This window comes from Armigeres subalbatus, chromosome 1, assembly GCF_024139115.2.
Source record: "Armigeres subalbatus isolate Guangzhou_Male chromosome 1, GZ_Asu_2, whole genome shotgun sequence".
NCBI lineage: Eukaryota > Metazoa > Arthropoda > Insecta > Diptera > Culicidae > Armigeres > Armigeres subalbatus.
In genome coordinates this window covers 175,525,639-175,647,534 of record NC_085139.1, presented here as the reverse complement: position 1 = coordinate 175,647,534, position 121,896 = coordinate 175,525,639, and the positions used below count along the sequence as shown (strand labels likewise).

Sequence of the window (121,896 nt, the reverse complement as noted above, 5' to 3'; positions counted from 1 at the left end):
AGGATAAAAACGGATACCATCGGCATTACCAGCTAGGAAGTTGAGGTATCTTGCTGTGGGTACTCCAGTCTGGTGCTCACTGACCAGGTTGTCTTCATTCATTGAAGTAGTTCCCTTGTCCTGCAACAAGAGAATACCACTTGTCCGCCAAGTCAAGGAAGAGGTGACCGCGGACTGGTACCCTGATGCTCAATACCTCCTCACTACAGCACTCCGCCAGGCGTAAGCGGACCGCTTACTTCATTGCCGAAGTAGACCACTCACAGGAACACTCATAAAAGTGTTTTGGTACCACCCACTACCACCCTACAGCCTAAGCAGCCATACAACCGACCATTCGTACCATGTGAGGCTTGCTTGTGTGCTCAAACATACATTACTAGTAATACTTAATACGCTTGCACTAGTCGTGTACCACTGTGGGTGCGCGGTTATCACCTGCTGCCACCCTGCCGACGAAGCAGCCTTCGTCGGTGGAACCTTCACAGGCTCCGTTGACGACCTGCCGATTGTTTCACCCTCCAGGCCATACTGCCCCTCGGCACGGATCTTTTAATCGCTTGGGAGTCGGGTTCACGATATGACGATAGTTATACTTATCTTTTAACCTCAATTAAGACAGTCATCATAAACATAAACAAGGCATTTTTTGTTATTAATTTGACTAGTTCTTGTTCCCGCTTCTTTTATCACAATTATAGCGCATATTTGTAATCCTATATCCTATCTATAAAACATTAAAATTTCTAGTAGTACCATTGTAAGGGTACGTCCCGCCTAGAATGTATCTCCAGTATCCGAAATGTTGTATCCTATAAATTCCTTCGTCTGTATCTGGTCCCGTGTCCCATTCGAACTCGACATCACTATAGGCAAACAACGTTGACTTCCGAATCCATTTGAACTTGGTTTCCCAACTCGCATCAGTAGCTATCACTTTCCACTGATTATCTGCCACTTGTCTTTCAACTGTAAAATATGTCTTTTCATGCATCAAATTGTTCCGAGGATTACCCGCCACAAATGATGCCCGCACTGTTTCTCCACGAGCGTAGGTTTCGTTGGGCTGCTCTTGCACATCTCCAAAGTACATTCGGAATGGATGACCGTCGAACACAACCCCCGTTGAGAGTGTAATCTGTTTGTAGTCCTCAAATGGAGGGGATGGGCCCTCTTCTACGGATTCCCCGTTGACGACTTTTTTCATAAGTTCCTTAAAATTGTGCAAATATATCGTTAGGGTATGTGGTCCGTACAAAGTTGATGCTCCCTCGTAACGCTGAATAGCGTATTCCTCAGGGGTTGCTACATAGCTCGTATACATGTTTGACAATCCTGCCACCACCACCTGAACTTTTTTCCCACCGGCTTCTACAGAGGCTCCTTCAATAGTCTTTCTCAAACGCCTTCCTGACATGGTGGTGAACTCGGCTGGGACAGCAGCTATGACGAAATCTCCCAGCAGTAAAATCTGCGCTGGAACAATTTTCGGTTGCGTTTCGTACGAAAATGTCGTACGACCACTGGCAACAAGGATAGGCTTTGGAGCATGGCAAGATTTGTCTTCCGCCGTGGGTACCGCAATCAAGTCCCTGGCGGTATTCCAGAAGGTAGTATCCGTTAGCATTGCCTGACGGAAATCGAATGCTCCCGGTCCGTCAGTGGTCCCAGCCGCAAAGCTGTATCCCATCGCTGGATAGCAGCCGTGTACTTCCTCGGTGCGTTCGGTTGTGGAATTATAGTAGGGTACGGATGCCGCTGTCATGTCGATGAACTTATGAGCGAATGCAATGGGACCTTTAATTTCACGAGATTTTTTGGAACGCAGCAGTTTCTGGAATGGAAGTGAAAAATGTTAGAGGAAAATGATGTACATATTACTTATTTTTTAAATAGTTAGTTAGACTCTTGAAACCTGTAACCCATTACTCGTAGGATCCTTTCTTGATGAACATGCGTAAACTTCACAATTCGTGAATACCCTGTCCTATAGGAATCGATACTTTGTTTTAACAGACTCACATTAGTGATCGTCGAAGAGGAGAGGAAGGTTGAACAAATTTAGAATACCCCTACTACCAGGACACATTGATAATATAATTAGTAATCACTAATTACTTTTCCGTTAAACGATTTCTACGTTCACCAATTTATTTTTTTTGCTATGGATCACCAGGCTGATTGTAGCCCAAATGGTCTTATTTACTCATCCTACATATATGTACAACCTTCTTCATAATAACATGAAATCGCAGAATCTGTTTTTTGAATACAAGTCAACAACAAATAAATACTTAACAACACAAAGAACAATCGCATTGAAGACTGATCAGTACAATACAGGTCTCACACTTAGTTTCTTAGGGGCGTAACTGTATTGATCGATTTCTCTTAATCGATGTTAAATTTGTCATTAACTCAATTGTTTCAAAAACTACAACCGTGGCTATTGATTCTGGTGCAAGCTACAACCATCCTTTAGCGCAATTCGGTACAATAATAAAAAGAAACATCGACGAAGAGAAATCGATCTATACTAAAGTGACCAGACGTCCCGGATTATGCGGGACCAGTGGCGTAGCCAGAAAATTGGTCTGGGGGGGGGGGTTGGTTTCCGAACATTTTTTTTTCGAAAAAAAAATTGTTCTGAAAATTTTGTCTTTGGGGGGGGGTGTTATGTCCAAAACCATCCCCGTGGCTACGCCACTGTGCGGGATTCGTATAGTCCCGGATTCAGCCTACTTGCCCCGCATTGTCAGGCATCCAGGAAAACGTCCCGTATTCCTTGATGAACCTGCAGAGTCTTGATCAGGGCTGCCCAACGTACGGCCCACGGGCCGGATGCGGCCCTCGGCTCCATTTTTTGTGTCCCGCGGCATATACGAAAGATAAACTCTGATTCGGTCCGCTATAGCTTTTTAGCTGTCTCGAGAAGCTATTTATTCATTTTCAAATATGTAAGTTTTAAATCAAAGCTCGAAACGAAAAATTATATTTTACATAGTTACATATAGAAATGATTGCATAGAGCAATCTCGAGACACAAAAGGTTGATGTGGAACATCGCTAGATTGGCACGAGTACCTAGGTTACGTTCACATTCAAAAAAGGAAGGCCGGTTTGCTTTATTTGCTCAGAAAGTTTTGCTAGGGACACGGCAGGTATTTTCGTTTGTTCGTCATAGTCTCGAAAACCAATAAAAGATACGCTTTTTTGTAAAACTCATACGTACCAAATCGTAAGCTCAGGAGAAACGTTCTGCTATAAGGTACCCCGGGGCAAGTGGGTCCTAAAAAACGCTAGTTCAGTAAAATCGCTAAAGCATACTTAGAAAACAGGGTATTTCAGGACATTAACCACGGATACATCATTATATGCTTCCGTTGTTGAAGTGTAGACGTGTTGTAAGCCATTTATTCAGTTACAAAAATATTGGTAGTGACCTGTCATAAGACGAGTTTATACAATCCCATTGAATTCCACCACTTAATTGTATCTTGACAGATACGTATTTCGACCTCAACAGTAAGGCCGTCTTCAGTGTCTCGTACTTGACTCGACTTACGAGACACTGAAGACGGCCTTACTGTTGAGGTCGAAATACGTATCTGTCAAGATACAATTAAGTGGTGGAATTCAATGGGATTGTATAAACTCGTCTTATGACAGGTGAAAACATTCCACTAAAAAGCTCAAAATAATTTTCTTATCATTGGTAGTGGCATAAATAAATTTACCTGTGGGACCCACTTACCCCTTCAAAAGGGGCAAGTGGGACCTATTCTGCTCTATACTGTCGAACGAAACTAATTTGAAAAATGTAGATATAATACTCATGTAATTTCTGAGTTGTAGTATTTCAGATCATGGATGGAGGTTCATTGCTTGTCAGACTTTTGCTTTTGGCAAAAGAAAGGGATTACAATGTTAGCAGATATAGAATCAAGACAACAGCCGGTTTACCGTTTAATTGTCTGTTGTCTGGCTTTACATTAGCTTACTTTCTTACCGAATGTGTTAGATGGAAGAGATAAGCAAATCTTTGTTCACTTTTCGAATGAATGTTTCTCTGTTTAACACAAATTATTACATAAATTAGAACCTCAAAAGGAACGTTTTTATTCAGGCGGTGTTGTAAATTTGTAATAGAACGAAATGGCCAATTTATGTCTTAAGCACCTAATTTATCTTAAAATCTGTTAATCTGATGCGAAGTTTAAAAATAACAAAACACAAGACAAAACCTGTTGATCTATTGTAGAATAAGTAGATTGTTTGCACTGTAAACGGAAAATTTTGCATAGTTATTACCATTGCTCTTTTCCATGAGGGAGATAATTTTTAGAAAGTATAATACACATTTGGTAAATCAACTGTATACTACTTGTTAACAACTAAACCAACGATATCAACTGCATTTGATTCAGATCCATATGATATATGAGTATCGAAGTTATTTTTCACTAGACAACAATCTAGAAACAGGTAAAATTGCTCTATCAAAAATGTTGTTCAAATATGTCCCACTTGCCCCATGTATGTTAAAAATCAAGGGAAAGTGAAAATTGCAGATTTTGGCTTTAATCAAAACTTTTAAATCGTTTTTGATGTCACACAATTATTTAATTGCTCAAAATATTCACTTTCCACATCAATGATGAATTCAGGAACGACTATTTTGTTGGAAATCCATTGAATTAAAATAAAAGTGATGGATTTTGCCGGTAGTTTAAAGTCATGATTAAACAATAACATTAGTATGGTGCCGCAAATGGTTTTGATTTCAATTTTTTTTGTGTCAGGCGAATTCGTTGATAATTCTGCTTCATCTTTCTAGAACATTGTTACCATTAAAAATGTTCACCGATTAATCGGCAGCCATAGTACACACCTAACTTACCCCGTATTTTCACTTTCCCCGGGGTACCTTAGTGGAGTTCTAGCAAATGTACGTTGCTTTCGTTGGTTTTAGCCCCTATGACGATGGACGGGAATACCTGCCGTATCCCTATATTGAACGAACAAAATTTGAATCCAAGCATTCTATGAAATATGATTTTTGAAAAGGCTCAGGTAGGAAACAAAAGTTGGTAGAGCTTCAAATGTAGGGTGCTCGCTCAGTCAATTTAAATCTCCATTCATTGATTCAAATTAATGATACAGTGGATTATAGAAACAACAAACTCTCTTCACTCGAGCAAATACGAAGTCAAAAACTGCATTACGGGTAAGTTTTGCTGTTAGTAAGATTTCGGCAAAACGGGTGAAACCTTTCCAGGACGGGGAGCTTGTTAAGGAAAGCGTTTCGGTTGTTCTTTACATCGTGTGTCCTAAGGAAATAGCCTCCTTCAGTAGCACTAGTTTGCACAGCAACACGTTGAAGAGTACAAGTTCTCGCAGAAGATTTGAAAGCTATGTTACGTGAAAAGTCGTCTGCTTAATATTCTACTCTCTTGCAAACGATCAAAATACTGACGTGAAAAACGTGGCAAAGGAGGCTGTCTTCATCTTCGAGTGACAGAAAAATGGGCAGCTTTGACCCCTATACAAGGAGCAACTAACGGGAAAACCTGAGGGCTGATAAGAAATGTGTGAAGGTTTTTTTTTCCTTCGAAAACTTAAGTGACCTTACGATTGGTGCAGGTTTTGTAACACTCTTGTAGAGTAAATTATGATCTTCAAGAGCGTTGTAAAACTTAAAATGTTATTTGGGTCAACCACCAATTATGAATGATGTTGACGGAAATGACGAATACGGAGACTTGCTGCATTATTGCGAAGTTCATTGGTACCATGCTTGAGAGATTTTTTTTTCGAGAGAAAAAGGCACAATTTTTACAAGACAAAGGAAAACTACTGCTCGAGTTGAATGATCATGAATAGATGAGTGGCTTGGCTTTTCTAGCAGATATCGCCAAGCAGATATCTCAATGGCTTGAACATAAAGCAGTTTGGCACAGTGGGTTGCTGAAATCTGGTACATTTCTCTCATCCTGTTGAAAACATTTCATGCAAATCTGTTCAATATGCGGTATGTTCCCATTTTTCAACACCTTTTACCAATGTGAATAATTTACCTGAATTGTTTTAAATGGATCCCTAATGCAACGATAAAAACAAAATAAACAAAAAGGTTATTTGAAAGCATTAAAATCGTGTTTAGTTTTTTTTTAGAAAATAAAAAAAAAGTTAATTTTGAAAATGTTCAAAAAGTTATGTACCGAATATTTTCTGGCCCATTAGCAAGTGTGAATTCTAAAAATTGGCCCGCGGCTTGAACAGGTTGGGTAGGCTTGGTCTAGATAATGGTACCTGTGAACACCAATCTGCGAAACAACGCATCATAGTTTGAAGCTCCAATAAATCCGCGATATAATCATTTAATTTTTTTTTGGAAATTTTCATGTTATCTGTGTGAAATAAGCAAAAATTGGCCAGTGCTAATTGCGATACATCGTTTCTAAAAAGCAGTGGATCAAGGTTACTGCTCTATGGAGCGCTCGAGAGTGCTCTGGAGTTGTTGAATTGAATATTTCCGACACCGGCGAGTCTATCTTAAGGCTCATGAACAACACTTTCCGTCCTTCGAAAAATTGTTATGATAGTGCAACACCGAGAAATACCACAAACAATATAAAAAAATACGGATTTATGTAGTGGTTTGATGCCAATCTTTGTTCCTCCGAAACAAGCCGTGCACCAGGTAGGACCTGAACCAGAGCTATCATGTTCCGCCATCCTGTGTACACGATACACAAACCATTGGAAGTGAACTATACCAGACTCGTTTATACTGTTTTTTACAGCAGGTAAAAAATAAGTTCTTTACAATTATGGCGAACAGCTTTGAACTGACGCACAAAGAGGTGATTCTTTGATAATTCAGGATATCTCGTTTTTTGCCTTTCTTGTAGATTAAAGGCCCAAACGCAATTCAGCGGTACGGCGACAGAAACGAAAAATTTGACAGAAAATATATGGGCTAACTGTTAAATCTGCCATTTCCGTCGCCGTTCCGCTGTATTGCGTGGGAGCCTTAAGGATTTGTAAGATCTGTGGGTTCAAAACCATCTGAAGATATTTTAAAAAGTTTAGGTCATGACGTCCATGGATAATTGAAAGGATCTGAGTCAGTGGCAGAATCTGATAAAAATTAGATTTTTGAAAATGTGTAAATTCTGGAGCACTCCTAAATTCAGGTTTCAGGCGGAGCTAACCCACGGCCGCAAAGTCTAGTTAAAAATCATTTTCTATTTATTTATTTTTTTTTGGAAATCTAGAGTGTTTGTTCTTATGATATCGAGAAGTTAGTATTATACTGGGTGCTGAAGGTTGATAGGAGATTTTTTTTTTTGAACGTTTTCAAATTAAATAATATGTCCCGAATTGGACCAAGACAAATCTGGTCACTTTAATCTATACAGTTACACCCCTATGAAACTAAGCGCGAGAGGTCATTGTTTTTGGTTCCCCAGTAACTGATTCTAGATGTACGAGCTCTCTGAAGAGCAATCCCGTAGCTATGTTGACTTTATAAGTGCCTTCTCTTTCAACTTCCAATGAATACCAATCTTTAAGGATATCGCAAGTTTTCTGAATCGATCCACTGCGGAGCCTACTTTATGACGTCGATTTCGTCAGATGAATGTAAACAGTTTGACACTATTTCTCGCGTAGTGTCCATCGAGACGTGCTTTGCAATTCTAGCGAAAAATAGATAAAACCTGCTGGGTCCGATGGACATAAATTTATCTGTGAAACTATGTCTACATATCATAGTTTATCACACGTTAAATCGCCTATTGCAAACAAAAGTGGAGGCGTAGCTTGGGTAATTTTCATCTGAGGTCCGGCAGTAGTTATGCGATGTTGACTACATATTTTTAAGCGAGTTATTTCGCTGTTTATTTCAATGTAATCTGTGATAACAAACTCTGACAGCTAAATCGATTTCAATCGAGTTTGTTCGCACGCAGTGATACGCGATGTCAATAAATTTGCCTGTAATAAACTTTTAAAATAGCCTACTGTGTTATAAATTAAATAAACTGATTAGCAGGTTTTGATAAAATTTATTTAGATAATCGATTGTAGCCGTCCGATGTGTGGTTGTATTGGTAGATATGTTTGATTATTCAAACAACTTTTAGTAGAAAACTGGCAGTTGATGTTTTCCTTTTCAGCTCATCCACATGTATCACATGGTTCCATGTTCCTATATCAGAAATCTTTCAATTTTATTGGTTTGTAAGAGAGAACACAGTATGCAACCATATAATGACATGCAACTTTTTTTTTACTTTTTCACAGACCGCGGCATCTCAAGAATCCTCATTAGAATATCAAGATTCAGAATACTCAAAAGTTTCAGCAAGTTTCAGAATCTGAGTTTGCAAAAGTAAACTCAAACGTTGGTATCCCTTATACATATATAAATCGGAAAATGAAACACACATTTCTCTCTGATAAAATCTCAACATTTTTCCCGTGATGGATACCGTCAAGATTTAGTAAACATGCTGTTTGCCAGAATCTCAATAAAATGGCATTACGGCATTTGGCATTGGCATTACGGCATTGGCATTATGGCATTGGCATTACGGCATTGGCATTTTTGAGAAATTGATTCATTTTCTAGATTACATCTATTCAGATAGCACTGAATCAATAATTTCACGCCTATGAAGCGCAGCCATAAGCTCCACACTCGCCAAATCGTTTTGTAACTTGTTCAAGGCCCTCTCGTATGTATAGACGACTTCGTCAGTAGATGGGAATAACCAGCGCGGGGATGGGGGGCGTGTGGGGCGGCACATTAATTGGGTAATTCTCGCTGAGACCGGGTCACTATTTGCACGATGTTCTTAAACATGCCTAAATTTATATTTTTTCGAAAGCTTTCGGCGAGTATATTAAAGATCCGAGTTAAATTCTTCAGAAAGATGAACCCCTCGTTAGTTATACACGAAATCATTTTAATGGACCCCTCGATTTTTGTCAATTCTTGACTCTCCAAAACTTCAATAACTCTAACATTTCTCAACCGATCATAGTGATCAGCATATCGTTGAAAAGATTATGAGTGTATCCTCAATTTATAATAAAAATAGAAGCATATTGAATTTGTCCGCCATCTTGGATTTCTTTTTTAAAACTATTTTTCTGTCAGGTTCGCAATCCCGTTTTTGAATATTAATACATCGATGGAAAGTTTATATTGTGCATTGCGTCCAAAAATCTCAGGTGTATGTTTTTTCTATCAAAAGTTATGTACGATCAAGATCACCAGTTTTTTCTACAAGGGAGAATGCATTTACGCACGACGCATCATATAACTTGATTGATGATCTGGGTCGTGCGTAAATACAAAATACACAACAACAAACAAATGTTAAAGATGGTGAATAAATAAATATATAGAATAGATAAATAATAATCCGTTTGTGTAGCTAATTTCTATTTTTATAGTTTCAATGCAATGTCCCACATAGTAAGAAAACTTCTACCACAGACAAACAGACATAATTCACTCATCAAATTCATCGTCGTGCAAACACTAACGGCATCTGTTGTTTTCACACAGATGGGCAAATCACGAACCAGATGGCGGTAGTGATCAAACGTCAAACTCGAGCAAATCCGATGTGCGCGCCACGAGTGATCGATTGGGCAACTAATAATTATTTAAACTGACCAGTAAATCAGTGAACGATGGAAATCTCACAAGTGTTATGTCTGTTTGTCTGTGCTTCTACTGTATTCTTGCAACACAACAACTAAATCTCAAATTGACAAATGTACGATGCGTTTATCCCACCAGCCTGGTGCGCAACAGTTCGGAGAATGGAGTTTCCGAAATTCATCGTCAGGTAAGTACTTTACTCATTCGAGCAATTTTGTCCCTTTTATTCAGGCGACTAGCCGAGTAAACCATTCTCCAAAAATCGACACTTTCTGCGCTGTTTTCATATAGCGAAGTGCTATTCAGCGCACCACTTCCGAAGTTAGGTTCAACGTACGGATTGTGAGAAAAATCCAACTTCGCTAGCCCCCAATTTCGGATTTCAACTGGATTGAGTATATTTAGAGCTCAAGACTCCATCACGAAGTTATGAAAATTAATTACTGTTGCCAGACTTGCCGAAATGTTTATTTTATATAAAACACATGTTCACGGTGAATCAAATATATGGGTATTTATCGGTTAAATTTTTTTATACACCACTTGGAATGTAACAGAAGCTTACATACCATGTTTGAATATTTATTTCTGGTTTATTTGTTCAATCCGACAAACACCAAAGATTTTTTTTTCAATGGATAAATCTGGCAACTGTGAAGAGATGATTATTTTCTTGTGTGTGCACACCTTTGTTTGTGTGTTGGCTGGCGTATACGTTGTATTGTTCGGATTGAATGAAGTTGCATCGCGAAGATGATGCACACACCATTTCACTTATTGCGCTAGTGAATTTGAGTCTTCCGCATTTTACTACATTCACAATACGGTCGTCAAATTTGTCTCTCACTTCGATTTTTGGAAAGCAGTTTTCGACAATTTTTGGACGTGAAGTGAATTAATTGGTAGTCAAGATTGAAGAAAAATGTGAAACTCAGTTAGTGAATATGTTTTAAGAGTGATAAAATCAAAGAATCAGTGGTAAAAGATCAAGTGAAAAATCAAATGGAAGTTTATGTGTTTGCTCCGAGCGTTCGGAGTAAGTATGCGTTCGGTAAAAATACGAATGACGGCCTAGGAAAAAGGCAGTTTTCAACGTTTTTCCAGCAATTCCTCAGTAATTGTTAGTTTGGATAAGTGAAAAACTAATATGAAAATGTAATGAATATGTAATGATGGAGGTAAGTCGGCAAATAGCCCCAAAATATTGAGTTTAGTTTAAAACTGTATTAGTATTAGTACGGATTCGAATAAAATCATCGTCATTATCGGATTGATTACGGTTTATAGAGCCTTAATCAAGACTAGCTGTCAGGCAAAAAGCTGTGAAACCAGCAAAAAAAAAATTTAGCTGGATTCCAGCAGAACTCATTATGCATTATTATTGCTGTGTAATCAGTAAACGCAATTTTGTTTTTTCAAATTCTGTAAATTTATTGAAAATATATGTGAATGGTTCAATGATTTTATTCTTCCAAACATAAGAGATAACGTCATAACTGTTGAAATAAAAAACATCCAAAAACAATCTAAGGAAACAGAATATGTTCAATTCAACAAATCAGAACAGACTTAATAATAACTTTTGATAACTCCTGACAGCCAGACGATTCGAGGCAACCTTGAAGCTAGCTGAACGTTTTTGCCATCAGCTAAATATTGTGATTATGTATCTGTTGTTCGCACTAATGCAGATAATGGTCCCAAATACCTAGCTGGTAATGTGAGAAAATGATTTGGGAAATTGCAAACACTCGCTGCTCAGACTTTCGGAAGATACAAACTGCCGCTGACTCTTCTTTTTCCGTTGATTTATCATATTTTTCATGAAATCGTCATCGAAAAAGCGTTTGAAACGGTTTTGCTTCTCCTTACCAATATTTCGGGAACTTGCGCTATGAGTTCCAGGAGCCCGGATTCATTATGTTTAACAAACAAAACTTTGTTCAATAGATTGGGGAACGATTCGGTACTTCATCTCATAGCTCCCATTTCCATCCCATCAAGAACAAAGCAATGAAAAGGAATTTGATTGGTTTTTTATTTTTATGATTTTTTCAGCAAAATAAGTGACAAGATTGGAGCTGTATTTCTCTGTTTTGCGATGAGATGAATACATGTTCAGTGAGATGGAAAATGGAACAGTTCCCCTATTAAAATTGATGTGAATTTTTAACTTACGGTTGCAAATTATTGCTGCGTCCAAAAGTTTAAAAAGAACCGTTTTCTACGTGCACAGCTTGGGACATCCTCTTTCTCCTCAAGAAAAAAAAGTTGCTGTCATTTTTGATTAAATTCTTGTTCACACTATAGGCGACCAGCGCTATGCTGCACGACCAGCAAAATTTGTTTCGCTGTTTCCAGTTCAGCATTTCGTTTTGCTGAAACAAAAATTAGAAATTCGTCTGATATTGCGTAATAGTACATTAGAGTCGCTTTATAGAAGGGGGCTTCACATTAGATGCCTCTCAATAACGGTTGACAATATCAGGAAGTACGACGGTCAGACCGCATCGTGCTTTCGTGCTGTGCGGTTATTTCTCTCTTTGCGGAAGGAAGTTTTTAATACTACCCGAAGCTATTTTAATTTCAACGGTGCTTCTTAGCGCTATTTGTACCCACTGATCCCGTTACGATCTTTGCAAGGACCCGTGCCTTCGTTTTACGTTGGACCCGTTTGCGGAAGTAAAATTCCGACAAGCGGTGGTAATCCTGCAGGGACACCGTTCTGGGAAAAAACCTCTTAGAAGGTCACGTATCCACGCTCAGCAATGAGTATTAACAAAAACAAGAGGAAGGGGGAGTCTCTGAATTCTCCACTTCCTTCAAAGAAACAAGGTTTCAAGACCGTCCTGCCAAAGCGCGGAAAAAATAGAAGGAAGCTGGAGAATTCAGATATTCCTTCTAACTCTAATATCGGAAATAATTCTTCTCCAATCGAACTGAGCAATCAGTTCGATTTGATTAATGATGAAATTGAGTACATCGAATATACCTCTAGCCCATGTGATTCGATTCATGCGAAAAAGCAAAGGATTCCGCCAATTGTGGTATCTGTTGCCGAGTTTTCTGGCTTCCGGAATGAGATTTTGAGTAACCTTCAGGGGATCAAGGTTTCATTTCAGATTGCTAGGAAGGGTGACTGCCGCGATTTGCCGGGATCCTTTGACGATCGCAAACGTCTTCTTCAGTATTTAACTGAGAAGCGCCATAAATTCTTCACATACGACGACAAAACTGAGCGATTTTTTAAAGTCGTCTTGAAAGGTCTCCCCAGTGATGATAAATCACTGGATGAGATTAAAATTAAAATTTCTCAATTACTTGGATTTGCGCCAGTCCAAGTAATTAAGATGAAAAATAAATCCTACTCTGGTACTTCCCAGAGGGGCATTTCTCAAGAATTTTATTTAGTTCATTTTAACAAAAGTGAACTAAATAATATGAAAAGTTTGGAAAAGGCCTGTATTATGTCCCATGTCCGTTTTACATGGGAACATTTCCACTGAGCCTGGGGGAAATTCAAAACCCCACCCAGTGCCTTAAGTGCCAAAAGTGGGGTCATGGAACCAAACATTGTCACATGGATGCTAAATGCATGATTTGTGGTGGAACCTCTCACGCCAAGGACGCATGTCCTGTGAGAGAAAGATTCAATAAATTTAAATGTGCAAATTGTGGGGGCAATCATAAATCCAATTTCTGGGAATGCCCTTCACGCAAAAAAGTTTTGAATTCCCGTGCAAAATTGATGACGGGAAATTCCAATCGGATCTCAGATTCGACGGGTAGAAATTTTTCAAACGCTCAAATTTCAAAACCAGTTACCGGTCGAGCAATTCATACCCACCACAATTCACAAACAAATTTTGCCGCTCGTCAACGGGTAGCAAGCACTTCAGTAAATTACAATTTTTCGAATGTACCTACGTATGCAAACATCGCTGCTGGTAGACAAAATTTCTCTTCTCAAAATGAGGTTTATACCCATGTCCCAACGGAAAATAATGGTCATGTTGCCGATTCAGGTAGCATGACTGCTTCCGATTTTGATTTTTTAACTGAACAATTGCATCACATGATTGATGCAATGTTCAAAGCAAATACCATACCAGAAGCTGTTCAGGTTGGTATAAAGTAAAATTGTTATCGGACTCCGTTTTAATGGATCTAAATAATTGTGTGAAAGTTCTAAATTGGAATGCCCGCTCTCTAAAGGGTAAGGAAGATGAATTATTCAACTTCCTAACAGTTCATAATGTGCATATTGCCATTATAACTGAAACCTATTTAAAACCAGGACTCTCCATTAAACGAGATCCAAATTATTTTATCTACAGAAATGATCGTCTTGACAGCGCCTGTGGTGGGGTCGCCATTGTCATTATCATTATCATTGTCATGTATCAAACATAAATTATTTTCTTCATTTGAAACCAAAGTTTTTGAAACCTTGGGAGTTTCTGTTGAAACAAATGTTGGTAAATTTTCCTTCATTGCAGCCTATTTGCCTTTTCAATGCAATGGGCAGCTAAAGAATTTGTTGAAAGCTGATCTTCAAATTCTGACTCGCAACAAATCAAAATTCTTCGTAATTGGTGACTTCAATGCCAAACACCGTTCATGGAATAATGCTCAAAGCAATTCCAACGGCAACATTTTATTTGAAGATTGTTCTGCGGGATATTATACTATTCAATATCCCAATGGCCCAACTTGTTTTTCATCCACTCGAAATCCTTCGACAATTGATTTGGTTTTAACAGTTCAAGTCAGCTGTGTGGCCAATTGGTAACTCATGCTGACTTTGACTCTGATCACCTTCCTGTGACATTTGATATCTCACAAGAAGCCATTCATAATCCAATCAGCTCTACTTTCAATTATCATAGGGCTGATTGGGATTTATATAAAACGTATATCGATAGGAATTTTGATGTTGATATTCCTCTCGATACCAAAAATGATATTGGTAATGCTCTCGTATCTTTGACAAATTTAATTGTCGAAGCCAGAGGCTTTGCAATTCCTAAATGTGAAATTAAATTCAACTCCATTATTATTGACGACGATCTTCAGCTACTGATCCGTCTTAAAAAATGTGAGAAGAAGGCAATACCAAAGAACTCGCGATCCCGCGTTGAAAGTTATTTGGCGAGATTTGCAAAATGAAATTAAAAAACGTTTCGCTATTCTGAGAAATACCAACTTTGAGAATAATGTCTCGAAGTTGGATCCCAGTTCGAAACGCTTTTGGAAATTAACGAAAATTCTTAAAAAACCTCAAAAGCCAATTCCAGCGCTTAAAGAGGGAAATAAATTTTTATTAACAAATGGCGAAAAGGCTCAAAAACTTGCTCAGCAGTTCGAGAGTGCCCATAATTTTAGTCTAGGTCTCACTAGTCCAATTGAGGATCAGTTTACACGAAGCTTCGAAGACATTCTCGATCAAGATAATGTTTTTGACTCTTCGTTGGGAACTAATTTGGATGAAGTGAGATCTATTACTAGAAAATTTAAAAATATGAAAGCCCCGGGTGATGATGGTATTTTCTACATACTTATCAAAAAACTTCCTGAGAGCTCTTTATCCTTTTTGGTTTATTTATTTAACAAATGTTTTCAATTGGCATACTTCCCAGATAAATGGAAAAACGCCAAAGTTGTTCCAATTTTGAAGCCGGACAAAAATCCAGCTGAGGCTTCTAGTTATCGCCCAATCAGTTTGCTTTCTTCAATAAGCAAACTGTTTGAAAAGATTATTTTAAAAAGAATGATGGTTCATATTAATGACAATTCTATTTTTGCTGATGAGCAATTTGGTTTCGCCATGGGCATTCAACCACTCATCAGTTATTAAGAGTTACGAACTTAATTCGGCTCAACAAATCTGAAGGATATTCGACTGGAGTTGCTCTTCTTGATATAGAGAAAGCATTTGACAGTGTTTGGCATGAAGGTTTGATTGTAAAATTGATGAATTTTAATTTTCCGCTGTACATTATTAAACTGATCCAAAATTATTTATCAGATCGCTCACTGCAGGTAAACTATCAGAATTCTAAATCTGATAGATTACCTGTAAGGGCTGGTGTCCCCCAAGGCAGCATACTGAGGCCCATTTTGTATAACATTTTTACTTCTGACTTACCTGATTAACCACCAGGGTGTCGAAAATCTTTGTTTGCAGATGACACAGGTCTCTCAGCCAAAGGGCGTAGCCTTCGTGTCATTTGTAGTAGATTGCAAAACAGTTTGGATATTTTCTTCACTTACTTGCAAAAATGGAAAATTTCCCCGAATGCTTCCAAAACTCAGCTTATAATTTTCCCACATAAGCCCAGAGCTTCTTATTTGAAAACTTCTAGCAGACATATTGTCACTATGAATGGGGTTCCAATTAATTGGTCTAGTGAAGCTAAATATTTAGGACTTCTGCTAGATCAAAAATTAACTTTTAAAAATCACTTTGAAGGCCTTCAAGCCAAATGTAACAAATATATTAAGTGTATATATCCACTTATAAACAGAAAATCAAAACTTTGTCTTAAGAACAAACTTTTGATTTACAAACAAATTTTTAGACCTGCCATGTTGTATGCTGTGCCAATATGGTCTAGTTGCTGCAATACCAGAAAGAAGGCACTTCAGAGGATTCAAAATAAAAATTTGAAAATGATTATGAAGTTGCCTCCGCGGTATAGTACCAATTAACCTTCAAAGAATTTATAAGATTGAGACATTGCAACAAATGTCCAACAAAATAATTTCCAAATTGAGACGAAAATCGTTGCAATCTTCTATTGCAACGATTAGCTCTTTGTACCATTAGTATAAATTAGGATAAGTTTAGTTTGAGTTTAAAACATTGTAATTTCTACATGGTTCAATTCAACCAGAGGAAAAATTCTAACTGCCAGAGGCAATTGAAATGTATTAATAATAACTAAAAATATGACATAGCAAATAAGGATGATAGTGTTAAGAAAACACGGAACACCTAGTCTAAGAGATGAATGCATGTATTAGATAATAAGCAAATAAAATTAGTTAAAAAAAAAAAAAAAAAACATCGAATTTGCCCCTACCGATACAAATTCTTGGAAGGCTGTTGCTTATGTTGTCCTCTCTAGAGCCACTTCCTACCATGTACTTCGTCTTCGACCTATTGATGACTAGTTTGTTCCGTTTAGTTTCCGTCTTCAATCTGGGGTGGACTTCCTCCATATTTTTAAAGTTACTTGCCATACTATTTATGTCGTCGGCGCAACCGAATAGTTGAACGCGCTTTGTAAAAATTGACCTGTCCCGTCAAAAATTTTAATTCGCTTAATCGATTCTTTATTTTATTTAAGGTCAACTGTCCCAAAGAACCCATATTCTTTAAACCTCAAAGCATTTTTAAATTTTTCAACAAAAAATCGAAAAAGTGCTGTTTTTTAAGCTTGGCCTAACATTTGCCCGACCTTGAACGAAGTCTCAATGGGTAGTGGACGTAGTGTCAGCTCTCCTCCGAAAAGAGGATGATTTTAGTAATCAAACATCGTGATTTATGATATGTTTCCCGTGAAATCCGTAAATTAAGGCACTCCAAAAAAAGTGATACTTATAAAATTGTATAGTAGTTTCTGCTCAAAATGTAACAATAATGTTATTATAAATGTGATTCATCATGGCAGAAGTTCTAGAATTTGCTTTCGGTGTTGGTTATATTGGTCTTTCCAATACAAACAAGGCTAAGTGTATTGCTTGTGTAAAGTATCGCAATAGCCTTGTGCGTAGTTTACCACCATGTGCTTGAGTGATAGAATTAAGCTTGAAATAGATCTCACGAGAGAATTTGTGCGAGAAACGAGAATACTCGTATAATAAACGTTCCACTCTGTAGGAATGTTTCCTGTGTGCCTTCGGGTTCATTACGTCTTTATATGCGTTCAATATTAATCCGATATGTACATATAGGCAATTGATATTGTTTATTGTTACCCTTGCCTCACGAATAAGTCGCATGATTGTAAACATGTGTATTGAAGTAGTGGAAGGAAATGCAGGTAAGCCTAGTGTCATAATTAGTTTCAAATACAAGTATGTGGGCCTCCGGTTCATTGTCGAAGTGATCGACTGTAGTTCTAAAATGTTTTATTTATGTGCATAGAAGACTATTCTCCTGGTCACCATACATGCATGATGTTCAGCCAACAAGGTCGTCTTTTGGCTTTTCCAACAAAGTTTGGGCATATTTAGTGTATCGAAGAGCGCTACTACCAAAGTGGTAACAAGTTGATTGTTTGTTGTAGTTTCACAAAATCTATCCAACACATCTGGACCGATTGACATGTTCTCGAATCATGCATTATTCTTTATTACAAGTTAACCATATGCGTATTGTAATACTTTCTAGGCTCAATTCTCATACACTTGAAGATATCTGTGCTATTGCTTGAGTGATTACACAAATACATCAATAACACAGTTCGTCTATTTGGGGGAAAACTAACTCTTGAGCTATAGGCTCTTTCTTTGCTTTGGTGGCTTTCATCGAGAGAACATCTTGACCTTGCGAATTCGTGATTTTCATTTTATTTTCTTCCCTTCCAATACAAAATGGCTTCCATCAACGCTCCTGGAGTTCAGTTACAGTGCACCGAAACTACTTTGTCTGGTAAGGTTGTGGATATCGAGTCCCAGTTTTCAAAAACGGGTGACTGTAGTGTCGTGGAAACAGGCTTGCCGGCACTGGATTCTGGTGATGTGATTAATTCCGCAGATAGTGTTGTTGAAAACGCGAATGGAACGGATATTGGAGCGATGAATACCGATGAATACAGTATTGACCAATGGCGTTTTCAAGTGCGGCATGAGAGAGGTCAATTTACGCCTGCGTTGAAAGACGCCCTATTGAGGGATCTGAATGTGTTCCTCTATTCTTTACCAAGTTCTTCGTTTACCCCTAGTTTTAGGGGATCTGGCTTAAGGTTTGGTGTGGTTTGGTTTTCTCCTTGAAAAGCTCAATGCCATTAACGAAAAAGCTGGAGAATATAGGTTCACTATTGAACCCTTTGCTGCACATCAGAACAAAATCTGTGTGAATATTCCCTGGGACTCTAAGGAAGGTCTACGGGACGCACGTTTTGAAAAGACTTAAGTTTCAAAACCCGTCTATCATGGCAGATCGCTGGAAAGTGTTTAAGACGAAGACAACAGCAAATAACAAGTTGTTGTTCTGTAGCATTGACGATGCTTCTTTAAATCTTCTGCGCAAGCAAAACTTTCGCTTGAACTATGAGTTCAATAAAGTACACGCTGATGTACTTCTGCAGAAAAAATCTGCTTTGTCTACGAAAAGTAGCTCTATGAAACGTAATTATTAAATGTCTCTAATTGAGGCCTTTACATGTTGCTAACTGCAACTCATTTATTGAACTGCGGGTTCCATTAATTTCAATCCATCGTGATTGCCAAACTTTCCGCTTGACGGTTTATTCAAGGACAACTCTGTTCTGATAATTACACATTCACACACACACTTTACTATACTTCTTCTAATACTTTCTATCCCATCCATCCTTTTCCTTTCTCCGCCCAGGTAAATGATGATAAGGCTTGTTGTATGGCGAGGCACAAATCTCCCATTAGTAGGGGAACGTGCGCCTGAGCCGATATTTCTGATACCTGATACCAACAATTTTTATTCGCTTAATAGATTCTTTATTTTATTTAAGGTCAACTTTCCCAAAGAACCCATATTTTTTTAAACCTCAAAGTATTTTTAAATTTTTTAACAAAAAATCGAAAAAGTGCTGTTTTTTAAGCTTGGCCTAACATTTGCCCGACCTTGAACGATTTTTTTTGTTTATTACCAGACGTATATTCTTCGTAAATACGATAATATTATCTTCTTTAACGCGATGTTAGATTCCTTTAACACGATGTTTGATAGCAATAACGAAGGTCCACCGCCTTACCGTAATTTTATCAGTTTATCCTGCAATACGTATTTGTGCATTTATCTTTAAATTTTATTTAAGTGATTTTTCTTATAGTTAATAGTCCTCCACAGGTTTGTGCATTTGCTGCCATAGCTGATCTCTATAGTTTGTTACAGATGCAGCTTTAATGTTGATGAATAGATGATGTGTAAGCCATGAATACCGCCTGGTACTGCCCAACGAACTATCGGGCAAATGATGTCTATCGGCATGGAATTTGGTAGAGTGCGTTCCAGGCGGCGTTCAGTAATGTGATTGGGTGGCAGTTGCTACTGTACATGTCAGGTTGTGGTGCGTGGTCTTTATGTGAATGGATTAACTTCCCACAGAACCTTCGTGCGTTTATAGCACGGTATAGTCGCTTCATTGATCATCCTACTGGGGCTTTTTCTTCCGGAAAATCGAGTTTTGGCTGTTCCGCTTCCGCAATGTGCTTCGTTTGCCCCCGTATGGTGTTGCAGTGCTTTCTTTGTACAATTATCGATTTACTCCAAAGTTTTAATTTTTTATAGAAAATTAATATCTACACAAATTTTAAGATTAAATTATTTTGCATAGATGACCTTTCTTTCCCTGTTTTTTTCAGGTCCAGTATAAACATATCTTATAGGTTACGAGCTTATGTCGATAAGAACCCAATTCCCAGCAATATTAAGTTAGGAGTATCAAAGTGTGTAGATGTACTTGTCATGCAAAAGGTCGAGAATCGCTGCTTTATTAGTGCCAACTGAATTAATCAAAACGAACAATAATACACCTCTAGCTGACCTATAATTGCGAAGGCATAGTTCAGCCGATAGGTTCCCAAACTAAAAGTCGGGACAAATAAGAGTTAATGATATCTGTATTTTGTTCAAAAACTTCATTCTGACTTGCCAAACAAAAAATTTCTATCGCGCCAGATTGAATATCGACAGAATAGTTATTCATTGATATAGTCAAACACGTATGCCTGATGAGAATCTTCAATCGATTCATAAAACAAATCATCGAATCCGTAGAACCGTGTAGTTTGTGCTTGAATCACCTTGATTTTTTATGTTGTTGATTTGAAGAAAATGTAGTGAATTCCAACATTTCTCTAAATAAATTTTCTTCAAATTTCACATAAAAAAAATAATTGAAAATAAATAACTTTATCAGGTATTAACTAAACCTCCTGGGCTTCATACAAAAAAATTTGTGAACTTCTGATCCCGACTGTAGAATAAAGAAAGAATCTAAGCAGAGCAGATCGTTTTTCTATTACCGTAGCAATTTCCATGCTAATGAAGAGTAAAACATTATGCGTATCACGATGACGCACACACAAACTCACCCCAAGTAGTTTGAAATCAAAACTAGAACAGTACTCCCTGAAGCTTTTTCAGCAAACTACCCGCTTCGCAGGTAAACAACAACAATTCATCTCACGGCCTATGATTATTGTTTTTCTCAGTTGCGAATTACGCCGTTGTCTAGTTTCAAGTGTAGCGTGCTATGAATGCGACACGGCTCACAGTGGCGACGCACATTTCTAGTTTGTTTCGTCTTGGAATTCATAACATTTACAAGTTGCTTGCAAGATTGTTTGACGTCATGACGTGTGCGCCGGAGAAATGTTTTACTTGTTGGTCACAACTGTATATTGTGACCAACTGGCATGAAGGGGTCTAGGTTATTTTTAGTCATAAATAATTGCATTATTATTTAAATTGTTAATTAATTAAAAATTGTTTTTGTACATATCTTTAAAAAATGTTATCATACACGAAAAATCTAAACTCGAGTCAATTTACTCCACTATGTTTTCACTCTAAAGAATTTTGGGAATTTCTTAAATTTGTTGGTATCTAAAAAGTTAGACAACAATTCCCAAGTAAAGTACCGTAGGGTGAGAGGATAGATTGGGTAAACAAATTAAAAACTCTTTCTAGTTTCTATTATAGGCATCTTCATTGTTCAAATTGTATACAATTTGATTTGGTCTTAGAAACATGACACAATTATAGAATGGAAGTATGTAAAGATAAGAGCTGGAATAATTCAAAGCCATAGCTTTTCTTTTCGTCATAAGTCACCAGACTAATACAAGATATGGTTCTGTTACAGATTTAGAGCCTAAACACATCAACATTGAGCTCAATTAAATTTAGTTGATGGAATAATATGTTGTTTATGCATAGATGCCATACTGTTCATTGTTACCCATAATAAGACTTCACATAATATGACAAGTTCATTGTAATGAATCAGTCAATAAATTATAAAGTTGCTACCTACGTGCCGCAGCTCACATGTTCAGCTGCTAGAATATATCTACTTCATATTACATTACAACGGATAGTAGTAGCTTTGCCTCAGGTAATCCATTAGTACGTATGTCTGATCTAATCATCGTTTTGTATTACACATTGTTTTAATCACGGACGATTCACACTTACCGATGCTGCTTTGTAAATCCGCGTGGCAATCAGTTTGGTACTATCGAACATGTCCCTTCCAGGACCAGACGCTATACAGGAACCCGCTCCGCTAGGGCAGGAAGATGTTAGTAAATCACACGGAAGTCCAGTTTTCTCGCACTTGGGTCCCATTACGTTTGGTGAGACGTCACCTAAATTCGACGCTGCCATTGCTCCCACAAAATCACCTTGCCCCGGTAAGCTGTCCGGGTCCATTTCCTTTTCGAGTAGAATTGACGCATAACCAACATTATCGCTGGACAAATAACAGTTCGTTTTATTCATTGAGGTTGGATGAACAGGGAACCAATTAATTGCGCCCAAGGGCTTTCCCTCGTTATTTACTAGTTTCAGTTGCACTAGTTTCTTATCGGTGTAATCTTTATATAGCAAGCGCTCTTCTTTGGGGTTATTTTCGTAGGCGCTAGGACTGCGATTGATGTTGGCATCGACTACCTCCGTTTCCGCCACATAAACGCGTCCTTCCTGCATGTTTTCATGTGCTCTTACAATACTAAGTGCGATTCCCTCGACCATGGCGTTGAAATTCTGTGGAACGAACCCCAACGATGCAATGTCATAAAGGAATGACATCAAAAACCCAGAAGGAACACTGTGGCTGTGCGTTCCACTAAGAACTACATTTTCAAACCGATACAGATCTCCATACTTCTTCTGCAGTAGATCAATCACATCTCGTTTCACGGCGTGTCCCATCATTCCGGCATCCGCACTAACGAACACAATTCGTTCCCCCTGTTCATCCTCGAAGATGAAAGCTCTTGAAAATTGTCGCAAGTGGATGCCATGACCTCGCTGTGAGAACTCGGCGTAGCCCATCTGCAAAACAAAAAAAGAAAGAGAAATTAAACGCTAACTTACACCGTTGAATGCACTTTCTCTGTGGTTAGTAAAACCTGTTTTAAAGCTAAACATGTTTTAGAGTTAAACAAGATGCAGCGATGAACTACAGCATTTCTCAATGCAGGTTACAAAGTTCATCTTCACAAATGGCAACTAAAACAAACAAATAAAATTGCATTTGTTACGCTTTAAATCAACTATCAACTTTGCAACTAATAAAATAAAACAAATCAAAGCTGTTATTGCATAGCTAATTTTTGTCAGTTCAAGATGATTGTTTTATAAGATCAATGGAATTGAAAGCAGTGGCTGGTTTATATCTATCTCTTCATCCGGGAGTTTGGCAGAAGGTAGATAATGAGATTTAAATCGTCATAAATAATACCCTTCGCTTGCCTTGAAACCCACTTTTATAAAACATTCTTCATGCCTGCCGTATCCTAACGGAACAATCAATCAAATCTACCAAAGAATTTATTTCCTATACATGCACTTGGGAAACGCTGACTCAAATAACTTGTTTTTGCGCTATAAAGCTATGCCCATTGAGCGCCACATACTGTTATTACTTACAAATCCAATCTCGACTGGTGGTCCGGTGCAATCGGCTCGCCCCACTCCAATCCGATACGACGAAACGGGCGGGATCAACAGGTTCGAGAGTACAAGCAACCCTACCACAAGCAGTGGCAGGCGTAGTTGCTTCTCCAACTGCGTCATCTGCTGATATGAGTTGTTCGTTCAACTAACCGTTTGCGTACGCTTCCAAACATTCAAGCGTGCTCGGAGTTCTAAAAAGGGGTTGCGAGAAAGAGAATCAAAACTGCAATATATCTATCGCAAAAATAGATCCGCTCGTTTGATGTTGTTATGGGATATCCCGTTAGCGATTCACCTTGCGATATCGAAAATCGAAGTGCAAGTGGATTAAATACAATGTCGTGATAAGATAAAATTACGAAATTAGTAACACTGGAACCTTATTATTTGCATTCGGGGAAATGACTAGGAATTTGGTTCACATTTATCAACTCACTTAATCTAACAGCATTAATGCACCGCACGCAACACTACAATAGAAAGGAATGTTTTCGATACCGACAGCTCTGAATAATTACGCGCTGTGCTCTCCACTATGTACCCTTCACTAAATGCAGGGCAATCACACTTTTTCTTTGTTTTGTCTCCAGGAGGCTTGCTAGACTCAGCACCACAGACGGCTTTCTTTGCAAACACTAACTTTTCTCCGCTAAAATCACTTATCGCGTACGAACCCGTCGAGCTGCTCAGCTGTACTGAAATGAACGCCGTCGACTCCTTTGCCGCACGCGGTCCCCTTCCTGGTTTTCCAAGTTCTGCTGCGAGTCCATCCTCTCCGCGTTCTTTGTGTGGGCTTTCGCTTTTGCTTACGGTAGCAGCAGTGCGTTGATGGAAACTTGTTTATCGCCAAACATAGAGTGCGATATGACAAGGGACGGAGTGACGAGGCAATGTACTGAGGAACGTGGAAGGATTGTGATAAGATGAGCCGCTACGGGTTTAGCCTCCAGTTCCATAGGGCCGTAATGGTTACAGTTGCGGCATTGACATTGATCGAAGAGGTCACCAACATACCACCATTAGATTCGATTGATAATTATTCGTCCTTCAATTATCGCGAATAAATTGGTTCACTTATTCATGTTAATGATGATGAGATACTGGCTGTCTGATTAGTAATTTAGAGCAATCCAACAGCCTTCCACAGTTCAGACTCAGGTCAATACGAGTAATATCTTGTTTACTATTTCTTATCAGTAATGAAACTGGACCAATTATTTACGATTTATAAATGAAAATTATGATTAATGAGCCACTCCTTTTACTATCTAATTGAACTGTATAGACTCTATGAATGAAGCACATCTGTACGAACAGCTCAACACAAGCAAACATTGGATCATCTATTTGCTGAAGTGGAGATGTTTCGTTCGTGAAATCCCGCCTAGTTAAGACTTGAAATCAACGCCATCTGTTAGTTACTGGCTGAGTCCTAAACCATTTCAATGTTACGTACGTTATACATTTACTGAGTTATTTTGTTACATAGATAATACAGAAAATTGCAGTAGAATAAATTATTCAATGTTATTATTTGTAGTTTATTTCAACAGCAATTCTCAAGTGTGTTTACCGTTATTATTATTATTTATTATTTATTCAGACTAAGGCCGAAGTGGCCTGTGCGGTATATAAGAGTCTTCTCCATTCGGCTCGGTCCATGGCTACACGTCGCCAACCACGCAGTCTACGGAGGGTCCGCAAGTCATCTTCCACCTGATCGATCCACCTTGCCCGCTGCGCACCTCGCCTTCTTGTGCCCGTCGGATCGTTGTCGAGAACCATTTTCACCGGGTTACTGTCCGACATTCTGGCTACGTGCCCGGCCCATCGCAGTCGTCCGATTTTCGCGGTGCGAACGATGGATGGTTCTCCCAACAGCTGATGCAATTCGTGGTTCATTCGCCTCCTCCACGTACCGTCCGCCATCTGCACTCCACCATAGATGGTATGCAGCACTTTCCTTTCGAAAACTCCAAGTGCGCGTTGGTCCTCCACGAGCATCGTCCAGGTCTCGTGTCCGTAGAGGACTACCGGTCTTATTAGCGTTTTGTAGATTGTCAGTTTGGTACGGCGGCGAACTCTATTCGATCGGAGCGTCTTGCGGAGTCCAAAGTACGTACGATTTCCAGCCACTATGCGTCTCCGAATTTCTCTACTGGTGTCATTTTCGGCAGTCACCAGTGAGCCCAAGTACACAAATTCTTTTACCACCTCGATTTCGTCACCACCGATGCAAACTCGCGGTGGGTGGCTCACATTGTCTTCTCTTGAACCTCTTCCTATCATGTACTTCGTCTTCGACGTGTTGATGACTAGTCCGATCCGCTTAGCTTCCCTCTTCAGTCTGATGTAGGCTTCCTCCATCTTCTCAAAGTTACGTCCCATAATATCTATGTCGTCGGCGAAGCCAAATAGCTGGACGGACTTATTGAAAATTGTACCACTCGTGTTAATCCCTGCTCTTCGTATTACACCTTCCAAAGCGATGTTGAATAGCAAACACGAAAGACCATCACCTTGCCGTAACCCTCTGCGGGTTTCGAAGGGACTCGAGAATGCCCCTGAAACTCGAACTACGCACATCACCCGATCCATCGTCGCTTTGATCAACCGTGTCAGTTTATCCGGAAAACCGTGTTCGTGCATTAGCTGCCATCTTCGTCTGTCACATCGCCATTCAGGTGTTCTTCGTAGTGCTGCCGCCACCTTTGGATCACCTCACGCTCGTTCGTAAGAAGGTTCCCGTTTATGTCCTTACACATATCGGGCTGTGGCACGTGGCCCTTACGTGATCGGTTCAACTTCTCATAGAACTTTCGTGTGTTATTAGCGCGGTACAGTTGCTCCGTTTCTTCACGGTCTCGATCTTCCTGCTGGCGCTTTTTCCTCCGGAAAATCGAGTTTTGTCTGTTCCGCGCCTGTTTATATCATGCCTCGTTCGCCCTCGTGCGGTGTTGCAGCAATCTCGCCCATGCTGCATTCTTCTCTTCCACTAACTGCTCACATTCGCCGTCATACCAGTCGTTTCTCTGATCCGGGGGCACCGTGCCAAGTGCAGCGGTTGCGGTGCTACCAATGGCGGATCGAATATCTCTCAGCCATCTTCAAGAGATGCTGCGCCTAGCTGCTCTTCCGTTGGAAGTGCCACTTCCAGCTGCTGCGCGTATTCTTGGGCTAGTCTACCGTCTTGTAGCCGCCCAATGTTAAGCCGCGGCGTCCGATTTCGACGCGTGTTGTACACCGTCGAGAGTTTTGAGCGCAGGCATACTGCAACGAGGTAGTGGTCGGATTCAATATTCGCACTGCGGTAAGTGCGGACGTTCGTGATGTCGGAGAAGAATTTACCGTCGATTAGAACGTGATCGATTTGGTTTTCCGTTTCTTGGTTAGGTGATCTCCATGTGGCCTTGTGGATATTTTTGCGGGGAAGAAGGTGCTTCGGACTACCATTCCGCGGGAGGCTGCGAAGTTTATGCATCGTTGGCCGTTGTCATTCGATACGGTGTGCAGACTATCCGGTCCGATGACCGGTCTATACATTTCCTCCTTCCTACCTGTGCGTTCATGTCACCGATGACGATTTTAACGTCCCGCAGTGGGCATCCATCGTATGTCTGCTCCAGCTGTGCGTAGAACGCTTCTTTCTCGTCGTCGGGTCTCCCTTCGTGTGGGCAGTGCACGTTGATGATGCTATAGTTGAAGAAACGGCCTTTAATCCTCAGCTTGCACATCCTTGCGTTGATTGGCTGCCACCCAATCACGCGTTGGCGCATCTTGCCCAGCACTATGAAGCCGGTTCCCAGCTCGTTGGTGGTGCCACAGCTTTGCTAGAAGGTAGCCGCTCGATGCCCGCTTTTCCACACTTTCTGTCCTGTCCAGCAAATCTCCTGCAGCGCCACGACGTCGAAGTTGCGGGGATGTAATTCATCGTAGATCATCCTGTCGCAACCTTCGAAACCTAGCGACTTGCAATTCCATGTTCCAAGCTTCCAATCGTGATCCTGTATTCGTCGCCTAGGTCTTTGCCGATTATATCGAGTCGCATTATCTCTTATATTGTTCGTAATGATTGGTTTTCTAGGCGGCTTATTGGGCCTGCGCAAACCTCCTGTCTCGTCGGAGGGCCGTCGTGTCAGGGCTGTTTAGCGCCCCACCTAACACCAGGACTTGGGCTTGTGCGCTTTGAGCGGCACACGGTCGCTTTGGTGGAGCCTACTTGCGGATACATGCAGCTTTTTATAGAGGTTTAACAGGGCCCATTGTCAAGCCCCACCACATCCTAGGCAAGCCCCACAACTCGCAGATGGCCTGCGGAGGGATCGTCAAGCCCTTGGACATAGTCCCTGCTGCCCGCAAGTGTGTTTACCGACAAGTCCCTTAAACTAGACGGCAGCGCGAAAACAAAATTGGTGCTGTGTGATGCTTTTTAATTTCACCCGGCAAGGCAGATACGACGTCAACTTTAAAATGCTTATTAAAACGTTAAAACACGTTTTAGCCGAAAATAGTTTGATGTTTCGGGTTAGAAATTTGATTTACTTTTAGATTAGCAACACGAAAGCTGAGTACATTCAAAGTTAATTGTCCATGTTCCGGGTATTAAGGTGGTTATACAACAAAGCACGTGGTTTCCAAGATGGCCGATTTGTGGCTTTGTTGTATAACCACTCTACTGGGAATCTGACGACCAACTCTGGCACAACTTTACACAAACTCAGTGTTGGGAAATGTACATTAAAACACTCAGATTATGCGAATATTTACATTTTATTCAGTCAAATTTCATGCACCAAACAAGCCGACACAGTTTTCCAAAAAAATGTGCGCGGCAGAGTGACATTTTTTTTGCCGATGAGGCACACTGTTTGTTTGCTGCTACGTTAGAGTCGTGCCGGCGTGCGGTCAGCTTTTGCATGAGATTTTTTGTTTCGGTTCGTGCGAATTGAGTTTAATTACATGTGGCGCAAAGCCTAGAAGGTGTGCTATCCGTAGGTACTAATTATTCGTTTTTACCTCTAAAATGAGCAAGGAGTAATGAAATGAATTACCACCAAAAACGGTTATACGTTGTGAAATTATAGTACGAAAACATTAATTGTGGGGAGAGAAAACAGAAAAAACTCAAAGGTGCAGCCCAATCGGGTTGTACGCAAAGGTGACGTAGGACTACGTAGCTATTCAAAATTGATAGTATTTGCCATAATAAATTGTGTCGTTTTATTAACATTGAGCAAACTGCTCGGAGGCCAACTGAATCAAGAAGTCGAATAGTTGTTCCCTGTTGGATAGACTTTGAATCTCTAACCGTGGAATTAACATGACTCATTGGCCGCGTCTCGACTGGCTTTAAGTCGGGGACATCACAATCCTTACTTTGCCACGTACGCTTACATCGCGGGCGAAAATCAAACGTTGCAAATTAACATATTTGCGATTGGTTTCACGCCACTTCTGATTCTGCTTATTTCTCTTTTATTTCGGCTATTTTTGAGGATGGTGTCCTCCAAAAAGGTCTTTATACAAAAGAAGGTTGATCCGATAATCCGATATGAACTTTCTTCAAAGTGCAAAACTCAATCGTAACTAGCAAATTTGATAGCGCGGCGGAGGGAGATGATGCAATCAATTTGAACGGACTACTAACAGCAACCAAGCTAGCACGCTAAACCCAATGCCGCCGAAACAATCCGTTTTCGCAATTAACTCTTTCTTTCTATGAAATGCTGGTCCTGAGAAGAACCAATTTTTTTGTCCCAATGCGTCTTTCCAATAACTAACTGCATCCAAACGCTTGTCAGCACCTTGCGTTAAAATTGTCCGACCGCCACTTGATGATTTTTCGCTAAGCCTCCACCATTTGGAATAAATTTTCAGCATTGCCACTGCTATCCACGCCTTCATGCTGCTGTGTCCGCTCCGCTGCATCAAATATTGTCGAACAGCTCATTCCGCTCTTTCCGCGGAATCCTGATCAAAATGGCTCGCGCGCGCTTGAAAGCAGTTTTCTTGTATTTAATAAATTAAGCCCGTTAGCCCCACCCCTTTGTGATCTGCATGATTGTAAATATAATGTGCACTCATAACGATTAATGAAGGGGCGGGGCTTATGGAATTACTTCATTAGATATAAGAAAGCTGCTTTCCGGCGCGCGCGAGCCATTTTGATCGGGATTCCGCAGACAACGGACCGTTCGGAGAATGACAAATTCTAAGAATCTTATGAAATTTTCTCGCAAGAATCTGAATTTGGTTATGATCTGATGGTTATCTAAGATGCGTATTGTTGTGATGATTTTTCCCTAAGCCTCCAAAATTTGGAATAAATTTTCCGCATTGTCACTGCCACCCACGTCTTCGTGCTGCTGTGTCCGCTCCGCTGCATTGAATGTCGAACCACTATTTGTGGAATCTCGATCAGAATGACTCACGCGCGCCGAACAGCAGCTTTCTGGTTTTTAATAAATTAAGCCCGTTAGCCCCGCCCCTTTGTGATCTGATATGGGTGTAAATATAATGTGATTTAAAACGATAAATGAAGGGGCGGGGCTAATGGAATTACTTCATTAGATATAAAAAAGCTGGTTTTAAGCGCACGCGAGTCATTTTTATGGGCATTCCGCAGACAATGCCGGAGAATGTTATTTGCCACTGTCTTGCATGCGGGAAAAAAATGCAGCAAAAGTAAATAAGAGATTTTATAAAATTAGGTTTTAGGTAAAACAAATCAAAACAAGGCACGTCACATTTTCCAAATATACAAGAAAGGAAAAGTGTTTTGAACGTTAATCACGCCATAATCTAACACATAAGATTCAAAATAATTATTACCAATGGGAAAAAGTATATCTTTAGTCGTAATTTTTCAACGAATTATAACTGAAAATCCATTTTCCACTCGAAACTTACGATCTGTTCGTAAAAAACGTTCTCAAATTGACATTTCAATTTTTATGGCTCAAATTCATCTGGGGGAAATAATAAGTAGAGCTTTTGTTAATAAACAGAAAAACATATAATTTGTTGGTGACAATCTAGCTGCCACTGTCTTATAAATGGTTAAATCGCTTTTTGCGGAATCCCGATCAAAATGGGTCGCACGCCAGAAAGCAGCTATCTTGTATTCAATAAATTAGGCCCGCAAATTTGAATGGATGCAAGCACTAACAGACACCAAGTTTCCACTTTCTATCAATTTTCGATAATAAATAGTTAAAAATCGAAAATAAATATTTTCATATAAATACAAATAAGCGTTGACTCATCCTTGATCAAATGGTAAAAAAAAATTTAAAATCCATCGAGAAACGGCTGAGATATTAAAGTTTAAAGTCTATCATATTTTCGTGACGGTCGTAAAGTGTACCCCAATATCGTAAAGTGCAATCGTAAAGTGTACCCCAATATAGAAAAGACAGAGGTAGTCCTATGTCAAAAAAATGCAACATTCCTCCAAGGATTCCGATGAGAATCCTTTAGTGATTCCGACGGAAATGTTCCAGGGATTCGACGGAAATTTTTCAAGGATTCCAATGAGAATCTACTAGAGGTACCAAATGGGATCATCCAAGAATTCCGACTGGCATATTCTAGGGATTTCGTAGGCAATGTTTCAAGCAAATCTTCGAAGGATTTCGGAGCAAATCGTCGAATGATTCCGAAGCAATTTGTCAAAGGATTCTGAATTAAATCGTCGAGCTAAATTTTCGTTGATGAATTCTTTGATGAATTCCGAAGCAAACCGTCGATGTATTCCGAAGTGAATCGTCGAATGGTTCAGAATCGTCAGAGGGATTCCGAAGCAAATCGTCGAAGTAATCTGAAACAAATCGTCAAGGAATGCCGAAGCAAATCTCCAAACAATTCCGGAGGAATTCCGAAGCAAATCAACGAGAGATTCTGAAGCAAATCCTTCATGGATTATAAAGGGAATTCCCCACAGATTCCCAAGGGTATCCCTCGACGAAGCTGAAAGGAATCAGGTGTGAATTCTATTGGATTCCAGTTGCAATGCTTCGATTATTCTGAAAAGATTTATTTAGAGATTCCACTGAGAATTTTTCTCTGATTTAAGCGGACTTGTTAGTCATATGGCTACTGCTTCTGCCTCATACGCAAGAGGTCGTGGGTTCAATCCCAGGTCCGTTCCATTCTCCTACTTTGTATCTTTCTCTTTATTTCTCATGTTCTAGCAATCGCTAGAACTGGAAATGGACTTCCATACCGTTTCCATTACTATTCCTATACCTTCAACTTGAGTATTCTAACAGTAATCTGCTAGAATTGGAAATGAACTATAGAGCTCGTTTCCTACATCCAATTAGAAATTCCATCAGTTACTTTCTCCTATCTATCACATTGGCAGCTCGTTAACCAAGACGGACCTCTGCCTCTCCAACCTAACCCAGAAATTCCAACAAATTCCGCATGAACTCGTGGCAAGTGCAGAGGTATATTCGGCTTGCAGTGGGCGAGTGATTGCATCATCATTTCCTCCCCCTTCCCTACATTGACTTGCATTCTGACGTGGCAGGCGTCAGTATGACCTAACAAATGAGATCACCAGTACTTGTACATTGAAGATGTGTGCTAGTCCCAAGCAAACATCTGTTGGTTCCCTGTGCAAGAACAGCTGATCTGGTCATAATGGAGTAGCAACTACGAGCAGTCAATCAAGCTCAAGCTCCACTGAGAATTTTTCTCTGATTCTGTTGGGAAATCCTCTCGGAATGTAATGAGAATCTTTCTCGGATGCTGATGGGAATTGTGGAGATTATCATGCTACTAGGCAAGCGGAAGTCTACTGGAAAACTGTCACTCCAGCCCGTGATGTATGACCACATGTCTTTGACAGCTGGCGAAGTACCACGATTGCTTTGATTGATATTTGAGTGGATCTCCTTTGTTGTTAATATCAAGCTTACTTTGATGCTTTTAAATCAATTAGATATTACCTTTCCATAACTAACACCAAGTGCAATTTCTCTGCCACACAGGAATCTTTCTCAGAAATTAGAAACAAGTTCATTTGTCCTCCACTCATTTCATTATGATAGGGTGAATATGGGAGATAATGCTATATGTTACAAAAATGATATCACTGCTAACTATCTTTTCAAATCCTAGGATGGGCTAATTGAATTCTAGGGAGGGCCAAGCCTCCCCTTTATTTATGCCAATGCTTTTAGGTATTCCTTCGGATTATTTAAGCAACTCTTACAGAAATTCTTTTAGACCTTCGGAGTTTCCTATGAGCATTTTTTTCGGGAATCTCTTCAGAAAATCCTTTAGAATTTCTTTTAAGAATCTTCGTAAATTTAATTTGGAAATTATTTTGGGAATTTCTTCGAGATTTTCTAAGAAATTCCTTAGAAATTGAAATTTCCGTCAGAAACTCCTCCAAAAATTCCTTCAGGATTTCCTATTTCATTCTTCCATAATTTTCCGGATGATTTTTTTCAACAAAATTTCCGGAATAATTCCTGCATGAATTTTGGAAGGAATCTCACATTCGAATTTCTAGATAAATTTACAAAGGCATTTCGGTAGGTTTTACGAAAGAATCTCTGGAGGAATATCCAAATGAACTACTGGGGGAATTTTATAAATTATTCCTGGAGGAGTTTCCGACAGAATTTTTGGAGGATTTACTGGAGAAATTTTTGAAAAAAAATTCTGGAAGCATTTCCAAATGTATTTAAGGAAGAATTTCCGAAGAACAACCTGAATAGATTTGGGACAAGACCTACTAAACGAATTACCTAAGAAATTATTAAAAGAATCCTCGTAAGAATTTTCAATGGAATTTCCAAACAAATTCCTAATGGAATGTTCATATAAGTTTTTAGAATTATCCAAAAATGCCTTCTGGAACTGAAGGGTTTTTTTTTCGGAAATTCTGCCAGAAATGGGGAGTGGAATAGCAGGAATAGCGAATAGCAGTAAAACAAAACTGGAATTAAGACTTCACAAAAAAAAACACAAATATCAGGATTTCAGTCAATCCATCATCATACTTCTTCAAATATTCTCGAGAATTCCGTAGGAATTTGCTTCAGGAGTTGCTTCGAAAATTATTTTAAAAATTTGTTATTATTTATTTATTATTTATTCAGACTAAGGCCGAAGTGGCCTGTGCGGTATATAAGAGTCTTCTCCATTCGGCTCGGTCCATGGCTACACGTCGCCAACCACGCAGTCTACGGAGGGTCCGCAAGTCATCTTCCACCTGATCGATCCACCTTGCCCGCTGCGCACCTCGCCTTTTTGTGCCCGTCGGATCGTTGTCGAGAACCATTTTCACCGGGTTACGACATTCTGACTACGTGCCCGGCCCATCGCAGTCGTCCGATTTTCGCGGTGTGAACGATGGATGGTTCTCCCAACAGCTGATGCAATTCGTGGTTCATTCGCCTCCTCCACGTACCGTCCGCCATCTGCACCCCACCATAGATGGTACGCAGCACTTTCCTTTCGAAAACTCCAAGTGCGCGTTGGTCCTCCACGAGCATCGTCCAGGTCTCGTGTCCGTAGAGGACTACCGGTCTAATTAGCGTTTTGTAGATTGTCAGTTTGGTACGGCGGCGAACTCTATTCGATCGGAGCGTCTTGCGGAGTCCAAAGTACGTACGATTTCCAGCCACTATGCGTCTCCGAATTTCTCTGCTGGTGTCATTTTCGGCAGTCACCAGTGAGCCCAAGTACACAAATTCTTCTACCACCTCGATTTCGTCACCACCGATGCAAACTCGCGGTGGGTGGCTCACATTGTCTTCTCTTGAACCTCTGCCTATCATGTACTTCGTCTTCGACGTGTTGATGACTAGTCCGATCCGCTTAGCTTCCCTCTTCAGTCTGATGTAGGCTTCCTCCATCTTCTCAAAGTTACGTGCCATAATATCTATGTCGTCGGCGAAACCAAATAGCTGGACGGACTTATTGAAAATTGTACCACTCGTGTTAATCCCTGCTCTTCGTATTACCCCTTCCAAAGCGATGTTGAATAGCAAACACGAAAGACCATCACCTTGCCGTAACCCTCTGCGGGTTTCGAAGGGACTCGAGAATGCCCCTGAAACTCGAACTACGCACATCACCCGATCCATCGTCGCTTTGATTAATCGTGTCAGTTTATCCGGAAAACCGTGTTCGTGCATTAGCTGCCATAGCTGGTCCCGATCGATTGTATCATATGCGGCTTTGAAGTCGATGAATAGATGATGTGTGGGCACGTTGTATTCGCGGCATTTCTGCAGTACTTGGCGAATGGCGAACACCTGGTCCGTGGTGGAGCGTTCGCCCATAAAACCCGCCTGGAACTGCCCCACGAACTCCCTTGCAGTTGGTGCTAGTCGACGGCATAACATTTGGGAGAGTACCTTGTAGGCGGCGTTCAGCAATGTGATTGCGCGGTAGTTGCTACAATCCAGCTTATCGCCCTTTTTTAGATGGGACACACGACACCTTCCATCCACTCCTGCGGCAAAACTTCCTCCTCCCAAATCTTGGTAATGACCCAGTGCAGCGCTCTAGCCAGTGCCTCACCACCGTGTTTAAATAGCTCTCCTGGTAGTTGGTCAACCCCAGGGGCTTTGTTGTTCTTCAGCCGGCCAATCTCCTCCTGGATTTCCTGGAGATCCGGAGCCGGTAGAATTATGTCCTGCGCGCGTTCCCCAGGTCCATCACCATACCGCCATCTTCGTCTGCCACATCGCCATTCAGGTGCTCTTCGTAGTGCTGCCGCCACCTTTGGATCACCTCACGCTCGTTCGTAAGAAGGTTCCCGTTTATGTCCTTACACATATCAGGCTGTGGCACGTGGCCCTTACGTGAACGGTTTAACTTCTCATAGAACTTTCGTGTGTTATTAGCGCGGTACAGTTGCTCCGTTTCTTCACGATTTTGATCTTCCTGTTGGCGCTTTTTCCTCCGAAAAATCGAGTTTGGTCTGTCCGGCTCCTGTTTGTATCATGCCTCGTTCGCCCTAGTGCGGTGTTGCAGCAATCTCGCCCATGCTGCATTCTTCTCTTCCACTAACTGCTCACATTCGCCGTCATACCAGTCGTTTCTCTGATCCGGGAGCACCGTACCTAGTGCAGCGGTTGCGGTGCTTCCGATGATGGATCGAATACCTCTCCAGCCATCTTCAAGAGACGCTGCGCTGTTGGGAATGCCACTTCCAGCTGCTGCGCGTATTCTTGGGCTAGTCTACCGTCTTGTAGCCGCCCAATGTTAAGCCGCGGCGTCCGACTTAGACGCGTGTTGTACACCGTCGAGAGTTTTGAGCGCAGGCATACTGCAACGAGGTAGTGGTCGGATTCAATATTCGCACTGCGGTAAGTGCGGACATTCGTGATGTCGGAGAAGAATTTACCGTCGATTAGAACGTGATCGATTTGGTTTCCGTTTCTTGGTTAGGTGATCTCCATGTGGCCTTGTGGATATTTTGCGGGGAAAGAAGGTGCTTCGGACTACCATTCCGCGGGAGGCTGCGAAGTTTATGCATCGTTGGCCGTTGTCATTCGATACGGTGTGCAGACTATCCGGTCCGATGACCGGTCTATACATTTCCTCCCTTCCTACCTGTGCGTTCATGTCACCGATGACGATTTTAACGTCCCGCAGTGGGCATCCATCGTATGTCTGCTCCAGCTGTGCGTAGAACGCTTCTTTCTCGTCGTCGGGTCTCCCTTCGTGTGGGCAGTGCACGTTGATGATGCTATAGCTGAAGAAACAGCCTTTAATCCTCAGCTTGCACATCCTTGCGTTGATTGGCTGCCACCCAATCACGCGTTGGCGCATCTTTCCCAGCACTATGAAGCCGGTTCCCAGCTCGTTGGTGGTGCCACAGCTTTGGTAGAAGGTAGCCGCTCGATGCCCGTTTTTCCACACTTTCTGTCCTGTCCAGCAAATCTCTCCTGCAGCGCCACGACGTCGAAGTTGCGGGATGTAATTCATCGTAGATCATCCTGTCGCAACCTGCGAAACCCTAGCGACTTGCAATTCCATGTCCAAGCTTCAATCGTGATCCTGTATTCGTCGCCTAGGTCTTTGCCGATTATATCGAGTCGCATTATCTCTTATATTGTTCGTAATGATTGGTTTTCTAGGCGGCTTATTGGGCCTGCGCAAACCTCCTGTCTCGTCGGAGGGCCGTCGTGTCAGGGCTGTTTAGCGTCCCACCTAACACCAGGACTTGGGCTTGTGCGCTTTCAGCGGCACACGGTCGCTTTGGTGGGGCCTACTTGCGGATACATGCAGCTTTTTATAGAGGTTTAACAGGGCCCACTGTCAAACCCCACCACATCCTAGGCAAGCCCCACAACTCGCAGATGGCCTGGGGAGGGATCGTCAAGCCCTTGGACATAGTCCCTGCTGCCCGTGAAAAATTTGTCTGAGAATTATTTTAGAAACCCCTCCGGAATTTCCTTCAGGAATTCCTTTAGCAATACTTTCAGAAATTCTTCCAAGTATTTCATCTGAGATTCCATACCATCGGCTCCCGCAATTCCACTGGAATTTCTTTCAGGCCGAACTAATTTCTAAAGGAACTCCCGAGGATTTTTTAGAAATTCTTGAATATCTCTGTGAAACCCTCCAAGAATTTCTTCGGGATTCCTTCGGCAAATTCTCAGAAAATAACATTGAATATAGATACTGATTTTTTTGGAACTACATCAAGATATTCCTTCAAAAATTCTTTTAGAAAAAACCATTGAAAGTCCTTAAGCAATACTTGCGTTTTGAGAATTTCTTCAGAAATTCCTTCTGAGATTTCTTAGAAAATTCTTACGGAAATTCCATAACAAATTATTTTAGGAATTTCTTCGGAAATTCTTTTGGAAATTCCATCGAAAATTGCTTTGAAAATATGATCGGAATTCCTGCGAAATATTCTTCGGAAATACCTTAGGAAATTTCTTCATGGTTTATTTTGGAAATGGCTTTAGGAATTCTTTCGAACTTTTTTTTAGAGATTGCTTCAACAATTATTTCAGTAATTTCTTTAAAAAAATCTTCCACTACATATTCCTATTATTATTGTTGGAGTTCTTATAAAATTTCTTCAGAACTTCAGCCAGGAATTCATCCGATTATTTTCACATTCCTTTTTGGATATTCCTTTAAGATTTTTTTCACTACTTCCGAAATTCATTAGGAAATTCTTTCAGGAACATTCGGAAATTATTTTAAGAGCTCTTCGTATATTTCATCTGGGCATTTCTTTGAAATTTCCTTCAGAAACTCTTCCGAAAAGTCCTTTAGTATTTCTTATTTCATTCTTCAATAAATATCGGAAAAATTCGACAAGAAGGAAGATGGGTTTTGTCCTTCGGTAACCATAGGTTGTCCGGTAGTGCTGGCAGAAACATTGATTTCTTGCATATGGCTTAAACAATCAATTTTTCAAACGTAATAACATTTTTGTAGACCTTCCAACTATGTACTTTCTTCGGCAAAGTCTTTCGGCATCTTCCAGACTATATGTTAACGTATTGAGTCACGTGATTGATGATAAATTGAAGCCGCTAAGAGCGAAAATGTAAAAAGTACGTTTTCCCATACTAATCTCCATGTAAATTTAAAACGCGATGCGGCATGCGAGGTTACAACCAATCGAGCCCATATTTTGCACAGTTGATTGGGGTCCTAAAACGATTCAGAAAAAAACTTGATCTCACTTGATCGGACGTAGTTTGCGTTTTTCCATACAACTGCGCCCCACTCTAATATATAGATGAAGAATCATAAGGAACCCGGCCAACTGCCCGCTACGGAGCTGCATATGGTTTTACTAAAAAAAAATCCTGGAGGAAGTTTCAAAGGTATTTCCGAATACTCCTGAAGGAATTTCCAAAAGAATTCTTCACTTATTGTGGCACTAGACACACTGTGACATTTTTCACGCGTGTTTTGAAAGCTAAACGTTTTTCATGGACATTTTTTTCAACGCGATTTTTTTACATCGGCTTCCGGATCTAACCACTTTGTTTTTATTAAGATTTTGAAATCTAAGCAAAATCTTATTTTTATGAGCAAACAGAAGAACCAAAAATATCGCGTGGGCATACATCGGGGAATTGGTAACAAATTTGTGAAAATAGTGCAATGCTAGGTAATTGTTGCGCTCTGGAGCTTAGAGATTCTTGTCGTCAGCAGCGAAACCCAGCCTAATGTGTTTTCCAATTACACCAATAATTACACCATCTAAAAGGGATTAGGCTATATTTTATAAAAGCAATTTATAGTCCATAGACTCTGCCGACTCACTCATAAGTATTTACAAGAATAGCAGAAACTATAGAGCACAGTGTGGTAGATCTTATTCCGTAACACACCATGTAAAGCTCGATGCCCACCTAGCGTATTTTCAACGCTGCGTGGGCGGCTTTATAAAGAAGCAGATGCGCATCGGGAAAAAGCGTTATTATCACGCTGCGTACACGTGGCTTTGACGCTATGTGGGCATCGGCCCTAAAGGTATCTACCCAGGGTTACGGAGAAATAATGGATCCTGAGAGCGCTAGTTTCGGGAGCTACAAGACACCGGACCTTTTATATATTCACTTCCTCTCGGTTATCAAACAAAGCGTATGGGTAAAGATCGCTTAAGAGTGATGCGCAGGTAAAGAAATTGGGAATAAGGCTAGCAATATTTTTTTGTATAACTACTCAATTGACCCATTGTACACAGCATATGCTGGCACTTTCAAACAAGGGAGCACCGTCTCTATTCTATTGGATCAAACGTCCAACACTCAGCCACATTCAAAAAAGGTAAATCAAATTTATATGAATGGCATTACTTTAATAGTGAATGTATCCCGCTCTCTATGATAAGAACGATTATATCGTTTTCTTGAGGGCGGCTAAATAATAAAGACCAGGGACGGAAATACGGCTATTGCCCACTGACTGTCCAGTCAGATCTTCCCCGCACGTAGTTCATTTCTATAACAGTTCTGACATCTACTACATTGCTTCAACACTTCATTCCTTCACATTCACGGTCCGCACTTATTCATTCTATCCGTGCACATTCAGTCGTGTGCGAGTCGTCTTCCATACCGGTTCATTGAGTTTAGCCTTCAGTGCTGCTCCAGGCAGCCCTTGTTGGGAACTGTTTTCATTCATAAAAATCACTCTTGTGTTACTCGAAGGGAGACACACGTTATCGATTTTTCGTGAACGGGCATCCCACTTACTCCGCAGCGTCAAGCAACCGAGTGCGTAGTGACAGCCATACTTATATCACAGTCTCGTGCATTTGGAAGATAAACACAAACAAAAGCGGAGGTGCATCAGCCAGTGAGAAGTTGCCAGGGTTACATTTTGATTGAAGTTGCGCTGTGTCCTCGAAACGCCAATTCGCATCTTCTTACAACAGGAAATAGTGTAGGCTAGTAGCAAAATGAAATAAGATTAGGGAGTGCTCGCGTTCCAGAAGAATCAGTGAGTTAGAGAAAGAATCTTCAGTTCAGTGCATAAAGAAGCTGCTGCTCTGTGACGAGTTCGTGATTTATAAGTTCCCGATAAAAGAGTGTTGAGTAAGTACTCAAGTTCAAATTTAATCACGCTTGTGGCACCCAAAAATATTGCACATCTTTCAACAAGAGAAGAACCAGATTCGGAAGATGAAAAGATTCGAAGACGCAACGTTCTATTTATACAAGTCCTTCAGAGACGAATAGAAACCACTGTCCTCCAGTGTGCAACTATCGGTGCAAATTGAAGTAATTACGCGCATTCGTTTGTGGTAGCGAATTGCGATTCGTTAGCCGGTCCAGTGGAATTGATGTTGTAGCTGTAATCGACAAGTTTACCCGTGGACGATGATGTTGCCCGGCGGAAGGAGAATGTTGGTACACGCAGAACGCCATCGAGTTCAAATTAGGATAGTAAAAGTTTGTTCGCTCTGAGTGAAAAAATTCTGCGTTGAATAATATGATGGAGAATGATTAAATATACACACCTAACCGGTGATTGTTAGATTTTCTGACAATTCTGTATAAGAACGTACCAAAACCTGTATATGAACTTGGGATATGCGAAAATGCAGGATACTTATACAAATATTGTATAAGACCTTACAGTTTTGCGTTCATAAAAAAAATCTGCTAGAAATCGAGATCCTAGAAACCCTTTGCATACCGCATCTTTATCTATTTCAATACTGAACTGCAATAACTTTTTAGTTTGCTTTAAATGTTGAAATATGACAATCAGTGCACAAAAATAAGATTTTCTCTAAGGGAGATGAATGATGTTTAATATATAAAACTTTACAATTCAAAGACATGATATACCAAATAAGAACCTACTACAATTTTAACTAACATGCAGTTTCTACTGAGTATGTATTGTGATTTAGTTAAATCTGCATGCTAACGTGGAACGTTATTTCTGTGCGAAATAGATATTGCTGGAATTAAGGTGTATTTTTGAATTGAGGTGTACCAGAAGTACATGAAGATTCGTCACCTCCTTAAAAAAAATTGGTGATAATACAACTGTTATTGAATAAACTAATTTCCAATAAGGTGTAAACGAATTGACGTATTTTAGCAAAGCTTACTCTGTGATTAATTTGTTTCTTACAAAGCCCCGAAATATATCACGAAACTAAAAAAATCGCCTATGCTAATTCGTCCGAGCATACCAGATGTGCTTTATCGGGGATGGAAAATCAATCCCATCTCGCGCTGATCGTTTACTCTCACTTTCAGTTGTTTCGAACCCCAAAATGATGTGAACTAACAATCCCAGCTCTGTTTCACGGACGTTAATGGACAAGAAGTGAAACTAGAAGAATTATAGAGACGAAACGTGCCTCAGTTATCGCATGTTTTGAATTATGGAAAAAAAATTGTACAGAGAATTTTGTCGAGAAGGAAGCGAACAAATGTGGCAAAGACATTACCCTGGTTCGTTTGGTGTGCTGTGCATTGCCGCTAGACGGGGAAGAAAACAGATGATCGACTAGTTGGAGCACTTTTCATTTATGTGTAGGCGCGGCAGATCAATCGGTCACGTACACCAATTTTCATTTTATAACGTCAGCTACAAACTGCTGTGGTACGATCGAAACGTCATCTAACGTACTATCAGAAGTCGAGAGGGATATCTAACATGTAGTTGATGAAAAATGCATCCTCTCCGGGCACATAATAGAATAAATAAACTGGCCATAGTCCCTGATTTGGCGATCAAAAAAAATATAATTGTTTTTGGGTTCTAGACAGACTACGTTGAAGTTATGAATGTAATTAGCGAAGCGGAATATAACCGACATTGTCCCATCTGAATGGGCTATATCCCATGTTCGGTAAACTTTTCTTCTATTATCTGTATTCTATGTTGCTTTCAATAGAATGTAACTACAATGTATTTATCATTGTCAATCGTCATTGAATTTGAAAGGTAGCTAAAAACTATTGTTACATGAATTGATGCAAACTGTTTGTTGACAGCAGCATAGCGGACAGATAATCTAAAGTGACAGTGAATGGGTGATTGGGAGCATCATTCGATTGGAGGTGAGATTGAAAGCGGTGCATTTTGAATGGCGAAACCCGGAAAGCAGATGTTTTTAACGAAATAGTCACGCTTCCACGGCATAATGTAGCGAAATGTGTTCAGCATTTGTTGCAAATAAAGCGGACGGCTCAGATCTTGTTGAAAGTGACAGAATCCGATTTTCAATTCTGTCCAGGAAGTTTTCGTTCGGAACTTTGCTCAGCAACAGTTTAGAAACTTCGTAATTTGTGCTTAACTGCGAGACGTGTGTATAGGGGTTGTGGCAGTCTGTACACATAGTTATGCTTTGTTCATGATATTTTGGAAGCGTTATTATGAACTGCCAAAATTTTATCTGTTTCGGATTGTGTGACAAAGATTATTTTTGTTTTTTTTATTTAATAAGCAATTACATCTGTCTAAAATTTTGTCTCCATTCTCTCATTATTTTCGGCAATCAATATTGATTTGAGAAGGCAGTAATAAAACTTAATGATAACAATAAACATATACAGCATTCTTTGAATCAGTAAAGGTGATCTGATCGATATATACCAATATCAACAATAATCTTCTTTTCAATGGCTCTAACCTCCAAGGAAGTTTTAGAAATAAGCATTGTCATCCTGTATTTTAACATTTCTTAAAATTATTGTGTCAGATGGAAGTGGACTTTTTTTTTTTTTTTGTGTCTTTATTAAGGAGACTATCAGCCCGAGGCTGGCTCGTCTCCGGGCTGGAAGTGGACTTCCCCATGTTGCTTAATCACAATAATCATCCATCTTGATACGCTAGGTATTAGCCGATAGGTTGAACTACATTTATAAGACCTATCCCAATCCCGTTGCCCCCTGGTAGTCGATGGGACTCTACCGGCTTCACAGGTTTCGTCTATTGTCGACCATCACAACCAAGAGCTTCACGTGCCGCTTAGAGTTGATCGCAATATTTAATTGATTAGACTATACGCCGAAGGGTTGCCAGGTGGCTTCCTTAGCTTCGGTAATAGCTGCTCATGATTCATGCGTCTATGCCACACACAATTTTCTATTTTTCCTCCGAGTATTGTACGCAGCAGCAATACGTCTTTTCGCTTTACGGGAAACGATATTGTCACATGTCACAAGCGTTCCATCTTCTATCTCTACCTGCCACCATGTACTTTGTCTTGGTAGAGTTAATGGTTAAGCATAATATCGCCGTCTTCCTCTTAAGTGGGACAAAATCCTCCACAACTGCTCTGCGATCGATTCCAATGAGGTCGATGTCGTCCGCAAAGCCCAGGACCATATGTGACCGTGTTATGATAGGGGCATTCCTCAGCACGCCAGATCTCCTTATAGTGCCCTCGAGTGCAGTGTTGAACAATAAATTCAAAAGAACGTCACCCTGCTTCAATCCGCCTAAGGTCACAAACAAGGTTGACACTAACGAATACTTGATTTCGAGCCATCCAGCGTTGCATCTATCAGTCTAATCAGTTAAGCCGAAAAACCATGTTTAGACATTATCTGCCACAGCTAATTTTTTCTCACTGAATTGTACGCTGCTTTGAATTAAATTAGCGAATGGTGATTTTGTAAGTTGTACTCCCGGAATTTATCAAGGATCATCCGCAGGCTAAACATCTGATCCGTCGTTGATCGATCCTCACGAAAACCTGGCTGGTATTCGCCGATAAAGAACTCCTCAAGCGGCCTCAGTTAAACATGATACGCGACACAATTTTGTACACCGAATTCAGAAGGGTGATCTCTTTCTACAATTGGCACATTCTGTGTCTGTGCCCCATCTTATAAATTAGCAGTTCTTCATCCTCCCATATTTTCTGGATATTGTAGTAGATCGATTGATGCAGCTGCTCACTTCCGTGTTTGCTGGGATCTCGTCCTTCCCAGCTGCTTTACTATTTTTCTGCTAGTTTGGAGCCTTCTTTACCTCGTCCAGCGTTGGTGGTTTCACAGCTTGACCATTGCCGACTATGTCCATCCTGCTCCTTAATACTCCTTCATTTTCACCGTTACGAATTACGGAAAATTATTTTTGGAAATATATGCGCGACGAGATTAAAGAGTACATTCGATCTTGTGCAGTTTGCAAAGCGTCTAAACCCCTAGATGTGAATACTCGGGCTCCGATGGGTCAGCCGAAGGTAGCGAATTTTCCATTCCAAGTAATTTCGATGGATTTTATTGGTGTTTTACCTCAGTCCAAATCTGGTAATACTGTTTTGTTCGTAGTATCCGACTGGTATTCTAAATTCGTGTTCTTACTTAGGGTGTCCCTCAAAAAACAATATTTATGATCTGCTCATTTCATTTTTTATTTTTCACAGAAGTCACGGATGACTTCTGGGGCTTTTCAAAACGCGTGTTTTGCTATAAGAATATCGTCTGTATCTTCTTCCGTTGTCTTCGTTATATCAATTTATTTGAAAAAACATGATTTTAGTAAAATTGATAAAACTTGAGATAAAAAAAATAAAATATTCCCAATTTTTTGATATGATAAAGAATATTAATTTCTCTTTCAAATGCCGTGTAAATATATTTTTTTGGTCTGCCCTAACCGGAGATATCAACTTATGAAAAAAATGTAATCTTGACAGAAAAACGATTATAACTTTTGATCGGAAAAAGATATTGAGCATATTTACCCATCACAAGTTGCATTTTTTTTGCTCTAATAGTCACCTGAAGACGACTTTTTCGAGAAATCTGAAACAAAAAAAGTAAATAAAAATATTGTTTTTTTGAGGACACCCTAATCCAAGTAGGTAAAATTGCTCTAAATCAGCTTGAGAGCTACAGAAAAAGATTTTTTTAGCAAAACTGATTGGGATAAGCTACGCTACAACTTTATAGAACATAACATGTCTATATTCCAAGAAATAAAAAAAAATCTTTTTTTTTATATGATGGGCCACCCTATTTTTTGGTAGAACCATAATGATAGCCTTACTATTTTGAACAATTTGTTCTACAAAACAGTTTTTTTTTTCTGAAAAATATAGTTTTGGCGTAAATGCATCTTTCCGCGTATCCTGGACCATAGTGCACTGTACATACAGTGTCGTGTTGTTTGTAGAACTGGGAGTAATACGTATGATCTAGCTGATATGCAAGGGAAATTTTTAGATAATTACTCAATCCAGGATATTCGTCCTATCTAATTTTTCATTTTATAAAAGCCTTCGCGAAATATGGAGCACCATTAATAAATAATATTAGCTCATTATATTTTTCCATGAAAGTCTTTGCAAAATGTGAAGCAGCATATCTATTAAGTAGTAGTTTAGTAGTTTTTTCTGAAAGTCTTCGCAAAATGGGAAGCACCATGATTAGGAAATAGTCGTTTATCATATTACGTTGATTTTGACCCTGCTTCAAAAATATAAAAAGCATAGCAATAAATGATGAAGTCTTCTAGTCAGATAAGAAGCAAAATTGATTTGAAACTCTCCCGAAATAGGGGAAACCGCCAAATGCTGATCGGCTAATTTTGTCGCCTATTGTTGAACTCCCATAAGAAATGCACGTGCGGTCAACAATAGGCGAAGAAATTAGCCGTTCAACATTTGGCGAATTACCCTAGTATCCGGAGCATTTGCCAAATTGTGAAAGACTCCTTGTGGTAGCACCATTCGGTAGCGTATTAGGTTAAAGTTGAAAATATTGGAGAAGAAAAAAAGAAAAATTTTGCCGTTGTTAAAGGTTCCTTTCCAGTAAAATTTCATTTTTTCTCTGTGCGTTCCCACGACTTGCCACAGAGCTTGAACCGGGAAAACTTTTGTAACGTGAAGTTTTGCATCAAGCATTAGCTTGATTGGCGCTTAAGTAAAACTTTGAACAACGGAGTCATCTGAATTCGCGGCTCGCCTTGTTGATTGGAAATTCATTGGTGGTCCACCAGGGAAGGAACGTTACACAACAAATCTTCGAAGTGCTCCTTCCACCTGGCTGCCACCATAGTCTTGTCTGTCTGCAAATTCACCTTCCGGTCAATGTACATGGCGGGCACTGGCGCAGTCTTTTGCCGCGCACCATTGACAGTTGCGTAAAACCTCCGCATATCGTTTCTATCCATGTTCTCCTGCGCTTCAGCTATCACACTCTCTTCGTGTTTCCTTTTTTTCTGCGTTGGATTCGTTTCTCTTCTGCCCTTGCTGCACTGTACCGCTCTCTGTTGGAGCGCGTTGTAGCCATTAACATTCGACTCCTAGCAGCATTGTTCGTCACTCGCTGGCACTCCTCATCAAACCAACCATTTCGTTGGCGTCGCTGTACAGAGCATTAAACTTCATGCACTGTTGTAGTCACAGCTTCGTGGATATTTTCCCACGTCGCCAGATCCGGTGACATCTCCTATCCGTTCACCCAGCTTCTGGTGGTACTGTTCAACAACTCCTTCAACTGACAAGCAAGTTGGATATTGAAACGCGTCGTTCTGTTGTTTCGTGACGCTGGAAAGCCGCGCCCGAATTTTTGCAACTACAAGATAGTAATCCGAGTCGACGTTCGGGCATCTGAAGCACCTTACATCTATAACATCCAATAAATGTCCTCCGTCGATCAACACGTGGTCTATCTGTGAACAAGTGTCTCCACTCGAATGATACCCGGATGTGTTTGCGGAAATTCTTACGTGTGAAATAGGTATTGCTGATTGTCATCCTTCTAGCAGCAGCCAAGGTCGCAAGTCGAAGACCATTATCGTTGGTAGCGGAATGAAGGCTTCTGTACCAATAGCAGGGCGAAAGAAACTCTTCCTTCCGATATGCGCATTTGCATCCCGATGACAACCTTTACATCGTGTGTTGGGTATTCTTTGCAAGGCTCTCCTAGAACTCATCCTTCACGTTATCAGGCTTATCGTTCGTTGGGGCATAGATGTTGCTCAGGCTATAGTTGAAGAACTTGCATTTCATTCTCAACACGCAAATGCGGTCATTTATCGGCTTCCACCGGATAACACGCTCCATCTGCCTCCCGATATCACGAAGCCCACTCTACGTTTTGCTTTGTCACCGCTGCCATAGTAGATGCGATACTTGAATGAAGTGTTAGCTATGGGATCCATCGCCCGGAATTCACGTTCTTCAGATCTGGGCCACCGTATTTCCTGGATTGCTACCACACTCACGCCGACCTGCTGCAGCTCACGAGCCAGGAGCCCTACAGCTGTGGGTTCATTAAAAGTTCACATGTTCCCCTAAATCCGACTTTTCAATCGTTGTGATTTATTTGTTGCCGGGTTTGTTGCCGTTGAATCAATCTGTTTGCTCTACTTTTGCCTTTCTAGGTTACTGTAGAATCTTCGGTAGGCTACCTTACCAGGATTGCGCTAGCTACATAGCGTTGAAGGGGCTGCCTTCTCGATGCTGACGCGATGCAGGATGATGTGCACAGTTTAGTTTAGAGTCACTTGCTGGCACTCGGACGGCGATCAGCCGTCTGTAACATGGATGACATTTCGAAAATTAAAATATCCCTCTATAAGTTGCATTATATAATTCTCGCGTGATTTTTGAAAACGTCGTAAGTCCAAACGAGAGCCTCTCTTTGTTTACTTTCTCTTTCGATTATTACAAAGCCATACTAACATTTACATTGGATTTTCCAGCACCAATCTGAAGAAAATAGCTTTGTTTAGTGTGCTGAGGTGAAAATATTGCAACAAATTTTAAACTAGCCTAGATATTAGCAAAAGAGAGCGTAATGAAAAAGAGTTTCTCATTTGGACTTACGACGTTTTCAAAAATTACGCGAGAATTGTTTATATGGTGTAAAATTAAAGATCAGAATTTTTTGCACAAAGTGTAAGACAACGTGCTTGGAGTGGTTTGTGGGGAAATTTACGAAGAACTCTTGGAAAAACTTTCGGAAAGGTAATTCTACAGAATTCTTAAAAGAATTCTTTAGAAATCTTTCATGAATTTCAAGGATTTCCTATAGAAGAGTAATTAAGTATTAATATAAAAAGGTCGTTCAAAAAGTCTTGAAGTCCCTGTTCTCCAATATCTCATAAAAACACCTTAAAATGGCAAACTTAACTATGTGTATCAAAATTAAACATCTTTTCCAAAAAAAAAGAAAAATCTGACTTTCCTCACAAGTCATCAATCAAGAAAAAGAGAAACGATGATACCCTGCAGTATCACACACCGCAGCTGGTCGGACGCTCGGTGGCAAGCGAGCCTCTATTGTCGTTGCAGAAACAAACCCGCCTCAATACGACAAATAGAAGCACATGATTGTGATTCAAACGCAACCGACTGTTATTCAATTCTGATACACATAGCTGGGTAGAGAGAACAGGGTATGAAATGTTTCCAAAGCAGATTCGATAGATACGGGGAATTGACTGATATCCCATCGTTATTAGCTGGTTATGGAACAATTTCTCGCAAGGGCAGCTGTTGTATAATTGGTAATACGTCCGTGTACTTAATGAAATAGTGTGGGTTCAAGTCCCACCGGCAGCCGAATCTTTTTTCGCAATATCTCATAAAAACACCTTAATTATGTATCAAAATTAAACGTCTTTTCAAAAAAAAAAAAAATGATAATTTGGGGTCCATCCGGATGGAATGCAACTTTTTGCGACGGAATCCGGGTCACTAAAAGCGCTGTAAAAATACACAATTCGTCCATAAAATGTGTGAATCGAACATAATACCTAACCAACGTTGTGTCAAAAAAGTGAAACTATTGATTTACTTTTTTTTACAAATCTCGCCTATGCTAAATAACGTTTGTTCTACAATAAATAATAAAAAGCCCACTCGCCGTTTTTCATACAAAATGGTCAACTTTGGAGATCTAGATATCGATTGCGTGTGAACCAATTTTGCTGAAAATTTGACCAGAGCTCAGGTATAACTTGAATTTTACCACACCTGAGTTTCGACCATATTGATTCATAGGGTAAAAAATTATTGCGGTAATACCAAAATGATTTTTTTGGCAAAAAAATATTTTTTAAATATCTTGAATTCTATTTTTTTCTATTCTATACTATATCTACAACTGTGTGGTCGAAATACGTATCTGCAAAGATATAGAAAATAATTGGTGGAATTAAATGGAGAGTACTTAATTCGTCTTAGACGGTTGAATTATTTTGTATAAAGTTATGTCAATGTAATTTGCTTATCCACACAAAGGAGAGCCAATTATTTAGATGATGCCGCGATCGTTCTGCGTCCGATAGAAGATACGAGCAAATGCGCACTGAGATTTTTACCTTCTAATTAATTTACTCACCCGCACAAAACAAAATCAAAGTTTCATGAAGCATTGCATAGTGAAAGAAAACGTAGAATCTGTGCATTCGTAAAACATTGTATTGTTACTTTATTTGGTTTGAATAGGATGTTCTTATTCTTTCATTTCAGATATCGCTCAAATATGATTCTCAGTCAATCTTCAACCATGTCATCTACACTAGCGCTAGTTATGTTAATACTCACATTCCACAAAGCCAGTACGGAGCTCTTTACTGCGCTTGCTGACATGGAAGAACTCTTGGAGACTGAAGCCGTTCTGATAGCAAATTTAGATAACTACATCCGAGTGCAAGAGGATAAGCTGACTCAGCTGAGGAGGTACTGTTGCAACGCAGTGCATAGGAAGCCTCGTTTTAATTTTATTAAATTACTTTATTATACACTATTCTAGGAGAAGCGCTGAGTACCAACGAGAACACACAGAAGCCGCCAAAGATGTCGGTGTGTACCTCTCGAATCCAGTAAATGCGTTCCTCCTAACGAAACGCCTCACAACGGATTGGCGGGAAGTGGAAAATCTTATGTCATACGACGTGGGTTCGGACTTTCTGGAGAACGTAACCAACTACAGGGATGTTCTTAAATTTCCCTCGGATGAAGATCTTAATGGAGCCGCGGTGGCGCTGATGCGACTGCAGGACACCTACAAACTAGACACAGCTTCCGTTGCGCGCGGGGAGCTGAATGGAATCCAGTACAGCACTGAGATGACAGCTGGAGATTGTTTCGAGCTGGGGCGGCAAACTTACTTGAATGGAGATTACTACCACACAGTCCTCTGGATGCGGGAAGCGATGGATCGCCTTTCGCAAGAAGTCAACCGAACAACGACGAAAGCAGATGTGCTGGAGTATTTGGCGTTCTCCACATTCAAGCAGGGTTCGTATTGACTAGTTTACATATAATAGAGTTATAATTCATAGTTGCAGCTCTAGGATACAAACGCAGCCTGATACTCTTGCTCAATGGCTTGTCTTGGGTATCGATCGGTCGTGATTGTTTTTTATGCTTTTTGTGCAATTTATTCGGTACGTTGCCGTAAGAGAATGCATGAGATACAAACCAAATGTAGGTAGGGCTTCCCACTGAGGGGTCTAAAAAGTGCAACCCGCTACAGTGTGTTGAAAGTTCAAAGCAAATCGTGTCGTGATGCTGCTCCCATAAGGTGGCTTAAACTAATCGCGAATATATGGGATGGACTGAGTAAAGAAGAATAAATTAAATCCAATATTGAGGATAGCATCTTCATACTGATGTTTGTTGTTTCTAGCTTTTTGAGTATGAAATATTGTAATATATCATTGGGATAACTATAGGGTTTATGAATGGAGGAAAAGGATATTGGACACGGCTTCAACTGTTAAGCCAATAATTGTATTAATACAAAGTTAGCGAAAGCATGAACATTGCTTGCTTATTGAAGAGTTTGCTTATTGAAGAAAGCAATCTGATTGGACTAGAAACCGCTGAATTTTTGTCCGGCTTCAAAATTGGGACAGCTTTGGCGTTTTAATATTTATCAGGGAAGTATGGCAATTGAAAACATTTGTTAAATAAATTAACCAAAAAGGATGAGCTCTCAGGATTTTTTTGATAAGTCTGTAGAAAATACCATCATCAGCCGAGGCTTTCATATTTTCAATTTTTCTAGTAATATAGCGATTCCATGAAAAAGAATAGAGTAGAAAAAAAAGTTCTCCGATTGTGATCATCAATCGGGGCTTTCATATTTTTAATATTTACATACATATTTTGATTCTATTCTTTTCCATGGAATCGCTGTATTACTAGAAAAATTAAAAATATGAAAGCCCCGACTGATGATCACAATCGGAGAACTTTTTTTTCTACTCTATTCTTTTTCATGGAATCGCTATATTACTAGAAAAATTGGAAAAATTTGCTGAATGATCTCTACCGAGAATAATTAGACCGTATTTTTTTGTTCGGTCTTAGGGTGGACATTTTCAGAATAGGGCGGTCCAAAAAAAACTTTTAAACCAATGGACCGATTTTCAACCTTTTGGAACGAATACAAATATTTTTAGTTATAGATTTCAGAAAAAAATGTCGTTTAATTTTTTTTTATTTTCAACCTTTTGGACCACAACGAGTGAAATTTTTAATTTTTAGAATTAAAATTTAAACGTTTTAACTAACTTACTTGATACTTGATGGGCTACAGCTCATTGAGGAACCTACGCCGAATGGAGTATCCTTCTCCATTGCATTGGACTCGAGCCAATCGCTTCCAGTGGCCTGAACATTGAGCTCCCTCAGGTCCTCTTCAACTGCAAAAAGCCATCATGTACGCGGCTTTCCACGAAGCCTGCGGCCTCTTCCGGGTTGTCTACTAAATATCATCTTCACTTGATGTTCTTCCGGCATACGAACAACGTGACCAGCCCACCGTAGTCTGCCGTGTTGTATAAGCTTAACAATATCCAGCCCTTTATACACCAAGTACAACTCGTGATTCATGCGACGCCACCAGATACCGTTCTCCTGTTAACCGCCGAGTATTATCCGCAGTACCTTATGCTCAAACACTCTGAAAGCTCTCCGATCAGCCTCCTTTAACGTCCATGTTTCATGGGAGTATAAAGCCACCGGAAGAATCAGATTAGTATACGGCGCGAGTTTTGTTTTCGTTTGCAGACCACGGGACTTAAGCTGGTTACGAAGTCCGTAATAAGCCCTAATGACAGCTGCAATACGCCTTTTGACCTCGCGGGTATTATCATTAATGTTCGTCACTAATGTTCCAAGAAAGACAAATTCAAATTTTTCACCATCCAGCATCATTTCGCTACCACCACCACTAATGAACCCACGTTGATTGCCAGCGACCAAAAAAAGGCACAAAAGCCTCTTCCACGGCACGGCGATCAATCCCGATAATATCGATATCGTCCGCAAACCCCAGGAGCATATGCGATCTTGTGATAATGGCACCGCTTCTTTGCACACCAGCCCTCCTAATATTCAAGGATAAATTGCCATAATTCATTCCGTTTCACTGAATCGTACGCCGCCTTGAAATCAATGAACAGATGATGTGTCTGCAAGTTCTACTCCTGCAATTTATTAAGGATTTGTCTCAGGGTAAACATTTGATCCGTCGTTGATCGGCCCTTACGAAAACCTGCTTGGTATTCGCCGAGAAGGACTCTTCAAGCGGTCTCAATCTGTTGAACAGAATACGGGACATAATTTTGAACGACAAATTAAGGTGGGTTATTCCTCGGTAATTGGCGCACTCCAGCCTGTACTCTTTTCTAAAGAGAGGGCAAATAAGGCCGTCCAACCAGTTAGCATGCATTTCCTTGTCTTTCCATATTTTCGACATAATATGGTGCAGAACTTCATAAAGCTGCTCACTGCCTTTTTTGAGAAGTTCAGCCGGGAGCTGGTCCTTCCCCGCAGCCTTATTGTTTTTCAGCTCTGTATGCGACTCCACAGCTTGTCCATCGTTGCTAATATTTATTCTGTTCACCGATGCACCGTCACTTCCCCTATTCAACAAAGTCTCGAAGTGTTGCTTCCACCTGGCAGCCACTTCGGTTTTATCTGTCAGCAAATTCACTTGTTGGTCGTTGCACATGACGGGAGATTGCACTGTCTTTCTCCGCACGCCATTGACAGACTCATAAAATCACCGCATATCGTTCTGCTCCATTTTTTTCTTGTGCCTCGATAATCACTTGTTCTTCAAGTTCTTTCTTCTTCCTGCGGTGGATTCGTTTTCCGACTGCTCTTGCTTCCTTGTACAGATCTCTATTCGAACGGGTACCCGACACCAACATCCGGCTTCTGGCAACGTTCTTCTTGTCTGTCACTCTCTGACACTTCGCATCGAACCAACCCGTCCTGGGTTGCCTCTGTGCGAACGTTTTAACACATTCAGTCAAATAAACGTTGTGCTTGATTTTTTGAAATTATCATTTCAACCTTTGATCATTGACTAGTTTGCATTCACTTTCATTTTGCATTAGTGTCCAGTCGATTCCAAACCCGAACCTCACTTCAACCTATCCTTGTCCAACCCCATGGCGTTCAAGTGGTCTGCAAGGACTCTTCTGTCATTAACCTCTCTATTATCAGCCTTGGATTGACTTGCGCCCCCATTGCCCCACTAAAATGAAAATGAACATTTGTGTTCATCGATGAAAATATGTCACAAATGTGCTCAAGACTTGTATATTTATGACAGTGAAAACCGTTTTTTAAAAAGTCAAGCCAGAATTAGTACAGACCTTCTAGAAGCAAAACTCGGCCAACCAGCCCTGGTCTCTCCTAGATTAAAATAGTTTCGGATAAATTGTCGACTTTGAAGCTAAAATAACTCAACGCAACACAACGCAGGAGTATTTCGCGGACTAATCAGTCTTGCTTTGTGTCCAAGCATCACGAACGTCAACCAAACTACATAAATTGACCCTTCTAATGCCTGATGCCAGATTGAATAGCAGTTTGCACATTTATGATTGCATATTTATGATTCCACAAAAAATCATATGAAACTTATTTAACATGAATCAATAGTACTAGCGCATTTGACTTTTTTTTAGGTAATGTGCATACTGCCCTCCTTATGACCAATGAACTGTTGGAGTTGGTACCGGACCATGAAAGAGCAGTCGGAAACAAGGTCTATTACGAGAAGGAATTGGAAAAAGAAGCAAATCAAAAAGCATTACGGGGAGATGATGGCAGCTCGGATGTTCCTGTAGATACTTCAACAGTAAGTACAAAAAATACAGTGAATACATCTTTTTTTTTGCAGCACCAGTTATTCATTTAGCTAATAAACACATGTAATCAAATTGTTTTACAAATCACTTAAAATTTATTTTATTTGCAGAACATTCGAACAACCAGTAACCCACACGTGTACGATACATCTGAGCGAAAGCTCTACGAGCAATTATGCAGAGGGGAAGCCGAACGCTCTGTAGCAGAAACATCCAAGCTAAAGTGTCGATATGTTACCAATAAGTCACCATTCCTCAAAATAGCACCCCTCAAACTCGAGGAAGCCAACCTCAAGCCATATATTGTAATCTACCACGACGTCATAGCTGAGAAGGAGATGGAATTGGTCAAGCGGCTAGCCAAGCCAAGATTCCGACGTGCGACGGTGCAGAATTACAAAACGGGTGAACTGGAAGTAGCAAACTACCGTATCAGTAAATCCGCGTGGTTAAAGGATCATGAGCATCCGTACATCAAGGCTATCGGCGAACGGGTGGAGGATATGACAGGCCTCACAATGACAACTGCTGAGGAATTGCAAGTGGTGAACTATGGCATCGGTGGCCATTATGAGCCACACTTCGATTTTGCCAGAAGAGAAGAGAAAAATGCTTTCAAGAGCCTAGGAACGGGTAACCGAATCGCCACGGTTTTGTTCTACGTAAGTCTAATCGTTTCCCATCTATCGTTGATCACATGTTTCACAAGCGGTTTTTCCAGATGAGCGAAGTAACTCAAGGAGGCGCAACAGTATTTCCTAGTCTTCGATTGGCACTGTGGCCCAAAAAGGGCGCAGCTGCATTTTGGTTTAACCTCCATGCCTCGGGTCATGGAGATTATTCTACGCGACATGCTGCCTGTCCTGTGCTTACCGGAACTAAGTGGGGTAATGAGTTCAGAATCTCGTAAGTGGTAGAATGCATCATTACTAAACCATATTGTTAATGTTGTTTTAGTGTCAAATAAATGGATCCATGAGCGTGGACAGGAGTTTTTGAGGCCCTGTGAGCTGCAGCCAGATCACCCAGAGGAGTTTTGACAGCAAATTGTATACGAAGACGAGCTAGATGAACTGAGTGAGGACTTCGATGAGGATGCCCAGTTCACTTGAACTGATTATTAACAGTTGCCATGACGTTGGTTTCTTCCCAGTGAAGGAATGATGACTCTTACCAAACTAGATTTTGAAATACAGAGATTTTATATATATATTTTAGGAAAAGAATAACACCAAAATTGATAGGTTTTTGCATTTAAATAAATGGATTATTTATACATTTGATTTGTTTAGGATTTCAGACTAAAATACATTGAAACTGCAACGCTTCCATCGTATTGAGGCACACAGTTTTTAGTCTGTACGGATTACTATGTACTTCACCTTGCAGTAAATTTAAATGTTTTAAATAAAAAAATGAGCAAAAGCTGTCTTATTATTTAGAATTTATTTTCATTTCCTCTTGCTTTTATATTTTTGCCAGATTTTTGTCCAAACAAACTCGGATTCTGATGGCTTTTCCGCAAACGTGACCTTTTAAAGGAACAAATAATATGGGTTTATTGAAAGACACAAAAATATGAACCAAAATAGGGCCAATGCTTATTAAATCTCATAAATGATGAAAAGTCATATGGGACAGTTATGCGATTACAGGCAGTTTAAGTGGTCTTGTTGTGTAGGGGCTATCACGCCTATCTAGAGAGTATGCGGTTGAGGATTCAAGTCCTCAAGTCAAGCCTCGAGTCAAATTTCATAAAAATTTGTCCATTTCAAAACATGTGCTGTGCACATGCACAGCCAAGATATTTAACAACAAAAATATGTTCGTACGGCCGAGTTGCCGAATAATATGCAATTAAATGTGATTAGGATCGAGCTACCGGTTCACATGCAGGTCAGAGTATAAACAACGGACCCTAAACTTTTCCTTATTCGCACCAAAGCGTTCATCGAAAGTTTTAATCCTAGCCAGACGGTGGACCTAGAACTTGTTTCGAGCTCATTGGTGATGAGTTTTTGCGCAACTCTCCCAGACCGGCATGCCGGCCGTATTCGATCACAGGGAGGATGATTTGATAGTAGAAAGCAAGCTTGTTTTTTAGGAACAATGACGACCACCGGCTGATCAAAGAGTACAACATTTTCAACAAAACGTTCCACTTTGCACCGTCTAGTCAATCTGTTGCCGGGAAATAAGCTTGCTTCCGAGGGTCAAGCCAAGGTAGTCGGCTCCATTGGTCCATTCCAAAGTCGTGCAATTGAGGATCATTGACAGCCTTCAGGCGGTACATGTTTAGGAGATTTAGAGTCGAGTGAGGGGAAATGATGACATGGGTCTTTGCCGCGTTGATAAAAATCTTCTAGCTGGTGAGATATTCTGTCAGGGCATCCAGGCCTTGTCAATTTGCCAGCCGAAACCTCCAACTCCTCCGAGAAGTCGTTGGGATAAGATGGATGTTATTAGCATGCTCCTTAACGGCTGCTTCGTGTGGACTGACGATGTTCTGTCCAAGATTGTGTAGCAAATTGATGACCAATTTCGGTGAGCTTCTCTGCAGCTAGGATAGGATGCGACAACTCAATTTAGACTGCCTTGTTGTTTTTTTGTCGGCTGCTCTGACGAGGTAGTCGCCAGTGCAGCCAAATTAATTTGGTACAAAATCTTCCAAATATCATGTATCAAAACTTGATGTTTTTTTTTCTATTCCATCCATTATTTATGTAAGAGAAGCAAAAGACTAACTGAGAGAAGTTTCCGCAAATTAAAATATGACTTTGAGATCGAAAATTACAGAAAGGGTAATGATAATGCTTAAAATCAACAGTTTTAAACCTTTTACAACCCTTTAGATAAATTTATATGGCTTTGGCAGTTCAATATAAACTTATTTTGTGCCAAAAAAACTGGAACTCAAACTTTTACGTTTTTTGCTTAATATTAACTTTACTAACCGTCCGAGTTCTGCCCCGGTCGAGTATAGACGCTTACTGGCAATTAATTAAACCAACTACCGCGATCGCGAAGGTATCATATTACCCCCGACCGAGACCGTGAAAGTGTCGAATCACCAATTACTAGTGCCGTCGACCGAAGCGTAAACAACATACATAGGGCTCTGAACTTGAATAAACCCCTGCGCCACCGGCGACACCAACTTGCCGGATGAGTGCATCCAATTTCCCCGACTGGGGAAACCTCTGGGGAAACCCCAGATAAATGATAATGGTGATGGAAAGGATGGAAGAGGATAAAATTTCCACGGAGTGTCCCCGATACTTGTGGAAAAAACAATCCAAAGTTACTGTGGAAGCGGAACCAGCGCAAAGAAAACGAAGGATGGAAAAATTCTAGTGACGGTGAGGAACGAACACCAGGCAAAAAACCTGGCTAAAATTGAAAAATTGTGTGACGAAAATACCGTCAAAGTGTACGAGCACAAAACTTTAAATTCGAGCAAAGTAGTGATAGTCTGCCGAGACTTGAAGGAAGTGAGTGACGACGAGCTTCTGGAAAACCTATCCTCCCAAAGAGTTACGGAAGTCAAACAGTTGATGAAAATGCGCGACAATGTTAAAACTCCGATGGGAGTTTTCGTACTTACGCTTAAAGGAAAAACACCCCCCAAAGAAGTTAAAATTGGATACACTGTGCTGGAAACAAGACCATGGTATCCAAATCCGATGCGTTGCTTTAAGTGCCTAAAGTTTGGCCACATTGGAAGAAACTGTTCAAGTGAGAAAAAGTGCGGGAAATGTGGAAATAACTATCATGAAGAATGTGAAAACCGAGAAAAGTGTATAAATTGTGGAAACGAGCACGGAGCGTTCTTTAATGGATGCCCCGTCTTAAAAAGAGAAAAAGGAAATAATAAAAATCAAAGTGGATAAAATCTTGTCTTTCTGGGAAGCCAGAAAAATGATAGAAGATCAAAGCTCGAATACTTACGCCGACCAAGTGAAACAACTAAACGAACAAAAGAAAACCCTTGAAGAAAAGATCAGAGCTGACATCAAAAATCAGTTCGAAGTGAAGTTGAAGGAATATAAAGAAGAAATCAAAAAGTCACAAATGAAAACGAGAAAAATGGAATCCATGGAGGAAAATACAAAGCACTGAACCACAAATTCGAACATCTGGTATCAGTCTACATAGAGGAGAAAACAAGAAGAAAAGCTGCCGAGAACGAACTTGAAAGTCTGAAAAAGACAACAGTAAACTACAAGCAACATTAAATTTGTACGCACCCTCCCATAGCGGACAGAAGAACCCAACTAAGCACACAAGAAGTCAAGAGAAGCAGCCAAGTTCACCTCCAAGGAAAAAAGGAAACAAAATGAAAGCAGTTACCGAGAAGTAGGATATATTTCCACAGACCCAGAAAATAACTCAGATGAAGGAAACGAGAAAATGAAATCCTAGAAAATAATAGCAAAACCAAAAAGCATTACAAAATAGCACAAACAACATAAGACCACTCAAGTACAATCAGCAGTGAACACCATATAATTTCATGGAATGTAAGATGCTTAAGAGGAAGAAGGCCTGACCTCAACATCCTTGCAAGCACTTACAATACAATAGCTATTTGCCTTCAAGAAACTATGTGCCAAAATGACAACCAATCAGAAATCAGAGGATATTCAACATACCATCGTCCAAGAACAAATGGAGCAAGAGCAGCAGGCGGTGTAATAATCGCAGTAAAAACGACATCGATAGTCAAATCATAGCTATTGATACAGATCTAGAAGCAATTGCAGTTAACATCGGAGCACCACTGAACGCAAACTTACTAAACGTATACCTCCCTCCGGGGGACAGATCACAAAAGAGGATATTATGGCTTTAATAGAACAAATTCCTGAACCTTTCATCCTGGTAGGTGACATAAATGCCCATCATCCCTTATGGGGATCGGAAAATATCAGCACTAGAGGTACAACAATAGTATCAATTTTTTTTTTTTTTTTTTTTTTTTTTTTAACTAATTTTATTTGCTAATTATCTAATACATGCATTCATCTCTTAGACTAGGTGTTCCGTGTTTTCTTAACACTATCATCCTTATTTGCTATGTTACGCTTTTAGTTATTATTAATACATTTCAATTGCCTCTGGCAGTTAGAATTTTTCCTCTGGTTGAATTGAACCATGTAGGAATTACAATGTTTTCAACTTAAACTAAACTTAACCTATTTTATACTAAGGGTACAAGGAGTTAATCGTTGCAATAGAAGATTGCAACGATTTTTATCTAAAATTGAAATTATTTTGTTGGACATTTGTTGCAATGTCTCAATATTAGAAATTCTATGAAGTTCATTGGTACTATACCACGGAGGCAACTTCAGAATCATTTTCAAAATTTTATTCTGAATCCTCTGGAGTGCCTTCTTTCTGGTATTGCAGCAACTAGCCCATATTGGCACAGCATACAACATGGCAGGTCTAAAAATTTGTTTGTAAATCAAAAGTTTATTCTTAAGACAAAGTTTTGATTTTCTGTTTATAAGTGGATATAGGCACTTAATATATTTGTTACATTTGGCTTGAAGGCCTTCAATGTGATTTTTAAAAGTTAACTTTTGATCTAGCAGAAGTCCTAAATATTTAGCTTCGCTAGACCAATTAATTGGAACCCCATTCATAGTGACAATATGTCTGCTAGAAGGTTTCAAATAAGAAGCTCTCGGCTTATGTGGGAAAATTATAAGCTGAGTTTTGGAAGCATTCGGGGAAATTTTCCATTTTTGCAAGTAAGTGGAGAAAATATCACAAATTTTTTGCAATCTACTACAAATGACACGAAGGCTTCGCCCTTTGGCTGAGAGGCCCGTGTCATCTGCAAACAAAGATTTTTGACACCCTGGTGGTAAATCAGGTAAGTCAGAAGTAAAAATGTTATACAATATGGGCCCCAGTATGCTGCCTTGGGGGACACCGGCCCTTACAGGTAATCTATCAGATTTAGTATTCTGATAGTTTACCTGCAGCGAGCGATCTGATAAATAATTTTGGATCAGTTTAATGATGTACAGAGGAAAATTAAAATTCATCAATTTTACAATCAAACCTTCATGCCAAACACTGTCAAATGCTTTCTCTATATCAAGAAGAGCAACTCCCGTCGAATATCCTTCAGATTTGTTGAGCCGAATTAAGTTCGTAACTCTTAATAACTGATGAGTGGTTGAATGCCCATGGCGAAAACCAAATTGCTCATCAGCAAAAATAGAATTGTCATTAATATGAACCATCATTCTATTTAAAATAATCTTTCAAACAGTTTGCTTATTGAAGAAAGCAAACTGATTGGGCGATAACTAGAAGCCTCAGCTGGATTTTGTCCGGCTTCAAAATTGGAACAACTTTGGCGTTCTTCCATTTATCTGGAAAGTATGCCAATTGAAAACATTTGTTAAATAAATTACCCAAAAAGGATAAAGAGCTCTCAGGAAGTTTTTGATAAGTATGTAGAAAATACCATCATCACCTGGGCTTTCATATTTTTAAATTTTCTAGTAATAGATCTCACTTCATCCAAATTAGTTCCCAACGAAGGATCAAAAACATTATCTTGATTGAGAATGTCTTCGATGCTCCGTGTAACCTGATCCTCGATTGGACTAGTGAGACCTAGACTAAAATTATGGGCACTCTCGAACTGCTGAGCAAGTTTTTGAGCCTTTTCGCCATTTGTTAATAAAACTTTATTTCCCTCTTTAAGCGCTGGAATTGGCTTTTGAGGTTTTTTAAGAATTTTTGTTAATTTCCAAAAGGGTTTCGAACTGGGATCCAACTTCGAGACATTATTCTCAAAGTTGGTATTTCTCAGAATAGCGAAACGCGCGGGATCGCGAGTTCTTTGGTATTGCCTTCTTCTCACATTTTTAAGACGGATCATTAGCTGAAGATCGTCGTCAATAATAATGGAGGTAAATTTAACTTCACATTTTGGAATTGCAATGCCTCGACAATTAAATTTGTCAAAGATACGAGCGTATTGTCAATATCACTTTCGGTATCGAGAGGAATATCAACATCAAAATTCCTATCGATATATGTTTTATATAAATCCCAATCAGCTTTATGATAATTAAAAGTAGAGCTGATTGGATTATAAATGGCTTCTTGTGAGATTTCAAACGTCACAGGAAGGTGATCAGAGTCAAAGTCAGCATGAGTTACCAATTGGCCACACAGCTGACTTGAATCCGTTAAAACTAAATCAATTGTAGAAGGATTTCGACTGGAAGAAAAACAAGTTGGTCCATTGGGATATTGAATAGTATAATATCCCGCAGAACAATCTTCAAATAAAATTTTACCATTGGAATTGCTTTGAGCATTATTCCATGAACGGTGTTTGGCATTGAAGTCACCAATTACGAAGAATTTTGATTTGTTGCGAGTCAGAATTTGAAGATCAGCTTTCAACAAATTCTTTAGCTGCCCATTGCATTGAAAAGGCAAGTAGGCTGCAATGAAGGAAAATTGTCCAAAATTTGTTTCAACAGAAACTCCCAAGGTTTCAAAACTTTGGTTTCAAACGAAGAAAATAATTTATGTTTGATACGTCTATTAATGACAATGGCGACCCCACCACAGGCGCTGTCAAGACGATCATTTCTGTAGATAAAATAGTTTGGATCTCTTTTAATGGAGAGTCCTGGTTTTAAATACGTTTCAGTTATAATGGCAATATGCACATTATGAACTGAAAGGAAGTTGAATAATTCATCTTCCTTACCCTTTAGAGAGCGGGCATTCCAATTTAGAACTTTCACACAATTATTTGGATCCATTGAAACGGAGTCCGATAACAATTTTTGTGTGTACTTTATACCAACCTGAATAGCTTCAGGAATGGTATTTGCTTTGAACATTGCATCAATCATGTGATGCAATTGTTCAGTTAAAAATCAAAATCAGGAAGCAGTCATGCTACCTGAATCGGCAACATGACCGTTATTTTCCGTTGGGACATGGGTATAAACCTCATTTTGAGAAGAGGAAATTGGTCTACCAGCAGCGATGTTTGCATACGTAGGTACATTGGAAAATTGGAATTTACTGAAGTGCTTGCTACCCGTTGACGAGCAGCAAAATTTGTTTGTGAATTGTGGTGGGTATGAATTGCTCGACCGGTAACCGGTTTCGAAATTTGAGCGTTTGAAAATTTCTACCCGTCGAATCTGGGATCCGATTGGAATTACCCGTCATCAATTTTGCACGGAATTCAAAACTTTTTGCGTGAAGGGCATTCCCAGAAATTGGATTTGTGATTGCCCCACAGTTTGCGCACTTAAATTTATTGGAATCTTCTCTCACAGGACATGCGTCCTTGGCGTGAGAGGTTCCACCACAAATCATGCATTTAGCATCCATGTGACAATGTTTGGTTCCATGACCCCACTTTTGGCACTTACGGCACTGGGTAGGGTTTTGGAAATTTCCCCAGGCCTGCGGAAATGTTCCCATGTAACACGGACATGGGACATAATACAGGCCTTTTCCAAACTTTTCATATTATTTAGTTCACTTTTGTTAAAATGAACTAAATAAAATTCTTGAGAAATGCCCTCTGGGAAGTACCAGAGTGAGATTTCTTTTTCATCTTAATTACTTGGACTTGTGAAAATCCAAGTAATTGAGAAATTTCAATTTAATCTCATCCAGTGATTTGTCATCACTGGGGAGACCTTCAAGACGACTTTGAACAATCGCTCAGTTTTGTCGTCGTATGTGAAGAATTTATGGCGCTTCTCAGTTAAATAGTGAAGAAGACGTTTGCGATCGTCAAAGCGATCCCGGCAAAACGCGGCAGTCACCCTTCCTAGCAATCTGAAATGAAACCTTGATCCCCTGAAGGTTACTCAAAATCTCATTCCGGAAGCCAGAAAACTCGGCAACAGATACCACAATTGGCGGAATCCTTTGCTTTTCGCATGAATCGAATCACCTGGGCTAGAGGTAGATTCGATTTGCTCAATATCATCATTAATCAAATCGAACTGATTGCTCAGTTCGATTGGAGAAGAATTATTTCCGATATTAGAGTTAGAAGGAATATCTGAATTCTCCAGCTTCCTTCTATTTTTTCCGCGCTTGGGCAGGACGGTCTTGAAACCTTGTTTCTTTGAAGGAAGTGGAGAATTCAGAGACTCCTTCCTCTTGTTTTTGTTAATACTCATTGCTGAGCGTGGAGACGTGACCTTCTAAGAGGTTTTTCCCAGAACGGTGTCCCTGCAGGATTACCACCGCTTGTCGGAATTTTACTTCCGCAAACGGGTCCAACGTAAAACGAAGGCACGGGTCCTTGCAAAGATCGTAACGGGATCAGTGGGTACAAATAGCGCTAAGAAGCACCGTTGAAATTAAAATAGCTTCGGGTAGTATTAAAAACTTCCTTCCGCAAAGAGAGAAAGAACCGCACAGCACGAAAGCACGATGCGGTCTGACAATAGTATCAATAATAAACGAAAAGAACCTGGTAGTTCTGAACAACGGTGAGAAAACCTACATAAACAGCGGCACAGGAATCGGATCTTGCATCGACATTTGCCTCTGCTCTAATCAACTAGCGGGAATATTGGAACTTACCGTCTGTGAGGATTCACACGGAAGTGATCATATTCCACTAATTATGTCGACACCGTCAAAATCGCCAGCAAGTGATCGTATTTCAAGATGGAAAATAGAAGATGCGGATTGGGAAAAAATCCAAAATAACATTAACATTGAGACGAAAAATGATGTCACTGATCAAGTAGAAGAAATAACTAAACAAATAATAATAGCAGCAGAACAATCAATTCCAAAAACTAAACCAACAACTGCTGGAAAACGTGTGCCATGGTGGAGCAAAGAAGTAGCCACAGCTGTAAAAACTAGAAGAAAAGCTCTATGTAAACTTAAAAATAACAAGAACAAACCTCCAAGCCCGCAACTAATATACGAATATCAAGACGCCAATGACATAGCACAAAAAATCATCACAGAAGCAAAAACTAGCTCTTGGAAAGAATTCGTCAGCAAATTCAACGTTCATACTCTGGCCAAAGAGATGTGGAGCAATTTTAGGAAAATTCAGGGAAAATACCAATCATCAGCTATCAGAGAAATCAACTTTAACGGCCAACGCATGAACACAAACATTGAAATAGCAAACAGCCTAGCCGACCACTTTGGAAAAAATATCAATCGATAAAGAGTACAATCAAAACTTTATACCATTGAAGAACAGGATCGAGCAAACACCTCTCGAAATAAGAAATAAGGATACAGCAGAGTACAACGCACCATTCTCCAAAAACGAACTAGCAGAGGCAATGGAAGGATGAAAAGGGTCATCTCCTGGTCCAGACAACATACACTATGCCATGATCACTCATTTGCCAGTAGAATATAAAAACCTCTAGCTGAAAACATACAACTGGTTGTGGAATGAATCCATGTATCCAGTTAGTTGGACCAAATCATTCGTAGTACCTATTTACAAAGGAAAAGGGGAAAGAAACAACCCTGGAAACTATAGATAGACCTATTTACCTAAACAGTTGTCTTGGAAAGATCATGGAAAGAATGATCAACAACAGGCTAATGTTCATCTTAGAAGAAAAAAAATCTAATCAATCAACACCAGTATGCCTTTAGGAAAGGTAGATCTACTACCGATTATCTGGGCCATTTTGACAACATCGTGAGAGAAGCAAAGCATAAAAAGCGGCTAACACAAGCAGTTTTTCTGGATATTAAAAAAGCCTACGACACAACCTGGCGCACACAACACAACACAACCTGGATCAGTTATAAGCGTGACCCTGTTCTTGATAGCTATAGACACCATATGCCACCAAACGTCCAAGTCTTACTTTATGCAGATGACGTAGCTTTGATCTCCAGCGACAGTAACCAGAAGAAAATAGCTAAAAACCTGCAACTTGCTTTGAAAAAAATTGAAGCTTGGGAAACCCACACTGGATTCAAGATCTCAGCCGAAAAATGTGCAACCGTAGTAGGGGAAAATACCTATTCTTGACAGTCTAAGACATTCGCCAAATTGAATGATAAAAATAATGAATAATTACACTAAAACACAGGTATAGTTCAACTGGTATACATTCGTATGCTCTTCCTTTGATGATTGGTGTTCACTTAATATAATATCTTTTACCACAAACTTAGTAAATTTAATATACAGTAACAGGTCAACGTTTCTTCTATTGGCATAGCAATTTCTATTATCAGCAATGATTTTGCTCCTTCAGCAACTAGACATGGAAGTAGAAAACTAGTAATGTATTGGTGCCAGATGCTGGTTGTTTATATCCTCTAGTAGTAAAATTCATTCATAATAATCGGCTGCACGCTCATCTCGTTTCACTCAATTTTGGAAGAAATTATATTAATTATCAAAACTGGCTTAAAACAAAACATGAATTTTAGCTTTGGCATCAATTTTATGTCACGTGGAAGATAGGCAAAAACATTTAAACACATTGTAAAACAAATTTTACCCTTATGCGGCCAACAAAAACAGACGTGAATGGCAGATAGGGTACCCGTGTACCCAGATATTGACAATTTCATCACTTTTACCATTTTTAACCTATTTGAATAATGTTGGCCATTTTGGAGAAGGGAACTTACATACTTTTCGTCCACTGCCAAGATTTACATCTTTTGTCTTTTGTAATGCCTTAGAGTCTTCACGCGTAAGCAAAAGTCTATCAACCAGTTTCAAATATACAACTTGCTCTTTACGGTCCTTAGATTTCAAGGTCCTTACATGATATGTTTGTTTCATCAAAATAATCATGGGGGTTGTGTATAACGATATAAACTATGTAAAACCAAATCTATACACATAAGATTGAGCTGGAGCCACCTCATTCGTACACTACGTTTCACAGTTGAATAATTGATAATACCCTAAAAGTAGGCAATTATTTATGGTTGAAATGCGCTATGTAGGAACGGGAATGGTTTTAATTTTTTTTATGAGCTTGGAAAGTATTAAAGTTGCAAAAGGAAAACGGTTCTATCAGCCACATAAGGCTTAAAATACTACGGAGTGGCTATCACTTTCGATATAATTCATGGTCTGAGTAAAAATCTGAATGGAAGCATTTGTATTCTAAAACTTTTTTAAGATAAATGCCAACGCCGGATATTTTGTTCGTAGTTTTGCTAAAATCAAATCACATGGAATTGTGCGTGGTATTTTTTTTAGCGTGTGTTTGATATGCTCACAAACACATTCTCCCGCTCTATTCCGAAGTGCGCTGCTGTCAAAGAAAACGAACAGTCCCGATTTTATTCAGTGAAACATAGAGCAAATATTGGATAAATTTGCTATTTGTGGTGATAATCAAGTGGTAATAAAGTGTAAAAAGTAGTTTACGTACCTAATTTGTCGTATCATACACGATAAAGAGAAGAAACAGGCGATCCAAAAAAGTAACAGTTTGCTTTTCGACAGCTGCTTTCTTGGGCGATGCAATAATCGCAAGGATTTCGTAGGTGCAAATTTGTTTCGGTGATTAATTCGTCAAATCTTGCTACTTTTACACAAACAACTTATTCAAATGAAAGCCTAGATTTGAAATTGTGTGATTGAATCAAATTTATGTTCATAAATAGTGTATGTTTGCTGGAAAACGCAAATATTGTTGAGGGTGCCAACAAATGTCGCACCCTGCCAAAGCCGTATTCTACCCTATTCAAAAAAGCGAGATCAAAAAAACAAGCCAACGTAAACCTTAAAATTAACAACGACATAATACCGTACAAGCTCAGTCATAAATGTCTTGGAGTAACACTAGACCAACACCTAACATTCAAAATACACATCGAAGAAATAAAGGCAGCATGCCAGCAAAGAATACAGTTTTTACGTTGCACAACCACCAAACAATGGGGTGCAGACCGGCAAACTTTATCAAAAATATACAAATCAGCTGTACTAGAGAAAATGCTGTACGGCGCGCCAATCATCTCCTCAACCTGTGAATCTACAATGAAGCAGCTAGAGAGCATACATAACCAAGGACTGCGAATAATAACAGGAGCTTTTCAAACCAGCCCAATAGAAAGCCTACAAGCCGAATCGGATATACCAAGTCTTAGAAGTTTCTTCAGTCAAAGACTCGCTATCTTCGCAACAAAGCAAACAAACAATGAACAGGCTTTAACAAATAGTGCAACAGACGAAGAGAATAACAACAGCTCAGGAGAATTGTGGGCCCAAGGCCCAGCATCAGAGCCAAACAATATCAGAACAAGAAGCAAGAATACTATCGAAAATATTGGAATTCCTCTACCACCAAGCAAATCCCTAAATATACCAAAAACTCTGCCATGGATGAGAAAAGACATTCTAATAGACAAAACAATGATGTCCGCTAGTAGAAACGGGAAAAACCCAAATGAACTTAAAAAACTAAATTAATGATTTCGTTTGTGTTACTTCTACGTGAAGTTAAACGATTTACAATGATGTGGAAATGCTAATATCATCTTCCAAACTTGGACGTACATGTTCATGATAGCATTAGAGGCGAAAGTATAGAATTGATAGTTCCGTTAGGATACGGCAGGCATGAAGAATGTTTTTATAGAAGCCGATTTGAAAGCGAGCGGAGGGCAATATTTGTGATGGCACATATCGCACGACCTTCTATCTGCCAAACTCCCGTATGAGGGAAGAATATCAGTGTGGAAGCTGATATATCTCCACTGGCAAAAGGAAGGTGGTTTGACTTGCTCATATGCCATCGCGTGCGGAAGGATTTGCTATCGACGAGTACTGTCTCCAAATTTCTAATATGACATCAGCATTTAGTCGAATAGGATTTTTATTGCACAGTTCTGTTTTCTCATTGCGTCCGTCTCGTCGCAACCAACTTGGCTGCCTCGGAGAGAACAAAGCAGAGAAAGGCACTGCTGCTGTACCGTCGACCAATAACAGCTGAATTGATGGATGCCCCCACCGAGGGAAGTACACTAAATTAATGATTTCGTTTGTGTTACTTCTACGTGAAGTTAAACGATTTACAATGATGTGGAAATGCTAATATCATCTTCCAAACTTGGACGTACATGTTCATGATAGCATTAGAGGCGAAAGTATAGAATTGATAGTTCCGTTAGGATACGGCAGGCATGAAGAATGTTTTTATAGAAGTCGATTTGAAAGCGAGCGGAGGGCAATATTTGTGATGGCACATATCGCACGACCTTCCTTCTGCCAAGCTCCCGTATGAAGGGGAAAAAAAAAAAAAAAAAAAATCCTATTCGACTAAATGCTGATGTCATATTAGAAATTTGGAGACAGTACTCGTCGATAGCAAATCCTTCCGCACGCGATGGCATATGAGCAAGTCAAACCACCTTCCTTTTGCCAGTGGAGATATATCAGCTTCCACACTGATATTCTTCCCTCCCCCTTCATACGGGAGCTTGGCAGAAGGAAGGTCGTGCGATATGTGCCATCACAAATATTGCCCTCCGCTCGCTTTCAAATCGACTTCTATAAAAACATTCTTCATGCCTGCCGTATCCTAACGGAACTATCAATTCTATACTTTCGCCTCTAATGCTATCATGAACATGTACGTCCAAGTTTGGAAGATGATATTAGCATTTCCACATCATCTTAAAAAACTGTTTGCTGAAAGAATCCACACCAAATATAAGTTCTGCAAGCTGATATACACGGACGGATCAAAAAACGACTCTAAAACGGGATACAGCATAGTAACCGACGAAAGAATCATACGCAAGCGAACCCATAGTCTACTCAGTATTTATAGAGAGCCTTGCAAAAATAGAGGCCCTAAACTGGATTTCAAACCAGGAAAGAGTAGGCGCATATATTTTTTGCACCGATTCTTTAAGTGTTGTCACATCACTAGAAAAGAAGAAAATCAGAGCCAGCTTGCAAGACGAGATAGTTCATCTGTACACCAACATAGGGAAGAAAGGTACATCGGTAACATTCATGTGGGTCCCTAGTCACATAGGCACCCCAGGAAATGAGAAAGCGGACAAAGAAGCAAAGAGTGCGCTAGAGATGAGCACAATTACGCGGAAAACAGTTGATCACCGCGAAATAAAAACCATCATTAAAAATAGTATGACTAAAAAATGGGAATCCGAATGGAATTCAACACCCCACAACAAACTTAGAGAGATAAAAAACACTACCAAACCATTCAAAGAGGCGCTAACAGGAAATCGCAAAGAAGATGTCATACTCAGCAGACTACGAATAGGCCACACCCGGCTAACACATGCATACTTACTGGAAAAGGAAGACCCACCAAAGTGCGTAAAATGTAACCACCCACTCACCATTAAACACATTATCGTTCAGTGCCCTGGATACGACGACGCAAGAAAGAAAATCGGACTCCAACCAAACATGAGGGAAGCATTAGCCGACGACAACAGTCAAGCAAAAAGAGTACTGGAGTTCTTTAAAGAAATATCACTGATCGATGCAATTTGACCCCAAAGTGAAACCTTGAAGAAGAAGATGGAAACACCTTGATGAAGATGAAATCGCTGCAATAACTCTCAAGGAGAAAACGAACGATGTCATACAACGTAGTAATTTAAGCAGTGTCAATAAACTCTGTAAACTCTTGACAGACTCGAATAAAATTTTAAAGAGTCTATAATAAAAAAAAAAAACTTTACTAACCAGCAACACGGTCAAACTAACAACATGCTGCCCTACGAAAAACGCGCAGCCGCCAATCGAAGTAATCGATTGTCATTTTAAACCAATCAGCAACCGGTACGATTGTGACTGAAAATCGGTACGATTTTTAATGACTACTTGGCACATCCTATCCTAGCTCTGCAGGAGTTATCAAGCGATCCTTAGAGCCATTGTTGCTCAATAAAACCAAAGGTGGCTTCGGTCGAGGATTGGATTTTAGAATTTTGGTCAATTTCCAGAACGGCTTAGCACAGTCTGGTCTGGAAGAGCACTGATCCTACTGGAGAAATTCACTTATCAAGCGATTGCAACGTGTCTTAATCGCAGACAGCCCAGTATGCTAGTACTGCCTGCAAGCGACATTCCGCAAACGGATCAAATTTTTGGTAGTGTATCAATCCAGTATTTTACGCTCGTTGATGGCGGCGAAGTGAGTTCCAATGAAAGCCTTTTTGACGTTCAAGAGGTAGAAAATATTTACATATTTTAATCAATGTAGGCCTAGTCACAATGAAAATAAAACATACTGAAAATCTACAAGTTGACAGCAACACTTTATAATGGTGAAATCCTGTAGTGTCAAGGGTTGCAGGTCAATACATGGCCGTGATAATGTAGGGCTCTACGCTTGTCCTAGAGTTATAACCTAGGAAGCGTGATGGAGCGGGATGGAAAAATAAACTGTGTTATGGAAGAAGAAATACATTCTAATAGCGACGAACCTGAGCCAAAAAATAGAGTACGTTAAATCTATTCAAAAGTGTAGTAATAAGCAGCAAAGGGGGTGTTTGTCATCAATAAAAAAATAATTCAATAAATGTTTCTATTTCATAAAGATATCCGAAGCTTTGGAAGAATTCTTAATACTTCGAAGTTTTGAAGAACCAGAAGAGGATATAGTCACAGTGATATAGTCATGGAAGAAGAATGGCTTGAACATGATAGTCATAACCAAACAAATTTGAGAAATAATGCTAATAGTAACGAAAATGATGACAGTTTTGACAGAGCTCATTATGAGAAGCTTCTGAAAGATAAAGACGCTGAAATTGCTGCTTTGAAATCAACTAAAGAAAATCAAAACAGGATTATTGCTGGATTTAAATTCAATCTATCTTCATTTAAGAATAGTGATGATAAAGTCAAGCATTTCACTGGATTACCAACATTTACAGCTCTCAACATTGTATTTGATTTTACGAAGAACGGCATAATCACTTATTCCTCAACAATGACAAAAGAAGAAACTTTTTTATTAATTCTGATTCGCCTGCGTTTGAACATTTGTTTCAAAACCCTTGGACTCTTGTTTGGAGTTTGTGCCAGCACTGCCTGTAAATATTTTTACTCCGATCTATATTCGCTTTATCAACAGCTGAAGGGATTGATTAAATGGCCATCCTAACAAATACTAGAGAACAAAACTCCAGCTAAATTCTCGAAAGCACTCGGAAGACCTATCACCAAAATCATAGACTGTTTCGAAATATTCACGGAAAAGCCAGGAACAAAAGACGCTGTAGTGGAAATGTACAGTTCTTACACGTATCCTTATACAGCAAAGGTGCTGATTGGAATAAATCCATTTGGGTCGATTTCATTCGTTTCAAAATCATACACGGGTCGTACCTCAGACAAATTTATAACAGAAAACAGCAGTTTCTTAGACAACATAAAATCAGGTTCCTGTATATTTCTTTATATATGGTACATTTTTTTTAACCTAATCTCGCAGGTATCATGGGGAGTATCTTCGCGACGGATTTCTGATTTCTTTCCGGCATCACTTTTACGCCCCCGCTGCAGAGCCGAAAAGTACAATTCAGCCTTTAAACGATTAGCTGGCGAATTTTTGGATCGCCCTTCACAAAAACCGACGGGCACTTCTTTTACCGCTCTGGTTGCACCTGCGGCAGCTGCGATTACTACTTCTTACGTTTCTTCGGTGGATTTCCGGAATCGACGAATATACGTTGCTCTGCAAAAGTTGCTTAATGGAGGGGTTACTCGCGCCTTCGAGAGCAGTGCGCTTCGACATCTTTTCCGCGACCGAGTCTCCGATGACGTGCTCGGGAGAAAATAACACCAACACGACCAAGCGAAAACGTAAACACAGCGAACGGAAGAAAAAAAAACCCAGATTAATCAACCTAGCGGTGATGGCGCCTTTCTCGCGTAAAAAGGTAATAAATGTAGCCTTTACGCTTACACCTCGATGATGTACAAGAAAGGAAAAACAGTTACACCGTCTAATGTTATGATAGAAAATTTACACTAGTAGACGACAGATGGCGCTGCCAAAAGTTTCTCGAATTTCCTATGTTCGAATTTTGACTTTCGGACAATTTCATGGTACTATGAAACTGAACGAAGAGCATACTTACGCCTAAATGCGTGCAACACGAGCATCTTTATAGTACGATTTAACGCTTAATGGGAGCAAGCCACGGATAAACTGTAAAAATATTCATAGATGCAAGGCATTTTTCATAACACATTATTGTTCTATGTGACTATGTCTCATCACTATTTTAATATTATCTATTATTTGCAATTTGCAATTATTATGAAATTCAATAGTGATCAACAGCGTTTTAGTATCTGTCGGATGCAACTTGTTGCAAGAAAATCGGTTAAGAGTTTCTATGTGAAAATTTGGCTAATGTTTTTATGGCATTTTGTGCACACACACACGCACACACATACACACACACACGCACACACGGACAGACATACATTTGTTCAGCTCATCGAGCTGAGTCGAATGGTATATAACACTATGGGTCTCCGGGACTTCTATCAAAAGTTCGAATTTGGAGTGAAATGATAGCCTTTCGGTACAACTTTGTTGTACGAGAAAGGCAAAAACAGATTGATCAACCTAGCGGTGGCGATGCCTTTCTCGATTCAATCGTTTGATTTCGCCGTAGTGTGAAAGACATAATATATAATTGCCTACATTACGGCTCTTGCGAACGCTGTATAGAGCACTGCATGGACTGTTTTGTCTCTTTCTCACTGCAAAGAAATTAGAAAACAACAAGGCCAGTAAATGTCAAATTTCATGAAGAACGAAAGAGAAGGAGATTCTTCCGTGCAGTGCCCTATAGAGAATCAACCAACCAAGTAGGAGAACTGCTCCGATCTCCATCTCACCGTACATATATGTGAAATCCGTATTAAGCACGCACTGTCGCCCAGCACACAACCTGCTCACCCGGCAGTTCGAACACCAAAGAGGATGACTCTTTATCGTTCAAAGCAGCGCCTGCTCTGATGGCGCGAAGATCATGTATGTATTATGCAACGTACACACTAGTCAAGCAGTTTGACGAACATTGACTCCGCCCCCAAGAAAACGCTTCGGTTGCTGCTTTGTTTGAACGTGTGTGAAGTTGTTCGAACAACCATTTGACAGTTGGCGGCTCGGTTGGAAAAAATTCAAACGGTTTGATTTTGGTTTGAGTTGTCGGGGGTGGAGTCAAAGTTCGCTGAACATGTTTGAGCATTTGTAGTGAAGTTGCACAAACCACCATATATTTTTTGATGGTTGGTGCTCAAGTTGGCGCTTCGGTCGTTCGTGTGTGATATTGTTGGTCGAATGAATTTATTGTTCGTGACTTTGTTGGCAAAACCTGGTGGATGTTGGAATAAACAAAAGGTGGAGTCAATGTTAGTCAAACTGCTTGACCGTGAGTACGTTCCATTACGCCTTGCAAGAAAAATTTGGAATGCTGGAAAATTCAAATCGCCCCTGTAGGATTCGGAATAAGGATTTACAATAACAAAACTATTACTGACGAGTATTACAACGCTTTATTAGCCACCCGCACGCGCTCGACTTCTGCACTAACTGCCGCCGTTCTCTCCATGCCGCAGTGTTGCTAGACTTCTTGTCTTACATCATTATTTCTCTATAAAAGGCCTATTCGAGTTATCCCAATGCTTACATCCCCCTTACACTTTATCGTCGAGAACTTCTTCAATTATGTATTCACTCAAGTATGATGGTTTTCGTGTAGAGCGTGTTGGTCTGTCCGAGGGTGGCAATAGGTTATTGGGATGATTATGTCCTTCTGCGTTTCCGTCTGAAATTTCCGATGTCTGAGTCGGTGTTGAAGTTTCAATTGGTTTCAAATGTCCAACATTCCGATGAACCTCGCGTTTCGATTGCATTGAACGTAAAGTAGCATCCGTGCCACATAGCTTGACGATTTCGAATTCTTCCGGTGCGAAAGTTGAAGAGAGCTTGTTCTCTTTGATCATTCTCTTCGCCACAACAATGTCTCCCTCTTTCAATTTAGATGGCTTAGCGTTTCTACGGTTGTCGGCATATTTTGAACCACTTAGTTTCTGAGCCCAGTCACGATCGCGAATTTCTTCTTCATTTGGACGGTCTAGCTTCTCTTGAAACGTTGGCAGCTTGTCTCGTAGTACGCGTCCAAACATCAATATTGAAGGGGCGACCCCTGTAGTTGCATGGGGGGTTGAATTATACATCAACAGGAACGTTCGCAAATCCCAGATCCAATCAGAATTGTTTGTTTCTTGGCTGATTTTTAGGTGTTTCAGTATAGTTCTGTTTGCACGTTCCACCTCGCCGTTTGCCTGTGGCCAGTATGGTGTTGTGTTTCGCAATTCAATTCCGTATTCCTTGCAATAAGATTTGAACTCACTGCTAACGAACTGCGGACCGTTATCCGCCCTGATAGATTCCGGTACTCCAAAACGGCGGCAGCAGTTATCTGCTTCATAACGACTACCTCTGTAAACCGAGTAAAGTAATCTACCATAACCAATAAGTTATGGCTGGATGGCAAAGGTCCCATGAAGTCGATAGCAATATCGTTCCACGGTTTGTCTGGCATTCTAGTTCGTTTGAGAGGTTCGGGAGGCCCAAGGGAGGATACAAGTGTACATTCCTTACAGCGCTTAACACATTCTTCAGCTTGCTTATCAACCGAGGGCCACCATACCTTTTGCCTTAACCTACGTTTCATAGCAGCAATACCCGGATGTGCTTCATGTGCTAGTTCTATCACACGGTTCCGTAGAGTGTTCGGAATAACAAGCCGGTTACCACGTAACAAGACTCCTTCTACAGCACACAGTTCGTTTTCATATGGTTTGTACATTTTTGGAACTTCCGACTTCAAATGGAGTGCCCGCACGACTTCCTGGAGGGAATGGTCGTTCGCCGTCTCTTGCACTATTTCGGAATACGTTACAGCACTTGGTACTGCACTTTCCACAACACTACGAATATACTTTTCAGCCGATTCGTCAAATGTCCTGGGTGATGATCTGTCTGTTGAAAGCCGGGAGATCGCGTCAGCGATATTGGCTGTTCCTGGTATATGTTCGACGTCGTATTTATAAGACTGTAGTTGGAGAACCCATCGTTCAATCCTAGCACAGGGTTTCGATTTGGGATTGAACAAAAATTTCAACGCTTTGCAGTCTGTTAGCAAAGTGAACCGCTTCCCTTGCAAATACAGTTTAAACTTATCAACTGCCCACACTAGTGCAAGAGCTTCGCGCTCTGTCTGAAAATACTTTTTCTCCAAATCAGATAGGGCTTTACTAGCATATGCAATCACTCTAGTATGTCCGGAAGAATCTTCTTGCAGTAGTACCGCCCCAAGTCCATTTGGACTGGCGTCTGCGATCAGCTTAGTACTGTCTTTACGGTTGAAAAATCCGAGATATTCAATTTTGCTGATTTCCTCTTTTATCTCTAGGAACGCCCTACTCTCTGTTGGAGTCCATTTGAATGGAACTTCCGCCCGAAGTAATTCTCTCAATGGAGCCGTCCGAGCGGCCAAATCTGGTACAAAACGTCCTACATAACAAATGAGTCCTAAAAAACTGCGCAATTCAGATACATTTTCTGGTTCCCGAAACTTTTGAATAGCAGCGATTCTGCTTTCCGTTGGGCGAACGCCTTTAACTGATAGTTCGTGACCCAAAAACTCCAAGCTATCGACATCATATACACATTTCTCTTCGTTGAGGAGGATATCATACTCTGCCAGCCTTTCAAGAAGTGCAGCCAACCTTTTGTTATGTTCATCCCTCGAGCTACCGTAGACGACAATATCGTCAAGATACACTATCACGCCTTCAAGACCTGCCACGATTGATTCCATAACTTTCTGGAACAGCTCCGGCGCACAGCTTATCCCAAACATGAGACGTTTATATCTATATACATCACACAAGGAATATAAGTAAAAATAATCATATAATATAAAACTTCCCTTTATTTCTTATTTTATAACTGAATAACTGAAATGTCAAGATAAATCTACCTGAATAGCCCATATTTTGTAATAAATGTCGTTATTGGTCTCGATCGTTCTGATATCTCGATCTGATGGTAGGCCTCACGAATGTCGATCTTCGAAAACCGGACAGCTCCGTCGACGGATCCCAGCAACTCATCAACAAGGGGCAAGGGATGTGTTTCTCGTAATACTGCTTGATTTGCTTGCCTCATGTCAATGCATAGGCGGATATCACCAGATTCTTTCGTTACTGGAACCATGGGAGAAATCCAGGGAGAAGGCCCATTTACCTGTTCAATTATGTCCTGTTCAAGCAAAGAGCGGAGTTTGTGTTCAATTTTCTCCTCAATAGCAATTGGCGGCCGGCGATATGGTTGTTGCATCGGCTGTACGTTTTCGTCAATTGGGATTTCCACCATTACACCACGGAATTTGGGGAATGGTTTGAGTTGCTTTGCTTGTATTGCGTCGACATTAAACCCGATTTTAAGAACCTGTAGTTGTTTGGCAGTTTGGTCTCCCAAAAGGCATTGTTGGCCATTTTCCACTACATAGAAATTCGCTGACGTCTTGTGATGGCCAGCTTCTATCACAGCCTTGAACATCCCACACGTTTTCATTGGTTCGGTTGAAGCATACGCAATAAGGTTGCGATCGACTTTCGTGGACATTTCCAGGACATCTACCTCTGCTTCCTTCAGCTGTTCCCAAACTTCTTTAGTGATGATGTTCGCAGCCGCTCCTGAATCGATATTCATCGGTATTTCGACACCTCCTACTCTGAAAACGAATTCGTTTTTTGCCCATAGCGTAAAAAACGTAATCTTTGCCTTTTCCCTTTTCTGATTCTTCCATTATAGCTCGAATTCGTTTTGGTTTCGTCCCATACGTCGAAGAGTCCTGATGACGTTTTGAGCATATCCGCGGAATAGCACCTTTTGCCCAGTGCCCGACTTTACCACAATTTGAGCATTTTGTCTGCTTAGCTGGACAATCACTGTTCCCTTGTGTGTGTCCCCTACGGCCACAACCGTAGCAAATGAAACGGTCATTCGACGATGTATCTCGAGTATTACGGGTTGCATTCGGTCCTCGATAATTGAACCTGGCATTCGGCAATTGCCTATTTCGGTCGCGATGTAAGATAGCATTAATGTCGTGAGGTTCGGTCTTTGGTTTGTATTGAAACTTCCTTGATTGTTCTGAGGACTCGGCCATACTAGTCCCCAGAGCTACGATCTCCTCTAGAGAGCGGTCTCTTTGGAGGAGTTTGACCCGTAGTTCTTCCGAGCTGCAACCTTGTGTTATGCGATCGGCAATCAGTTCGTCGGTCACTGTTGATGCATAGTTGCATCTAGCTATCTGTTTACGAAGGCGCATAACGAAATCCGCAAACCGTTCCTCCTTATCTTGTACGATTTGGTGGAACAAATGACGCTCGTAGGTCTTACGCCGGAAAGGTTCGAAATAGCCATCAAGACAATTGATCGCTACGTCATAGAAAGGTGGGTCGTTTGAAACATGGGGCACTTGGTCTACTCCCGGGAGGTGTCGAAGTAGTTCTTGGAGCCCTGGTCCTCCTAAATATGCTAGATGGGCTCGCTTGTCACGTTGCGATTCAATGCGCTGAGCCGCAAAAAACGACTCTAGGTCAAGTTTCCAAATTTCCCACTCTGCAGTAAGTCGACTGGTTTCGATCGACACATCAAACGGTTTGATTCTGCTAAGGTTACTCATCCTGTATTGCGGAAAAAATAACACACAATGTTCATCCCATTTCAAAAAAAAGAATCAATTTGTGAAAATAAATAACCATTCCCATTCCAGCATTTTTCATGAGAATATTTATTTCAATATTTATAAAAAATAATAATAAAAATGGTTTGATAACTACCACAATTAATTCAAAATTTGTAGTTCTTTTATTCAATGAAATAATATTGAAAACTTGTTATGGCAACCCTTTGCAAAAACCCATGAACATTGTTTTGAATAATAACATTTTCAATAATAATTGTACTTACATGTGGGTAGAGGTTTGTTCTTAACTTAGAAAAAATCCAGGAAAGGTAAATACCGTTGGTGCATTCATATATCAGTCCAGTATCGCATAGATGCTATGGTGGTTCATTAGTATTGGTACACAACCATAGTACAGTTTTTTTCTCTCCGGTGGATTCGGTACACAACCACATCGCAGTTTCTTCTATCTCACAATACCTATCAATTGCACTCATTCTAATAGAAACTCGTTTCCTATAATGATATCCTGCTTGCCCATGTTATGTATATGCACATGTAGAATCTTATGTTCCCAGTTGACACTATGAATATGGTACCAAGCCAACTTCAAATTATTCACTACTACTAATGTGCCTCGTACAATCCAGTGGTTCCGACTACCCGAAATAAAACCATGTGGTACACAACCATCATCACCGTCTACTTCCCTCTTTTATTCCGTCATTGGTACACAACCATTTCAATCACCATCTCTTCTTTTGTTTATTGGTACACAACCACATCATTATTATTTTTTTTGCTTTGGTACACAACCAGATCTAGGTACACAACCTTCGGGTACATAACCCTTTCTGTCGTTTCCATTTTTTTCTACATCAATCCGTAACCAACACATATGTAAACCCATTATTCTCTTTTCTCTCATTATACGTTTTCGTTAGAACCATGTACTTAACACTCTACCCACCATTTTGTAATTATCCCTCTCAGAAAAAATGCTGGAGAAGGACGGCATCCATTTTTCACTTTTTATAACCTCTCACCTGAGATCACCCGAATTACGAAGCCCGAGCCCCACTCGTATCCAACAAATAACGCCGCACACCCGATGTTGTATAAAGCAGTTTAATTAACCAGAATCTTAAACTTCACTTCAAACGATCCGATTTTTTTAATCCTCGTCGCCAATGTAGGATTCGGTATAAGGATTTACAATAACCAAACTATTACTGACGAGTATTACAACGCTTTATTAGCCACCCGCACGCGCTCGACTTCTGCACTAACTGCCGCCGTTCTCTCCATGCCGCAGTGTTGCTAGACTTCTTGTCTTACATCATTATTTCTCTATAAAAGGCCTATTCGAGTTATCCCAATGCTTACAGCCCCCAATGAATATTTTCCCGGTATGTGATCAAAGGTAGCTATTGCTGAATTCGCAATTTTATGTTTATATTTATATGGATGACATTTCTTTATTCAAATCCTTTTCGATCAGTGGGAATGTTTCAAAGAATGTTGATAGTTCTGGATAACGCAATAGATGGGAAATAGAATACAAATGAATTAATTGAATCGCAAAGCTTCAATCAATCAGTTTAGGAATTTCCCACAAAGTCCTATGTTTTCAATTTTTCTAATACCCTCTCATAAAAAATAAGGAATAACGATTCTGAAATAAAAATGTTTTTACTGACCGGGATAGAGGATGCCGTACAAGGTCTTGGTGACATCTCCTCTGACCGCTGAGAATTGTGGGGCTTGTCTAAGATGTGATATGGTATCACAACGAGTACTGTTGAGATATTATAAAAAGCTGAATGTATTAACATGTACCTAGGTCCTACCGAAGCGAACATTTTTCGCTCAAAGCACGCTAGCTTAAAGCCTGTTGTTGGTAAGACCTGACTCGACGACCCTTTGTGTAGACGGAAGGTTTATGCAAGCCTAATAAGCTGCCTGTAAAAATAATCAAAAGTTTACTTACATGAATCTACCTACACGTAATCATTCTTCTAAAATTAATTAAAAAATCATTCAATGTTCCATGTCTTGGCAGGCACACGACATCCCAGTCATGACAGTTGATTTGTTTTTATGTTTAAACTTGAATCAACGCACACTATGCATGATTTGTTCTATGCGGGGATTTACCTCTGCGCGTTATTTCCGCGGAGCCTTCCAAATTTTTCTTTTTCTCCGTAATAACAAAGAGTGCATAACTACTATGCAATACGCATGTACGATTGGTGCTTTGATGTTGCATAAAGAAGAAGAAGCAGAAAGATGATAATCGAAAAAATCTCCACGGGAAACCATACGAAGAAGTTTTTAAAACTCTTCCCAAACTGTGTATTAAGTGTAATATCACAAAATAAAATTTCGAATAGTAATATTGTGTTTATTATACAGTAGAAGAAAAGTCCAACCCCGTAGGGTAAATGATATATTTTGGACATGTACATATTTTGGACAAGCCTGAGCTTCTTCGATCAATTTTAGATAATGTGTAGGAAAAATTTTATCGAAAGTATGATCATTGCATACTTTTACCTCAACTCTAGCGGCTCCTGATGAGAATTCACAAATCAACTATTATTTATCTTTAAAATTATCTAAAATGTAAAGCTTTCTACCAAAGTGCCTGCTGGACGCCAGTATGCAGGAGAACATGCATTATAGCACTCTTCGTAACATGCACCTGAAACACGTTTAAATTGGTTCAAACGGCAATCTTGAGGTCCTGTGGCCAAAGTTTGATTGTAATTGAGATACTAACATATTCCAATCGCTTAACATGAACTTGAGACGGATGAAGAAGGAGTGACCAAAATGAAGTTAGAGTAGAGTGGGGCAAGAGTGCGCGTGGGGTAAGAGTACGTTTTCGATTTTTCGAGGGAATAAAAAAAGATAAACTAGCAGCACTGCATCAGTTTGACAGGCATTCTGGCCAACTATTATCATGTGTAATTGTAAACGATTTGAATAAACAACAAGGGAGATATGGAGTTAGATAACTTTTTGGTCATTTTGCTAAAAATAATTGGATTTCCGCAACTAGTATTTCATTACCATATATACGTTCAATCAGGTGAACATTATACCATTTCGATAACCTATTGTATAGAGTACTTTATGGTACAGAACACCAATCCGGTTGGTTTTCCGTGAAGTCAAAACCATTACTTGAATAATTTTTGGGACTGTGGGGTAAAAGTACGCAGGAACCGGTGGGGCAAGAGTACGCATATGAATCTTCAAGTTATGATGTCAAACCCGTATCTCCGGCCGAAATAAGACTTCTTCCAAAGTGTAAAGATCCACAACTAAGAAAAAAAGGGCAGAATTTGAAATTATCACAAGTTTTTAGGATAAGTTGAAGTAATTCGGTGTTAGAAAGGACTTAGCGAACAAACAAATATACTCTATTACCAATATAGTCCACTCTGGCTGATTTGAAAAGACAACACAGTAGCGCTGCGGTGTCACAAAAGGCAAGCAATGTAGTAAAGAGACATTCCGAGGGGAGCTTAAACGTATAATTGAATATGCTACATAACATTTCGAAATAATATGGTAGAAATCATCCCATGACTCCATTTTGATATCTGAGTTCAAAAATAAAATTTTGAAAAATGTAATTCAAATTTCCAAAAATTGTAAAATTAGTGTAATTATTGCAATTAACGCACCCCTTGGTTATCGTTTTCAGGCGTTAGTTAACTTTTATGACGCAAGATGGTGTGAATGTGCTGTCTCTTGCCTAATATATGGGGATTTACGAAGTGGACTATATTGTTAATATACTATATTTGGAACAAAGCACTGAAGCGAAATAATGAAATTGTATTAGGACTTGTTGTACACCAAAACATAGTACGAAAACACAATTTCATCTAAATGATAATTTCATTTAATCAAAAGAAACATTCATAAATTACGCAACGTTTAACTGGGAGGGGTTGTGAGATGTGTGACGATCCATATAATTTTTAGAGGATTCATACAAATAGTGTAAGATAGGGGGGGAGGGGTGATGAAATAGCCAAATTTTACGTTACGTGATTGGTGGACTTTCTTTAAGGAAAATGCCTTTGTATACGCCACGCGAAACCTGATATATGTTTTTACCTCTGTAGTTTTTTGTATATATAAAAAACAATGGTTTTTCGTATGAAAGTGCACATTTTCAGGACCCCCTCCCCCTTCAAGAGTTACGTAATCTTTAAATATTCCCTAATATATGCTCATTAAACATCAATTAAATGTTATTAACTCTTATTTGTGTTAATATATACTTGAAGCACATGATTGGATAAATGCGTACTCTTACCCCACCCGATGCGCACTTTTACCCCACTGGTGGGGTAAGAGTGCGTTTTTCACTTGTCTTGCAATAAGGGTTCTACTAAAACGAATCTCAATAATTTCAATATTTTTCCACTGGGCAGCATAAAGGAAGAGTATATGAATCATCGCCACTGATTTGATATGCAGAAGCTTGCTTTATAAGGGCCACATGATCGATTGAAAACTAAGTGCGTACTCTTGCCCCACTCTACTCTATGTTTTTATGCATCAGACATTTATTGGTCACCCCATGTACAGTACATGGATGAACCATTAATTGCCAACTTTCAGGCTGTTTTCAATGATATCGATAAGATTGCGAAACAATGTTAATTTCTGGTTTAATCTATGTCAGTGAGGCAAATAAATGCATTTAAATGAATGTGGATACGTGTAGGTAAGTCATACCATTGAGATCTGTAGGTGGCCATTTTTAAATTAGGAGAAAATGACTCTGTCTAAAATATATGCATTTTCCATGTCGAAATTATATATTTGATGTCCAAAAAGAAAATATTTCAGTTCGCAGTATATCACAGTTTACACCTAGTAAACGTAATTTACTCAAAAATTGGGCAATGGAGACACAAGACTAATCATAGGTTATGTATTTGGATGAACCTAGTGGTTTTCAATTGTTTTATACTATTCAATCTCGATATATTTGAATGTCCTGCGCTTGTCCAAGATACATCATTTACCCTACTGCTTACCGTTTTTAATTAAATTGCTTCTAGAATTTTTGGGAATAGTTTTAAAAACTTCTTCGTATGATTTCGCGTGGAGATTTTTTCGATTATCATCTTTCTGCTTCTTCTTCTTCATGCAACATCAAAGCGCCAATAGGGTTATCAAGCAGCCTCTCACTTCCCTCTACTTCCCCGGAAAAAGTTAAAAATTGAATAAAACAGAAAAAAATATTCAAAATCAGGAATTTCGGTGAAACAACACCAAATCTCGAGGCGTTACACCTCGTCTTAAGACAAGACAGTGGTCTAAGCAGTCACGTTATGCGGGGTGGGGAAATTAAAAGTGACAGCCAGCTAGTAAGTATGTGTACGGTATTCTCCCCCTCTTTGGTTTCCATGGAATTGCTGGAAATCCTTAATACAATCGTTTATGAGGCGCATGGTTTGCTAGATTTTCGGATCGAACCAGTGAGCAAACTTCTCCCGGAAAACTGTGCAACTCAAAAACAGTAGCCCTGGCTCGCTCGGGTTTTCTTTAACTGTAAGAAACCAGCACCAGTGGCTCCGTACCTGTTGCCGGATCGAACTAGTGAGCAATCTTGCTCCCGGAATACTCCCTCGTGCAAATCAAAACCAGTAGGGGAAGAGGCCCCAAAACGGCAAAACGATTTTCGGGTATTCACTTATATTTAACATGTGTGAGATAGCCTTAATAAATATAGACGTGAAAATATGTATGTAGGTTAGGCGAAAAAAGTGTCAAAATAATAGATAGGAATGTAGGAAAAACTGAAATTTTCCACATTTTGATGAAACATCTAACATTTCGGCGAGGCAAAACGCCCTAGTGGAACTATCTTACAATGTACTCGCGTCTCCACGCAATGTCCATACCAGAATGCTGATGTACCGACGCATGGTACGTTGTTTCCTAAGAGCTGCCTGCTAAAAGGCGTTTCGCCTCATGAGTTTTCCGGCAACGAAATATCACCACTGTTTTGAAATATGAATATTATCAATATGATTGAGATTTTTTCTAATTTTAATATGGCATCAGCCAGCTATATTGTTTAACTGTTGCGTGAGGTAGAAACACCCATGAAAATCGTTATAGCTAAGGCATAAAAGAAGGCTATGCTTAGCTAGGGCATATTGCCCCTCCTTCCCCTAGCCCTGGCTCGCTCGGGTTTTCTTAAACTGTGAGAAACCAGCACCAGTGGCTCCGTACCTTTTGCCGGATCGAACCACCAGTGAGTAAACTTTCTTCCGGAAAACTCCCCCGTGCAAATCAAAAACAGTAGCCCTGGCTCGCTCGTGTTTCCTCCAACTAAGAGAAACCAGTCCCAGTGGCTCCGTATCATTGCGCATCAGTTTTTGAAAAGGTAAACCTACCTGTAGTTTTTCTTTGCATAGTAATAAGAAAATTATTTTGAGCTTTTTAGTGGAATGTTTTCACCTGTCATAAGACGAGTTTAAACAATCCCATTGAATTCCACCACTTAATTAAAGTCGAGTCAAGTACGAGACACTGAAGACGGCCTTACTGTTGAGGTCGAAATACGTATCTGTCAGGATACAATTAAGTGGTGGAATTCAATGGGATTGTTTAAACTCGTCTTATGACAGGTTTGCATAGTAACTAATCTAACTGCAACTACACTTGTGTGTGATGGGCGACAGTAACAGCAATATTAAAAGAAATGAAAGGAGAAAAAAATGCCACCTAGAAAAGGTGGCTCCTGGCAGGATCGCCATTTGTGACATCCGTATTAAGCACGCACTGTCGCCCAGCACACAACCTGCTCACCCGGCAGTTCGAACACCAAAGAGGATGACTCTTTATCGTTCAAAGCAACGCCTGCTTTGATGCGCGAAGATCAGGGATGTAACAAGGAGTGCATAATTACTATGCAATACGCATGTACGATAGGGTTATCAAGCAGCCTCTCACAATATATTCATCTCATCGTTAAACAAAGAAATACGTCACCAAATTTGTCGCTTTTTTGTCAAAATGCGTGCTCACAGCTGAAAAAAATCACAAAAATAATAAACAAACCAAATTCCTTTCCATTGCTTTGTTTTTGATGGGATGGAAATAGGAGCTATGAGATGAAGTGGCGAACCGTTCCCCTATATATAGATCAACACACCATTTCCTTCATATCTTTTGAAGGCAATGACTGATCGTTAATCGGTTAAGAATTACTATATGAAAAAGTGGCTAATGTTTTTCGGTTTTCGTGTACGCACACACACACATCCACACGGACTGACAGACCTTTGTTCAGTTTGACGAGCTAAGTCGATTCATGTATAACATCATGGGTCTCCAAAAAATCCCGGTGCTATACAATGACATTTACCAATTGACCATTTCTACGGATGTTCTGGATTTTTTCAGGGAACCATCTGGCGGGGAAACCCATCACGCACATAGGGGTTCAAGCTGGAGGACTATTGGAGTACAATTGGAGTTACTAAGTTGAAATCATCATGATGGGCCTGGGTAAGCTAGCCACTTCTCTGCTAAGACTAATAGTCAGAATCTAGGAAACAGAACAGCTACCGCAGTACTAGAAAGGTGTTTGTGAGTTTTTGAACTTTCGAGCAATCACCATCCTAAATGTCGCCTAAAAATCATTATTCCAGATCATCTTCCGTCCACGGTGCTCCCCTGACCGTTATTAACAAAAAAATCTCCATCAAAACTTATACCTGGAGCTGAATTCTGGGGCTGTACTGCGTCTCTGGACGAAGTTTTAAAAAACTCGTAGGGCCCGTTTTGGAGTTACGCCCTAAGTCATAACTGCATGATTTTGAAGAAAATCAATATAATATCTCGTCAAATGCATATTTTTCAACTTCCAATGTGTCGTCAGCAATAAAAGTATTATGCTGATATACCAGTTGTATACTACAATGATGTACTAGCTTTTATTCAATGTATTAAAAACAGTAGGCATATCCTCGTCGAAAATGTGATTATTAAAATTGGTATCGATAACGGAGGTAGATATTCAAAATAACACTCTCCCTGGTTTCAAAAATTCCAGATCAAAACCAAAATTTTAAAATCTGAAACTCGTACATCTAAGGCTAGTGGTGACAATCGGCTACAAGTGCTGTCTTTGGATCCACACTTGCCTGAAAAAATCAAACCTTGCTGATATGTAACAACTTGTTAAAATTGAACGATTTGGTGTACATTATTACAGGTGCCCTCAACCTGATAATATGAATAATGGCCTATTACTAAATAAATTCTTGCCTACATTGTAAGGCAAAAAAAACTCAAGAGCGGCGTTCCCAGGACAATTGGAAATATCTATGTCTAGTTGACCCGACAGACGTTGTCCTGCATAGCAGCGTGTAGCGCGTAGTGAACTGCCGATGCCAAATTTCCATACGAATCTCAATTTTAGTTTTTCACGATGTACTCAACCTAACTCATTATTTTCGAATGATAAAATATTATATAAACCCGTCGAAAACTATAACGATCGTAACTATTTAAGGAATGAAGAGAATCCATCCAGCCGTTTTCTAGTTATGCGGATACAAACACAGACCATTTCATTCTTATTATATAGAAGATAACTGCGGCCGCGATAAAAGTTTTAATAAAAATTCGAAAAGTCGGTCATGCTACATAAAAATACTCTCATTCCCGGCAAGGACAGTGATTCAATATTGATGATCTGTCCACCACTTTCACTTCACAGTGTAAAAACAAGCTGGGCAGATTTAAGGATTTTTGGAGTAAGGTTATGTCTGACACCTTAAAGGTGCCTTAAGCGTACAAACAGCTTCACTGGGCGTACCACGATATTCTCAAGGTGGCGTACATTTTTGAAAAATGGCGGAATTCATAAATTTTGTTGACGTAAGTATGGATGGAGCTTTAGTAAAGAACAAATTAGCTTACTGCTCCTTGAATTCATATCAATATCAATCAAAAACAAAGAATTGAAATTTCGTTGCTTCTCATTTTTGCAAGCAGCAGTAAGCATGCACGAGAGCATTGAAAAATGACACAGATCAAGTCGAAATCATCCATTTCGCGAAAGTTATTGGTTATGAGCAGTGACGGGAAATGTCATTTCGATGTCATGAGACTAATTTGTTAATAACTTTTTTCACATGGTATGTACGTGACCTTTAAGTGGTCTTGTTGTGTAAGGGTTATCACGCCTATCTAGAGAGTAGAAGGTTGAGGGTTCGAGTCCCTCCAAGACACGTGGATTCTTTTTCGCAAATTTCATATCAATTTGTCAATTTCGAAACATATGCTGTGCATATGCACAGCCAAGATATTTAACAAAAAAAAAGCATATATTGGTTTCTGTCCACATAAACTTTAACGACACATGTAGAACCATAACTTAGAACATTGCAAAAAACAGTACATGTGTACATTTAATATTGTCCATTTATTATTTAAATGTAAAGGGATAATCATACTTAGTAGACTATAGAATTGAATGTAGAATAAGATGAAACTTATCTTATTTTTAAATGTTCTTTGATAAATCTCATTTTACTTATTTACATTACTAACATTTTTGTATAGAATTCTATTGGTTGTAACAAAACAAATCTATTTTTATCGCTGACGACACCTTGGAAGTTGAGAAATATGTATTTCACGAGATGTTATACACAGAATTCTGTTTTACACGATTTTGTTTCGGTTGTATTTTTAATCGTGTAGCTTGAATTTACGACCAAAATCCATGCAACATGTTCCTAAAACCCCAGAATAATCCAGAGAAAAATCAGATGATTATTCATATACGATAATCATTTTAGATGGGGGCGAAACAAAAAAAATGTAAATCGTGTTGAAACAGAATCCTGTGCATTTCTTCGAGATAAGTCAGTTACGGCTTAAAAAAAGGCGCAACTCCAAAACGGGCCCTACGATTTTTTTAAAACTTCGTCCAGAGATGCAGTATAGCCCCAGAATAGAAATAGCTGGTATTCTTGTATAAACTTATAATATATTCACTTCAAGGCCTGTGATATTATTAAATATAAAACATTTTGTTTTTTTATTTGAGTGATGTCTTGTTCAGAATGTCACGTCCAAGTCGTTTATCTTTTTTGATTTTGTTCATGTGTTCTCTCTACAGCACTCCCATTAAGTCGTGAAAGGTGTATGATTAATCTTATGCTTTCCTTGTACAATGTGTGTATAGTTTTTTTTTCATATTTCTTATATCACATTGAATCCTAAAAAGTTTTGGATGATTTTTTTTATCATTTTCCTATATATGTTTAATGTGATTTGCACATCATTTTTGAGCTTTATATAATTATTGATAGACATTTTTACGATGACGGTTGTTTAAAATCCATTTTATTCAATGTGACAATACGGAGAGGTTCACATCAATTTTTTTTAACTTTTTTTCTTTCAATCGGGTAGAAAGTATACAAATGTTCAAGTCTTTCACTGACACGGGTGTTATTTCACCATAAAATATGTCATACTTTGTTATGAAAAAGCTTTTTCTGATAGGTTTCAAATTCGGATTCCACGGTCTTACGTTAGGAAACTAACGGGATAACAGTATATAATATCTTCCTCCGATATGTAAATAAACGAGAACAAAAACACTCTCTGCATTTTGCTTCCCAATAGATGCAATCGTGGTAGGAAAGTATCGGTAACAGTTTATAAGCATTCCAGCTTCAGTCTAGAAAAGTTGAAAGGATGGGTTGAAGGCTTATTTCCAAATTACTTTCCTTTTGTTTGATTTGCGATGGGTCTACAAGAAAAACTTTTCGGCTCTTGCTAGCAGACGATCCAAAGAAAAATCTTTTTTCCAGGTAGGATAGTTTTGTGTAAAGTTTATTCTTGTAAAGGGCAAATATAAAATATAGATTTAGATTTCTGTATATGAATAGAAACATCTGCGGTTGAGCTGAACAACACTCGTTTTCAGACAAACGAAAATGATAATCAAGATGCTATTTCAAATATTGGAAAGCTTTTTATCTTGTTCTCCATCATTATATCTGATTAGTTTATTGGTGAGACAATGGTAACAATATCAAAAACAGTGATCCTTCGACAGGGAGGTGGGAAACATTAGCTTTCAACACTATAGAATATCTATTTTGATTTCCATTTTGTTTTCTATTGATCATAGTACAAAACGTTGTAAACACTACACATGTATACTGACTTGTTGTCTATAGATTGTATATGTTTTCATTTGCGCAAACTCTAAGTTCTATTAGTTCGCATTTGTTTTTGCCGCATTGAGAAGGAAGATACGCGATCATTTGCTTTTTTTATCATTCTTGTATATGGAAATTATTACTCTTATTCAGTTTTTACTTTTTTCATCTACGCGAATCAATTCTGCCAACTTAAATTGACTACATGAGTTACATTACTATGTGATGTGTTTGTTTTTAATTAAATATCTATCGACACATTAATTAGCAGTTTTGCTGATTTCACGCACATATAATAATCAACACAGTTATGTTTTTCAATGTTAACACTACGTTTTAATATACTTCCATCTTGTATTTTCTGATTAAATATATCATAAATAACATTACACAATCATTTAACAAACAACAATCATATTTGGAGATTTTTTGTGTGGAATGATACATGCACCAGAATTCTTGTATTTATTATGAATGTTATACTCAGTTAGCTTTTTTTACTGCCAATATATTTCTACTAAAACAAAATCAAACTAAAATGAATAATCTAATGGTATTTATTAAAAACTGCTTGTTCTGAGCTGTGTCGAATTTAACTGTGAATTTGCAACATAAACAACAAATCGTGACTAAATGTTCGTAAGGCTCACGAGTACAAGTGTCTTTACGGTTCATGCAGTAACAACCCGCGGTAAAAAGGAGCACATACGATCTTAAAGGTTGTTAATGGCATCAGCCGAAAGACGCTAATGACCCATAACCACTTCCGTGTATCCAAACGTAGAACTAAAGAACAAACGTGAAACTATACCAACCGACTTAGATCTCATAATTACGAAACTTGTTAACCACCTCGCTGGGGTTCTCCTGGCCCCATTCGCCCTTCCGACCACCGTAGTACAGTGCGGCACCGCCCTCCGAGGCGCGACGGTGGGCCGGATTCGGTTGCGCGGCGCTCAAACCACTGCCGGCTCCGGCCGTTTCCGGCAACATACGGTCCTTTGTCTTGGGTGTGGCCCAGTGCATACTTTGCTGCACGTGCTCCTTCATGCCGACCCAGTTTTTATAGCTAATCTGGATGCCGCTGCTGCGCCATTTGTCGTAATTGGCACGCCTCTCCGGGTCGCACAAAATCTCCTTGGCATCCTGTAACAAGTGAATACAAATGCAGTTTTAGTATGATTTCATAGTTCAGAAGGAAAACAAATGAATGGGTCAACAAAGCGTAATTAGATAACCTAATGCTCATATGTACATTTTTTCATTTCTTCAATTGTGTTAATCTGAATATGTAGTTCAATTCAAACATGTAGCTGGCCGGTATAAAATTTATTTTTGATTGGATTATTTTGTAAAGGTAAACAGTACTGTGAAAGATTTTATCCGAGAGGCCACTATTTGCCCTCTCCTAGTTGTTCTGAAAGTCTATCTACATCTGTATGCTAACTTCTCAGACTCCTACAGTTCCTCTTTTTTTCTTTCTAAGCAATGGAGGGGGAATCCGCTCAACAGACATCCTGGGTTGTCAGGAAGTGCGGGGTTAGGGACCACCTCCAACAGTAAACGAGGGAGGCAGGACTACATCCCCAACCCGATAAACCGTTTCCATTGCCGCCAAGCCCATCGTCCCTTCGGTGTACAACCAGAAAGTAGTGCTTCAAAGGGGGCCAGTGCACAACGCACCCTCGAGGTTAGCTGCGTCGAACATCGTGACTCACTTTTTTAGAAGAACACCATGGTATCGTGCCAGCGCATTGCCAGCTTTCCAAGTGGCCTTACCACGCCCTATGTCCTCGGAAGGTGGGAAGGGTCAACTTCACGCCTGCTTCCCTCTGCACGACTGGTATCAAGAATGATGATGCCGCGTGCACCCCAAATTAACCTCTCTGCGATAGCCAACACACAGAGGGACTTGCCGACGCGGTGCCTACGGTGCCTTGACGAGGATCCCTTTCCGTCCTCGGGCTCGTTACCCGCCCGGATAACCGACGCCGCGAAAGCGACGATACCATGTTGTTCTTCGCGCTGTCACCTTCTGTGCAGCTCCGAGACGATTTGGACGGATAGCCAATAAACCGGCGTTCCAGACAATTTCATCTTTCTCTGTTCTTCATCTTTCATCGTTACTCTGTAACTTTTGATCTGTTCATGAAACAGGAGGTTCATGGAATACCAGACCTTCTTGCGAAGGCCATACCTCCATTAGTTGTAAGCAAATGCGAACACGGCCAGCGAATAGAGAAAAGCTTTTTTCCACAGACAAACTCCACTGGTTTCGGTGTAGGTATTTAAACTTTTTCACGGCGCCTACTTTAAGCTGAAAAAAGCCAAATACCGTGTACCGTTTTGGCTCAAATTCCGAACATGACTCATTTAAATGGGCTCTATTCGTGTAATTATTTACATAGAAGCTTGAATTCGTTTGTAATCTTGATCCTCATTATGGAAATCCGATGAAAGTTTTAGTCTAAGGGAGCTAAACCGCCAGTGTTCGGAATATGAATCATGTTCGGGATTTGAGTCAAAAGGGTATACGGCTGAGCCAGCAGCTATACTCTATTGGGTTGAACATATTACATCCCTTCATCCTGCCCACTTTTTCATCTTAACCGACAGTCTAAGTTCCTTGGAGGCTGTTCGGTCAATGAAACTGGTTAAGCACTCATCGCATCTTCTGAATGGGATACGGAAAGCTTCAAGAGCTTTATCAAAACGGTCATTCACAATCACCATGGCCTGGGTCCCTTCTCATTGCTCGATCCCGGGAAATGAGAAAGCGGATTTTTTGGCTAAAGTGAGCTCTATGGAAGATGATATGATGATGATGATGAAGCGTCCATGGTTCGAAAAATTGAATATGGGACGAGACCTCATTTGCACCATGTGTCATCTAATGCCCAATCACTACACTCTAAATGCATATCTTTTCAGATTGAGGCTCTCGGAAGGCAATCTCTGTGTTTGCGGCGAGGATTATCAGGATATTAGTCACGTCATGTAGGCGTGCGAGGAGCATCGTGGCCCTAGATTTGCACTAACTGAACATCTCCAGGTCTGAGGAAAGCAACCAAAGTCTATTAGGGAAGTGTTAGTGGATCTTAATCTGGTTTGTCCATCATGAATGTCTTCCTCTTCTTGTCCATTTTAATGTCTGTCGTTTCCCCTGTCGTATGTCTTCCTCTCGTTGTTGTCTCTCTAGAAAATGTTTGTGCGTCCCGTTACAGAAATGAAACATCGTCAAGAACAGTGGTCCCCAGCATGCTTACTATCAGGGGCCGCACCGAAGTTTTGAGCTGTTGAAGCGGGCAGCAGTATATTTACAAGATTTGTATTTAAATTCATACAATATATTTTAGAATATTGTATATTTGAACAAAATATTTTAATCCTAATCTTTTTCAAATCAAATATACTTGTACTTGTAGCGACTTGTAGGGACATTTCATTCTACAGATTTAATCGCCGTAGCTGACTTTTGGTCTACAGTACCGTTTTTCGCCGTTTTTCGGGGTTCTGAGAAAATCTCAATTGGAATTCTAACCAGCATCTGCTCGAGATTCTAAGAAAAATTCGTTCGCGATTCTAAACATTCATTTTGATATTCTGAAAAGAATTCGTTCGGGAATCTGAACAGAATCCGATCAGAATTTTAAACAGAATTCGTTTAGAATTCTGAAGAGAATTTTTTCGCGATTCGGGGCAGAAATGTTCCGGAATTTGTTCGAAATTTCAAATAGAGTCCGTTTAGGACTCTGTTTAAGATTCTGAACTGAATCCTATTGAAGGCTCTGAACAGAATGTGCTTGCGATTCTGAAAAGAATTTGAATGGTATTCTTATCAGAATCCATTGTTGATAGTTAACGTGGCTCCTGGAGGTCTCCAAATTTCAGCTCAACTTCCCCAAAACTAAACTTATTTAAAAAAATAAAAGCATTATTTTTACGGAGCAGTGTATGGCAACATTGTTTTTACGTGTAGTTCAACCTTGAGTTCCTTTAAATTCGTGATTAAATACAAATTTGTTATTATCATAACCCGGGGCGATAACACCGACGTATATTTGCTGTCGGACTTGTGAGGGTGAGATATATTGGAAATTGGGCATTCCACTTCCAACGGTGCATTGATGAAAGATATGATCATCCGTATAACGGTTCGGCTGCCAACATTGACTAGTGAAGGCAGGCCATGACTTATCAAATATCGCTCTGAAAGAGCGTCGGATTGAATGATTTTCTCTTCGGTTTCGACTTGTGATGACGCTCTGGAAAGGCGTCGGATTGAATGATTTGTTCATAGGTATTGGTTTATGATGTCTTAAAAAGTCGAAGGCGCTCTGAAAGAGCGTCAGCAAAAAGGAGTTTTGGCTTGTGACGTCGTTTTTTTTTCTCTTTTTCAGTGAGAGAAGAAGGGGAATGTGAGGGTGAGATATATTAGAAATTGGGCAATCCACTTCCAGCGTGCATTGATGGCAGATACATATGATCATCCGTAGAACGGTTCAGTTACCAACATTGACTAGTGAATAGCAGGCCTATTCCTTCGTTTGGCACGTACAGAGTTGCACGTTCGATAAGACAGCACACAAGCCATGAAATCAACGGATAGCTCGTTCGGTGGAATTGGGCCGCACAGGACTACATATCATCTATGTATGATAACTTTCATTTCATGAATCATAATAATAAAACAATTCACGATGTATAAATCGAGCTTCAACATCATATTGATGTAAAGTTGACAGGTTTCCGAGTACACCGAGATATAGGGAATGATAAAAAGCTTTTCTTGCCATATAATGCTTAATAATTGGCCACATTTAGTGTATTCTCAGAAAATTTTCGCGAGTAGCAGGAAAAGGCTTAGAGGGCCGCATGTGGCCCGCGAGCCGCACTTTGGGGATCACTGTTCAAGAATGTCAACTATGTGAACATCAGCTTCGTTATTACTCAATCATTCCCATCCTTTCCTACTGTATTATTATATTCCATAACTACGCGAGTCTTCCCCAAAACTAACATTAGTGCAAAAGAATCATGAAAAAATTGTACTAAAAAAAATTATTTTGGCTCCGTAACTCTTAACGGCAAATAACCCTTCCAATTAAACGATAGTTAAAAAAATCTACATCTGTAATATCTGTTCAAACTCAGATTCTTTCATTTGCAAATACAGCAGGATCTACTTCAGCCCGTTAACCAGCCAGTTAACGTTTTCATTTGAACTGATATAATATTCAAAGAACACGGCTTCTATCCGAAGCCATCGGTATCTATTGTAACGTTTTACGTTTTTGTTGTTGTTAATTAATTATTCGCAAACTGAAAATATTATAAGAATAAAAAAAATACTTTAAATAAAAGCTAGTGTTGATAAAATCGAGCTATCTCTGTGCTCAACTCGCGTACATTGAACATGTTATAAAAGCTCTGCTTTTATAGCATGGCGCTAAATTTAAAATAAGCGGTTTAAATTCGCCATGCTTCTGGGCGCCATGCAAATCATTTGGCGCGATTTTCAAATAATGCATTCTCCTGAAGAATAGTTACAGAGTAGTCTTTAAAAATATTTGAATAGGGCTCAAATTTGAAAAGAAGCACAGTTTCTTGGCGTAGCTATTTCATCCGCTCGATCATTTCGCTAGAAGATCGGCTGGAAAGCAGAAGTACGCGATTAGAGATGCTTACGTTTTGAGAATATCTTGTGTGATTTGAAGTACAAGTTAAAGGTAACATTAGTGAGTGAGTTTATAAAAATTATAAGTGGCGTTAAACGTGTTGTGTTTCTTTCTTTGTTTAGTGGACTGAGGTCCGTTGTATCGCAAATTCTGCTTGAATTTTTTATTAAATCTACTACTACGAAAAAAGGTAATTATACTCAATTATGTGAGCGATTTAACTTAATACTAAAATAAATTCTTTTTGGACGCAGCGCGCTGCGCTTTTTTCGTACGGCTGGAAATTTCCGTCGTCTTGTGGCGACCGTCCAAGGTTCCGTCGTGGTGCAAGCCGCGAATTCCGTTCAAGATCTTCGAGACCCGTGTGTACCGTGAAGGCCCGCCTCAAGTAGGTAGTTAAACGGAGTGTGTGAAGTCGTTCAAACCATCGTAGCGAAGAATCTCCCATCGGTCGTCCATTGCCGAAGGTAAGGTCCCTCTCCGTCAATTTCTGTGGACCGGAGCCATCCGAGAACGCGTGTCGTCCATTGCACGCAGTGAACCCGATCCGAACCGAAAGATAGAGGTTTCGCCGATCTCCGCTCGGTGGAACGGAAAGGTACGCGAAGCCGGGTCGCTTTGGGTACGTGTGCCTCTATCCGTAAGTGAGGATCGCCCCGGGGACATTATCGGCATTTTTACGCCGCCATTGCTCTTGCGGAACAAAACGAAACTTCCGTTCCAGCCGCCACTACCTCCGCATCTCTAGTTCGGCCATAACACACACGCGGGTCATCTGTACGTTGCGCGCCAAATCGCAGCGTGGACATTCCGGTGGCAGCCATCGCATCACCGCCATCGTCGAGGTTTTCTCGAGCCAGAAGCTGCCAGATTCGTCGGAGTTCGTCGGGCCCCATCGATCATCAAAAACCTGCGCAGGTACGTGTTAGAGCTTAGTTACATGGCCATGTTTGCTCTTATGTTTCCATTTCCGTTGAAAAACATCCAGCATGAATAAACTATTCTAGAAGTAAAGTGATGGTGATTTAGTTTAATTACGTTTAACGTCAGTTTCTTAAATAAACGACTCACTAATTTCGGTAACCAAAACACGTTATTTCTTGGTTTGTGGAAACCTTTTGCGGTCCCTAAGGTCTTACGGTGAATGAATGGGAGGAGATTTAGCTTGCGCTTGAGAGATTTTGCCAATTTCGCTTTATAACCGTTCTAGGGTTTTCCCTGAGCCAAACAGTCTCAAAAAGTCGGGCAAATCAAACGTGACCGGTGGTCTCTCGTTGAAAGTGGCGCTAAAGCCGCCGATTAATTAAACTCGGTAAACGTGAAAGGTTATACTATGAATATGGTGCAGTTCACCTCTAACTGTCTTCTGATACATGGATTCCGGGTGGCAGGTCAACGCTGTATTCATGGATCTTGACGTCGCTTTCGACACTGTGGGACACATGTCATCCACGTAAATGAAGGCTTGTAGATTCATTGCGATCGCCACGGAAGATAGCGGAAGTATGGAGTCTTGTGGAGTCAATGGAGAAGGGCCTTTTGACCGAATATCGAGTGGCTCGAAGGCCGCTAGGCCGAAAGATTTTTGACCGAATATACCGTTTGACCGAACAGACTATTTGACTGAATAGGACATTTGGCCGAAATGGAATTTTGGCCGAATAAGTTATTTGGTCGAACAGATCATTTGACCGAACATGTCGTTTGGCCGAGCAGGCCTTTTTTTTTCAAATTGAAATGAAAAGTCATTTGAAAAGTGAGAAATGAGAAGTGAGAAGTGAGACGACGCACTGCTCACTTCTTATTTTCCAATGCTTACTGTAAAAAGTGAGTAGTGAGAAGTAAGTCGTCACACTACTCGCTTCTCACGTCTCACTTTTAAAATAACCTATTCGGCCAAATGTCCTATTCGGCCAAATGTTCTATTCGGTCAGAATCTATAACAAAAGGACAATAGGTCGAAGAGACAAAACGTCGAACGGGACAGAAGGTCGAAAGGATAAAAGGTCGAAGGAGGCAAAAGTTCGAAAGGGACAAAAGGTTGAAAGGGACAAAAGATCGAAACGAACAAAAGGTCGAAAGGGACAAAAGGTCAAAAAGACAAAATGTGGAAGTGGACAAAAGATCGAAAAGGACGAAAGGTCAATCAAAACAATTTGATTACAAGTAGGGTGCATTCCAAAAGAATTTATGAAATGCATTTGACTTCGAGCTGAAATAATACACTCATCTCATCAATCAAAGTTAAAGAATGAGCAATTTTCGAAAAAGGAGTAATTTTTATGAAACAATATTATTGTTATCTAGACAGTTCTATTAAAGATACAAAAGATTGTTGATTTGAGAAATGAATAAAATTTGATTGATTCTCTTCGTTTCAGTTTCTTGTTTATTTCGACCTTTTGTCCCTTCCTACCTTTTATTCTTTTAGACCTTTTGTCTCTTTTGATCTTTTGTCCTGTTCGACGTTTTGTCCTTTCGACCTTTTGTCCTTTTCGACTATTTGTCCGTTCGACCTTTTGTCCTTCGACCGTTTGTACCTTCGATCTTTTGTCATTTGACTTTTTGTCCATAACCCATTCTGCCAAATGACCTTTTCGGCTGAATGTCCTATTCGGCCTGATGATCCGTTCGGCCAAATGACTTTCGGCCAGATGGGTTTCGGCCTAATGGTTTGTTCGACCTAGTGACATTCGACCGAATAGGTTTCGTTCAAACGACCCTTTCCCCTTTTCCAATAGATTGGGTATTGATTACTGCCTTTTCTGAACAGCCTGCGAGTGATTGAAACAACAGAAAGATGAAGAAACAATTTTAAAAAAGTAGTTAACGGAAAGAGAAATGTGATCAAAAAAGGAAAATGCCTTCTAGAACCTTTTGCGAAGCACAAGAATTTTCCTAAGAAACTTCCGTATAACAAGAAGACGCTTACTTCGAATTTTTGTTAATCTTCTAACTTTTATGTTCTTAACTTCTTATATATTACCTATTATTGGGGTGGCTTAAATTAGTAAGGTGAAAATTTATAATTTTTTTTCATAGGCTATTATTTCGTTCTATTTTTTGCCCTAGACAAAATTTCTTAGGGGCCTTCCTTAGCCGTGCGGTAAGACACGCGGCTACAAAGCGAGATCATGCCCGAGCAGACACGCGGCTACAAAGCGAGATCATGCCTTGAGAGCAAATCGATAACTGATTTTGTTGTTGTGAAATTGCCTTTTTTTGTTCGTTATATGCTCTCATTATGTTTTCAGACTTTGCTCGGGTGGTGAAGGTGGTTGGGTTCGACTCACGGTCTGCTCTAGAAAATTTTCGGTTTGGCGAAAATTTTCGGGTTTCGTGTCAGCCTCATGATATACGAATGGTAACTTGGTTTAGAAACCTCGCAGTTTCACAATAACTAATAAACACTAGACTGCGAGGTGACAATGACCCAGTGGCGGATGTATTGCCAATAATAGGAAGAAGAAGCAGCAGTTAACAAATATACTTGATCTTTTTGAATCGTACTCCCAACGACTTCTCGCAGGAGTTGTAGATCTCAGCGGCGAGGGCATTCCGGATCTCATTCATCACAGTAGTGCCCTCGGGCAGTATCCTCTTACTCCTGCTGCTTAACCTGTTCACCTCCGACATGCCAGAACCTACAGAAGGCGTAATTCTGTCTATGTACACAGATGACACCTCCATCGTCTTTCAAGGTAGAATAACAAGAGCGCCAGTGGCAAAGCTCCAACGAGACCAGGGCCAGCCGGAAAATCTGTATCAACGTGGTAAAGACCCAGATCATCATCTTCCCCCACTCGAAATACCCTGAACATGTTCCGCTTGAGGACTGTCAAATGATCCTCAATGGCACGACAGTGGAATGGACCAATGAAGCCGACTACCTTGGTTTGATCCTCGACAGCAGGCTTATTTTCCAGCAACAAATTGACAAGACGGTGTAACGTTTTGTTGAAACTACTGTACTGCCCTTCTACGCATAGTTGTCCCATGTTAGTTTTTGTGGATTTTGACTTTTCACCATAGAGCAGTCTGTTTTGATGTATACTTTTAGAAAACTCTAACAGATTTCGAACTTTGTTCGGAAAATCATTGAAAACAACATCAAGTCTATTTGTCCCATTGCTTAATTTCTACGCATAATTGTCTCGGGGTGATTAAATTCATCATTATGGCGGATTCTGTTATTTTATGGAGCAACACACATTGACATAGCATTTTCTGTTTAGATCTTGCAATCTTAGCCAGTTGCACTGGTTTAATGTGGGCAATTTGTACAATACTCATTCTAAGCGACATAATCATTTAACCACGTGGAAGGTTCACTTCCATAGATAAAGCATGTGGAGACATATGTCAATCGCAGTAGTCATTCACGAAATCATGCATTGAACGGGGCTGATATGCGTAGAAACCATAAAACAGGTGCTCTATTTCTCGGCATAACTGTCCCGCTAAACTATTTTCATGATCGTTATCGCAAATTCTATTTGTGAGTAAAAAATAAGAATGATTTCAATGAAAATAAGTCTTCTGAATGGTTATGTGATGTAATAGTCTTATATTGCATTATGGTTATACGCCAGCAATGAAAATTAGTGTTCATTTTCAAATGCCATTTTCTCATTTGTCGTTTTTTGAATTTGGTACAAGCATGCGTAGAACGGCAGTGTACTCTTATATCAACCGTCGGTCGTCATAGTCACTGAAAAATAACCTTGTTATCTAGAAGAAAATCATCCTCCCTGTGATCGAATACGGCATGCCAGTCTGGGAGTGCTGCACAAAAACTAATCATATGAAAATCCAACGAGTTCAAAATAAGTTCCTGAGGATGATCCTCAACACTTCTCCCAAGACACGACCTTCTGAGGCCCACCGTCTGACCCGAAATAAAACACTACAAGAGCGTCTTGGTTACTTGGCCGCCGACCAGCCTGTGATCCGGGAGCTCGTCCCTAACTTGGTTATCAAATTTGTATTGTATTTAGTGTAAATAGTAGTTAGGTTATAAAAGTTCAAAACTCTATAGCGCCTCCTCATGACCGCCATGATATATTGAATTCCAATTTTGAAAACTATTGAATAACACTTATAAAAAAATAAAAATCAAAGTTGAAGGGCCAAGTTAAGGCCTCTTACGGTGTCATTCAGAATGGCTACCCTGCGGCTCACCAACACAATTTTACAATTACCCACCTCCTCACTGCGAATAGCACCGATCACATTAGTTTTATTATAAAAAACCAAACCTGACCACCATTTCACAAGAAAAAGTATTAGAACTAAGTTTGAACCTAAACCTACTTATTGTCAAAATAATCGGATCATTTAGTGCACATTTGGCGTCGATTCAATGAAAATAAAACTAAGTGAAAAAATTTCCTCTTCCCACCGCGCATGCCAACGACGTCGTCGGTTGCTCGTCGTCGGCAGCGTCGTATGCAAGCAGTCATTGATCATTAGCATTACCTATCGCAGCAGGCAGTGATGTCAACATAAAATTCTGTGAAATCATAGTGAAAACATGTAAAATATCGAAAAAATAATAAATCTCTCTCCAACCTGTTATCTATTAATGGCATAATTATATCTTCATTATTCTACTTTGGAACGTCTTGAAAAATTGAAAAGAAAACGCAGTAAATTTCAATTATGTTATTGGTGTGTTTGAAAAGCTGGCAACAATGTCACGATATGTGAACATAAACAGCTAGCATCATGAAAAAATAAAACTTAAATATCAACGTAAATCAAAGCTAATCTGTTGATTTTCGGACGCATTTCGTTAGTTTATGTCATAGTTAAACCGTATTGAGTAATCCTACGTACAACTCAGACAAATCGTTCACATTAATGCAATGTTTACGGTAGTCGGATGTTAACAAAACAAGTTGTTATTTTTGTCTGCCTTGTAGATTGGTAGGTGTTGGTAGTCAAGTTTCTCACGACTACTAATCTTAAGTTGATGATTTTTATGGTACACCCACAAAGAGATTGGAGTGCCACCGCAAGTCACCTTAACCCTTCCGTTACCAACCCCCCTTTTGAAAACGAAAACAAAAATCTTTTTGGCTGTAACTTTTTTGTCTTTCAACATTTTTTTTTCGAAGCGGAACTTATTCAAGTTTCAGAGGCCTTACGGATTTTTAGGATTGGCCAACTGATACCAGAGTTAATGGGTGTTAGGGTGGGATTTAAAATGGGTGTTAGCTTTTGGCCATGATATGCCAGAATGCATACTTCGGAAATGATTATTTTAGATATTTTAAATAGAAACAACGCATAAACTATACCGAATTTGATCAGGAATTTGTTCGGTCCGAAATATGGACTGTATTCCGGAATGCGAACATTCCGCCGGAACCTGTTACGGGGTCACTTCACGGAAATAGGCGAATACCATCATGCGGCGTATCAAACTTCATGATTTCAAAAGTTATGGTTTTCTATGATAGTTTTGTACTTCCTGGACCGTATTTGAACCGATTGGAACCGGTAAACGGTTTTACCATGTCCCGGTTCAAGAATCAATTTCGGAAAAATAAGCAAACCCCATCATGCGGCGTATCAAACTCCATGATTTCACAAGTTATGGCATTCCATGGTAGTTTTGTACTTCCTGGACCATATTTGAACCGATTCGAACCGGTAAACGGTTTTACCAAGTACCGGTTCAAGGCACAATTTTGGAAAATAACCAAACCCTATCATGCGGCGTATCAAACTTCATGATTTCACAAGTTATGGCATTCCATGATAGTTTTGTACTTCATGGACCGTATTTGAACCGATTGGAACCGGTAAACGATTTCAAGATGAAGCGGTTCAAGGGGCAATTTTGGAAAATACTTTATGATTTCAAAAGCTATGACATTCTATGGCAGTTTTGTACTTCCTGAACCGTATTTGAACCGATTAGAACCGATTACATGGTAAACGGTTTTACCATGTAGCGGCTCAAAGGACAATTTTGAAAAATAAGGAAACCGCATCATGCGGCGTATCAAACTTCATGATTTTAAAATTTATGGCATGCATCGGATTTGCTCGAGTTTGGCGTTTGCTCACTAGCGTCATCTGGTTCGTGATTTGCCCAACTAAGGTGTTTGTGCGATGATGAATTTGATGAGTGAATGTTCAATGTGTTATGTCTGTTTGTCTGTGGTAAAACCGTTTACCGCATCCAATCGGTTAAAATACGGTACAGGAAGTACAAAGCTACCATGGAATGCCATTACTTTTGAAATCATGAAGTTAGATACACCGCATGATGGGGTTTGCTAATTTTCCGAAATTGATTCTTGAACCGGCACATGATAAAACCGTTTACCGGTTCCAATCGGTTCAAATACGATCCAGGAAGTACAAAACTACCATGGAATGCCATTACTTGTGAAATCATGGAGTGTGATACGCCGCATGATGGGGTTTGCTTATTTTTCGAAATTGATTCTTGAACCGGCACATGATAACACCGTTTACCGGTTCCAATCGGTTCAAATACGGTCCAGGAAGTACAAAACTATCATAGAATTTCATAACATTTGAAATCATGAAGTTTGATTGGTCGCATGATGGTATTCGCCTATTTCCGTAAAGTGACCCCGTAACACTTTTGGACTTTTTTGTCCCCGGATGCTTAAACCAGAGTCTATTATATATAGAGTTGCGCAAAGAGTGAAGCCAAATCTACCTATTGAACTGTCAAACCGTCTACCTATTGACAAAGTAAACAAATGCTTGTTGGTGAGGCGGAAGTATTGTTATCGCCTAATTATTATTATGGCGAATTAAAACGCATGAATTGAAATGTATTAGATTTGATCTAGAAACAGCTTTAAAAAATATAAATACATTCCCCAATAAAGTAGCAACAAGAAACTCACGTGTTTGCACTCTGTGGGTGACTAAGTTATCGAATTAAAAAGCTTTAGAAGTGAAAGCTCCCGTGAAGTCACTTGAAGGGTTGAACAAAAGTGAAAGTTGGCAACAGAATAACAAGAGCATCATTCAGAATAAGTGTAAGAAGATCCTCTTTGCGTAACTCTATATAATAGACTCTGGCTTAAACGATTGCATTTGCCTTTTTATTAACCCACCTAAATTTTTAGCTAATTTGGATGTAAATTGAATGAGCACGCGTTGTTTGAAGTTTGTATGAAAATTGCTATGAAAACAGTAGCTTTCATGGAAAACCGTTCCCCAACGCTTCCCTTTAAGCTCTAACAACATATGAGTATATCGGAAACATACGAAATTTTACATGGAAGCAGGTCGTCTTTGTTGCGAAACGATTTGATGCTTTCAAGAAAAGTTATTAAGGAAATACTGAATCGTGGGAAATTCAATTTAACGCGTTAAAGAATAACATCAATTTCAATAATGAGCATTTTTGTTTTCTTCATAACTTTGCTTCCAAACGAGAAATCCCTTCGCAACAACAACTGCCTTTTAGCTTGAGAAGTATTCTGTGTAGGCAATGTGCTGATTATATTTAAATAGTTCATGGGCCACCTCACAGAACGGTCTTCCACATAAGGGTCAGTTTTCACAGTAATTTCCATACAAACTTCAAATAACGTGTGTACACTCAAATTACATCCAAAATTGCTAAAAATTTAGGAGTATTATTAAAATGGCAAGTACAATCGCTTAAGCAATGGGGGGGGGGGCAAATAAGTCAAAATTTGATTCACTCTAATGTACATGAATAAATATGAATTTTACCACTACTACAACCTTTTCAATAAGCTTCATTAGAATATTACAATCCTATATTAGGTTAATTTATCCTATCGATATCATGAGAGACCGTAACAAGTAAGTGAGGAAAAATGACGAAAAGCCCCAAAGAGGTGCACAAATAAATGCTGGATTCGTCAGTACTTCGTTCTTGGTACGAACGAATGAATGAGGTGCTTATCAAAAGATATTTTAGTTACTAGATAGAGATTGTCGCTACTGTTCCCTTTGTTCTGCTTTTCGAAACATGTGTGGTACATACCTGTCAAATCGTATGGATTTTCCTTCTTTGACATTTAGCTCCCCTATCCTCGCCAGCAAAAGATGTTCCGGACAGTGACGACAGCGACAGTCTTTATCTAGTAAATAAAATATCTTTTTGCTTATCAAATGGCAACGATTAGCGCAATACAAATCCGACAATTATCATTCCGATAATGACGTAGAACTCTTTCAATCAATTTCTGGTGTATGCTTGTATTTCTTATGCTGATCAATTAATTACTCTCCTCTAATTGACGTTGTTACATTAGCCTGTATTTTCCTATTTCTACTAAATATTTATCCAATAAACAAAGCTATCATCGTTTAAACAGCTTTACCACAGATATAAATGATATGACTGTTGCGCTTCAAGACGGTGATTACTTCCATGGTTTTCCATCTGATACATTGTTTCATTGTTACTAATCTCCTTTGTGGTGGATTATCGTCAGCTCTATGTCCTATATTTTTTCGTCAACTCGGTGGCAAATGTTTCAAATTACTTTCGAGACGTATCGGAAGCGTCATATCGTCTGCAAAACCGATAGCAGTCGTACATGTCAGAGATTCAATTCGCACATCTTGTATCACATGTTTTAAATTGCCTTGCCGAGCCCAATGGCACGTGTGCTTTAATGGTGTCACTCTTTGCTCAATTTTAGATATTTTTTTTAAAGAACAAATATTTTTATTGAGTTACGAATCAGCAATTCTTATTCAGTCAGAACTCTGAATGTCTGGTTGACAGTGTTAAATTAATTTCTGTGGTTTATGTTTTATTTTGTCCGTTGCTTCAACCGTAGATGTGGATATTTTTTTGGATACTGAACAAGTTGAACCACTCTCATTTCTTGAGCATTCCTAAAAATTATCCAAGATTACTTTCCCTAGCAGTTTGCCTGCGGATGCGTCACAAAAAGAAAAGTCAAATTAATTACTCTCTGAATTAATGGACATGTAATAAACAAATACCAAAGATGGATTGATAAGACGAACTTTCAACTCATTTGATTATTCTCAATTCATAATTGTTTACAAAGCAGGCAATAGTACTAAAGACAACAAACATGGCGGACCCTTTTCAAAATCATTCAATGAGAACGAATTCTCCTAAAGATTGCTTGCAACTAAGAGAAAATAAGTACTTATACGACACTCGCCGTGACTTAAATGTTTGTTTTTCATCAAGAACGGTAATCTTACGATGTATGTCTTGTAAAGAAAAATAATTATTTTAGCAAAAAAGGTCTAAAGGAAACAAAATATATTACCGACATAATTTTGTTTCAGTTTCAAGCACATTGTGAGTTACCCTTCGAGGCAATTTATGTACTGTCTCAGGTTTCACAGACAGCAATCCAATCAGCAAAATTTCTCATTTGCATACCTTTGGACCATTGACAGTAGCCGTCGCCTGCCAGAACATGCAGGAAGGATTGACACTGCACTACAAGAGAAACACGCCAGGAGACACGAGACAAGGTATGGTTGATGGTACGCCTTGTTCACATGTGTTCCAGTACCATGGCATTCTGATTCCATACACCTATTCACTTCTATGCATCGTCCTATTCAAGGCTTGTTTTAGGGAGTGATGCGAGGGATAATCACCGGACGACCTTTTTGCGCTACAATCGAGCCAACATCAGAGGGATAGTTCTAACTATTTTCACCTTTGATGGGATTGCTACAACTATCTGTGGGAAGTAAATTTCTATGCACCCGGAAAAATTAAACATAGCTGGGGAAAAAGTAAAGATCTCGATTACCGCAAATGATATGGAGAGGACAGGCATTGGAGTGACAAGATATGCTATACATCATTTCTCGAATGCTAAAAGCATAAACCACATCTGTTGTTGGCACAATGTATGGAGCAGCATTCTATGAAGTACATGAATACTACATCTTTCTTCACTATTGTGATATCTTAATCCACAAATAACAGGCGTTTATCGGATATTTCTCACATTATCTGTTTCGCAATGGTGTGAGACAAATCCACATTGCATTACCTATTTGATTAGTGCAGTTTTCAGTAGATGGCTCATTGTAAGAGCATTGATGAAATCGCTGTTATTTTGATCTATACTTTCTTGTTTGCAATTTACATTTTGTGAAGCGCGAAAAAGGCGCCAACACTGAAAAGTGTATGACAAGATTCTTAACCGGACAGAGAACCGAAGTTGCCCTCTCCGAAACTTTACTCGAAAGGCTAACTGGAGACCTGTATATAAATAATAAATTACTTTAAAAAATATAACACGTACTTCGTTTGAAGACAATATCACATTCATGTTTAAGAAAATACGTTGGCCGCGCTCAGATGTGCTCTGGTCAGGAAAACAACTACCCACAACATAACGATTAGCTAAAGCCCGGGCGTACCTACACGAATGGTGGCTTAGAAAAACAACTTATATTGTGTACTTTCTTGGTAGTGCCTGTCAAATCGTTGCCACTTTCCGTTTAGGGACCGCTTCTGTGTCTACAGATGCAGTAGCAGAGGGCCGCACTGTGCTTATTTTAGAAGACGGCACAATAGAAGTGATATCCTACAGTACTGTCGAGAAAAGGAAAAAGCACAGGAGGGCTTCGGAAAGATATGTACATATACTGCTGGGAAAAGTTTACTCATGTCAGTAGCAGTAATGTTTAGCGACAAAGCCCAGAGCACAGAGGAAGGGGTTATACCAGGTGAAGCATCCTTCCGATTCTCACTCGATGAGGGTTTTCACAGAAAAGCGTTTTCCATGACGGGGCGGCTTTAAATTTGCGGGAGTAAGCTGGAGCATTAGGGAACGTCGTTGTTGATGAAATTATCGTTGGGAATTATAACTTAAGTTTCATAAAAAGATAGAAGCCATGGTTTGTAATGAATTTTTAAGAAAATTGGTGAAAACAAGTTTTGAGATGCATGTCATTTCTATGTCAATAAATTTAATTATCATATTTTACAGAAGACTAGTTTTTTCATAACCTACTAGCTTTATGTAACCGGCCTTGCTTGGAATTGCCAGTTTGGTTTTCAGTTTTTTTCACAATCAGAAAATGATAAAATCAGTTGGTCAACAGGGTAATTGTGTTAACTTATTGATACTTTATCGATTAAAAGAAGACTGGAAACACTGAGCTTGCTTGAGCTTGAGCTTGATTGACTGCTCGTATTGACTTGCTACTCCATTATGACCAGATCAGCTGTTCTTGCACAGGGAACCAACAGATGTTTGCTTGGGACTAGCACACATCTTCAATGTACAAGTACTGGTGATCTCATTTGTTAGGTCATACTGGCGCCTGCCACGTCAGAATGCAAGTCAATGTAGGGAAGGGGGAGGAAATGATGATGCAATCACTCGTCCACTGCAAGTCGAATATACCTCTGCACTTGCCACGAGTTCATGCGGAATTTGTTGGAATTTCTGGGTCAGGTTGGAAAGGCAGAGGTCCGTCTTGGTTAACGAGCTACCAATGTGATAGATAGGAGAAGGTAACTGATGGAATTTCTAATTGGATGTAGGAAACGAGCTCTATAGTTCATTTCCAATTCTAGCAGATTACTGTTAGAATACTCAAGTTGAAGGTATAGGAATAGTAATGGAAACGGTATGGAAGTCCATTTCCAGTTCTAGCGATTGCTAGAATATGAGAAATAAAGAGAAAGATACAAAGTAGGAGAATGGAACGGACCTGGGATTGAACCCACGACCTCCTGCGTATGAGGCAGAAGCAGTAGCCATATGACTACCAAGCCCGCTAGAAGACTTTTGGAAACACTGAGTCTGAAGAAGCCTTATTCCAGGCAAACGTCTCTTTCTAAAGAAGGAAAAACATCCACCGATGCTTTATTCCGGGCAAACGCCCATTTTTAAAGAAGAGATCATACCCACCATTGCCTTATTCCGGGCAAATGTCTACTATTAGAGAAGCAATCACATCCACCATCCATCTTATCGCACAAATTTGAAATTTGTAAAGATGACGTCTTTAACAAAGTTCGTCTGGTGGGGATGGACTGTCATGTGACGGAATACATAATTAGTAAATTTACAAATAGACGGCGCTAGTGTACTTGCAATATTCTTGCATGTTTGAAATATTGCTTTAGCTTGAGATCCCTCATACCTACACTCAAGTTGTATTCGACAACATTGTTCAGGATGTCCAGGACTACAAAGCGGTGCTCAATATAATGAGCACTTCTTCCAAGATGCGGCGCTAGTGAGCTGTTATATTTGAGTATATTGTTCCATGTGAGATCTGATGTATTTTGGTTTGTAGCATTTTTGTCAAATATGAATGTGGTGGTATAGTTCATCAAAAGTTTTCTTTGTATTCAACCTGCTCCAGCGATGCTGCAAATAATATAATGTGTTCACAGAATATGTTTTAGGTCATCCAAGAAAACCCTATAATTAAGGACTTTGGGTCTACATGCGTAACCAAAGATCTGCCAATTTGCCGCCTATTTGTAAAATTCCCAATTATTGCTTCCGTCACAAGACAGTCCATTCCCAATAGATGACCTTTGATCAAGGCGCCATTTTAACATATTTTAAATTTGTGCGATAAGAATATTTACACTGAGGAGAATTCTATATATCGGAATATCTTGAGTAGTCTAAAATAATGAATTCAAATATACCGCCACCTAGCGGCCAAGTTCTAATCTTGTCAACGCCTCATGCCAAAGCACACGCCTTCCTGCATAGCCTTTTTAAAAAAGGTGCAGTTCAAAATGGGTAGGAGAACGGGCTTGGTGGTCATATGGCTACCGCTTCTGCCTCATACGCAGAAGGTCGTGGGTTCAATCCCAGGCCCGTTCCATTCTTCCTACTTTATATCTTTTCATATATTTCTCATGTTCTAGCAATCGCTAGAACTGGAAATGGGCTTTCATACTGTTTCCATCTTCTATCCCTATACCTACAACTTGATTACTGCCGCTAACCGCAAGTCGAGCACATCTGTATATGGAGCCCCATATACAGATGTGCTCGACTTGCGGTTAGCGGCAGATTAGTTCTAGCAGGTTACTGTTAGAATTCGAAATCAGCGAAAAAGTTCGTTTCGGCATCCAATTAGAATACTACACCACCCTTTCATAACTATCACATTGGCAACCCGTTAACCAAGACGGACCTCTGCCATAAAACCTTAACCCCAAGATTCCAATAAAATTCCGCAGGAACTCGGCGAGTGCAGAGGTGTTCTCGGCTTGCAGTGGGCGAGTGACTGCATCATCAATTCCTTCCCATCCCCGATGACCGTGAGGACGTGGCCAGCGCCGTTATCGACTATCCAAAATACTAGAGCTCTCGGACTGTGCACATTGAGGTTGGAGAGCAAATTCCATGCTTCCATCCATTGGTTCCCTGTGCAATTGCGATTGTTCTGGTCGATCACGGAGTAGCAACTACGAAATGCACGGTCATCATGCATAAAAAAAAAGGTTCAGTTCAAAGTGGGTAGGATTTTCGGATATAAGTAAAATAATCATGAAAAATCACTGTTTTTGTACCCTTGTTCACTAAAACCCCTCCCCGCGATGTACCCACCCACCAATAGTCAATCTTTGGTTACGACCTGAAAGATGATTAAATTATCTTCCGAAACAGCTCCAAAAATCCAAAATCGGCCAAACAATAAAAAAGTTATAACAATTTCAATTTGGGGTCAATTTGACCCCAGAGCACAGACAACGTAAGTTTTTTCGAGCACAGACAGCAGGTTAAAATGATCTACCCACATCCACTAAATATATTTCCTTAGGACAGACAATATTTGATACAAATTTGATTCAAATCGGTCATTGGGTTCAAGACTTACATTGAGTTGATCGATTGCTAAACAATACCCCTCCCCGCATACCCTCCCCTTTTCAAAGAGCATCCCTAATCACACTATCGTCGTCTCCTTAACATGAAGAATGTGTGTTCCAAATTTGGTTGAAAACGGTCAACGGGTTCAGAAGTAACACTGAGTTGATCGATAACTAGGCAATACAAACTTTCCCCACACCCTTCTCATTTACCAAAGAGCATCCCAATTCCCGGAATGCATTTTCCCGAATAAAACAATTTCCCGAAAACCATTTTACCAATTGTAAGAATTCCCCGTAAAGCGCATTTTACACCTCCCGTGAACGTGAACGTGAACAAACTGTTTTTCGATAATAACTTCTTGATACATACTCAAATCGTGAGGGAATCATGTTCAAATGAAAGGCAGATGCTGCATTTAGTAGTGAGATGCATAAAAACATGAAAAACATCAATAATATCAGATTTATGAGCATTCCACGGTCATGCCTGTGAAATCATCGTGAAATCATATCTGCGGTGAACTCACCGCAAATGTAAACGCGACGGTGAACATGAACGTGGAGCTGTGGTGAATTCAAAAATACAAGGAGAAGAGATTGATTTTGATTGGGAGTTCACATCGACCGAGAGTGTTTACTGTTCTCGTTGAATCGGTTTCGGGTGGGTTCCTGCTTTGTGTGTCGCAGGACACTAACTCAGTAGTTTCTCATAAATTAATTGTGTTTCGTTTTTATTATTTGGTAATATTATTTTTTTCTTTTTAAATATTTTTTATTTTAATACTTCAATCATTCGTATATTCAAACAAAAAATGTATATTTTCATAGATAGATTACTTCATTCATTAAAAATATAATAGTTCCTCTGCAATGGCTTTATATTACCACTGAATCTTGGTCTGCTTCTTTACTCAATGTTCCATAAACATTTCCACAGTTATTATTTGATGTTTCTTTTTCTGTGCCCTGTGTCTGTCTATTGCATGGATATGTATATATGGATATTATATTTTATTAAATTATATTAATTTATACGGGTTAGCCTTGCGAGCAAAGGCGTAGGATTCCCAACCCAAATGGCGAGTTCGATTCTCGGTCCGACCTAGAATGTTTGCGGGTTGGAAACATTATCGGCTCCCTTCCAGTGTATAGTGTATCCATTTTACTTGCCACACAAGATACATACTTATGCAATTGACAGAAATGCCAATAGAACACTAAGTTAAAGGTAAGCCAAGTTTCAGTGGAATGTAGAGCCAATGCACACTGGGAAAACCCGATTTCGAAGGAGGAATTTTTTTAATTTTTTTTACGAGCAATTTACGGAAGAAATCAAGGGCTCATTCGAAAGGGAATTTTTCAAGAAAATTCAGTGAGTGCTGTTTCATTGGATGTGAAACACTACTGTATGTAGATATTGAGCATGTTTTGCCCCAATGTTCCATATATCACGAGTTTTCATATTTTTTGTCATTTCTTCTTCTTCTTCTTCTTATTGGCATTACATCCCCACACTGGGACAGAGCCGCCTCGCAGCTTAGTGTTCATTAAGTACTTCCACAGTTATTAACTGCGAGGTTTCTAAGCCAAGTTACCATTTTTGCATTCGTATATCATGAGGCTAACACGATGATACTTTTATGCCCAGGGAAGTCGAGACGATTTCCAATCCGAAAATTGCTTAGACCGGCACCGGGAATCGAACTCAGCCACCCTCAGCATGGTATTGCTTTGTAGTCGCGCGTCTTACCGCACGGCTAAAGAGGACATGTCATTTATCTTTAGGAAATTGCTCTAAAATTGTGTTCATCTCTTCACTGTGGTCCCAAAGAGGGGCACTAAATATGGTAAAAGTTAGAAATTTAAGGGATTTAGGGGTCAAATAAGCATCAAAGTGCATTTTATGCGAACTTTCATGTATTCTGTAAAAATGAATAATATTTACAAATAATTGTTGATATAATTGTCCAAAAATGTTATACAGATATTGATAAATGTTTGTGAAACAATAACTAATTAAGTTTTGTGATTTATTGGATAAAACACGATTTTTAAATACTTTTGAATAGAGCCGATGCCGAACATTTCCAAACCATACCCGATTGCACAACTAGACAAGAGTTATCATATTATTTGAGAGTCAATGTGACAATAGATAGGATGAGATCGGAAATATTCTTTTCTTATGCCTTTTCGCCCAAATTCCTCTATGAAATTATACAGCTCAGTAATTGTGAGTTAAAAAATGATGGAGTAATAATAATTCAATGATAATTCGTTAATTATACTATGGAAATAACAAATGTTCATATATTGCATTGAAATTGATTCCAGGGGGTTTTTGAGGTCAAACAAGCTCAGAAGCTTATTTTATATTAAAAATACATTCTCAAAAATGCGCTTTGATGATTTTTTTTACCCCAAAATCACTTCATTTTCCAACTTTTGCCAATAAAATATGCTTAATACTTTTTGAGAGTCCACGATGAAGAGGAAAATACAATTTTAGTACAATATTTTACAGATAAAAGGACGAAAAAATGAAAAATTTGGATTTATGGGACATTGAAGTAAAACTAGCTCGATAACTACATACAGTAGTATCCCGCGTCTATAAAAAATCACTCACCGAATTTCTTTGAAAATTTTCTTTTGAATAAGCCCTTATTCTCCTCTGTGAGTCGTCCGTGAAAAAAGTTATCCTATTCTGTAAAAAATATATTTAATGATCTCTTAGACTTGTATGACCCCGAAGTCTCCTATAATTCAATACATTCAATGAAATATATGATTATTCGTTATTTTCATTATATCATTGGCAAATATCATTTGAATTAATAATATTGTCAGTTTCACTGGTAACAAAACGCATCGATCACTTTTTTGCACCTTTAAAATCGTCGCCAATATCATTAATTTGAATCTGTATTAATGCAAAGCCAAATCATTAAAACATGCATAAAAAAGTACTCAATTTCTGGAAATAATCTGATTATTGAAATCAAACAATTTTGTTCACAGTTGATCTAAAATATCTTATGGACATGTTTGCTGGCGACAATTTGCTTTGCGACGATTTTAAATCGACGCGGCCGAAAAATTCAAATAAAATGCATATTGACGTTTATTAAACAACAAAATCCCTTAAATTTTCAACTTTTACCAGCAAAATATATGTAGTGCCCTTCTGTCGATCCACAGTGAAGAGATAAACACAATTAAGAGCAATGTCCTAAAGACAAAATGACAAAAATATGTAAACTCGTGATGTATGGGACATTGGGGCAAAACGAGCCTCATAACTACATACAGAAGTATTCCACGTCCTTGATTCTTAAATTCATTGGAAAATTCCCTTTTGAATAAGCGCTTCATCTCTTCTGTAAGTTGTCCGTAAAGAAAGTTATTATTTTTTCCTCTTTTGAAACCTTGTGTGCAATAAAGGAAAAATATCATTTTATTTTTTTTCGTGTATTTTTTACATCATTATTGTTCATTAATTATAATTTGTACATTTGCTTATTTATTGAGTCGCTGATTTACTAGGTTTCAAAATTAATTTATTGATTTATTATTTTTTGTTGTTGATATATTAGATTTTTGATTTATTAGTTTATTTTTGTTAATTTATTAATTTACTGCCCATAAAAGCATAACTTTCCCATATAGATAGCAAATCTTGTAAAAATTGGACAGTTATGCATGCAGCGGCAGTTTAGTAATTTATTAATTATTAATTGATTAATTCATCATTTTTTTATTCATCAATTTATTAATTTATTATTTCATTGATTTATGAATTTATTAATTTGTTTATTTATCAATTTGCTAATTGATTAATTTATTAATATAAGTTTATAAACTTATTTATTATGAAATATTTATTTATAATTTTACTATTTAATTTTTTATTATTTTATTATATTTTTTATTTATTATTTTTTATTGATTCAATAATTTATTAATTTATTCATTTCTGAATTTATTAATCTAAAAATTTATCCATTTATTAGTTTTTCAAATCAATAATTTTGTAATTTAATCGATTGTTCATTTTTTAATTTATCAACCCATTAATTTCAAGTTATTTATTTATTTATTGATTCATTTGTTTATTCAAAGTCTTGACTATATTAGTTATAAATGCTTGGGCATACTTTTTCTGCTTTGCCTATTAGGCTACTGCTTATTCATTTGATATGCTTCGGAAATGCTTGCGCATCGTCTATGTTGTTCACGGTGAACAGATTTTCAGAATGCTTTTGGCATTCGAACGTGAACGAGCTCCGTGGAAATTTTTTACCTGTATTCACCAGAGAAAGCTTCTCTCCTCTCTGATATTTACACCATATACGCCATATACACCACAGCGATACAGGGAGAATAAAGAATCCAACAAGATGTGTAGATTGCCTCTCTGACGTTTTCATCCTGCCTGTCTGTCCGCCCTTGTTTTTTTGGTATGCACATGTTCGTATGCTCTTTGCGTTATGACTGTCCACGAGGTACAAATATTAATAATAATTATTATTTAGAATGTTTGTGATTAGGTATAGGGTATCTGTTCCATATATCAAAAACATTCGCGAAACAGGCAATTTAGGCTCAATTTTCGTGTTTTGTTGTAATCCTGCTGCTGAAAAAATCACAAAAATGAGAAATACAACAATTTGCGCACCGATTCTTTGTTTTCGAATGGTATAGATTTGGATACATGGTATGAATTCAAGGAGCAGTTCCCCTATATGAATTTATTCAATAAAGGTGTTTATTTGAAAATCAGAAAACATGAATTCCATGAAAACTCAAGAAAGTTATACCTTGTTTTGTCAAACAGTCTATGTGACTTATTTACATAATTTGGATAATGACTATCAACAAAATCTCAGCACAGCAAAAATTATTAAATGCATATTAAGACTTTCAATAGTAAGCACAACAATTATATACGATACGATATGTGATCAATTGAATTTTATACACCAAAACTTGAGCAAAAATTGAGATTTTTTATTGGCGAACTCTGGTCAAATATTCAAACATTAATTAAAACTATTCGAACAAATGAATAATACACTGGATTCTGTTTTTACACGATTTACATTTTCTCAATTTTCCAATCATCCTAAATTTTTAACGCACAATAATTATCATGTGGGAAGATCCATATCGTCACACTTTGGCCAAACCCCCCTTCCCCTCAAAGCGTTACGTGATTTGTGGACGCTCCCTGTGATTTTTCTTTGGATTATTCTGGATTTTTTGAATCATGTTTCGAAGAGTTTGGTGGTAAATTGGAGTCAAACGATAAAAAAAGGAGCGGAAAAAGTCGTATGAAAACAAAATCCTGTGTAAATTTAAAAAAAAAGAGATAAAGAAAAGTATTAAACAAATGTAAGCCAAAAATTATATCTAGCAAAAGTAAAAAAAAAAAATTCCTCATCAAATTAAACTTGTTACTACATGTCAAAATCAATCGTTCAAATGGGATAGAAGTCACTAGATAGAAAATTTGAAGAAATTACTTCTCTTTTCGTACATTCGTATTTTCTTAACTATAATTGCATAATTGAACATTATTGTATTAATGTATGAAACAGAATGAATCATGTGAATTACATGCTTCGTGGGTAGGTTTGCCAGAACTACTCAAATTCGCTAGAGTTAAATAAAACCATCATCGACAAAACGCATTCGCATCCTCACGAGTTCGTGAGTGATTACTTTCCATCTCATTTGTTTTTATTTTCGTATCTCTCTGTTCACCACTGGAACTTGTCAATTCAACTTTGAACGGTGCAAAATGTATATATTTGGTAGCACAGTTGAAAATTAGTTGAAAATCAATAAGTATATGTTACTATTGACTTTTCATAACAAAATTCCCGAATATTTAAACGAAAATTACGATTAAAATTAAATAACTTGATCAACATAGTTTCTTAGATTACCAACTCAAATTATTCATATACATATATGCGACAATATGTTTCATTTTTATTTTCTTCGTTTACTACTGCACACTTACTTGCTGCCTGCATTCGTGGGCAATAATTCAACACTTCCAACTAGACTCGATTGTCCACGACGATGTTCACTGTGAAATTATCGCTCTTTCTCACCTCTTGTTCATGTTCATGTTCACGGGAGGTGTACAGAGGGCTTAACGTGAGGAATATCAGCAATTGTGTTCCTCTCAAGTTTTTTCCATTCTAGACTAGTGATGGACAAACACAAATGCTGGCTCGAGATGACTGGGCACACCCACATCAAACGTCATGTCTCAGTGAAAATTAGGGGGGGCTTTGACTGTTCAACATCATATGATGTAGCTCGCTGACTGTTGGACTATGTGCGTGCGTAATATTTACAAGAAGCATAAACCTGCATATCAAATGTTTGTTATGATTATTCGATCCGTAGCTACACGCAAAAAAATGTTGCGGTCGAAACTACCATTCCGAGGGTTATTTTAAAAATATGCACCGACGATTTTCAGCAGATAACAAACCCGTTTGATTTAACCACGCGCGCAGTAAAAATCAACTGTGGCCCTTGCGGAATGTTGTCACTTGAACTGAAACGGTGGTGAATTTCTCTGAAACCGTGGTTAATTGTACTGAAATTTTATGGTTGTTTTAAAAACAGAGCGTAGTCTACAAAATAGTAATTTTTACCACGGAATTTTTTTCTGTGTAGGAATGATTAAGAGCCTAATAGAGAGACAATACCATTTCTTGAATGATTTTCTTCAAAATTAAACGCTGCAGTAGACAAGACAATCGAGCGTATGTGGACTCGCTGGACGTCGAAGGGGAGACAATCGATGATATTCGCGCCATCTATGATGACTCAAAAGTGGAGCAAGAATGAATCCGAGAATGCCAGAAAGGTTAGTTTCGACGACCAACCAACCATAAAAATTTCGGTATGAGTCGCCAAGGCAAGGCTGCGATACATCAGGATGCGTCTACTCTGCTTCACTTGAAGCAGCCATCAGAAGCTTGAAAACCAACTAGAGATCCGGGGTCGATTGTATATCAGCAGAGATGTTGATCCTTCAAATTTGATCCGTTAAAAGTTAAACTCAAGCAATCTGCGTAATTGTTGGATCATATCTAGGACGAATTAAATTTCAAAAATTTTGACTGAAAAATCATACTTTTAACGAAATTAAACGGAATTTCGCGGAGTTTCGAAATGAATTTTTAGTATTTCAAATTTTCATATCATAAAAAAATTCGGCTGCGCCGCTGAATAAAGGCATTCAAACTCTATTCAAAATTTTATACATATAAATTCCTACACTGAATCTCACTACGTAATACAATTCTGTATTGAAGATGTGCATTTAGCTTTAAAATATAACACAACGTAGTGGATTAAATGGAAAGTACTAAACTCGTCTTAGACGGTTGAATACATTCCACTAAAAGAGTTTAAAATATTTTTTTGTTCAATGATTATAAAACGTTATGCATATCTGTTGATTTAAATAATATTGTTCAGGGACGTAAACATAATTTGTATCGTTTTTGTATGCTCTATTTTTATTTAACTTAACAGATTGGGGTAAGTAAAATGTTATGTATTATGAGTGTACGTGTACGTAGCCAGAATGTCGGACAGTAATCCGGTGAAAATGGTTCTCGACAACGATCCGACGGGAACAAGAAGGCGAGGTGCACAGCGACAAGGATGATCGATCAGGTGGAGGACGATTTGCGGACTCTCCGCGGACTACGTGGTTGGCAACGTGCAGCCATGGACCGAGCTGAATAGAGAAGACTTTTATGTGCAGCACAGGCCACTCCGGCCTTAGTCTGGTAATAGATAAATAAATAAATGGTCTACTGTGTATTGTCTGTTTTCCGTGTTCTTTTAATAGTATTCAGTTTCAACAACCATTGTTTGAGAATAGTGAAATGGAGATGGTGATGTTACAGAAGCTTTCCAGATTGAGTAGATTTTTAGATGTTTGCAGATTTAAGAATGATCCAGATGTGGGACATTCTCATCTGATATCTCATCTATTTCAGATTTTGTAACTCCTTCTTCTAGCTTCAGATAATTTTGATTCCGTATACCATGTAAATCTAGAATTTTCTCACATTTTCTGGATCTTGCAGATCCAGATGCTTCAAAATTGTACCGATTTTCTGTCACAATCGTGCCGGTGCGTAGGGCAGTTTGTTGTTATTATTTAGCAATAAACGTAAATGTCTGCATTTGAGTTTGTTGGTATGAAAATAGTTTATATTTATTAGCCAAAGAATTATACATTATTCTCAAGATCTGCAAAGATTTATAAGTGTGGATATTAAGCATTATATTTATTTTTTTTGTATTTTTTTTTATCATATCATATAGGGGAACTGTTCCGATCTCCATCTCACTGTACATATCCCAAGCAGTACACCTGTTCCACATGGGTTACCGAAACCCATATGTGACCAGATTAAGTGACAATGAAGTAGCTGTCACCATTTTTGTTTGACTTGTGCTGCTCGGGATATCCATCTCATTGCTAAACAAAGAAATACGGCACCAAATTCGTTGCTTCTTTTTGTCAACATGCTTGCTCACTGCTGAAAAAAATCACAAAAATACTAAACAGACCAAATTCCTTTCCATTGCTTTGTTTTTGATGGGATGGAAATAGGAGCTATGAGATGAAGTGGCGAACCGTTCCCCTATCAGTCATATTTTTTCAAGTGAAATCTTTGGTGTTTGAATCTTTCGCTTCTCTTATATAAATAATGGATAGGAGGAATATAAACATCGAGTTTTGAAACATATTGTATGGAAGATTCTAAACGAAATTAATTTGGTTACACTGGTGACCACCTCGTCAGAGCTACCGACTGAATAGTAACAAGGCAGCATCATGTCCTAGCTTTGGGGAAACTATTCGGCCGAAAACCATTTGGCCGAATGCCACTAGGTCGAAAGTCATTTGGCCGAATAGGTCGTTTGAACAGTGAAATTTGGAATGAAAAGAGAGATGTCTCACTTCTCAATCTTACTTTTTCTCTTCTCACTGTAAACAGTGAGAATCGCGAAATGAGGAGTGAGACGTCTCACTACCCATTTCGCACTACACACTTTTCACAGTAAGAAGTGAGAAATAACACTTCTTGCAGTTAAAAGTGAGTAGTGAGACATCTCACTACTCACTTCGCGCTCCAGAATTTTTACAGTGAGAAGTGAGAAATGAGGAATGAGAACTACTCCTAATTTCTCACTTTTCAAATGATCCTTTCGGTCAATCGACCCTTTCGGCCAAACGACCCTTTCGGCCAAACGAACATTTCGGCCAAATGACTTTCGGCCTAATGGCCTGTTCGACCAAATGTTATATTCGACCAAACAACTTTCGGCCGAGTTGCATTCGACCGAATTGGTTTCGGCCAAACGACCCTTCCCCCTAGGCTTCAGCAAACAAGTACCGTTTTGACACGAATTTCGAACATGACTCATATTTCGAACACTCGCTTTCAAATGGCTATTTTGGCTATATTTGGCTATTTGGCTATATTTGTAATCATGATCCTTAGTACAAAAAAACGATGAAAACTTTAGTTTTAGGGCGCTAAAACGCCAGTGTTCGGAATGTGAGTCATGTTCAGAATCTGATTCAAAACGTTATTTTGCCTAAAAATGTGACAATTTATTGCTAAAACACAGCAAATATTTTACTGGACCTCAGCAAATAAATAATAATATAATTTTATTTACGGAAGCATGTTTTTTTTTGGTGAGCTGCCTTCATCTTATAACTTCAGTAGACCCTCAAGACCCTCAACTTCAGTAGGCTCAAGCTCCTATATTCTCTCAATTATTTAAATCGGTTAAAAATGTCTTAACAATGCATTTCCGATGGATTCAATCCCCAGGCTTCACAGATTCATCATGGAATGCGGAAAGTTATCTGGGGCGTCAGACAATGTGAGGCAAGTAGGCTGAACCCGGGACTGTCCCGCATAATCCGGGTGTTTGGCAACTGTAACCTAATGCCTAATAGCGTAATGGTGTTGCTTAAGTAAGCCCAGCCCATTATTATTAAGGCTTGAATTGCAATGCAGGGAACCGTAGAATTTTTCTAGTTGCTCTTACAAAAAGTGAGTGAGAGGTGAAATGATGAACCGAAAAAAGGTTTTCATCCAGCAGTCACTATTTTCGTTTATACTCCAAGGCTAACTCTATAGGAAAAAGTGATGGATGAAAAATGCCCCTCACCATAACCAAAAAAAAATGCTCGCTTAATATTTCCAACAGTCAACAGCTTTCATACTGCTAAGATCTGTTGGAAAGACCATTTTCATGAATTTGATTGACAATTTGCCTGGAGACTTTATTCAAGATGTTAATAGAAATGGAGGGGTGGCACTTTGAATCTGTTGATTCCAGTTAAAAAATCATTTTATTTTTACTGAGGTCTGTTGGAAATATCAAGCGATGAAATTTTTACGTTGTTTATGGTAAGGGGCATACTTTTGAAAATGTTTATCAGATTGATATGTTACTAATCTCCACATGTGCGTTGTTGGGGCATGGAGTGCGATCCTCTCCTTTAATAAACAATGTGCACTCGCTTAACTGTGGATATACAACATTAAAGCATATCTGGAGATTGGACAAATCAAGCATCCGAAAGATATTCAATTTGCAAAAAGAGAGCTAACCGCGGTGGAGGTTGATACTCGGATTCTGTTGGCTTTTCCGCAAACGTGACCTTTAAGTGGTCTTGTTGTGTAGGGGTTATCACGCCTATCTAGAGAGTAGGAGGTTGAGGGTTCGACTCCCTCCAAGACACGTGGATTCTTTTTCGCAAATTTCATATCAAATTGTCAATTTCGAGACATGCGCTGTGCATATGCACAGCCAAGATATTTAACAAACAAAACACTTATTAGACCGGTTGTTCTCTACGAACACGGTGATCGTGGAGGACCAACGCGCACTGGGAGTTTTCGAAAGGAAAGTGCTGCATACCATATATGGTGGGATGCAGATGGCGTACGGTACTTTGAGGAGGCGAATGAACAACGAGTTGCATTAGCTGTTGGGAGAACCATTCATCATTTACACCGCGAAAAACGGAAGACTGCTGTGGGCCGGGCACGTAGCCAGAATGGTGAAAATGGTTCTCTACAACGATCCTCCGGAAGTTCCTCCGGAAGTTCCTCCGGAAGTTCCTCCGGAAGTTCCTCCGGGAATTCCTCCGGAAGTTCCTCCGGAAGTTTTTCCGGAAGTTCCTCCGGAAGTTCCTCCGGAAGTTCCTCTGGAATTCCTCCGGAAGTTCCTCCGGAAGTTCCTCCGGAAGTTCCTCCGAAGTTCCTCCGGAAGTTCCTCCGGAAGTTCCTCCGGAAGTTCCTCCGAAGTTCCTCCGAAGTTCCTCCGGAAGTTCCTCCGGAAGTTCCTCCGGAAGTTCCTCCTGAAGTTCCTCCGGAAGTTCCTCCGAAGTTCCTCCGGAAGTTCCTCCGGAAGTTCCTCCGGAAGTTCCTCCGAAGTTCCTCCGGAAGTTCCTCCAGTTCCTCCGAAGTTCCTCCGGAAGTTCCTCCGGAAGTTCCTCCGAAGTTCCTCCGAAGTTCCTCCGGAAGTTCCTCCGGAAGTTCCTCCGGAAGTTCTTCCGGAAGTTCCTCCTGGAAGTTCCTCCGGAAGTTCTCCGGAAGTTCCTCCGGAAGTTCCTCCGGAAGTTCTTCCGGAAGTTCCTCCGAAGTTCTTCCGGAAGTTCCTCCGAAGTTCCTCCGGAAGTTCCTCCGGAAGTTCCTCCGAAGTTCCTCCAGTTCCTCCGGAAGTTCCTCCGGAAGTTCCTCCGAAGTTCCTCCGGAAGTTCCTCCGGAAGTTCCTCCGAAGTTCCTCCGGAAGTTCCTCCGAAGTTCCTCCGAAGTTCCTCCGAAGTTCCTCCGGAAGTTCCTCCGAAGTTCCTCCGGAAGTTCCTCCGAAGTTCCTCCGGAAGTTCCTCCGGAAGTTCCTTCCGAAGTTCCTTCCGAAGTTCCTCCGGAAGTTCCTCAAGAAGTTTCTTCGGAAGTTCCTCCGAAGTTTCTTCGGAAGTTCCTCCGGTTCCTCCGGAAGTTCCTCCGAAGTTCCTCCGGAAGTTCCTCCGGAAGTTCCTCCGGAAGTTCCTCCGAATTCCTCCGGAAGTTCCTCCGGAATTCCTCCGGAAGTTCCTCCGGGAATTCTCCGGAAGTTCCTCCGAATTCCTCCGAAGTTCCTCCAGGAATTCCTCCGAAATTCCCCCTGGAATTTCC

General features: G+C 39.5%; 4 protein-coding genes across 4 annotated transcripts in view; 1 reads left to right on the top strand and 3 right to left on the bottom strand.

Annotated features, from left to right (window-relative positions):
• Positions 1-602: 602 nt before the first annotated feature.
• LOC134205548 (neutral ceramidase-like) lies at positions 603-24,834 on the bottom strand. Its single transcript, XM_062680868.1, has 4 exons — positions 24,013-24,834; positions 23,550-23,767; positions 22,092-22,952; positions 603-1,834 (listed from the first exon to the last, which is right to left on the bottom strand). Exons 2-4 carry the CDS (start codon positions 23,694-23,696, stop codon positions 728-730), a joined length of 2,115 nt encoding a protein of 704 aa, XP_062536852.1. The 5' UTR covers positions 23,697-23,767; positions 24,013-24,834; the 3' UTR covers positions 603-727.
• A 14,788-nt stretch (positions 24,835-39,622) lies between these two features.
• Positions 39,623-55,559, top strand: LOC134205547 (prolyl 4-hydroxylase subunit alpha-1-like). Its single transcript, XM_062680867.1, has 7 exons — positions 39,623-40,123; positions 49,489-49,698; positions 49,772-50,259; positions 53,952-54,124; positions 54,245-54,796; positions 54,856-55,021; positions 55,092-55,559. The coding sequence occupies exons 2-7, from the start codon at positions 49,502-49,504 to the stop codon at positions 55,172-55,174; spliced, it is 1,659 nt and encodes a 552-aa protein (XP_062536851.1). The 5' UTR covers positions 39,623-40,123; positions 49,489-49,501; the 3' UTR covers positions 55,175-55,559.
• An 18,265-nt stretch (positions 55,560-73,824) lies between these two features.
• Positions 73,825-76,943, bottom strand: LOC134206763 (uncharacterized protein K02A2.6-like). Its single transcript, XM_062682490.1, has 3 exons — positions 76,179-76,943; positions 74,544-76,071; positions 73,825-74,475 (listed from the first exon to the last, which is right to left on the bottom strand). Exons 1-3 carry the CDS (start codon positions 76,910-76,912, stop codon positions 73,825-73,827), a joined length of 2,913 nt encoding a protein of 970 aa, XP_062538474.1. The 5' UTR covers positions 76,913-76,943.
• Positions 76,944-88,018: 11,075 nt separating this feature from the next.
• The window catches only part of LOC134205552 (J domain-containing protein), a 173,755-nt gene continuing 139,877 nt past the window's right edge, over positions 88,019-121,896 (bottom strand). The window contains exon 3 of the mRNA XM_062680878.1: positions 88,019-90,271. Within this exon, the coding sequence (XP_062536862.1) occupies positions 89,945-90,271 (327 nt within the window). The 3' untranslated portion in view covers positions 88,019-89,944. The remainder of the gene's footprint in view (positions 90,272-121,896) is intronic.

Excerpts from the sequence above, each read along its gene's own strand:
- LOC134205548 (XM_062680868.1), bottom strand. The coding sequence starts at position 23,696 with ATGACGCAGTTGGAGAAGCAACTACGCCTGCCACTGCTTGTGGTAGGG. Across the intron at positions 22,953-23,549 it reads CACCAGTCGAGATTGGATTT|ATGGGCTACGCCGAGTTCTC; the intron begins GTAAGTAATAAC and ends TTTGTTTTGCAG. Across the intron at positions 1,835-22,091 it reads GGATTTACAAAGCAGCATCG|AAACTGCTGCGTTCCAAAAA; the intron begins GTAAGTGTGAAT and ends CTTCCATTCCAG.
- LOC134206763 (XM_062682490.1), bottom strand. The coding sequence starts at position 76,912 with ATGAATATCGATTCAGGAGCGGCTGCGAACATCATCACTAAAGAAGTT. Across the intron at positions 76,072-76,178 it reads ACAAAATATGGGCTATTCAG|ATATAAACGTCTCATGTTTG; the intron begins GTAGATTTATCT and ends TGATGTATATAG. Across the intron at positions 74,476-74,543 it reads CGGTCCGCAGTTCGTTAGCA|GCAAACGGCGAGGTGGAACG; the intron begins GTGAGTTCAAAT and ends TACTGGCCACAG.
- LOC134205547 (XM_062680867.1), top strand. The coding sequence starts at position 49,502 with ATGATTCTCAGTCAATCTTCAACCATGTCATCTACACTAGCGCTAGTT. Across the intron at positions 54,797-54,855 it reads TCGCCACGGTTTTGTTCTAC|ATGAGCGAAGTAACTCAAGG; the intron begins GTAAGTCTAATC and ends CGGTTTTTCCAG. Across the intron at positions 55,022-55,091 it reads GCTTACCGGAACTAAGTGGG|TGTCAAATAAATGGATCCAT; the intron begins GTAATGAGTTCA and ends ATGTTGTTTTAG.